Here is a 144,179-nt window from a genome sequence, read left to right on the forward strand (position 1 = left end):
AGGTGATGTTAGGTTTATTAGCTGCCAACAATATTATAGTTGACAGTATGTGCAGTTACTCCTATAATTTAGATGTTTGCATTTGTCTACATCTGTTTCAAATAAAGGCCTTGTTATTAGTCTCCTATATGTTATCTGGTACTACCTAAAGCACTAAATTGACGACCTAAACGTATGAGTGAAATTCAGTTGTGTTTTTTTTGTTTTTCCACCATGAATTACCTGGCAGAACCTACCCATGTGAACAGTAAAAGGTCGTCTTTGTGAGCTAATAAACACACATGCACACTGTTGCAAATCCTCACACAAACACACACACTTAATAACCATCCCCCGCCTCCCTTTGACTGGCCTTAAGAAGTGTTCTGTTGCTGGTTAATGAAGAGGAGGGAGGTGGCGAGGCAGGTGCTGCTGCAGGGGAACAGTGGGCCACTTGTGGTTCCTTTGAGAGACTCTCCACACTCGTCCATCTCTCTCTGCCCCCCTCCTGCACGTTCACTTTGTCTCATGCTGTTTCAGCCCCACCACCATCACAGAAAAGTGTGATTCCTTGCCTCCTTGCCTGTCATTTCTCCCACTCTTAATCATTTCTTTTCTCTTATCCTTCTCCTTTCCTTACACTGGATGAAGATAAAACAAACAACAAAAACAAAACAAAAATCCTAAATCCAACAAGAGTGTATTTCCTGGACAAATAGATATGTCAAATCCTAAGATGTGGAACCCTATGTTTGACTCAACCCATGTTTAAATTACATCTTTTATCTAACCAGCCAAATTTGTGTACCTACTGAAGCTTGTCTGGTTGCTGGGATAAAACACAGAAAGAAAGCAACTTTTAACATGTTTGTGAGTCATTGTTTTCGTCCTTGAAATACACAAAGATTCAGTACAGATCAAGTATTCAACAAAGCACATTGTCAAACAGGATTCTTTTAAGAAACTTTTTTTTCCCCCCTCTTTGAATTGAATTTTGCACCATCAATATGAACAACACCTGCACTGCAGATGAGTCTCCCACCACAATGACAATTCTCTCAAGGGTAATGGGCTCTGAAAGAGGCAATGAACTATTAAGAAGTGATCAAACTCCCATTTAGGACATCAGTACAACTCATTTTTCTGTGCTTCGTCTCACCACAGACGGCTAGCTCTGCAAAACCAAAACCTATAGAAACCTCAGATTCCAACTCCGTATGAAGTCTGGAAGTCTTCTCTACTCTGATAGTCTGACACATTAAAATCAATACTGCACCGATTTAGACTCTGCTTAAACTGCTTTCCAGATTTTAATGAACGCTAAAAAGGCCTGTGTGCCATTTATTTGGGAATCATCTTTTATTTAATTTACAGCCATCAATGACAGGTGCAGAAGCATGACAGTAACTTTGCAACCACTGTTATCGCCACCTGGTGGCCGTAAAAAATAATAAAAAAATTTTTTTAAATGCTGGTTTTAAGCACTTCCATGTTGACTTAAACCCATAAGCAGCATCCAGTTTTGCAGATTCTGCGACATCTTGATTAGCCAGTACTAACACACCCAAAGTGTGCCAGTAAAATATCTCCAACATCATTACTTCAGCAGCATCAGCCTGAATTAAGAGATGTTCTTCTGCAGACCTTAGTCGCAATGATTTGCTATTTGAGTTCCTGTTGCATTCCAGAAATTAAATTCAACTTTCTGACTGAAAACTTTCTGACTCAATTAAGGTCAGTGTTGATGACGCCACCATAATTATGAGACTGGGCAAAAATGGCGTGCTTGGCACAGTTCCAAGACAAAATCCACTGCTGAGCGAAAGGATTGAATAAAGGCTCATTTCAGTTTTGCCAGAAAACATCTTGATGATCCCCAAGACTTTTGGGAAAATACTCTGTGGACTGACAAGACAATCCAATTACATGTGGTGTAAAAGTAACGCAGCGTTTCAGAAAATCATACCAACAGTAAAATATGGTGGTTGTATTGTGTTGACCTGGGGCTGTTTTGCTGCCTCAGGAGCTGGAAGGCTGTGGTAAATGGAACCATGAATTCTGCTGCCTAGCAAAACATCCTGAAGGAGAATGTCCAGCCATCTATTCATGACCTCAAGCTGAAGCGCACTTGGGTTCGGAGTGGAAATCAAGAAAATCAAAAGAAAGACTTCGGAGTGGCCTAGTTAAAGTCCTGACCTGAATCCGATTGAGATGCTGTGGCATGACCAAAAACCCTCCAGTGTGGCTGAATTACAACAATTCTGCAAAGATGAGTGGGCCAAAATTCCTCCACAGTGCTGTAAAAAATTCATTCCTGGCTGTCACAAAGGCTTGATTGAAGTTGTTGCTGCTAAGGCTGGATGCTAAAAACTTGATGACAAGAAGATATGAAAAAAAAAAAAAAGAAGAATTTGAAGAATTGAAGAAAAAACCTGGGGGGGCAAAGACACAACCACAGAGAGAAGACATGCGAACTGAGAAAGAAAGAAAAAACAAATAAAACTAAAACCTCAAACACCGATGTGTCCATTAGTAAATAGATGTATGTCATAAGAGATTGTTTTTTCACTCTGTGGCTGGCCAAGAGAAGAGCTCTGAGAAAAACATAAAATAAACATCTTTGAGATGCCCCCCCCCCCGAAAAGCCTTGTTACCTTAATGATCATCCAAATTGTTAAGTAAGAAATGTAATGGGCTAATGGGTTTTTAGAACCTTTTTAGGAGTACATTTCTACATAATTTAAAAAAAAAACTACATCAGTATAATACTGTTAGATACTGCTAAAAAGCTCAAGATTAAAGAATACATTAATACATTAGAAACCATCATCCATTTGTCATTTACAGTTTAGATCCTCCAAAGCACCATTAACCAATGCAAAACCTGCCTCTGTTGTGTTTTCACATGGTTAAACTCAAGGTGAGGATCAGCTTAATATGAGGAGACATTACCGGTTTGACATAAGGGAAAAATAAGTGTTTCAACACTGCCCTGAACAACTGAAGGAGCTCACACACAGAGCAGCCATGAATCAAATGCCCTCTCATCTCAAGCGACCAGGCGCAATCTATTTCTCATTCTCTTCTTATTGTTGACACACTGTCATTGCTGGGTCTCGCTGCCTAGCAACAAAATCCGGGCAGGCGTTTTTCCAATCTTCTGTCAGGGAGAAGCTCCGCCCCTCACCGTTCCTGGAGGAATGATTGAAAGGTCACTTCACTCCTCGCCTCGTCTCAGAGCAAAGATTGTCTTTTCTGAAAACTATGAAGAGGGTGTGTGTGTGTGTGTGTGTGTGTGTGTGTGAGTGTGAGTGTGAGTGAGAGAGAGAGAGAGAGAGACCGGGGGAGGACACTTGAGTGTTGGTGCAAAACATTCGGTGATGAGTGGGCAGAGCAGCAGCTCCACAGACCTGGTGATCGAAGTTGAAGTTGTAAAGGGGGAGGTTTTGCTGCCAGATCAATAATCCGACACTTACCTCATCGCACGCTGAATGTTACCCTATCGGATTGCTCCATTGTTATTCTTCAATAGGTCAAAGGCCCTGTGGAGCGCTATCAAAGGAAAAGTGTTTCATTTTATTTATTTTTTTACAAACTGGGTCATTGTATTGTATTTTTGGTCGTCTTTTGTATCCATTAGGGCACATTTTACACACCCTATCCACGCTGAAATGCTGGAACAAGCTACTGAAGAGCGTTATAGAAAAGTATTGTTGGCAAATATAGGTTAGCTTTTGCTTTATGTTCAAATAATTTAGACTTGTGGATTTTCATTAGCCCAGAAATTGCATTTTATTAAACAGACATGGATAGCCAAAGCCAGCAAAGCCTTGTGTTGTGAGCATTTGTAGAGCTGCTTTGCAGAATTATGATTGTTCATTTCAGGGTCTCAAATACTGGACTTCTGACAGATCCTGATGGGATAGTTGAATGTTACTTGCATCTAAATGGACCAGCACATTTAAAGTGTCTGTTTTTTAAATCAACTACCAAAGTGTCTAGTGGTCTTCACAGACCACTACACATAAACCATAGACCGTCAAAGGTCAGCGATAGTCTGCCAATTCAAGTGACAATGGAGAAAAAACATCCAATGGTGACACGAAATGGGCAAGTTCCAGGTTGATGTGACTACTAATGTGATTAAGGGATATTGCAGGGAGACGTAAGACAAGATGGCAATTACATTAGAGGGTTACCTATGCAGCCGAAGCCTGGAATGTCTGCTAGGAACCAAAGCGATGTGGGTTGAGCTAATTGCTTCCTGTGTTTATGCTGCTTTAGTGCTGATTAGCTGTGGCGGCTCGCCCATCTGCATATGAAGCCAGAGGAAGTGTAGCAGTTGAGGGGCAGCATTGGCCTTTTGTTTTACCAAAACTCTTTTTCAAGATTTGTTTATTAATTTTTAATTGAGATGGGAGTTACCAGCAGTCTTGATTTCATAATCTGATGGTGCTCTACATAGCTGGCTTAAAGCCTTCTCTCCCTCTTCGTTTGTTTTTGCCCAGGCTTGGTTCTCTGTGATTTTTTCCCCCCCGTCTATTTAAGTCAGCATTTTTGCACGATTAAAAAAAACAATCTTTTAACTCCAACAACACTGTGGCCTATTAAATATTGTCTTTCTTTAAGCCATGGACTTGATCTCTCACTTAGGGTGGAAGCAGTTCCATGTCCGAATCGCAGACAAGCCCCAAAATGCATTTTGGTCCGCAAATCCATAGCTCAAAGCAACCCACGCCCATCAGATTCAGACCCGTCTCACCTCCTCCCCACCTCAACCTGGCCATATAGAGAAAGGGTTTAAGTCTCCCCCTGCTTGATCTTTATCAGTGTCTACAGTCCTGGGGGTCCTGTCCTACTTCCTATCATTGTTGGACACTGCTTTTCTATGTAACAGAGTCTAAATGCCAGATATTGTGTCTCATTTCACTAGCCAGGGCAGTACTGGACAATGAGAGGCAAGTCCCTCTTAATAAATTTTGCATTAGAAGGTTGGAGGGGTGTTAGTGCTGTAGATCATAATGTTGACAGCTTGGAGATGGGGGGGTTGTGCTTTGTGAATCGTTTTTACTGGCTTTTTGGGTCCTAAAAACTACTCAGATTTAAGAAAATATAGAAATTTGGGTTAAAATATGACACAACACGGAGCGTCCACGCTGAAAAACTGTGCATAGAGAATGTGTTTCAATATGATCCGAAGCATCCATGTGTGACAATTTGGGAGTGACAGACCATAGCAAAACCTGGTGCTTCATGGCATGAACACCAAAGGACACCTTGTACATGTCTTTGAAACAGAGTTTGACACCCTGAGAAATGAACAGGCTGGCACAGAAAGCAAAGGCAAATTGATCCCTGCACAGATTATCAGTGCGCTGAAAGGAAAATGAGTTTATCCTCGTTTTGTGACATTTCAAACATATGCTTGATGATTCCTATAAGTTACAAATAATGGACAAATTGTTAATTATGTTAGTTTTCAGATGTGCGCGACTTGAAAATTATATTTCTGTCTTTTATTTACAGCTACCCGCTCTGTGGTACTCAGCCATCAGGCACCCAAGTGTGTGTGGATTTCTGTTGTGTTGTGTTGTGTGTAAGTATTCATTGATTCTCAATTTAAAGCAATGGCTGAACAATTTGAAACAATGACTGTCAGTTGCTTGCAGTCAAGCGATTAGTGAGTCGTATAGAATTTGATCAACTCGTCATCAACAAACTGCAGTGTGAAGACAAGAAACCCTTTCCAGCCTGACAAATGTCAGCGTACAAAACACCCCACACAACAACACATTCTTCACGACTGGATAAATGCATTACTTAAGAATTCATAATTGTTAAAGAAGAAAATATTTGTCATATTCTACCCACATCAGCTGGACCATTAAAACCACTGACAGGTGAAATGGATACCACACTGATGGAAAACCTTGGGTTTTGGCAATTATCTGCATGACAAGCCCCATAATTGCCAGACAATGCACCCTGCCACACTACAAAAACTGCTCAGGAACGACAAAGAGCCCAAAGGCTTGAACCGGCCCCTAAACTCCCCAGCAACAACAACTGGAACAAACCAGATCCACAGACACTCCACGCTGCAACGCCGAGTGGATACATGTTCCTAATGCCAGAGGACACCCCAAGAGCTTCTGGTAGCACAAGTGGGATCTACACAGTAATAACTTTGTTTTGGGTGTTTTTTCAATTATTTTGTTACATATGATAATGTGGTACAAAATATGTTAAAACCCGTCTGATTAACTGACCGCACATTGCAATTGTTGTGAAAGGAACAGAATAATACATTTCAATTAAAAGTGTTCAACAGGAAGTTATGCGAAGACCCCAATTACATATTCTCAGAAGAAGAGTGAAATTACATTTTTATTACAAAAAGGAGAAAAAAAGAGTGAAAGCTATGAGGTGGAAATTAAAACAAATTGACATGCATATTTCATTCTGATGAATTTGACAGACCCCATTAACTGCACTGCAGTGGTTTTTCGGTGTGTTTTCTTTTTTTTTTTCTTTTTTTTTTTTTACTGAGGTGAATGTAGCTGAGGGTTGTGATGAAAAGAGAATGAAAATGGGAGCATGGAGGGAGACTGAGGTGGAGAGCTACGTTTATGGAGCTGAATGAATTTAGTCCCATCTCTATGTGAGGAGACGTGACGTGACTACATTGCAAAATAAATGGTCTCTCATTCACAGCAGATTGCTAATCTATGGGTCTCTCGTTGAACTGTAAGCATGGACTATAACTTCAAGAAGCTTTGATTCAGATGTTTTCGAGCAGCAAGACCATTACATCAGACCAATCAATGCTGACCAAAATCTTTTGAACTGTGTGTTTGCACGGTTGCCCGACACAGATCACTAAAGATCAAATGCGAAAGTAGAGCAGAGAGTTTAGTTCAGTTTAACTTTAAAATAAAAATGTGGTTTTGAGACTTGTTCATACTCTTCTATCTCAACCCTCTGAGGTCTACGTCACAGATGACAACACTAACCCTAGTAAGAAATGTGAATACTTTTCGATATGCATCAGTTAGACTGATTATTTTTTCCTTGTTCCCTGATTGCCAAGACTTGAGAAAACTATTTTAAAAATACAAAAGAAAATCACACACTGTGATTGCCAAGGATTAGAGCTGGGGTTATGCTAGAGCTGAGGTTCTCATCAATGTTAATTTGGACCTCTGAAAGATTTTATAAAGACTTAACAACAATGAGATTTGACCTGACCTTAAAAAATTCAATCAACAGTGCAGTGATTAATTCAGTATGGAATGTTCAAGTCTATGCAACACTGTTAAAGGGTAGTTAATGGAAAACTGTTTGCATCCCTTCAAACTTTAGGCCTCAAATTACTTCAGATTTAAGTACTCAGTACTTGTCTAACACCAAGACCTGTTTCTGTCAGGCAGACCTGACATAAGGGTCAGCAACAATGTAGCAACCAGAAACTGTACAATTGAAATAAAATTTAATGGTTATAATGGGAGAAATAACCATGGCAAAGACCATTTTCAGAGGAATATTTTTGTTTGTTTGTTAAGCAACTTAACAATGACCTTTGACTCAATTGAGAAATTAAGAAAATGATCTCAAGGAATGAACCGGTGTTGTATCCACACAAAACAGAGTTTAGCAAAGATTTAGTCTTTAGACACTTTGTTACTAGCAGTCCGTGAGAGGAACACACAATTTGTTCCAGTTTCTTTATTTGAATCCATGAAAAATGCCAAAGATAACACAGTTTGACAGGCATAAAATAGCATTTTTGCACCAACAAGGTCATTCCCAAAGAGTTACTGGCTGAAAACTCTCAGCATGGTGTGCAGTGTGTTCTGAAATGATTTGACAAAACTGAACAAGTAGAGAACAAAAGAAGTGTCATGCCTAAAAAAAACCCAGAAAACCATATAAATGATCATATCAGATAAACCATATAAAGTCATATCTTTAAGAAACAGGATCAAAATCCAGCAAAGACCTGGTACAGGACATGCAAGATGCACAGAACATTCAGGTGATCCATCAAGTTTTTATTGAAGCCTCATCAGATCTAGTCTCAGTGGAAGGCTGGCTTTTCTTAAGGAGGAGAAACAGGGAGAAAAGCCTGATGTATGCCAAACTACACAAGAGCTTAACTGAACTGGCAACAGGTCTTATAAAGTGATGAATCCAAATTTGACAGTTTTGGTGCAAGTTGTCTTCCAAATGTATAAAGATCAGGAAACAGGTACAACAGCGAGTTTCTATAACCATCTGTAAAACAAGGTAGAGGCTCTGTCATTGTTTGGGGCTCCATTTCAGCCAGTGGTGTTGGGGATCTTGTCAAAAGAAGAAGTGTACCATCAGAATATGATCTACCATGCAATACATGTTATCTGTAAAGCATCTGATTGGGAAAGCTTAATTTTTCCGCATGAAATAACTCTCCCAGTGCAGTAAAAGCATACTTCGATAGAATGGACATTGGAACTTGATCAGTCATGAACTTGAGACTGGTTAACGAAATTACAAGAAAACTCACCTAAGAGAGTTCAGGCTGAAAAACTTGTCTGAAATTATTCTAGCTCTGTTAACTTAGACTTAAAACTTGACATGGGCTTAACATTTTGAAACACAGCTATTAGAAACATTAACAAGTTGCATTTCTTCCTGCATTTTACTTCAGACTTGGTTCGGACTTGAGTTTAACAACTAAAGCAACGCTAAAGATTACTTGAATTTGTCTTCAGCTGTTAACTCACTTGTGCTTTAAAGCTGTAAAACTGCTTTTTCTCAGTTATCACTATTTATTTTCTCTAGGAAAATATAATTAAAAACCCATGCCCCTGGTTTAATACTCATACTGCCTCGCCACACAACAAGGTTGAATTTCAAAGGCTGAACATGCAATTGTAGATAAACTTCAAACACGATACAAAGCCAGCATCCATAGTGTTAAAAACTTCCATTCAAGCCACTTTCATCTGGTTTCTCCTTCCATCTAAAAAGCCACTCCTGTGGTCTGATCAATACCGTTTCAAATTTTTATCAGACAGAGAACAAAACAGACACGGCTATAGGCAACCTTCAAAGCTAAGTCCCCTGGATTCATAATGGAAGAAAACTAACAAGCCCATCTCTCATTAACATTCCCCCACAGTCACCTTCAACAATGCATTTGCCTTTCTGCGAGTGGCAGCACTCAGTGGGGAGATGGATTTCTCTGTTCTCGTGTTGGAATATTTTAATGTGTCATCAAAGTGGCAGCTCATTCCTGGCACAGCGAAACACTAAGCCCGAGCCAAACACTGGAACAAGAAGTCTGTCTGAGGGATAATATTAGCATACAGCCTCTGTGGTTTGATACGAGAACGAATTCAGACAAGACTTTATTGACGCTGAGGGAGCCTGAATGGCGCAGTGATTGTAGACCTTTGTGCCACTGGCATGAAACAAGAGATTGCAGTATAGGCTGTGGAGGCATGTAGTGTCTGCATGAGTATGTGTGTTTGAGGGTAGCTTCTTTTCTTTGACTCGAGCAAAGCACCGTGAAAGGTCTTTTACAATTTTCTTTAAATCTTCCTTGGCTTTTCAGGCCTGAAGAGCAACCAAATACAACCTCTCTCTCACATTTCAACCTGTTCATGGAAACTGAAAATCAGGTGCAGTCAAAGGTTCACAGTTTGACAGGAGCAAAAGCAAAAGCAGCAGTGTGAAGCGCTTCTTTAATGTAAAGTTAGCTGTTGGAACAGTATCATTTACATTGTACCAAAATTCTCAAAACAGATAGCCACAATATCCTGTCATGGTCTTGCTGCAGCATGACACCACAGACAGTAAAAAGATGGACCTAGGCCTCGCAATGTTGGCTTTATTAAAAAACAATCTTTGAACTTCTGGGTGGAGAATTTCACTCACCAAAACCGAAGCATAAAGGTTTTAGATGGCTTGTTCACCAGCTCATATTATTTCCCAGCTCGTTCCATTAAAATACTTCAAAGTTAGCAAGGGCACAAACGCTCACTGGTTAGCAGTCAGGTGAGGCCTGATGGACACTGATCAGTTACAGCTGGCTCTGCTATTAATGCCTAGTTGAAGCATGGTAATCCGGTGAAAGCTGTAATGTTCTAGGAGGAAATGGAGCTGATAATGTTAAGATTTTCTTTGGGAGTGACCAGGATGAACAAGATTAGAAATGAGAACATCAGAGGTCCAGCTCAAGTTGAAAAAGAATGAGTGGCAAGGTTGAGATGGTTCGGACACGTGCAGAGGAAGACCTCAGAGAAGATTCGTGGTTGTAGTGAAGGAGGACATGCAGACAGTTGGTCTGGATGGAGGCAGATGATCCACTGTTCTGACCCCTAAAGGAGGCACCTGACAGAAGACGAAAATGATTGAAGACATGTTGAATCAACTTGAGAGAAAATGGAATAAAAGGCAGCCAACCTCTAAAGAAGAGCTTTGAATGTCTTTCAAAACGTATGGAGAACTATTCCTTAAGACTACTTAAGGAAATTACAAGAAAACATACCTAAGACAGTTCAGGCTGTGTTGAATAATAAAGGTGGTTACACCAAATACTGATTTTCAAGTTTTTTTTAAATTGTGCAAACTCTGTTTAAGTATTATATTCTGTCTTTCTACATATGCTTGCACATTTTAAAAAATCACAGCACCTATTCCCCATCTCCCTACCAAAATACAAAGCAATGATGGGTAGTTTGAGACTATTGCACAGTACTGTAAATACAGAAAGCAATTAATGGATGAATGCAGAAAGATGGAAATAGCCTAAATATGTTGTTTTAGAAATGCAGAAATAAATTCAGTATCTGATTTAGTGCATTAACTAGGAGAGCCAACATGTAGATTGTAAATATCTAAAGATTTATGCGCCATAACATGTTCATATAAGAGCTGTCTGTAACCATATAACCACCATCAAACTGTAAAATAAATAACATAAGATTTATATATGGAGAAGACTGTGACCGCCTTTTCTAGCACGGGTAATAATGATGAAGTCAGTGAAGCGGTTTATTTAGTGCTGCAGAGGTGCTCAGTCTAAGGTTCACAGCATTCAGAATGAAACCATCTCTTGTGTGGTTAAGAGCGTCCACACGCAGCTCTTCACACTCTAGTTCCTCTGAACCACTGTTAGAAAGACAGCTCTTGTACTTTGCTGCACTTTGCCGTCCACAGCCTGTGTGAGTCATTTAATCTTCAGAGGGTCTGAGCACTTCAGCTGTGGTTCAAGAAACTGCAGCGAGAAGAGAGGCTCACAGCACTGGGATCAGTATTTTTAACCACCACAGAGCGGGGAAAACAAACTCCCCACATCTAACGCTGCTTGGTTGTTAAACTGAGGATTCAAATCCTGACATCCTCGTTCCTGCTAGTAATTAGGCGTGCGTGTCATTTTATGCTCTCGGTTACTTGGAAAGTGGGGTCACCTTTCACAGAGCCAGACCGTCAGTCACCACCACATGAACCCCTGCCTCCGGCTTTACACCTGTTGTCTGCTGGGAGACAGAAAAAGTGTGAGCAGTGTTAGCAGGCCCGGCCCTGCACCCTGATGGGGATATCTGATCCAGGGGTGGCCAACAGCTGCAAAGTGCTGTCAGCACTGTGACGCCAATCACCCCTTCAGATCTCACTTGCCCATGATGTGCTATGACTGTAGAGGAATTTGGCAGAAAACAAAATGTGTGAGGAAACTGTAAATTTGAAACTTCTGAGAATGCAGCGTGAGAAGATGAATTACTCAACCCTCTGTAAAAAACAAAACAAAACAAAAAATGGTCACCTTGCACATGGTTTACTCCCTTAAATACTAAATTACTCCTGAAAAAGCAGCTGCAGACTGGTGCACATAAGTCACCATGGGGTGGTGGTGGTGGTTGTGGGGGGTGTGCAGTGAATTTAATGGGGAAAAAAAATCAAGATATGAGCTACAGTTGCAGCTATTCACCCCCTGATGACACTGGTGATTTATTTCAGACCTGATGAGAAAAACAACTTTATTTCAAGTCTGCATCACAAGAAACCAAGAAGAAAAAAAAATGCTTGCTGTAGTAATGAGGAGAAATGTGGCGGGGTTAACGCCCACCTTGCATATTGTGCACTGGGCCAGTTGTCTCACTGTTGAATGATTTCAATTCCGCAACTGAGTAATCTGTGACTGAATAATGCTGGCAGCGCTCCAGCGCAGCTAAATTGAAAAACTTGGGAGTAATTTGGCCCATGATGAGAAAGAGATATCTACACTGCTGAGTTTCTACGCTGGATTTGTGTTGTTTTATTCATGCTCGAATGCTGATAAAGAGCCAACTGTAAATAAAGGAAGGGGCGCTGAGTCGACTGAAGCTGCTGCAGACAGTTTTCGTTTCTGCACCAGCGAGATGTATTCTTATTTCTTTGGTGAGATTTGAAGGTGATATTTCCCCTTCTTTGCCTTCTTGCTAAAGGTTAGATGAGAAGATTAAATGTGTAGCTGAGGTATCAGCTTAGCATGAAAACAGGAAACAGCTAGATATGCTCTGCACAAAGGTAACTAGAGACCATGCTGCAAAGTGACCCACCATAGATGATATAAAACAAGGACATAGCCACTGTGTTATCACCCACTGCTTTGTGAACTACTATTTTGAAGCTTTTCAATTCAGTTTTATTTATATACTGCCAGTTCACAGCAAGTCATTTAAGTGGTCTTTATAGAGTCTATGATATTAGAGAGAGAACCCCAACAGAAGCACTTGGTGACAGTGGGGAAGAAGAACTCCTCTTTAACAGGAAGAAACCTGCAGTTAACTGCCAGGATATAAGCTTTATTAAAAAAACTTAATCTTAAAAACAGAGATGGTGTTTCATATAATTTACCAAACAAAGCTGGAGCTCAGCTTGGATAATTACCACTCAGCAGGCCAGATGATTTATCCATCCATCTCTTTTCTACCATTGATCCGGGTTTGGGTAGAGGAGGCAGCAGTCCAGGCACCTCTTTCAACGCATCCGGGGGAGTTTTTAAAAGCTAGCTAAAAGATATGGATCTCTCTCGTGATTCCTTAGTCTGCCCCAGGACCTCCTCCTCGAAGGACATGCATGAATAACATCACCTAGGAGGAGTCAATGCCATGTACCTCAAGCTAGTTTTGGAAGCTGAAGAGTCAACCGCAAGGATCTTTGCCCCTTGACTGCCACCCAACCACAAGGCACCAAACTCTCAGAGCCCCTGGTTGGTGGACCTTTTAGAAGGCAGATCAGTTTAGCCTCTTTAACCAAGGCCTGGCCCCTGCCCTGATGCTGCTGTCCTGGGCAGGCTAAACTAGATCTTTGATTTAAGGTTGCAATCCACCAAGACAATTTCTGATGAGGCTTCAGTGAACAATAGATGGATCAACTGAAGGGCCTCATGCATCTGTCAGATCTGTGTCAGGTCTTTGCTGCCCTGCCCCCCCACCCGTTTCTTAAAGACATCAGTTTTAGATATTGTTCATCAGCAGAGCTTTTTTTTTTTTAACCCCTGACACTTCTTTTGTCCTCCAACTGTCTATTTTCCTCCAATCTTTTAAAGTCACACTGGACTGCTAAGTTATAATGAATTTTTGGCTAATAGTTCTTCAGGAATGGCCTTGTTGGTGCAGAAATGCTATTTTGTGCCTGTGTTGGCCTTTACACTGAAATGGGAACAAATCATGTGTTTTGTGACAGGCACTTTGTTACTGGCAGGCTAAGGATTACAATCTAAAACTGGTTCTTTTATGTAGACACTGGTTCATCCTTTCACTTATGACCATAAAAAGGCACCTGATTCATAGGTTTGCATTAAATAGCTTAGCAAAACAAACAAACAAAAACCCTCAAGTACAAAAACTGGACTGAAATGAGTGAAAAAGTAGCCAACGTCCACAGAAAAACTTTGAAAGACCTTCAGAATTTGTTTAAGCCAACTAATAACCACAAACAAAAATAAAGAAATTAAGGGCACTGCTCCATCTCACAACTAAAATGTAAAGAATCACACTTATGAGAGCTTTCAATCTTTCCTTACATGCAACAGAGTACTAAGTACTTTTGAAAGATCCAAGTCAGTTTTAGTAATTTGACTTAAATTTTAACCCAAAAACTTTATTTAAAACATGGGTAAAACATTGGCGTGGCTGCCTTATATAGCCAGAGCTTAAATATCAAACTACTAATAGCCTACATTTTTTATGACATTCATATATGTGTAATTTACACATACAGTTCGGTAAGACTTCCGATGTAAATACCAGTGAAACTGCTTGAGGAATTCAGTGTCACAATTTTTTTTTGACCTGATAGTGGGTGCCTAAGTATACCCCTTACATTTCTGACCATGTACAAGTAAACTCGCAGATAAACCCAAGTTAACCTCACTTGTATTATCTCTACAGTTTGGCAACCTTGAAAACACCCACACAGACACAAATATAAAAGAAGGGTCTGAACAAATCACATTTAATGCCCTGGGCTTTATTGTCTTATTTTAGTGAGAGTTTTGTCACATTTTTTTAGTCTTTTCAGCCTCCAGGTGGGACAAGTAAACCTCAAGGATATATCCTGCCATTGGACTGGGCATTCAGATTCTGACAAAGACGAGAAGCACTACTAAGTAATGCTGCCTTTGTGCCTAACTCTTCATAGAAGAGAGAACATAAAATTCCCCAAAGGAAGGCACCCAATACTTGTGGTTTTTGGCCTTGCAGCCGTCTGGAGATTCTTTTTTCAAAGAAAAACAAACAAACAAAGAAAAAAAGAAATAAACAAAAAAGAACTTGAAGAAAAAGAGGAAGAGAGGAGAGAACTGATGCTTTCTCACAACTCTCTGCCCCTTCATTAGCATTTTTTTGTTATTAAAAACTGGAATGATGAAACACGTACAGCGATTACTGTCCATTCACCTCCCTTATCACCTATGCATGAACAAGTCACAAACAAACAAAAGAATGAAGTCTTTAAAAATAACAAAGAGCTTACAATCAAGTTTACCACAAGAGAGGAAAAAAAAAACAAAAATACAAAAATAACTGATTTTCTTTTACATAAAAATGTTTGTGGGATAAAACAAATATAAAAACGGGGGACTCCGCTTGCATGAAAATGAAGGACAATCCCATAAAGAACAAATAAAATATAAAAGCAGCATTGATATTCATCAAAACCATCAAAGAAAGAAAGAAAATACAATAGTGCTTAAATCAGAAGCGGCAGAAGCTTCTGGGAAGAGACTTCATCCCTGTTTTGTTACTTGTAATTGGGATAATGTTAATGGAAGCCCCCTGAAGAGAGGAGTGCCTCTCCATGAGGGAACCACACCACCTCCTCTTCAACCACCTCCTCCGCCCACTTCTCCTGGCCTCCAGGTCTGTATGTATGTCACCACTGATTTTAACACGATCCACAGAGAGAAGCACGGGGAACCAAAATAAATCTGTGTGTGTATGTGTGTATATGTGTGTGTTTGTAGGGGGGGTGAGACCTGCTTTGTGTTCACAATATACAAAAATACCCAGGAGTCCGTAGCTACCTAACATTTACTACAGCACAGGAACCAACAAAGGTACAGTGTACAAATAAAAAAAACAAAACAAAACAAAAAAATAAACAAAACAAAAAAATTAAAAAAACAAAACAAAGAAACTGTAAACACAGCACAATAAATAGATAAAAACAGCAGGCTCCGCACCATGCACATGATGTAATAAAACTCTTCTCTATACAACTCGCACGTCTCTCACACTCGCCACAAGTTACTTGGCTCACTTTTTTTTTTCCTTTGACTCCCAAGTGCAAAACATCACAAATGGACAGTTCTGTATTCAAGTAGTATATATACACTGGGTGGTGGGGAGGATATTACAAATATGTAGTTACTGTACAGATACTAACTTTGCCATATTCATAATTTACAGGTGTCAATATTTTACTTTTAACAGTAACAAAAAAACCAAAAGGGAAGAAAAAAAAAAGGTTTAAAAAAGTATGAGAGAGATGAGAATTGCAAGCGAGCGGCCGCGGCCACACGTCCCGTCTGCGAGTCCGAGTCCTGCCGTCCCTTTTGCATTCCCGATGCTACGATGCACAGCACCTAAAGAGCGGACTCTTCGCTGCACCACTACTACGTCACCTCCATGGCCACTGTGTTGTCTGCTATATTGTTCAGTGCTGGCTTCTCTTCATCGTGATTTTCCCTGTGGAGACAAAAAAAACATTAATCCCTGCTGTTCTCCAAACTTTTCTCTCACAGACTTTATGTGTCGCTTGTGGCTTGCTGGCAGTTATTTTGGTCATATCTGCCAGGTCCAGCTGACTACTTAAACCAGGGATTGTGTCTCGTAATGCAAAAGCTTTAGCGCTTATCTCGAAACAAACATGATATAAAAGTTAATCTGAGAGTTCTGCAACACTGACAATCTTACAATAAAGTCTCTTGTGAGTTGTTTTGTACAGTCTGTGTAATATGTGATGACTGAATGAATACATATCAAAATATCTCTTCCTCTATGCATGTTTATGTTTCTTCAATTCAGGTAGGTTTATGTTGTGTTTTGGGCAGCTTTGGTTCTGCTGTAAACTAATTAAAGATCGTGACAGTGTGAAGTCAGTCAAAACAACAACAACAACAAAACTAACAGAAAGCAATGCTGCAAAGAGTAATGATGCTGAAAACCTTGAACTCTGAAAGGGTGTGTACAGGCAGGACCGAAGGAAGTGATGTGGCAACTATGCCAATAAACAACAGGGGGAAAAAAGATTTAAGAAATTGTAACTCTGACTCGGGTTTTGAGCTGAAGCAACGAATACTGCTGACTGATATTACAAAAGTAACCAACTGTCATCTATGTAGTGATCAGCAGCGAGTTTTACTCAGATTGAACCAATATGAAACCTCTGAGTGCCAAATCTGCCTAATATTTCAAGAAGTCTCTGTCCAGCTGTCTGTCTGATCATATTTAGATCAGCAATTCTCATATTTTGGCTAAAGATTCTCTGGGCTCTGTTACCAGTGTTTCCCCAGCACTGACTGGGGAAACACTGGTATTTTCTTGGGTATTGGGGATGACTGGACACATGCAAGCCTCATTAGTCAATATGCAGTTAAGGTAAGGAGCCTGTTAATGTCACTTCACGTCCTGAACAAAATTATATTCCCCTGAATGGAAAGTCAAAACCTCTTTCATGGGGGCTAAAAAGAACTGAGCATGAGCATGTTGAGATAAACCCTTACCCTAACCCAGGAGTTCTCAAGCTTTGAGGCACCAACAGATGGGGGATGACAAAAAATTGAATGGAGAAAAATTTCTTGGGGAATTAAACATGACATACTACTGCACTGAGGTTTTTTTTTTTTTGGGGGGGTAGATAAAACGCAGCTTGAATGAGGAAATAATTTGTTGGGGTGGGACGTAAAAATGTTTGGCTTCTGAAGCAGAGCATGGCAAAAAAGCTCGAGAGCCACTGCCCTGACCTAAACCTTCTTTTCTTCAAGTGTTAGCACTTAATCAGGGTTTTGAAATTTTGTGAAAAAAGATGCTGAACTTTGACTAAATTTAATCACAAAACTAAAAATGGTTCTCATAAAGATAGCTGGATGTGGTTGTATTTTAATTGATTTTTTTTTGGCCTCAGTTTTCCGTTTACACATGACAGCAACCCACACCCATACATGACTGCCACAATCTCACACAGTGATCATCTTCAACAAGTGTATCTTTCTTTATGGAGGCCTGCGTGTAATGTGGGACATTTGTCCAATGCTTCTTATAGGGCACTGCATAAGTACATCACATATAACGGAACTTAGCAATTTCATGCTTACTCAGCATTATCCCAGTTCACTTAAGCTTAACAATAAAGATTAGTAAAAAAAAATAACTTATATTTACCTGCCACACATTAGAAATGCTGAGCAAAGCCTCACCTGGAGCTCATGTCCATGGATGTTGCTCCAGATACTTTGGGCATCTGCAAGTTGGTGGTGGTGGACAGCTTTAAGGCAGAGGGTGGCACATTGCCAAGGGTCCGGGGGATGTGGCGTGCAGCCAGGCTGGCGGCCGACGGCACGCCCAGACAGATGTTGTTCCCGAGGAGGACCTGAGTGGTGGCAGGGGTGGCACTGGCAGCGCTGCACCCCAGGAGCCCCAGTGCCGCTGCTGCATGAGCGCCGGGGTTGGAGTTGAGGGAGGTGGGGACGGCATTTGCGGGCGAAGGGGTGGCTGAGTTGGAGGAAGGTTGGAGGAAAGTGGGGGCTGCGGTGGTGGTAGTGTGCGTCGTCTGGTTGGTCTGGTGATGGGCTGCTGTTGTGCTGGATAGGTGCAAACCTTTGAAAACACCTGGTGGATGAAGAAAAGGTCTCATGAATGCAAATGATAACAGCTAATGTGGTCAGGCAGGCACACAAACCTGGAGCTATAAAGTTCCCTGTGCAATGACAAAATACCATTTTAGATCAGAGGTGCACCTGCACAATCTAATGCAATCCTAACCAACAGTGCTGCAATAACTTCCATCTCTCTGAAGCTTATGTTAGGTTTGTTGACACCGTCAGAGGTGCTGATGCAACACTATGGTAATTGTGAGGCTGTTGGCAGCGTTATTTTTTGTTGTTGTTGTCGTTTGCCTTTTTTGGGCTTGTTTTTCCTCCGCAGCCTCTGAGGTGACATGAATGCGCAATCTAAACCAAGTATTTCCAAAAATTGAGCCCTAAACACATTATTTTAAATTGGTCTCTCCAACTATTATGTATCCTGGAAATTGTCCCTAAGATCTTTGGCTCATGCTCATTTTAACATACAGATAAATGCACATTGCGACTACATATTTCAGTCACTCACCTGCACCTGGGAGGATCCCATTGACTCCACTCGTGACTACTGGTACTGGGTCCTCTTTGGACTTACAAGCCAGCAGCTGATCCGTGGTGACGAGGGCTGAAGCAGCAAACTGGGCGCTGGCCTGGTCTAATGTCTTGGATATGAGCGCCTGGAAACCAGATACACGTAGAAGAAAAAAAAAAAAACGTGGGTCTGTGCCAAAAGCTTGACTCCTGTGTTAAAATGTATGAAACTGCTGAAACAACTGAGCTCAGCACTTTTGCTGCCAAAGCAGCTAGGGGCATTAATGCTGCTCGTGGGAATGAGGATGTGTCCCATTTCCTAAGGATGAGGGAAGTGACCTTCAGCTGTAAATCAGTGGGAGAAGTCTGGCTCATTTACTCTGACTACTTGGCCAGAAAAACACATTTTAAATGTGCCACTTGGTTGCAGAGAATGACACAAGTGTTGAGAATCATCCCAGCAATTCTGGCCAGAATATTACACTTCTGTGGTAATACCACCTCCTCCTTCTAATCCCGTTGCCTTCATAATACTGGATGGCTACCTGCGTCTACTACAATAAAAAGGTATAGAAAGGGTGTTAGTGTCTGTCTACACTGACCTGTGTGTTGGTAGTTGTAGGAACAATGTTGGCTTGTTGCTGCTGCTGTTCGCTCTGCTCCAGCTGCTGTTTCTGCATGAGGGCCAGCTGCTCCTGGTGCTGCTGGTACTGCTCAGCTGTGAACACTGTGTGTGAAATAAAAGGCAAGGGTGAAAAACAGGATGTGGCAATGTGCTTTTTTGCTTAAGCATTCCTTGGAATTAAGGGCTGACACCCCCATCAAAAAAGGAATTGAAAGGTTACATCACTGTACTCATTTTCCCCATCCCAGTTATCACATTCAATTACAGGTACAGTATACATCAAAGTGATACAAGAAATTCTGTTGAAGTGAAGCTGCAATTAATGTTTTGCACAGAAATCATGAATTTCAAATTTGGAAAAATTTTGAAACAAGATAATAGTCACTAGTAAGTTTGAGCCCATTTAAACAGGGTTCCACATAACCCATGGCCATGTGACAGCAAAGAATTTATTGAGCGAGCTGATTGGCCACCTGTGACTGTTTCTCCTCCAATCGCAGTTACAAATTTACTTGTGAAGCAAACTGGCTGAAGCAACACTTACTAATGAGGATTATTTCTTGTATTCAGTATTTTCATGTTAATGAAGTATTTGAAGTTACTGGGAGATAGCAGCTTTGCTTAGCAGTGTGCAAAACAGCAGGAAAGTGATGCTGGTGGTGCAGGCCTCAACATTATTAGCATATAAGGTTGAGCCCGATTGGCTTCTACACAGCAGTAAAGACTGCAGGACTGTTAAGGGTGTGGTTTGTGCTCAAGCTGTCAGCAAGCAGATTATGGTTGTTAAATCAATTCCCAGATAATAATTGATCCTGAAAATGCTTACTATTGGATTATTTACTCATTTGTGACAGTATTGATACCAACAGTGCTGTCTTTGCCTCCTCCAGCTTACACACAACTTCAGCTAACACTGCTGCCAACAGGCAGGCACACAGTCCCCCTTCACTAGCAACTGCAGTAGTTCACCTTTACAATGCTGAACAACACAAGAGGTCACTACTCCTCCTGTTTCAACTCCTTTTAAGTAATGAACAGTTATCCATAATGTTAACCCTGGCTGGTGCATACATTAAAAGGCAGCCACTTTTAGCAGCTACCCAACAGTAACACACCCAGCTTCTGGGAGTCACAAGCTAGTGTACTCCTGGTGCCTGTTAAAGGCTCAGGTAATTGGGAGAGCTGCGACAGCAAGCTCATCTGGCATAAAAATCAGTGACAAATTAAACATGTGGATCAATGTGCTCTGTCAACCTTTGTGCAAATAAGGGAGCCATATTAGCCGTTTTCTACCGTTATGATAGCAGCAAGGAGACAAGGCAAATTTTAAAAAAGCTAACTATAGGTGATAGGCAGCAAAAGCCATCAGTTCATTTGTAAAGTTAAATAGATGGTTAATTTAACAGGATACCACAGTTGTATTTAAAGACTGTGGTTTCTCTTAAAGTCCCTGATTAAAGCTCTGAAATGTCTAGCATCAGTCAGAAAAAGGGACCGCCAATAACGGCCCTTTATCAACATGCTTAAAGATGAAGAAAACTGATCTTTTCAGCTGCTTCCAACGACCAACACTTTGTTTTACATAGAAGGTGTCGAAGTAAGAACAAGCTGAAACGAAAACATTTCTAAGCAGATGTTGGGTTTAGCGTCATTTTTTAATCTGGTTGATTTCTTTGGCTGCTGATAGCCTGCAGGGATCTCAAAAGAGGGAAATAGTGTTTAGTTTACTACATTAAAAGCCTTTAGATACTTTATTAATAATGTTATATAAAGTAACTAAAACATGATTCCATATTGTTAGAATTCAAGCTACTCCCGCCTTTTTAGCAGACAAAAGGAAAAATGTAGGCGGCTCGTAAACCCGATCTGCTGGTCCGGCATGGTGGATGAATTTAAAATAAATTACAAATACATGCAGCATTTATTTATTTCAAAATCATTCAAGAATGATTGTTAATACAAGCAGTTACAGACACGACTTGGCTTTCTGTAGATGTATATAAATGTAGTTCCTTTGGGGGGCTTTTAGAGAGCAAGATCCAAAGGTTTGGTTGGTGTAGGCGTGTTGCCACAGGGTGCAAAGTACAGAAAAATGTATAACGAGCTAGAAAGACCAGTTTGAAGGCCTCTCAAACACAGTCACACAATGGTTTATGCTCCGGGGGCATGACTGTACATTTCAAACCTGTATATGCACAGTGATTTAAGGTTCATGCTAGCAGGGCTTATGGCCACTTCGTGAGCTTGCACATGTTGGAGAGCTCAACAGTGTACAACACTGCACTGTGACCGAGAAGGTGTCAAGCTAGGACAAGAATAACAATAGCAAACAGGGACATATTTCATGTTTTCATACATAGTTTGTATTATACTGCATTATAAACAGCAACATCTCTATCCAGGTTTAAACTATGGCTCAATGATTTGAAAAAATTAGCTCAAATGCTTAATAAGAGAAGACAAAACCCCCAAGAAAATGTAGTTTACAGTATTGATAAAATTTGACTACAAACCATAATTTCTGATTTTAGAGATCTAAAAACCAAAAGATGCAATAGAGAAATCTTCACTCCCAGCTAGAATCAATTTTTTCTGGCAACACTGCGGAGAACATGAAATTCCTAAATCTAAATATGCTGAGATCTGAGAGCTAAATAGCTTCTCAGATATCCATCAATTACAGGCAGTCCAATTAAATGACTGCCACCTCATGACGCCATGCTGTGGACATGCGTACAATCAACATCATTTCATTTCAAGCTTTTCAAAGGTGGCAGCAAAGGCTGGGCAAAAAAGACATTTTAATTAAAAATAAGATTTTGTTTTTGAATAATTAAAAAAAAGAAAAAAAAAATCCGAAATTTTGGTATAAATTTTCACTACTTGCTTTTTAGGAAATTTGTCATATAAAGTAGTGTGTCTTTGCTCCTCTCTGAAAACCCTAACTCAACTATTTAGTTAATTTTGGGTCAATAAAATGATTCATAGATCAGCTAGACTAACAGGTGCCCTCATGCCCTTGCTTGGTCAGGAACCAGCTCCTTACCAGATAACCTTGTGCGCCCCACCTCCCCAACATCTGTATATTATCCATTTATTTATTTCACTCCCTCTTAACCACTCATCCTACCTACTCAGGGTCACAAAGAAGCTGGAGCCTATCCCAGTCACAGGGTGAGGGAGGCTACACCCTGCAGGGGATACCAGACTTATTTTTAATTAAAATTATATTTGAAATATAAAGAAATTTGGTTCTTAAGAAAAAAAAAAAAAAAAAAAAAAAAAAAAAAAAAAAAAATCAATAATGCATTTCATCTCTTTTGCTGAAAACAGAAGGTACTTTCAGCAGCTTTCTTTATTTACTAAGGGGCAGCCACAGTAGATGGATCCACATGTTTAGTTTGGCACAGATTTTACACTGGATGCCCTTTCTGACGCAACACTCCCATTTATCCAGGCTTGTGACCGACAATATGAGCACACAAGCCGCTTGAATTTGTGTCTCCTCTTAAACTGAGGATTTTTTGCAATGTATGACGCTTAATGTATGAACAAATCTGCTTGGGCTAAATGCTTACATGTAGGGCTGGGCGATATGACCCAAAATTCATATCTCGATATTTATTAGCTGGATGGCGATATAAGATATATATCTCGATATTTTTTTTTAAAGCCATAAAGAACAAAAAGAGTTCTTAGTCAAAGCTGTGTCCCAGATGTCACACAGGCACTTTTATTAACATACAGCGTAGATGTACATGAAAAAATTACTCAAATTATGAGCATTTATTAAATAATAATGCTCCATAAATAAAATAAAACAATGTTGTTTTTGTGCATAACAAAGAGCTCACAATTGTGCAGTCAAAATGTAAACTAACAGACGCTGAGCATAATAACAAAGACAGACAGATTTCGCAGCTGCTCTATTCCCAAGTTCTACTGCGTGACTGACAGCCTGGAGTTTGAAATCCGCTTCGTAACCATGTCTCTTAACAGGTGCCATTTATGGTCCTTATATACACACAGTACGGTAAATATTACGTTGAAGCACAGTACATATCACTCCGCGAGGCTCCTCGGTAGCTGTAATGCTCTGACAATCCATCAAGCGGTGCAGCTCCATAGCTTGCCAAAGTCGTTCTAAAACATTTTTTGACGTATTGCTGAGCGCCGTGTACCACATAAAATCGGTTCGCGGTCATCAAGCACAACCATAATTCATACATAAGGCGCACTGTCAACTTTTGAGAAAATGAAAGGATTTTAGGCTGTGCAGCCCCTGTGGGCTGCATAGCGTTAGCGTGGTTAGCTCGTTAACACATTGACGGCGTCCAGCCCCACGCACGGGGCGATGCCCAGTAACTCGTTAACGGAGATTTGCCGTGTCCATCTTGTCGCTGCCTGCAGGTGAAGCGATGGGGGAGGAGGGGGAGTTGTGTTCAGTGAAGGAGAGAGGCGAGGCCGAGTAACGTTGCGTAGAGACAAAAGTGGACGAAAGAGAGGCAAACTTCCAGCTCCACAAGTATAATTATAACTAGAGCTGGGCGATATAAGATTTTTTCATATCACGATATGTTTTTTTCATTTCAGGCGATAACAATATATATCATGATATAAGCCAAATAACTATTTGAAATAATCAGCAGCTGGTTTTGATTTAAATATTTATTTCCCATAATAAGTTCAACAGGGTAGATGTACTTAAGGAACATGAGACTTTTTCAGATAAAAAAAAGGCAAATATTGCAAACTACACAAAGGGCAGCCGCTAAAGCGTTTAAGTTTCAAAATAGAACAAACAAAACAGACCACTAAATTGTCAATTCCACTTAGAAACAAAATATTAATTCTAAAAAAATAAATCTTAGTTTGTTTTACAGAAGAACAGACAAAACTGACTAACTTTTGTCAATATCAAATAAACTGAGAACTAAAAGGAAATTCTCAATCTCTCCTTGTTGTATAGCTTAGCTTTTCAAACAGTTTTAACAGTTACTTTAGTCTGACAAAAGCCGAATGACGAATTAGCGCTTTCAGTCAGAGATTGAGCATGCACCGCTTTATTGTATTTCCAGACTTGCTTTCAGCACAATTTACAGTGCGCGCTACTCTGTTTTTTGTCAGAATTGAAATAGCTGAAATACCTTCACACTACGAAACTTCTGTGGCCTTTCCGTTCGACAAGCTCTCCGGCATCGGAACCATCATCTGTTTTCTCTTCGATAACCTTCGGTCACGCTCTCGGTTGATTTTCTCTAGTCAGCACACTCATTTCCTCCATTACCCGGCGGCACGCGGCTGGCTGCTTCCCAAACAAATACACACGTGCGGCTTGGCACTTGTGCTGTACATAACAAGTCACGTGACGTGACGCTGCGGCTGTGATTGGTTCGGCTCTGCGCTACTTAATTTGGATTGGCTGTTCTTTTTGTTTTTTTTTTTAAGAGCGCAAGAGAGATGAGGCCTATCGCAATAGTTTAATTTTTCTATCGAGAAAAAGTTATTTCGCAATACATATCGTTATCGTTTTATCGCCCAGCTCTAATTATAACATAACATAGACTATATCGATATAAAGGATATTGTCACATCTTATATCTCGTATAAAAATATATCGATATTTTTAAAAAACTCGATATATCGCCCAGCCCTACTTACATGTCAGCTAACTCTGACACAGCTGCCAGACAACCACTTATTTCCTACACCAAAGTATTGGAGGACTGCACTGCTCCTCACAGCTTTCAGCTGACTAAACTTTACATGCTCCTTATCTAAAATGTCCCATCACAGAAAGAGGTGGAGTATCTGACCGAGTTGACCGTACTCTTTTACAGCATCCCTTACAGATGTAAGCACTGTCAGGAGCTGTGAGGGCTGAACAGCAAAACAGTGAACTGGTGATAGTGAATAAGTAACATGGCAGTCGCATTTCTTTCCTTTTTTGTAAAGGCAGACGAAATGTTGAGAAGACATGGAGGAAAAACTGGCTTCCATCTGTGCTTAATTTCTGTCATTACACAACAAAATCAATAAGTTTCCTCTTTAACTTGCCAGTACTGTCAAACAAATAAGTGTAAACCAAGTCAAGCCAGGCTTCTGATAAATTCACATCCTCTTTAAATTGTTACCCAGCCTCTGAAATCATCACCCTGTTTTCCTATCTCCAGCATTGATTCACTTCACAGGATATCACAAATCTGTTTATAAAAGCCATGTTCTAAGTAAATCCCCAAAGCCAGGGGAACATACCAGTTTATGTATGAAATGGAAAGGGGGAACGAAATTCGAAAGTTTGTGATTTTACTAGGCATGAGCAGAGCAATCTACCTTTAAGGTGCCTCATCACAAAATGTTGCACAGCTCACATGACAAAATAAATGCCAACTAACAGCATTATTGCTGCATTATGCGTGGATAAACTTAACTGCAGTGCTCCAAGTGCAACCCAGAAAAACAATTTTGCAGGATGTGTTTTTGTAAACACAAGATGAGCTGAAAACTGACAAAATCTAGAAACGATAAGACACAATCATGAAGTACAGCGCGGTGCTCTACAAGCCTCACTCCAAACAAGTCTCCGGATTCTTAGAAGATGGCTGAACACCCATAATTAAAGCAGCTGTAAAATTAACTTAAAACAAAACTGTATTTCTTCCTGCAAGTGTGTGTAATACAAAATGATGTGTTTATAGTTTTGACATGGAGCTAACAGTGGCTGCACACTCCTGATGCCATAATAAACTTCTTTTGAGCACAGAATGTGTTTATAGAACTGTTGGGACATAGTGTAAAACTTTAAAACACTTTAAAAAAAAAAGTTTGATCATTGGCAAACCCCCCCCAAAACAAAACAAACAAATAAACAAACAAACAAACAAAAAAAAAATCAAAAACAAAATTGTGTAATGCACACCAAAAAATAAAAATAAAAATAAAAATCTCTGGATGCAGCAGCCAAAGCAGGAAACTAATGCAGGTTCTGTAGTAAAAAAAATCAATTCCTGGACCTCTCTGAAAACCACTGTCAGTGAACACAGTGGATCACTAAATGCAACTGAAATGTTTACCATGCAAAGAAAAACAATGCATACAGGTACAGCAGTCTCCAATAGGCCCTAGTTCATTTTAAGCCAGACTAGGGTTTAAAAGGAAAACTCTGTCTGCATAAAAACTGGACACTGAATGGCCCATGAGATCTTTTATTATTCCACAGCCCAAAATTTCAGTAATGAAGTTGGACAACAGCATAGCACTGTATCTACACCAGTATTTGATAACACTCTGCTTTCAAAACTAGAAGAATTGGTTTTCTCATTTCAGCGCTCTCCAAGCAAGCACTGTTTAAAGATGAGGTGATGCTCAGTGGTACCAAGGCTCCAAAACCAACATTTTACTGTTTTTAAAAAAATTTGATGCCAGCAACACATTTCCGAAAACAGAATTTGCCTGTACATTTTATGTGCTGACCTATTTCCAATTAAAGATTGTTTAAATAACTTACAAATTTATATTTTACTCAGATGAACCAATTTCTTCGAACACACAATTCAGTGTTTTACCATCTTCCACTCAGAGCTATGACAATAAACAAAGTGAAAACAGGCTGCCCAGAGAGACCCACATTTGTGATTGAAGCCTTTCAGTATACTTTTTTTATAGACATGTAGACAACTAATGTTATTTAACTGCACGCGTGACCGAGTAATGTACACCAACCCTTAAAAAACAATAACCAGCATGGCAGAACAAACAAGTGACTTACCATTTACAGGAGTGGTGGCTGGCCCAATGCGATTCTGGGCGCTGGCTCCTCCAGACAGGGTTCGGTTTAGTCCCGACACAGTCCGACTAAAATCCCTAAATCCTCTGCGTGACAAATCTCCACCCAAAGGGTGATGAGATAGCGTCCGTGGTCTGAAGTGCCTCCAGCGGCAAGATTTAATGTTCAAAAGAATCTGGCTGAGGTCCTTCGGTTTTAATGACGACAGGGGTGATGAAGATGGGGGAAGGTGGGAGGAGCTGGTTGGGTCCGAGGTATTGGTTTCTGAGGTACTGGCGTTGGAGTTGTGGAGCGGAGAGCTTGGAAGTGGTGAGGCGAGTGGTTCGGGCTCTGGGTCAGAGTCCAGGCTCTGGCAGATGTTGTCTACATCTGTGTGCGCTCTGTCCAACAAGATCCTAAAACATCAACATGTTACGTGAGCTTTTTACTACCAGTCATTAAAGGTCTGTTTACATGAAAAACATGCTTTAGTCATTAACAGCACAACATCAAGGTCCTACGATAATGACTGCACTGAGTGAAGCATTTCCCTGTTTACCATTCAAATAACAAAAATGTTCAATGGAGAGGACCTCATATAGCGGGCTATTTCATGAGAAAAATAGAATACTTTTGTAATGACACAAGTCTAGCTTATTACTTCATAGGTTCAGCTGGGTAAAATTTAGCAAAAAAAGGAGACAACTTCTGTTAGAAGTCTACAGCCTTATCACTCAAAGTGTGCAAGGCCATGTTCTAGCCCTATTAAAAAATATACAGAGACAGTTTAAGATGTTATAATATTTAAAATTGTGCTTGAAATGTCAGAAAACAACACAAAACATAATGCACTGTAGCACAGTACTACAATTTATACATATGTCTTACAGGTTTTAGTTAACTTTAAGAGTTTCTTTTTTTACATAACACTTTATTTGAAGTTTAAGACCAACTTGCAGTTAAAAAACACATTAAAACTGAACATAATCAAATCAGTTCTTTGTGTTTTTAATGTATTTTAAAAAGTGAATGAAAACATTTGAGACCATTCCAACTTTAAAGGTGTTAAATTGTTTTAAAGAGTGTTTGTTAATAAATATCTTAAAAAGAACAAAAAAAACCCTTTATCAACCTACAGACATCCTGTTAAACAAAACAACAAAGGCAAACAAATGAACCGTCACTGACATTACGAACCCCACAGCCACACTATTCTTAACCCACTTCCATGTTTCCTAACACGATCAAGTATTACCATAGTACATTATACTGAAAAGATGTTTCAATTCAGAGCTAAAGGAATCCTTCAATCGCCCTTGGGGAAGTTGATAAGGTCACTGCAGACACAAACAGAACATTGCTTATCTCATGTGTGCCCGGGGACCAGATACTGTGTGACCCCCGTTTGGTCTCTTTCACACCTGGCACTGAGGAAGCTGCTACCCAGCTCAGTGTATTTAACTGTCTGTGTAAATACTGAGGAGATATCAGGAAAGGCTGCAGGACACATTTAAGTTTTGTTTTTTAAACTAAACACATGCTACAGTGGCAGGTAAATCCTAAAATGGGACTGTCATGTTCATTTCACCTGCCAGCTTGATATTTATAATAAAATGTGCCTGCCAAACGGTCGCTGGTAACCTGCCAAAGAGTTGGAATGGTAAACAACCTTGGCAGTGACAGCTAACACTTGGCTCAATTTTCTCTGCTCCATTTGATACTGGCAAAATTCCTAAACACATTTCATATTTAATAATATCTCCAGAATTTGGAGAAGTTGGTACATCATGAAAACCATGAATAGTAATACCTTCATGTCACCCTTATTGTTCTTTATGTCAGCAACAAGACATGAAGTGCTAAAAATAATTAAAGAAATAACACTGGTTTTTCTTTTTTGTTGGAGTGGGGTGGGGCGGGTTGATTTACCCAAATGATCAACGCATGCATGAACCTCAAAGGCTCTGTAACAAACAGCCAGACTGAACTCACCTGCCGCCTCTGCCCACACGGCGCCTTGACAAACCTATGCAGCGCCTTGGGATGTTCAGCGAGGTCAGACAGTAGCGGAAGCGTGGGTCACCGAGCCCACCATCCAACGGGCTTACCCAGGGCCAGCTGCCACTCTTGTCTGGACGACACTGAGGGAAGATAAAGGGGAGAGAAAAAAAAAAACCCAAACAAACAAAAAACAATTAGATCTGAGAACAAACAGAAGTTGAAAATAAAACAGGTGATTTCATTATTGCATTGTTCTGTCCAGTAGAGTGTGGAAGAGAGAGCAGCCAGACTGGCCAGCCTGCTGTTGGCACTATAAATAGAAGCACAGGAGTCACAGGAGGGCACTCACAGCGTAGTACTGACAGCCGGCCTTCCTCCTGAACGCATAGCAGCCATCTGGGTCATTCTCTTCTTCTGCCTCTGAGGAACCTGAATGGATCTACATGACACAAAAAAAGTAAAGGAAAAGCTAGGGACTTCAATTCACGCCCTCCTAAAGGGACAATAAATGTATTACTAGCCAAACATGGTTTTTACAGATGGAACACACAATATCAGCTAGGTCACACTGCTTTCAACTTCTGTTCCATGTTTGTTCATGTGTAATATTAGTCTCTGTAAAAATCCCACTGAAATCGCATCACAACAGGAGGGCTGGAACCAAATGTTACCTGTGAGAATGGTTCTTCATCTGAGCTGGGGAAATCATACTGGTTAAGGTCCTTGGGATTGAACACAGAGGGCCCTGAATGTTGAGGCGCTGACAGAGGCAGGATTTTGGGTTTCTTTTCATATTTCCTTTTGGTTCGAACTGCCTCTGTCTTCTCGGGCTGTGAAGAGAGAAAGGAAATGAAAACACGTTTATACTGCAGTCTGTGTACTCAAGAACACTTTTTCATACGCGACACAATACTGCTGGCAGTAATTGAGTGTTGGTGGTCTACGCACAGGCGCCTAGAGTGTGTGCAGAAACAACAGCAAGTAAAGAGAGGCATTGATATGCAGATGGCGGCACGTGCCAGATGCCGCTGCCTAGCCAGATGGCTGTCCTCCCCCTCCCTCCTAAATCTACCCCGTGCCACCTTTCACCCCACAACTTCCCCAGTGGGACAACCCCTCCCTGTCTGAACACGGTCCAACTTCTGCTAGGATTAGTAGGATTTCATTCAGTCCTTACACTCTGGGGACAAAGCAAACAGAGAGGCAGGGAGACTACAGTGAAGAACTGCTGTGCCTAATCAATGGAAGAAATAAGGGTTGGAGTGACGAGGGAGGAGGGGTAGAGTTAAACTGAAAATGAACGTGTGTAAATAAAAGCAAAAAGTCAGCCAGCTGGTAAAGGGGAAGAGGAGGAGGCAGAAGATAAAAGAAGGGGAAATGGGTGTCTCATTGCAGGGCAAGGGGAGAGCTGGTGGACACTGGAGCTAATGAAGTTCTGATGACACTGAGGTCACAACTGTGCCAAGTAATTAAGTACTATAATATGTAAACAAAGGGACGTTTGGATTTATTTCATTAAATTTAAAGGATAAACAGGATATTTATTGTGGTAAAACACTGTCCAACATTTGCCCCTGTTGTTGTTAAGAACAGTTATACTATAATAAATTTAAGTACAAATTTGCAGTTTCTTGTCCATAAGGGAAATTATTTTCAATGATTTAGACCTAGTTGTCATTTCGAACCATGCACCCTTTCAGAATGAAAATGCCAAGGTCTGGTATGACTCAGTGTGTCAATACGGAGTACAGCATTAAGCAGCTTGAGTGAATCGACTCAACTAAAGGACGAATTCAAAGTCAATACAATTTCCCATAGTTTGCTTGCCATTCTGTTTCAACACACACACACACACACACACACACACACACACACACACACACACACACACACACACACACACACACACACACACACACACACACACACACACACACACACACACACACACACACACACACACACACACACACACACACACACACACACACACACACACACACACACACACACAGAGCTGAAAGGAGGGAAATGTGGGTTTTTTTGTATGATTCCTGATGAACATGTCCTTACTTTCTTGTAGTCCTTCATGTCCAAGTGGTCCTGATGTCTGTACTGGTTACTGCTGGACAGAGGAATGATGGGGATGGTGTAAACAGGCTTCACCAGAGCCCGCTGTGCCAGTGCTTCTGCCATCACCTCACTGCCAAAGTCTGGCAACACATTTCTGGTGGACACAGAGAGAAAGGCAAAATATGAGGAGAATCAAAGCAAAGAAGTTAACGTTTTTAGTATTACAACTGCACTCCTGCCAACTTTAGCTTTATCAGCTCACACAGTAAGTATGATCAATTATTGGTAAAACAAAGCTCAATCGGATATTTGACAACAGCCCATCTATAGCTGATCCAGTTTACGACACAATAAATCAGCAGCAGTGTATGAGTTGCCGGAAGGAGATAATGCATCATAAAAGACACTGGAAGTGTACAAGCTACAAAGTAACAGTGCACTCAACTCCAGACCTGTGAAGATGGACAGAGTGCCTGGTTTTTACTGGCGATGACTTCTCTTTTTTTTTTGCTGCATATTTGTTATAGAGGACGTTAACAGCAAAGCAATGGCAGGTTGGATTAGAAAGTCTCACAGTGAGAAGCAGAGTTTGTTTACTTAAGACTGGTATGGGATCAGAAATGAATAGTTGGATCAGTGCATCCCTAATATTTACTACAGGCAACATGTCAGTTTAACAATAACAATAGACGGAATAATGCGAAATATTATACACTTAGGTTCAAGTTGTTTTTATTCGCTTCAGTCTTAAATTTTGTAGATGACATACTGTCATGAAGACACCTCGGCCTCTAACAGATGCATCTCCAATGTATTATGTTATGTAAAAAAAAAAATGTTTTCCCCCCACACATAGTTTTAGTTGACTATATTAAGCTTGGAAATTTGTGTAAACTACTTCAATTTATCACTAACATTACCATGAATAATGTATAACTGCTAACATCAGGCAACCACAGTTTAAACACAAAAGAGCCTAAACCTCGATGCACAGTAAGGGCTTGAGACACACAAATGACAGACTGCACCCACCAGACATTACACCTGAGCCCCTCTACAGCAGCATAGCATCATAAAGTGACCGGGAAAAACTACCTACTGGGAACAGAGTGGTCCAGTCTGAGAGTGAGCACTAGCTGTGATGCCCCGGCAGAAACCAGGTCGGGATAACAAGAGGAAATTGAAATGTCACTACAAATCAAAAGCACTTCAAGGAGAAGGGTCCAATTTAAGCTCACGCTGACAGCTACTTTCAGAGTAAATTCATTCCATTCGGATGTCATGTTTAGATGGATTGCAAAGGCTCCACTGGGGGGTGGAGGGGGGACAATCCAAAATGGAGTTTGGAAAACACAAAGTTTATATTTTATAATACAGAGATACAGTCCACTGTACTGCTTAAAAGACTGGGCAAAGCAAAGCCTTGACCAGGACCCAGACATCACTCAGCTAATGTGGTCCAAACACTACTGAATAAACAAGGTGAACTTTGCATGGAAAAGTGCATTTAACTGTGACCCCAATTAACAGGAGCAGTGAAGCCTGGCCTTACAGAAAATATGTGGCTGTCTTTTGTATGATCGGTCATGCAGACAAGCATTGTGCTGAATTTCAGACTTGGCAAGTAAACAACAGGGCAATCAAATATGGAGGTTCACCACATACACTGTCCAAAACACCACGCTGTTATCATCTCAGCTTCTTAAGATGTTATCAGAAAGCATTCCCAAAACAGGACAAGGGCACAGCCGTTAGCCATTACCCTGAATGACCCGCTTTTGAAAATCTCATCCAATCAGATAAGTGGGGCATGCGGTTTGCGAGTAAAAGTGAAAAGGTCTCCTTTATAGCAACTACTTGTCTGACAAGGTGCAGTTTAGTCAACTTTCTTACCTCTTTTCCACAATTTCCAGTGTGAGGTGCAACAGTTCCCTCTTGCTCTTCTCTCTTCTTTTGATCATCTCTAAGATGGTGACAGCTCGACTCAGGTCCCTGCGCAGCTTCAGCATCTTCTCATATGAGGCCTCATCATTCTTTCGATTCTGAAAATGGAGCAGTGATGATTCAGTGTCAGAAATCTAAATTCCAATATTTTGCTTGGGAATACTGGATCAATACAGAACCGTAGCTGCAATTGAAAAAAGGTGATTAATCACAATGTTATTGCAATAGTCAGCAAATCACAAAATCTAAAAAAATCTTTTTTAAACACCAAAATAATGTCATACTGTGAGTTAAATATTGTGATAAACTCATTCCATGAGGTGTCTGGCGGATGCCACCTCAAATTAGTTTCCATTTTAACTGAAAATCTTTAAAAAGGTTAAGGTATGGAAATATTCAACTGCTCATCTTTCATCTTAGGGGAACACTACTGTAGGGACAAAATATTTATCTGCCTCATCTGAACCACTTTAAAGCCAGTATGTTTAGACCATACCAAAACCCATGGAAACTACTTATATAATTACGTTGGTGTAGAGCTGGGCGATAAAACGATAACGATATGTATTGCGAAATAACTTTTTCTCGATAGAAAAATTAAACTATTGCGATAGGCCTCATCTCTCTTGCGCTCTTAAAAAAAAAAACAAAAAAAGAACAGCCAATCCAAATTAAGTAGCGCAGAGCCGAACCAATCACAGCCGCAGCGTCACGTCACGTGACTTGTTATGTACAGCACAAGTGCCAAGCCGCACGTGTGTATTTGTTTGGGAAGCAGCCAGCCGCCGTGCCGCCCGGGTAATGGAGGAAATGAGTGTGCTGACTAGAGAAAAATCAACCGAGAGCGTGACCGAAGGTTATCGAAGAGAAAACAGATGATGGTTCCGATGCCGGAGAGCTTGTCGAACGGAAAGGCCACAGAAGTTCCGTAGTGTGAAGGTATTTCAGCTATTTCAAGTCTGACAAAAAACAGAGTAGCGCGCACTGTAAATTGTGCTGAAAGCAAGTCTGGATATACAATAAAGCGGTGCATGCTCAATCTCTGACTGAAAGCGCTAATTCGTCATTCGGCTTTTGTCAGACTAAAGTAACTGTTAAAACTGTTTGAAAAGCTAAGCTATACAACAAGGAGAGATTGAGAATTTCCTTTTAGTTCTCAGTTTATTTGATATTGACAGAAGTTAGTCAATTTTGTCTGTTCTTCTGTAAAACATCTTACAAATGTTGTTATTTGGCTTATATCGTGATATATATCGTTACGGCCTGAAATGAAAAAAAAAACATATCGTGATATGAAAAAATCTTATATCGCCCAGCTCTACGTTGGTGAAAAGATAATACAAGCATTCTGAGTTTTTATCTTCAAAAGTTGGATTGGTGAAGCCCCAGTAGACTTCTACAACTCAAATATGTACATAAAATGTAGGTCAGCATAATGTATGTCCTTTTATTTGCCTTTATCTTACTCATTGTTTGGCTAGAAAGTCCTACCTTCCTAGTCTGCATCTTCTCTGTTCGTCGGCGAAAGGCCACATAAGGGTCGCTGGTGCTAGAGCCATCCCTCTTCTCCTGCTTGACGCTGGGGATGAGGCAGCCACCCTTGCTGGTTTTCCTCTTCCGGCTCCAGTAGTCAAAGACCTCCTTGATCAGTTCATCGTCCTCCTTCAGCAGCAGTTTGGCTTCCTGTAGACTGACAAGCTACAGAGCAACATAGGCCAGACCAAGTTAGTCTAGTGGCCTGAGCCACATCATTCTGGAAATAAGTGCTCAGCTATGTGTAATAATTAAGTCCAGCTGGTTTAAACAAGCAGTCACTATGAACAGATCAAGACACAACAAGACAAAGGCTTTAGATTTTAAGCAGTCACGCTGCCTTCAGGCACATCACATAAACTCATATTATGTCTTTTTCAAAGTCACGTGAACTGCTTATTAGTCAGAAATAGTAACTTTTAAAGAAACCACTGACAAAGGGATTGACAGGCCTCTCAAATGACTAAAATACAAGTTATGAAACATAATGGAGTAATGCAAGAAGTGACTCAGAGGGTACATTTTATTCAGTGTAAAGTGAATAAAAAGACTTGTTTGTGTCCATGCAAAGCAATACTTTGCCCACACAGGGTTACATATACCTGCTGTCCACTGCCTTTTTCCAGCCGGTCTATCATTTCTTCAAACTGCAGGGCAGTGATTTCCATTTTCTTCCTCAGCTTATTCACAAACGTCTCATCCTCTGAATCTAGGTCATAGTCTGGCTGCTCTGTATCCAAACTAAAAGCTGTGAGAAAAAAAGAAAAAGAAAAAAAGAGTTGGTTACTGGAGAGACAGATGCAGCCAAGACAATATTTCAAAGACATTGCAGGAATGAGGCTGCTGAACTAAACAAAACATCACTTTTCTGAACAATACCAGCAGAGGCTGCAGTGTGTATCAAATTGATGAATCAATATTAGATGACTATGACACATTTCAGTCAGCAAAGCCTAGGCTTACAATACAGAGACTTTATAATTCACCATCATTTTGTATTTAGCAACAGTGCCTTTCAAGCAATGTCAATAACACAACCCATAGGATATGAACTGCTGAAGCCTTTATCTTCAGCCAAGTGCAGCCGAACTTTGCTCAAAAAATAAACAGCATTTTATCATAACAAAGCGCTGTGCTTCAGTTTAGTTGTGTGCTTTCACCCATTCAATAAGGAACACTTTAGGACAAATATGAGATGTGAATTTAATCTACTATTTGAACATAAATATTGCCCCTGGCTTTGTATTTTTATTTTTTTTTTGGCCCTGCCAATCTGACATTGAGATTCTGCAGAAAATAAATTAAAAGTGGCTGTCACTACTGTGGCCCTTGGGTGAAAAAATAAGATGTTTACTGCACAGCCACTATCAGAGCCACTGTAATCAACACATTAACCTGTCAAAGCCAGTGGCATTTGGAAAAGCTTGCAGTGTTACCCTCACCGCCCCTACATTTAAAATGTTAAGATGACTGCCAAATTATGGTGAAAGTATCTGCAACAGCAGTCTCAAAGTTTGACATTTCGCTAATGCAAACAGTACATTTAATGGCTACAGTAAATGCCAAACAACAAGACTTGATCTTAAAGTTTTCTTAAGAAAAAAAGCAACAACTGTGTGTGTCAATATTATGTCCACATGAAAAAGCTCTAACTTTCAGAAAACCGTCCAGAAAACAAAACATACAATATAAATACACATCTCTTAGAAAAGTGCTTCTAATTACTCACAGGTTTCTCATCAAAACCACAAACACTAAAATCTCTCAATCAGCAGGATAAACACCCTGAAGCCATCCGGTGCAGCCAAACGGCAACATCACCACATGCTCACAGACCACTAACACAGCTAAGAAGATAATCCACTTGCACGCAGCCTGCTACTCACGCTGTATGTGAATAAGCTGCTTTGGCATTTTGAACTCCCCAGGGTAGAGGGACTCGTAGTGCGTGATGTTGCACTCCGCCTCGGGGACGGGGATAACCATGTTGTCCCGCTTCTCGCCATATACCTGCTGCGCCGAGATGGCCCGCTGGAGATGGTGCTCCTGAAAGAGAGAAAGAAGCTGCTGTTTAGAAAAAAAAATGTAAAGACTTCTGCAGTGATCAGTCTCTTGATTTGTTAAGAGACATTAGTACGCAAGGAATTATTAAAAAAAAGACGGAAAAAAAAAAGACTCCGGATTGTGAACTTGTAATCCAGATGTTTTAAGAAAGCAAACTAAAAAAAAAATCTTTTAATTACTTCAATACTCATTTTACACATCACACTCTCCCACCCCCCCTCCACTTCATTTCATTCTGTTGTGCATCTGCATGCATGTACAACAGTGTGTAATGGAAACAATGAGCATGAGTGATTTAGTTCAGACCAAAAGTTGTTTCATTATGAGGTGCATGATATCGTTTCGCTGTGCTTGCACAGGACTAATAACCATAGGCAGTCCAGATGCTAAAGAAAGCCAAGTGCTTAAAGTATTGTACTTAACAGGATAATAAATGTGATCTGTGGCCTCAGACCTCTCACATTAAAGAAATTACAGCCTAAACCTCTCACTGGAAGAGCTCCAGAGGAAGGTCTGCGAGGACAGAGCTGTGAAATGTTTCATATACATAACATCGAGTATCCGTATGTAAAACCAAAGGATGCACGTCAGGACTGGCTGACATTAGCCTTTTTCTGCAAATGTCTTAGGCTGGCCAATGTTTATGGTCTGGCTGGCTTTCATCAGTATATTGGCAAATAAGATGGCAGCGGCTGATGTTTATCTATTGTGTTGGCTCAATTTTGCGCTGCCTAAATGTTGTTTTCATTCTGGGAATTTCTTTAGTTCCCTGGCACAGAAGAAATAATACAAAAAACATTGGCATTGCTTATTGCTCCGACTGATTGGTTTTAAACATCTGTCACACTGTGAAATAAAGAATTGTGAAATTCTGAGCCAATGCAGATGTTTGAAATATTTTGGCTGATAGTAAACTGAGGTACTGTTTACATCTTGTTGTGCCAGAAAAACAAATCTATACTCAGTATTACACCCAAAATTAACCAGGATTTAGTTTTTGTCTTCCTTGAAATCAACACCAGGATAGTAATAATGTTTTTCTTAGTTGGGTTTCATTTAGTGAAGCATAAACGCCATCGCTGGTTATCAAACAGCAACAGATACAAGCACAATCACAGACTTCTGTTAAATAAGGAACCCCAGACTCAGCTTTGTAAATCCAGCTTTTCGTATGCCTGTTTAAGAGGCAGGAAACCCCCTGGAAACCAGTTTAAAGTCTACAATCCCTTCATCACACTAACCTTTGAATGAAATAAACACAGAAAAACAGAAATTTACGCTTAACATATAAACATCAGCTACTGCAATCTTATTTGTCAGTGCAAAGCATGATGGCAGTTGTTCAAATACAAAATGTTTCAAAACAGGAAAGGCCTGCTACATGAATGGTCATCTCTCCCTCCCTTGTGAAACCCTCACTGGCTTCGTATGGTGCTGCCAACATTTCCTCTTCCTCTAGGGTGTATTCATCATCAAAGTCAGGGACAAACATGTCAGCCGCCGGGTCAAAATAAATAAATAAATTTAAAAAAAAAAAAAACCCACTCTCGTCTGAACATCCTGCACCTCCTGGGTGTGAATCCTCTTCAGTTCCCTTCGCTCATTATCTTTCAGTGTTTGTGTGGCATTTCTTAGCTGTCATTTTTAAACCTAATCTCAATTCATTTGTCTAGGCTTGTCTGGCAGGCAAAGCATAATATTTATCATAGTTTGTTATGTCTATATAATGTATGCCAACACAGTAATGATGTCTCAGAGAAATGAATCATCAGCAGGAGAACAGCGTAGGAGTATCAGCAAGCGCACTGCCATGTCAATGAGTTTGGAAAGGTGAGCTTCACAGTCAGCCGACTTGGACTTTGTAGCATGTGCTTTGTGGCAAACACCTCATTTTGAGCACCCCTCAGGTAACCCCACTATCACTCACAACAATGACTCAATATTATTTACTGCACCTCTCAGGTGGAACAAATGGAGAGAGGAAAAAAAAAAGTTTACAGAAATTCTGTTGCCTATGTTGAGCCAGTGGATCGTATTAAAATACCTGCAAAGTTTCTTCAGCTGCAAATCTGGTACTCCAACTTGGCAGCAGAAGCATAAATGTGGGCAAATGACTCAGACGGTTTGACTCTTGAACTCAGCAAGTACAAAATGTTTTCATATTACACAACTGATAGTTACCTGAAATATATGTTGTTTAGAAGAATCCCACAAAAACATGAATCTTTTTTTTCCCCCTGTATAAAACAGTGTCTTAATTTTCCAAACAGCATACTGCTCTTCGGTGTTCAGAAGCAGTGTTATTACTAAATGACAGGTGTTTAAGCAAAGCTCTCGCTTATGCCCTGGCATTAAGATCTGCATCAAAGACACTGCAACTTACTAGCACTGCACGCTCACTCTGTAGCACACAATATCTGTAGGCCTTTTATTTGTGGTCGATGCAACAGACGGCCAATCAAGTCAAACCAACTCGAGGTCCGTCTTGCTCTAACAAGTATTTTAACAGAGCTCCTACTCATTTTACACTTCACACAGGTTTTCTCAACTACAGTTTATTGGCTAGATTCTGAAATATGGGTCAATGTTAAGAGATACCAACTGTGCCTGGCAAATATGACCACAAACAAGCGTTCCCTGACAACGACTGAGTTTTATACACTTCCACACTTGCATGGGTGTCTGAACTGCCTTAAATATAATTCAAAGCCATGAGGAGCTCTGCATGGAGTAACAGGGGAACCATATCAGAGCTGTGAACTGGCATCAAAGGACACAGCATGTGCCCAGAGCTGAACCATCTGCCCCTTGTAAAGCCATCAAGCGCCGTCTACGCAAAGAAAACATCTTATTGTGTCAACTGTGAAAGCGTTCACCATTGAGGATTTTAGACATCATCCACAACGTCCTAAATCCCAGCATTTCCTGCTTGCCGCAGGCTCTAAAAGAGCACAAGAGAGAAATACACAACTTTTTACCAAGCACTAACTTAATCACAATCTAAAGCTTGAATAGCACTCTCAACCAAGATTGAATTTGGCACAGTTACACAAATTGAAGGGTCAGGGCAAAAACAAAGCGCCAGATTTGGCTGCGAGTGTGTGCAGACTGGGCAGGCACACTTATTAAAAATTTCACACAGCCATGTTCACTGCCCACAAACACACAACTTCCTGCAAATTAGCCAACAGCTCTGTGTCATTGTACATTTAAAAAGTCCTTCCTGGGTTAAACCAAAACTGCAGAAGCTGTGGTTCTCTGAGATCAGCGACTTAAAACGTTAAAAGTTACACAATAAGCTTTGCACGCACATTTTAGATCAAACTTCTCATATCTAAATTAAAAGCATAGTTTAAGTCTCTGAAACACCAGCCTGTATTGATAATTACAAGCAAAAATTGAAGCACAATGAGGCAAGAAATCAAACCACTCCAAACTAGTATTCAACTGAAATACATTTCTTACAAAATGTACTTAACTGTTGTCTGCACTGTTACTCAGCAACTGTTACAGCTTAGAGAGTACTGCTTAGCAAAGCGTTGTCTACTGACATGACATGAGCTTATGTAAACTACATGATCCAATGTTTAACTGGCACAGTGAAGGATGCGTTTGCCCATAAAACCGCCACAAAGAAACTGCCCTCTCTGAACCCTACCGTCTGACATGCAGATGAACCCAGGAGCTTTGTGAGATAAGGAACCTGCATAAAGCGTGCACGTAAGGTGCCAATTAAACCTGAGCCTGGCCCAGACCTGCCTTTGCGAGCTTCTATAAAGGATATTGCTTCGGCAGGTTGCAGCAGGCAGCCCTGAGCCTTCTCTGACCTAAAGATATCCTGATCTTTCACAGCTGTGATCCTCACAAGCATGGTTCACAGCCTGGGATTTCCTCTGCAGAGGAGTTGGGCGAGTGTGGGATAAAAGGATTTTGTGAATGGCACATGAGAACAAGTGAACCAGGTTATTACGGGACCTACAGCAAAAGCCTGTGTTAGCCAAACTTTCAAGTTGACGTGCCATTATGCTGTTTGAACTTTTGACAGTTTATGGATGCTGAAAATTACTTGTCCTTATGGTCTTGCTTCCAAAAAAAGGTAAAAATAAGAAACTGGGACTTTTACGTCCTGCTTTGTACAATCAAGTTACAATGATGAAATGAGCATATTACAAAAAGCTAAATGTTCAAATGATGAGTTTAGGATATTTACAAGTATCATACAAGGCCTGACGCTCAGGCTTCACACTTATCTGAACACAATTTCTTTTCTGGCTCTGCATGATGTCAGTGAAAGCAGATCTCTCTCATATGGTCATATCAGGGAAACAGCTTAGGCTGAGCACAGCAGCCACTCCCAACTTCAGGTCAAGCCTTTTGTTTGTAAGATGCAGCCAATAAGAAAAAAGCTGGTTTAAATTTAGAGGAGCTTGCACAGTTTGCATCACACAAAGGACGAACTAAGGGGCTGCAAAGAATTAGCTTGAGCAGTGGATCATGCAAAGCTACTCTAATACCTAATTAGTAGGCTTACTGTTCTTTTTATAAGAATATGATGATTCATGATCATGTATTAACACACTGTATGCTTCATAATGTATGCATTTGACTTATTATTTTGGTACAGACAACGTTTTTTCTAGTGCAAAGTGGGCACAAATAGTGAAAACAACTGGCTACAAAGTAGCTTCTAACAGCTTTTCACCCGAGAAAACACGATCTAATATTGAACCTCAGATTCTCTTGTTCTTCCCACACAAAATGTTCTGGGACTCAGTGGCAGTTCTGCTTTCTGTCACGGTCACAGATGCAGATCGAGGAGAGACAAATGAAAATCTATTTTTCACAGCACCACGCGTTCCCTCCATTAAATGTTCCCAAGAAAAATAGATGACTCCAATAAAAGTTGCCATGGCAACAAAAGTGTGGCCTCCAGCAGGTGTTTTCAGCTCAACGTGCCCAGAGGAAGGCGAGGAAGTGAGGGTGGTGCATTTCAGTAAATCCAAGCACACACATTGTGTAAAATCCACAAGTACTGCTAGTTTTCCACAGATGAGAAAAAGTGATTTATGTTGAACAACACTCAAAATTCAGTGGAGAAACAATGCTGCTCAATATCAACCCTCACAAAACACGGCATCACGCAGGTGCATAAGTACTATACGATTAGTATGGGGGAGGGAGACGTGCTTTCAATTTAAAGCTAAAGTGGTCACGAATGCCAGCCCCCTCAAAAGTATTAACATTTCACATTTAACAAAGGTTAACTTAACACATGCCCATACCTAATACTTGTCAAATGACCCTATAGTCGAGCTGTAATATGGTAGTTTTATGGACGTAGTGTGCACCAGACATAATTTTTGTCCATTTGGTTTTTCTGAAGGAGATCCACACGGAGCATTTTGGTGGCTGTGTTTTGTTTGGCTTTACATGTTTCTCCTGTTTGCACAGTAGCATCCAATTTCACTGTGCCAGACATTTTAGTAACACTACCAGAAATTAGTGAAAATTTTAGAAATCACTCAAAGACCATTAGTCGATTAAACAAACTGTTCAATACTTTGTGTGTTAATAAATACACACAAAGAGAAATCATGACTGCAAACAGTGTGAAGGATAGATGTAGCTTCCAGGACTGAAAAGTGGATACCTCACAGCCAGCAGGGGGCGACTTCTCTAGGTGAATAAGGCGGTCTACTGTTACAGATGGAAAAAACTAGCCTCAACTCCCTTCCCCTCCATCAGTAAACCATTTCCTGCTGACTTAGCGTCATACTAAATAAAAGATTGAGGCAATTCTGTAAATTATAATTAAAGACAGGAGGATTTACTGGCTGATGTATTGTGAATAATAAATTGTGGCATCACAGGGACAAAGTCCATCTCTAAAGCATTTTAATTTTGTAGTCAAAAACGTGGCTTACAGATTTACCTTTTAACTTCCCCAGACGTTATGGAACAATTCAGTGTGAGTGTAAAGGTAACGGCCACTGGAACACAAACTATTTACACTATGCAGGACATGGTGCAAGCAAAGATGTCCTGTTGCATTACAAAAACAGATTGTTTCAGAAGTTAATTGCTCACCAGAGGTTTGAAGGTTTAACTGCTGATGAAGTTAATCCCTTGATTATATTATAACAACAATAACAAAAACTTCCACCTGCTTTAGATTCTGGTTACACTCGCAAGCTAAAATTCTGAATTAAAGAGACAAAGTCATGCATATGCATTGTGACGCAACAAACACTCAAACTGTGCCTGCTGGTAAGTTAGAACAACATAATTCTCAGCCAACATTTGGGTATTTAGTCAGTGCAACAACACCCCACTGTTGCTGGACAGGATGTGGGTCAGGGAGCTAAGCCACGCACAGGCTTGTAGTAAAACTGTCCTCTTTATCTCTTCTATCACACTGTTATGTAATTTCTGCTGTGTATGTGCACAGTAAGTTGAGGAAGGTATGAAAGCAGGATTTCAACTTGCTTTACATCCCATCTGTGGATCATGTTTGTGTCTGCTGAGGCATCTCAGGGGGTGTACAAAAGTGAATGAGAAAAATTCAGTGGAGCCGACCAGATGAGCAGGTAATGCATGAGCAACTTAAACTTTGTCTACAATCAGAAAAACAGCTTTCATTTCAGGTATAAACTCTAAATGAAAGGCTTTGTGATCAAAACATAGCCTAATCCGTCTTCATTCAAATGCAAAAATGTGTATTTGGATATAATTTGAATATGTGTTATCTCAAAACACGTGAGTAAAAGCAGAACAATATACTACAGTGTTAAAAAACAAAAATCAGACTAACACCACAGTACAGGCATATCTCGGTGGGCCAAACTCATGCAATTATGAAGGAAATTCAAGTAATAAATAAGTAGTTGCAATAAGGCACTTTCATAAGAGTAATTTATGCTAAGCCCAATTTTCAGGAACATAACTGAACTTTTCTATCGTCACCGTATTCTTGCCATCGACGCTTCTAACCAATAAGATACTTGGAATATGGCTCCAGAAATGAAGACTACATCCTCGTGCTGCACTACATGAATGAAACTTCCCCAGGAATAGCACAGTCATGGCTACACCATGCATGTCGTAACACATTTTACAGCCATTGCACCACGTATATGTGAAGAGGTGTGCAGTTATTAATCAGAAAGCAGAGCTCTGGGATTTATTTTTTTAAACTCCGCATTCTCCGCGAAACAGGCAGCACACATGGCAGGGCTGTGGCTGTCAACACGAGGCGCCTAGCTGTCAACCGGGGCTGAAGGCTCAGTGTCTCCCCCTGGCATTTGCTAACGAAAAGTACACCACGTCCAAGGCCTATCCCGCTCGCCTTTACCAACGAGAAAGTCAACAAAATGGTGGCACAGATAGAGGTCACGTGACTTCTTTGTGCATTCAGGTACTGCTTAAAAGGAAATAAACGGACACAACACGGCTTGCCAATAAAATATCACAGTATTGCAACCTTATACAACCACTCGTGGTGAAACGGCTTAGTAAAATTCAGTTTTCATCGAGCTCCATCGTGCGCACGAAAGAGAAAATATGGCGGCCATTTTGCACAAGCTTGCGCAGGCAACATAGCGGCGCCTCGCGCTATGAAAATGCCGCCAAAGATCCACCGCCAGTCGGGCGGCAATAAAATAACATACCGATTCCTCCTCTTTTTCCATCCCAGTTGGCATCTGCGGTACTGCCCGGTTGATTGAGGCATATTCGTGCAGGTCCGGCAAATCCTCGCAGCGGAAGACGGGCAGGGGCTTACTAGCATCCAGTGCCCGTGCCCGAAACGACAATTTACTCATTTTTATAATAAAAGATGCAGCATAAATCTATTCGATCTGCTAGGAATAACAGCAGGTCTGCCTCGAGTTCTCATGGATGAATCTGTGACGGTCTCTGAGAGTCAGCCGGTCGATTGAGGGCGGGCTTGGGTCTGTAGCAGCGCGAACAGAGCCGGGCAGGCCCGGGTCTCGATCGCTCTCTGTCGGTCTCTTTCTCTCGTAGACACCGCTGTTCCTCCCCGGTTCAATACGCCATTGCCAACATGGCGGACATTACAAACTCATGCAGCTCACCGCTCGCTCCAAGCGGCCCAACCCCCTCGATCACACAAACAGCCATTCCCACGCAGTTTCGCACGCGTGCGCGCTCGCGAGACCCTTGGGGTACGAGAAAAGGGAGGAAGGAGGGGCTGAATCGACAGCGGGGGCAAAAACGCTGGATGCTGATGATGGGATGTGAACTTACTAGGCTCGGGATGTTCTCATCCTGTTATACGACAGGCTGATGCTGACGTATAAAAATACATATATTTTACATCTTTTTTAAAAAAAATATATATAGATATTTAAAAAAAAATGTAAAAAGGACGTAACGCATTCATTATGCCGCCACATATAGACAGATCGTATTAACGACTGACACACCACCGTAACTCTGAGGTTTCACGGGTGTTTTCTAGCACAGCAAGGACGCAATTCTTCAAACTTGTATCGTGTGTTTAAATTATTATGAACAACCAGAACATGCTGTATCAATTAGTGAATTGTTTTGCAAATATCGCCACCCTGTGGTGCAAACACTACAGTTTTAATTATAACTGGACTGTCTTGTGTTCATGCGAATGCACAAAACGTATTAACATGGTCAGAGCCAGGAAGTAGTCCGATGTGTCGTCATCACAGTCGCAACGTTACGCCCAAATACTACAGAATATATATAAAATGATCTAGAAGGTGAACAACAGGAACAAAACTGGTTTAGGTTGAGCAATAAACAAATATGTATTCTGGCCTTATTTGTGTTATTTTATGTAGTGTTCTCTTTAAACAAACAAAAATGAAGAGCAGTGCACCCTGGGCACACTGGTCATAATGGGATAAATATGGTCAGTACCAGGTTAGTTCAGTTACTACTAAGGGGCCCAAAGAAAATATCCCACACAACATCATCCTGATCCATTAATAAAAAGCAGTATGGATCCACACTTTTATGTAGTTTACAACAACTTGTGACCCTTCCAAATGTCACATCAGAAAATGAAGACTCAAACCTGGCAACATTTTTCCAAACTTCTACTTTCCTATTATGGTGAGTACTTGCAAACTGCAGGCTCGGTTTTTTGTTCTTAGCTGACAAGAGTTACAGTCAGTGTAGTCTTCTGAGCTGTGGATCATCTGCTTTAAGGTTCACCGTGTTGTTCATTCACAGATGCTCTGTGTAACCACTGGGTATTTGAGTTACTTTTACCTTGCCCATTAGCTTAAAGCAGTATGGCCATTCTCCTCAGACCTCTGGCATCAACAAGGTATTGTCACAAAACGCACTGCTGCTCCCTGGATATTTTCTCTTTTGTGAACATTTTCTGAAACCCTAGAGATGGTTGTGTGTGGAAAAATCCCAGTACATCAGCAGTTTCTGAAATACTCAGACCAGGCCATCTGGCATCAACAATCCCAGGTTCAAAGCTACTTAAACCATCTTTCTTTCCCCATTCTGATGCTTAGTTTGAACTTCAGTAGGTTGCATTGGCCATGTTTACATGCCTACATGCATTGAGTTACTACTAATGAAAAGGTCTACCTAACAAAGTGATTACATCCCAATATAGAAAAACATCTGAATCCAGGAAGCGCCCTTATTTAAGTCATTTTTCAAGTGCATTACTTTACTAAGTGACCCTTACTGTGTATTTCATATTTGACAATGTGCATCATCTTTTTGGTGCCTGGCCAGGAAGAATAAGAAGTACCCTAGAGTGCTGCAATAACTCTTTCTAATGAGTACATACATGCCGTTTTAACCACAACAATGTTTCATGCCTTTTTTTGGCAACAGAAACAAAAATACACTGGTGCATATAATGCTTTAATTTGTTAAGTGTCAATTTGCTGTGATTAACTGTAGTTTCATCTCAGCAAAGCTTCATCTTCTCATTGTCGGTTGCCAGTACAGGAAATGCTGCAGAAAAGTAAACCTACCACCCTGACTGGTCCTTCTGAGATGTAGTTTACATCTGACCAAATGTTAGATGACACATTTCTCACTTTCATTGGTGCATCATTGTCAGCGAGCTGAAAGAATTCAGGGAAGCCACCAACTTCCAAATTTGTTCATTTCAGCAAATGTTTATCACAGCACATTTGCTGGTCCGTTTCATTTAATGGAACAGTAATTAAATGCAATAGCTTCTTCATTCTTGACCTTTAAGCCATTAGCTGCATGAATTCTTGTTTTCCATTTTTATATTTGATCTAGAAAGTAGGCAGCCTGAATAAGGATATTTCTGGCTTTATGAACACAGCACTTGTTACTTTTAATATTACTGCTCCAAGCTGATTTCTCGGCATGCAAACATGTACTATTATACACGAAGACTCAATACAGAAACTGAATATGAACTCTTACTTAGACAAGCTCCAAACTATACTGTGTTTTCTTTTCTATCCTGTGCGTGATGCATTCACCGCTCTGCATAAAGCAAACCAGCCTGATCCTTTGCTGCCTTACTGACCCATCAGTAAACTAAGCTAATAGATAAAATCTGCTCAGGATGCTGGAAAGCAGAGCTTTGCCACTCCGATATTGACAGAAGCATCTGAGAGGCTGGTGTTTGGAGCGATTTCGATTTCTTCACTTTATAAAGCTAAAGATAAGGCTGTTAACCAACTCTGTAAAACCTCTACACCACAGAGTCCCTACATATACTATAATGAATAGGCACAATATTGAGGAATACAAAATGGGAAGCTTACAGTTTTCATTAAAAACTACAGGATTAATACAGATATTAGGAGGAGGCACAGTGGATGGGGTTGAATGCACAGACCAGCTAGAGCCTTTCTGTGTGAAGTTTGCATGTTTTCCCTGTACATGCCTGGTTTCTCTCTACAGATACATTGGCTTGTTCCATTTCCTTGATTTCCTTGATCATTCCTGCACTGCAGCTTGTTTGTTCTTATTTTTATGCCTCACCCTCCTCCCCACTTTTCCCAGTTCTCACACCCCTCATTAGTACACAAGGATCTGTCTGACCTAGGGCCACTGCCAGTCCTCACCAAGGCCTTCAATCCATAAATCTCAGACCTGCTACTAGCGAAATCGATGTTAGATTAAGCGGTGATTCTAAATTCATCATAAATGTGAATCTATGTCTCTTTGTGTTAGCCCTGGCCAGAGTTGTACCCCACCTCTTGCCCACTGACAACTGGAATAGGCCCCAGCCCTACTACGACCCTGAATTGGGTAAGTGGAAGAAAACCATGGAAACCAACTACCCTCCCCTTACAGTCTTCGTCAAAATCACTGAAAATAAGAAGAAACGCAAATAACCTGAAGAAATGGGTGAAAATTTTTGTGGCGATGAAAACAAGATCCAGGCGAAGATTTCGGTCACAATAATCATCATCCATTTGGGAGACATAGGCTCACATCTGTAGACCATAATGGAGGCCTGTGAAACAAAATGAGTCAAAAAAAGAAGTGCTTATAAACATCATTATTACTGGAAGTTATTACTGGAAACAAATATCATTTCTAAGCCCAGAAGACATCTCAGCATCTGCTGTGAGATTATTTTCTCTATAGGACACTTTAACTCTGTGTGCATGTTTACATTGGAGAAAACCTCGACAATTTCTACATCTGCTACCTACGTATACACTAACGCTGCCAAGTAAACGTTTGTACGGATGAATTTTCCCATATCCATTGGCTTTGGACTGTTTTGAAGCACACGGAGCAAGTTTTGCTCCTGCAATAGAGTACACAGTAGAGTAAGCCATATATGGTGGAACAGAGGGGTAAACAGAGCAGGACACGACAGCAAAAAAACTGTAAGGTATCGTTTTAGCAAATGACAAGCAATTGGGCACCGCTTCGACCCCGGAAAAATGAGTTTTCGAGGGCTTTTTAATTCGTTCAGTTCTCAAGACCACACAGCTGCTTGCACAAAGAACAGCGATATAGATGCTAGCTTAACGCTAGCTTAGCCCAGTTACCCTGACCCTGCGCCATTTACCAGCCAGCTAACAGTTTGCGGACAGCCCACCAACAGTTTCATTTGAGCTCGCAAGTGACTTTAAAGCCACAACTTTCGCTTCCCACGGATACAACACGGGGAAAACTAGCTTGAGCTTGACTCGCAACTTACCCGATGCCAGCAAACCCACAGGGGAGGAGGAGGATGGTGATGGTGGCAGTTGTTCTTCTGGCTGTCATGCTAGCCTAATGCTAACGCTTGTTAGCTCTCTTCTAGGACGCCTCAGAGGAAAAAAACAGAAGGATATTCAGTTTCTTTTTATATGTCTGCAAGTGCCGTTAATGCAAAAAGAGAGGTCACTGGAAGCCAAAGCAAGGGTAAAGGAGGAGATGTCCTGTCGCTGACGAAAAACTTGGTTAGTTAGCTTAGGTTACTTCGACCAAAAAAAAAAAAAAAAAAACCCGATCCAAAGTGACCACCAAACCACTTTACAGGCGGATTGTGATTGGACGGTGAAAGCCACCAATCACCTGTGGAGAACTCGGGGAGGATGAGCTCACTAGTAACCCCGCCCACCCACGAATAACAACAACAGAAGTAACAATAATAATAATAATAGGAAAAATGTTGTCATGCATTAATGCGAATTTATTACGGTAGTGTGCAAATAATAGGATTCAAATAGGCTTTTAAACACAGACGGAGTCAAAGGGCAAAACTTATTAGAGCCACTTACTGAACAGCAAATAATCAGATACATTTTTTTCATAACATAGCTGCAGTATTTGTTACATAACTGTCTCCTGGGCTGGTCACCTCCCTCCACCGCCCTCTGCCCCTCCACTAGTTTTGTCGCAGGGCAGGGCTGCTCCTGCTTCCTTCTTCCTTCCTTTTCTGATGCTCTGATATCTGCACTGCACATTTTTCATGATCAGACACAGTCCAAAGAGAATGCTGCATAGTATAGTGGAAGCATATGGAGTCATTTTCTGTGATGCTTCAGCACCACCACCGCTGCTGCTGCTGCCGCCGCCACTTCCCACCTCCCACTACCCCCACTAGCTGTTAAAGCTGCATGCACGCCTGCCCAGTGACTCTGGGAGTGGAGGGGAGGCATCACTTTGATGAATATTGCTTTGCTCAACTCTCCCAGCAAGGTCATCAGCAGCCATCTGTAGGCAGTGGAAAAACCCCTAATATCCATTTAGATCTGAACATCCCATTGTTTCTCTGCGTTTACACGATTCAGCCCAGTGCACTGGTTAAGTGGTTGGCACATACACTAGCTGCACATTTAAAGTTGTGCAGCATATCTGTCTCTATATCTGTTTAACAAATGCACAGGTCTGCTGGAATACAAAAAAAAAAAAATAATCCCAAGAGTCAGGATTTTGCACTGGTGTCAAAAATGTCATCTTCTATAGCTACAGTGACTCGAAGCACCTTCCATCTTTTCCTGCATGGTGACACTTTCTTTTCCTCTCATCTAGAGGGCAGTGGAGACCTGCGCAAAGACGCGTGCTTCCGCTGGAATTGCAATGCAGAATGCAGGGTGCTCACCTCACAATCTCTCGCCTCCTGAGCCCCGAGTTACACAGCTGAGCCAGCCATCAGCATAAATGGGAACCCCCCCACCCCAACACATATGCATGCCCCAACAAAATATTCAGCTATATGTAATTAGCCTTTGTGGAATTTCAAAATGTGAGGGCATAACTTTGCATATATCCCACGGACAGCAAGCTTGTATATAAGAAGCAGCTTATGATGGAGGGGAGATGCTCTTTGAATATGTGTGCATGCCGTGCATGCAGCAAAGGATTGAAGACAGGCAGTCCAAGGTTGCGTGTTTGAGATCAAAGGCGAGTAAGTTAGACATCAGCATCAACATCCACCTCGCCCCCAGCCCCCCCACCCCAACCCACCAACCCACACAGACAAGTTGGTCCCATCTGTTGACAACAGTTCAGGGGGAAGGATGTTGTTTCATTGTGCTTCACGACGGGGATCCTGATTGAAAAGTTGATCTCCTTCCACGGCTGCTATCAGTTCTCTTTATATTTCCAGCTGACAACTGTCGTGATGGCACTTTTGTAGATGGGGTTGTCCTGCAACACAACAAAACAAGTGTCACGACATGACTGTTCTTCGATATTTCCTTTACTTTCCTATTGATTGACTGGAGGTGTAGGTGAATGAATGTTTTACTTTTAATGTAGTCATACATTTCTGTTTGGCTATTGCTGAATTTCCTATTGCCTCGGTACTGAATTTACCCCACTTTATTGTGTTAACTATTGATGGGTCTCTGTACTGGTGTCCCCTAGACAAACTCCTGCATTTATTGTACAGTCTGTGACAGACTGAAGGATTTGTTTGGGCAGGGGCTCACCCTGTTCCAGCGTCTCTGCTCCAGCTCTCTCTGAAAGCTGGCAAACTCCCTGCGGTCATGGATGCTGGTGAGTAGTTTCCATAGCAGCAACAAAGCCACACCCAGCACCACAACAGAGCCTGAAAGCACTGTGGTAATCAGGATCACATTCGGCCCCGGTGGGCACTCTTGAAAGACAAGAAGAAGCCACAGCGCTTTAACAGCCATAGACTGCGTGGTTGTGAATTTCAGATAAAATTAATGTGCTTGTACAATCTCACTGTGGCATCATTAACCAACTTACAAAGGGCAGACTGCAGAATACAAAGTCCTAAAGAATTCTACAGACGTGATTTGCATTTATGCCACCATCAGCCAATAAGGCACATTAAAGAGGTTTAATCTATATCTCTGTTGGTGCCCTGCCTTTCCCTTATTACGATAATAAAATGTGTTTTTACATAAAACAATTCCCTGGAGCTGCTACAACTGACAGAATTTATTCATCTAATGTTGATATACTGGTGTAGTCATAAAAAAATAGAGCATTTGGCTCTGCTTACCTCGTTTGCAAGCTACATAGAAAGACTTATCTCTTCCTACGGTCCCCACCAAAAAATGCACTATGCAACCTTCTGAGTCCACTTCCATTCACTTGCGAAGGCCTGGAGAGAAAGCCACTGTTGCTAAGACACCAGTCTGACCTACCAAGGTGAGGTTCAGGTGGGCACACTTCATCTCGCACTCATTTGGACTCAAGCCCACTGAGAAGGCCCTGCATGACACACATTCTCTGTGAAAAGAACCATAATCAAAAGTGAAAATGTGTTTAGTTATAAAGGCAATTAAAGCACCCCCAACATGCTCTCAATGTAGGGGGTAACTCTTCGGAGAACTCTGTTAGTTATGCAGTTCAAGCAATCATTTATTTAGTCACTTTTAATATAAGCAATCCATTACAGTTAAGTTAGTGTTACCCATTCCTTTTATTGCCACAGAACCAAGCATAACAGATTAATAATGCATTTCTTTCTGTTTGTTCGCTGCTTTTTTGTATGTAGTTGTTTATTAGTATATTAGTCAGTGTGCATGTGGGTCTTAGCCAGTGAGGTGAAGGAATTTGCAACATTTTACATTTGTGGGTGAAAGGGAAAAGAACAACAAGGGAAAAGGAAACTGTGCCTGGGTGATAATAAGTGTCTGTCAGCTGTGAGGAGCTCTACTTCAAATTTGATTAAGGATGCCTGCAAACTAACTAAGCACAGCAGCTCCACAGCACTGGTGGCACATTGAGGAGGAGAATGATGGCGGTGGTGGAGCTCAGGAACAGAAGAGGTAGCTTTTAGTTTGGCCAGAGCAGTCACTCAGAGGAAAATTAACAAGCTTCTTGCTGGCTTTCTGGCGTAGTAGTAGGCTGCATTCAAACCGACATGCACTTCATTTCTTGTATTGCAAAGGCAGCAACCTTGGAAAGTAGCAAGTGACTAACGTTACTCGACATATTCATGATTATAAAAATGTCAGCTTTTGAAAAAGAGTGTGGCAGAATATTTCATTTTCATGTTTTCTTAATTGTGCCCTAAACTTTAAAGGTCGTAGTAGTGGTGCAAGTTACAGATGCTGGGACAAGAAGGGCAAAGCTCACAGGTCGGGCCCTGGAAGCGCTTGTCATGGCAAATGCAGGTGCCGCAGTGGCAGTCGCCTCTGCCTCCACAAATCTGTCCATCCTGAGACAGACGCGACTCCAAGCTGAGAGGGCACTCGCAAGCTCGGCCCCTGAATGCTGGGAAACACAAACACTCCCCCCACACACACCTGCCGCGCCCTGGGACAGTAGATGAAACAATTTTAAAAGAGACACACTGGCCTCCTGTTATTTTTTTGCAGATGTGTTCCTGCTACTATACCTCCACACTGTAGTCCTCGGTACTGATCACAGCTGAAATCACTGCACTCACACAGCTCCCCATAGTACACATGGCTGGGCTTTTTGCTGCTCTTTTGACAAACACACCTCCCGCAAACGCACTCCCTGTGCCCACTGCACACTTCAGATGCATTATCATGGCGACAAAGGTGTGAGTCAACTGCTGTGCCCGACTCCTCTTGCTCGCATTCACAAAATGTCCCGGCTCTCCCTGCTTTACACCTGCAACACAGGAACACACATCAGCTTGTTCCCCCCTTAATAACCTGGAATTAAACTTGTTAGCCAAATTGATGCCGTCAAGCCACTTCACCTACCTGCATGCGCCACTCTCCAAAGTGCCGTTGCCATGGCTACAAGAAGGACTGTGTGGGACCCTGTCCTTTTGACATGAACACTCACATATGGGGCTCAGCAGGACCTCAACCTCTTCACTATAGCCTTGGGGCTTAATAATAAAGCGGTATGGTCTTTGTGAAGCAGCCACACACTGAGGTGCTGTGATGCTTACATTAAAGCTCACCTAGAGGGGGGTGAGAATTCCTTGAGCACCAATATAATCCTCCACTAATGAGGTAATCATAATCAGCATTACCATCGCTTCAACCGAGGATGGCTGCATGCTAACAGAATCACTCACACAATTTACCACACACAGAGCTGCGGCTACATGCAGCTACGCACCTCGTCACCTACAGAGATGTTGGAGCATCTCCTCCCCTGTTCTCCATGCCTCGGCCTGTGGTCCTTACAGTGGGAGTATAGGAGATGTGCTAGCCCAGTGGAAACCTGCTGTGCTCCATAACATCCTCAGAGGTCAGTGCCTATAGCCAGTAAAGCAGTTAACCTCTCAAAGATGAGGTGGTGTCAGCAAGCTATACACATGAGGCTAATGACCTCTGTAGGAAGGGAGTTTGTGGCTCACTTACACTATATGCTTCAACAATTATCTGCAGGATGTTGTGGGAGTTGTTGGACAGCATTCTGACCTCACATTTTGGGAAGATGCTTCTTCCCAACAGCATCTTTAATGTCAAATTAATGCTTATGCATTTATTCAAAGTCTTCCAGCTGGACTTGCAAAATCGAACCAAATGTTTCAGAGAGATTATAAGAGTTGATAAGTGAAGATGGTGGCGTACAACCTTTGCCCTTCCACGAGCTAAACTAACATACGAGCCTGTCGTGTTGTTGCACTGATGCATGCCAGAGTAGAGGTTCATGATAGTTATAACAGTGTGGCCAGAAGCAAACTCATTACAAACAAAGAAGCAGACAAGTATGCATTTTTCATGACTTACTGTATTCATAATGGGAATGATCATGGCATTTGTTCAAGTGCTCTGACAGAAAGATCCAGAGAATACAATTATGTCAAATCTCTATACTGAACTACAGCTAATTCAAATGTGTATCACATAAACTGTGTGTGGAGGGATGGTTTTAGTCATTCATTAATTTACGGAAAAAGTAAAGTTCTTTGACTGGTTTTGAATGAACCAGCTATGCAATTAAATTAAAGTTGTGGAACCTTTCATTTAGACAGGAGGCGTGCCTGGAGCTATAACAAGGATGGCTGCCAAGCAGATGACTTACTTAAGGACTGTGGAATGTATTGTCACAGGGGCTTGAATAATTATGGTGAAAATAACCCCCTCTGATGGATCAAGGTAAAGATTAACTTTAATTCTGGATTCACCAACATATAGCATAAAGATTCAGAACAACAGTGAACTGGCAATGTAGAACAACTCATTCCTGTGTGTTATAGATGTCAACTGTGTTCTTAAAGTTAGGGTATTTTCCGTGAGCGGACAGAATCTGCAGGCAAATCATCAGTAAAGTTTTTTGTAGCTTTTTGTCACTACTTTTAAGTGGAAATAGGTGGCATTGGTCCTTGATTAGGCACCAGCACTCCATGTGCAGAAAATAGAGAACTGATAGCGAAACCCTTGCAATGAGTCTCATCTATCTTCATTATAATGCACTTGAGTAGTTTAGTTTACTTCAGCAACTGAGAGTTGCAGTTAATATTTACTGGAGCACCAAATGCACAGTGGAAAACAGTTCTACAATAATGCACATTGTTTTTTTGGTTTTTTAGGTCTTTAATGTAAAAGGTAACCAGTGAAGATGCAATGTGGGGAAGGTTTTTGGCAAAGGTGCAATGAAAGTGGTTAAAAAATGATAGATTTTCCAGAAACTGCTATATAATTTTACTCAGTTGGCATCCAAGAGAACAGGGAAGTGGCAAAACCAGCAGAATTTCTAGCTTAAAACGTAAACATTTTTACAGCAAATAGTAGAAATAAATAGTATAATAGTACAATAGTTGGTTTTCCTGTTTAATACAGCTATACAAATCAAACTGAACTGAGTAAGATTTAAAGTTATGCATGGTAAAAGAGTATGTTAGCTAACGTCTAGGCATTCAAAACATTCAAGACAGTTATCAGTCTTTCCAGGAGTGAGCATCCTAGCAAATTCCCCCCATGGTCAGACATTTCAATGCTCAGAGAAACTGCTAAAAAACTCAAGAGCTACATTTTAGACTCTACAGGCCTAAAAAAACCCAGAGAAAGCCTCTTCTCTTTAGAAAACAACATGGCAGTTTGGCTTAAGTTGCCATGTTGCTTCTGAACAAAACACAAAACTTCTGGAAAAATGTCTTTTGGATAGATGAAAAGAAGTGGAAATATCTGGCCATAATGCACACTGTCATGTTTGGAGATAATCAAACACAAAACATCAGCACAAACACCTTATATCAACTATCAGAACGGTGGTGGAGGGATGATAATTTGAGCTTGTTTTACAGCCACAGGACCTGGGCACCTGGCAATCATTAAGTCAACCATTAACTCCTCAGTATACCAAAGTATCCTAGAGTCAATTGTGAGGCCATCTGTCTGACAGCTAAAGCTGGACTGAAACTGGGGTCAAGGCAGCAGGTCATGGGTCATTGGGGTCATTGCAGCAGAACAATGACCCCAAGCACAGCAGCAAATTTACAACAGAATGATTGAAAAAGAAAATAATCAAGGTGTTTTAATGGCCCGGTTAAAGTCCAGACCTCAACCACATTGTAATGCTGAAGTCAGACCTTAAGAGAGCTGTGCATAAAGAAATGCCAACAAACCTCGATGAAAAAGCTATGAAGAACAGTGGGCTAATATTCCTCCAAAACAATGTGAAAGACTGATAAAGTCGTACAGAAATTCCGGTTATTGTTGCTAAAGGTATTGTTGCTAAAAGCTATAAAACCTACTGAATCATTTAGTTTTTCATGTGACTGCAGAAAATCCTTTGAAAACTGTCATGGAGTGTTATCCAAGCTAGCTAGCATTAGCCAATCAATGCAAATATGATCATTTCTGGTTCCAATAAAACAACATGGAGACAGAACAAAATGCCAGACTCGAGGCTTCCGAAATGTAGTCCATAAATCATTGGGTGATGTCATGGTGGATACTTATATGAGCTACAGTCTACAGTCAGCTTTAGGTAACAACTCAAACAGCAAAGCATCAAAATATACACAAGCAAATAAATATAAATGATAAATTATTGCAGATAGGCCCTGCTATACCTTATACAAGGGTACGACTTTTTCAGTGACAGCAAAGATGATCTGGACGTTCCTCTGTCTCAGTGTTTCAGCAATCTGAGCCACCGAAGGATGGTCCTGTCAGAGTGGAGTCAGGGCAGATGCAAATTGCAATGCATAACAGTCAGGCCAGAATATATATGTGTAATAAGTAGTTAAGCATGCTCTGCCTCTTCCTTCTATTGCTGTCCTCCCTCTTCCCTCCCATCTAACAACTCTTTCTATTGCTCATTTCATTCACTCACCCTAACAGACTTTCCATTCCCTCCAAATAGATAAATAAGTACCATTCAAAGAGGAGCAACGCCCGCATCTTGCACATCCATTTTCAGCCTTGGGTGGCCATGCATCCAGACAGAAATAGATTAATAATGCATCCATATTCACTCCACCTGTCAAGTGTTTGGACTGGAATGAGGTCAAGACACTAACAGTCTCATGAACCTAATGAGACACCTATATGGATGTTTAACACACACGTATAAAGAATTACACTCACAAGCACACACCCAGGCGTGCACGCTCTTTGAGCACCTGCACAGCACACACCCACCCAGCCTTCTATACACAACCCGAGTGAGATTAAGAGATGAAAGCTTTGGTTTGAATTACTCCACAAACACTCCAGCTGTTTCCCATCAGGGTGTGCCTGTCAGCATCTTCTTTACCCAGGGAACTGTGCTGTTGATTCTGACCTTTAAATCACTGTCTTTGACTTTCTCTGCAGCTGCCTGGACCTCTATTTCACTGCTTGGATTGCAGACGGGAATCAATTTAGCACGCGTTGCAATATCTGGTCCATAGGATAAACACTGTATGCTCCTTGGGACCACAGTCACCCAAGCATGCATGAAAGTAAGTGAAAACACATATACCTCTGTGATGGCTCATTCTGGCAAGGTAAAGCTTCGGTTTTTACCTGTGAGTATAACCGTGGGATTTCACAAGGCAGAATTAATCCGTCTTCTCAACAAGTGAGATGAGTTTGAAAAGAAACTGACAGACAACCCCAGCAGACAACGAGCTGCATTATTACCCTATTAAACTGTGTTGCAGAGCAATAAAAGGATAGAAATTTGATATTTACACTCCTTTTAGTTCTTGCAAGGTCTTTATTAATTCATGAAAAATATTTGTCTTTTGTTGCTGGTGTATATTTTGGGTTTATAAAAGCCTTTTTAGATCTCCTTTTTGGATCTAAAAGTAATTTGGATTGAGTTTTAAAAACCAAAATGCTATGTTTGCTAGAAGTAGCAGTATCTATCTATCTATCTATCTATCTATCTATCTATCTATCTATCTATCTATCTATCTATCTATCTATCTATCTATCTATCTATCTATCTATCTATCTATCTATCTAATCTCAAAAGTATCCACTCGTATGCCTCAGTAACATTCAGTCCAATTCAATTTTATCTATAAAGCGCCAAATCACAACAGCAGTCACCTCGAGGTGCTAAACATCCCATTCTTAATCCACAGGGTTTAATATGGATTACCCATCGGAGTTATAACAGCTTCGGCTCTTCTGGTAAGGCTTTCCACAAGGTTTACGAGTGTGTTTATGGGAATGTTTAACCATCTTCCCAGACCTGGTTTGCAGTCTCTGGTCTAATTCATCTAAAAGGTGTTTTATAAGGCTGAGGTCAGGACTCTATGCAGGCCAGTCAGGTTCTTCACATTCGCTCACTTATCTATGTCTTTATGGACCTAGCTTTGTGCACTGGTACGCGATCATGTGGGAGCATGAAGGCGCCATCACCAAACTGTTCCCACAAGGTTGGGAGCATGAAACAGTCCTAAATGTCTTGTTATGTTGACACATTAAAAGTTCCTTTCTTTAGATCTAAGGGACTGAGCCCAACTCCTGAAAAACTACCACACATATAACTGCCCTTCCACCAGAGGCCATCGAAGGTATTGGAACACCTGAATTCAGTAATTTGGATTGGTATACCTGTCTATAGAGTCCAGTGACAGAGGAGAACACACTTTTTTGTTTACTGTAGCACTGCACATCTTTAAGCAACAGATCACATCATGAGAGTGCTTGTGTTTTTCATGGACTGAAAGATATTATCCATGGTCTGCTGTAGCACACTGAAGTAACATGGACATGTTGTTGATTTATCCATCCATTTTTTTAAACAGGGGGCTAGAGCCCATCCCAACTGATAATGGGTGAGTCTGTAACAGGACTAATACAGAGAGACAGACAGTCACTCAGCCCTATGGCCAATTTAGAATCACCAATTAATCTGACATGCATGTCTCTGGACTGTGAGAGGAAGCTGGAATACCTGGAGAGACCCAATGCATGCACAGGGAGAACATGCGTGTCCCATGCAGCTGACAGGTTTGAACTAGGAATCCTTGAGTTAACCACTGCGCAGTTGCTGAAAATACACTTTCTTCTCTTGATATCCTAAAACCATTAAGTAAAACATTAATTCTGCAATGATTTTCAATATTTGGCCCATTTCAGTGTAAGTCCAACTATAATAGACCTATAATGAAAACACCATTTAAGCTTGAACTTTTTTTCTTTAGTGAAAATAAAAAAAATAAAGTGACACTTCCCATTATTTGGAAGCACAATGCAGGATAATTTTCCAGCAATGTGAAAAACAGCATCCGTGGAGAACACTAGAAGACGGGTCACGTTTCTCCAGCCAATCTGCTGCAGCAAGTGAAGAACATTTAGTCAATAAATTACCGATTGGCCGCAAAGTGAACACAGCGACCACGACCTAAGTGTTTCTGACAGACTTCTAGAAAAGAATTACCTTCCTGCTTTTCTATGTAATCAAATAACTGTGGATGAGTAATACTTTGTGCCTTCAAGTTTAGGGCTTAGATCAAAAACCTGTGAAATTCAATTATAGAAATCAAATTTTCATGTTTAAGAGCTCGTGAGTCTAAGATACACCCAAAAGTGAGCGATGCAGTTTCCCAAAGGAAGCTTAGTATTCTGTAATAGCCCTTTCATCTATTGTCTGCAGTCTTTCCACTTCCTCCACATAACGCCCACTCAAACAAAAGCAACAATATCTGTATTGCAGTCGAGCTCCCTGCTGGGCTTTCTCACATTACCTCACACATGGTGGCCTGCATCAGGGCATCCAACCCACCCTCTGGTGAATCCAGGTTACTGGAGATCCGCTGCCCCCCTACCAGCTCTGTGAAGAGGCTTCCTTTGGTGGTGAGACTTAGGATGTTGTGGTAGGTGAAGGGAGGGGTGCAGGGCCAGGGCTAAGTCCTTTTACAGGGATTTCTGAGCATGTCCTTTGCAGGGCTGATGTATAGCATCACCGTCTTTCCCACAAATGCACAAAAATCTTTTGGAAGTGGAAGTGGAAAGGAACAAAGAAAAATAAGAAGTACTGTGTGCCAAGATGTGAATGGAAAAAAGGATAGGGTACCAGTTGTCCTTGAGCAAAGCACCTAATTCCCAATCACTCCAGCAGTGCTGCTCAGTGGTCAGTAGTAAGATTATGATTATATTGGGCAGCTCCCAGGTGTATAACTTTGTAAATGGGGCACAAGGGTATTCCAAAAAATAAATATGCAGATATAAAAAGTTATAAGAAAATTGCATTAACCTAAATTTCATATGATAAGGAAACTGAGGCAGACAGACCCAATCTGAAGTCACTGGTGACATTCTTCATTTCTTTCATGTCAGCCCCCAACTTTTTAACATTCATCAGGTCATTCTCGATGGAAAAAGACAGATCCATCAGGTAGTACAGGTCTATGGGGTAGTCCTCCACATGTTTGAACTTCACCTCAAAGCTCTGGGGTTCTCCTATAGATGGGAAATGTGGAAATTCTACTGCAAAAACACACCACAGCTATAAAAGTAGCTCTGTACTATTTGGAAGTGTGCACACATCACACACTGTTTCAGGCTGATTCTGATATTTGTGGAGGGTTTCTACTTTTACATTTGATATTTTTATGCAGTTGATACAAAAAGACTTTGTGGTTCATGGTTTCTTTTGTGTGTGGGTGTCACTGGGTGTTTTTGGTCTTCTAACCTGAGTCATTACTCAGCCAAGGTTTTGCACAATACCCTGTAAACCTGATTTGGTCATTGCTTCTAAAGGTGTTTTTTTTGACTGACTTATGACTGCTTTAGTTTCATAAGATGAACAGGAAAACTTGAAGGAAAGCTGTCATTAGGTGAAATCAGTCACAAGGAGAGAGCTGCACCAAAAATCTCCAGACTACTTCGGTCACTAGCAGATTGCCACAGTCATCCGTTACGTCTACATGGAAGACCTTGACTTGTCTTCAAACACTTGTTAATTGCTAGCTGAGTGATATTAAAAACTTGAGAAGGAGTAACACAGACTAGAAATGGAGAGAGTTCACTTAAAATACAACTTATGTGTCAGTGCTGAAGCCAACACATTTCACCAGGTGCAACTTTAAAGGCAATGCATTTTACGTCTCACTGTTCAGAGTTTCAGTCCTGCTTATACAAAGTATTTTTAGACAAGTAAGCAAACTAGCAATCTGCTAGTGACTCAAGCAATTGCAAGGAGTTTTTTGGGTAATACACATTTTTCCCTAGCAAATATCAGTCCACTCTGATCCACCATCCATTATCTTCCGCTTATCCTCCCTGCTACCAGGCTGGAGCCTACCCCAGCTACCATAGGGCAGGAGGGTGAGAGGCAGGGCTAACACATAAAGACACTCACATTAACACCTATAGGCAATTTAGAATTACCAGTTAATCTAATCAAATGTCTTTGGACTGTGGGAGGAAGCTGGAGTACCCAGAGAGAACAACAGTGCTAATCACCGCACCACTGTGCTGCCACCCCCAGCAACCAGTGGTTGCAAAATGGCTGCAGACTGGTCTTTAGGGCTGTGTGACTGGGGCCTTATTCACTTGACTTTGCATTGTCATCATGATACAATACATGTAGTGTCCTTTGCTTCCTGTGATGTTATCACGATAAAGGCTAAGAGCTTAAAAAATTGTATTTCACAAACTAATGACATTGTCTACATCCTTCTTTTATGCGCAGTTTGCTAAAGCTAATAAGTGACATTACTAATGTCATTAAAAAAATGCATTAATTATACTGGTAATTTATACCCACCTGGTCTGAGGTGCAGCAGGACAGTCTGAGGCTGGAGCTGGGTCACTTCTCTGTGCCGGCGTTTATGTCTTTGTTCTTTAGGATGAAAGGTGATCTTCCGGTTTTTCAGAAGGACAGTGGGACCTCTAGGGTCCTCCAGGTGATCAAAAGGACAGCCCCTCTTTAGCAGGGCTCCGGCTGTGTCGCAGCGCTCCCATATGTGCTGACCCACTTCTAGAAAATTCTTTACACAGGTTTAAGTTAAGTTCAACGCCTTACATCAACACTGACTGTAAAAAGGGCAAAGTCAGGGCTGCAGTTAATGGAAGCAGTACAGAAAGGATGTGAATGTGTGTGTGTGTCTGTGTGTTTCTTTTAACTCAAAAAACAAAGCCCTTCATCTTTCAACAACATCATTAAAATGGAACACATATGATGTTCCATATTCAAAACTTGCTTGGAGGGTTTTTCTGTTGTTATAAAATACATGCTTACATCACTGTTTAATACAACACAACATGCACATGACAACATATGATGTACTAAATATACAGTACTGTGCAAAAGTTTTGAACCACCCTCGAATAGTTTATATTTTTGCTTCCAAGGAGCCAGACGTTCATGCAGCTTTTTTTTAAAGGCATCTTGAGCTATAATTTTTCAGACTTTCTGAAGGTCTTGCAAAGTTTTCCTTTGGACAGTGGGTCCTTTTTCACTCATTTTCAGTTCAGTCCTTGTATCTGACTATTTTTAGAGGGATCTTTTTTAGTTGTTAAACCACTGAACACTGAGAGAAAGAGAGATAGGAAGAGATAACACAATTTAATAGACGTAAAATAGTACTTTTGAACCAACAAGCTGATTCTATTAGCTGAAAAGATGCAATATTTTGGCATCGTGTGCAGTCTGCCCATAAAAAATTAAGGAAACTGGAGAACTGGACAAATAGAGAACAGAAGAAGTGGCAGGCCTAAAAAAGCCATAGCTTCCTCAGCTATCACTATAGCTATAGCAAATGAAGATTATATGAAAGTTATGTTCTTCAGAAATAGGAAAAAGTGCAGCAAATACCTGACACAGCACCTGTGAGAGGTGCTTGAGTTTAATCTTGATCAGAAATGTTCTCAGTTGAAGGGTGGCTGTCGTGAAGCCGTTTTTTAAAATATTCACCTTCAAGTCCCTTAGATTGTACAGACTCTGTTTTTGCCTTCTATATTTTACACCTATTTCCCAAGCAACATATGAAGATATAAGGTGCGGCTTGAGACTTTTACACAGTACTGTAATTTAAGTAATTAAATATGTAATTACTTAATTTTATTAGGATTAATCAGTAATAGCATTCAATCTTAATACAAAATACAAACTAGGACTTAACCTGTCCACTGCTAACTTTCCAAGGTCTCCACTCAAATAAATTGGAGATTTCTATATCCACTAAGCATCTCTCTGTTAAGGGAAAAGATCTGGAGTACTGTCTTGATGCATTCTCAATCATCCAGGAAAGTAAATCTCCAAAAGTTGAATCTGTTCATCTGGACGTAGCGTTTTGTGGGAGAAACGTTTCGTCACTCATCCAAGTGACTTCTTCAGTCTCAGCTGACTGCAGGTTTTCCCCAAACCTTATAAACTGAAAAACTTTTTGTGGACCAAAAATATGCTCGGTGTTCAGTTAACAGTGAACCCGTCAAAAAAGAAGTCACAGAGTATTTCCGAGGCCATTCACCTCCTCAGTACACCAGGCACAATGTGGCCCTGCTGCCAGGCACTCTCCACAGCTCCTGACCCCTTGACTTTCACATTCGTGATGTGAATGGTCTGCAAGAGAACAGAAACCAGCAAGAGGCTCCGATATTCCATCATGTGAATGCACCGTACACAGAAGAAAAGCAAACTTTGCTTTTTATGCTCTGTACTGGATACATTTTGGAAGTCAAGTAAAGATCAGATCAGATTTTTCCTCTCTCTGTTTCTCATAGCACAAAACCACAAATTGTCAATGCACATTTTTCCTTGTCAGTCACCTAGCAACACTTTTCTGACAACTTAAAAACCATTCTATAGTTTGTACTTGACCTCCCATGTTAAAAATACAGGCTTTGTGAATTACATTTCAAGCCAATATATGATCAGAATCACACTGCTGGCTGTTTGTTGTCAGTTTAGTCACACTAAAAATCTGTATGCATCAATACCTCCTAAATCGTAGTCCATAAACAGATAATTTTTTTTAAACTACAGAGCTATCTTAACTGTTTAAGCTAACTGAATCTCTATAAACTGATATCTGCTTATGAATATGCAGATAACTGTAGTATAGCAAACAGATGTTTTGCAGCACTTTCTGTTGATCAGTCACACTTGAGAACATTTTGTTGTGTGGATACAGGATGTCTTGCCACTGACATATTCCCACCATGTAATAATAATTCAAAAGCCGAAAAACTAACACTGAAACCAATAAAAACTAAACTAAAAAGAAATCATTTTCAAACAATAAAAGCTAAACTGAAACAAGAAAATCCACTCTGGAAACTAACTGAAACGGAACTGAAATAAACCCCCCAAAACAAACAAAAAAACCGCCAGAAAAACAAAAAACCAGAATGTAATTTAAAAAACAAAAAAAAAATCATAATTCAAACTCCCCTGCAACCCTGAATTTGATATGCATAATGAAATGGGTGGATAGATGAAAACAATGGCTGGTGGACAGAACAGGAAGTTTTGAGGCACACATATGTTTTTTTAACTGGATACCCTGCTTATATGTTCAAGTATAGATGGTAAATAAAAGATGGACGCAAGCTTTAGGGTCAGAAAAGTGCCATAAACCTGCATTTTTGGCAATGGCCAGCAGGGGGCGATACATTTGGTTGCAGAAAGGAAAAGGAAAATGACCTCTGAGTATTTTCCTGTTGAGTGTATGGTCTTAATTATGAAAGAGAAAAAAAAAGAGATAAAGGAAGGTATGCTTTAGGGTTACTTTCTTATTTAGAGCCACAACTATTTGGAAACAGTTGGACTTTACATGGTGGGCATACTGGTGGCTAGTAGAGTTTATGAGCCAAACAAAAAATACTGTTGCCCCAAAGGCTAAATGGGCTAACTAGCCACTGGGTTCCCTCATTCGTTGTGAGCTAATCCAGCGGTCCCCAACCACCGGTCCGTGAGTCTTTTGGTACCGGGCTGCGAGTTGAGGCTCAGGTGTGAAATTTGTGGTTTTTATCAGTTTTATCATTATTTTGTTATTGTTTTTATCATTAACTCGGTTTCTCTGGGTCTTTTCCCACGTGTTATGAATAAATCTTCTTTTTTTGGTAGCGGTACTGGTTTTATTTTGTTGTATTTATCCGCGACACCTTAAAGGACGGTCCCCGAAAATACTGTCGGATATAAACCGGTCTGTGGTGCAAAAAAGGTTGAACCACTGAGCTAATGAACCTGGCTGTTTGCTGCAGCTTCATATTTAGCATTCAGACACACGAGAGGGAAGTCTATCCTCTCTCAACTGTCTGAGAATGAGTAGTGATTACACAGACGAAAGATATCCTGGATATCTTTCTGTGAAGGCAACTAACATAAGTGTATTTCCTAAAATTTGATTCAAACCCATTTGCTTTTATCAATGTGACACACTGCAAAAAAAAAAATAAAAAAAAATTGCCCCACAGAAGTGAACGCACGTCCACCTGCTGTCCCATCACGTCTGGAACTGTGCTGCATATAAAAGAGAGAGCAGCTCAGCCTGCAGCAGATGACAAGAGCAAGTTTTGACTGGCAAACAACTGGTGGGATCCGGGCTACAATCTAAATGAGAATTTCTGAGCGGCAAGAATAATGAGACAGTTTACTTTCATTGCATCCTCAATGAGAAAAGTATTGACCCACCTTGTGTTCCTGTGGCTTTGCATCTGCAGTACAATAACAGGACAACAGCAAATAGGATGCTCATCTGGAAGAAAAAAGTAATTTACTGGCTAAAATGTTGACCATTCTTTCCTCTCAAATCATTAAGGCAGAGTGGAGTTGTAATTGCTGTTTAAGGAAAATAATCTCTGCACTGAGCAGCTTACAAAAGACTATGAATTTGACCTGTGGGTGTTTGGTTTATACAATAGAAATAAAAGGCACTTACCTTGACTGATTTTACCGTGTGTAGACAAACGTGAAGGAGAGTAGGGGTGCCTTCCCTCTGGGGGAGGGACCAGATGGTTTCTTTATACACATCCTGTGCAAAACATGAGCTGTGGGACTTTGCCACCTCTCCCTCCCTCCGTTATCCTCTTTCCTGTAGCAGCCACAAGTGGATCAACTGGCTTATGTTTCAGGGTCCTGAGCAGCAAATGATCTCTTCAAGTAAGGCCAAAGATAAAGAGAATAATTCCCCAGCTTTCTGCTGAGAAAAGCTGAAGAAAAGAAAAAGACACTTACTTGTCATACTTGTCCTCATATAGCACTGGGCTGGTGTTAGAGAGCACACGCTATCTCTTACAATCTTTGCAGTGCTCTGCTTTCTCGATTGTTTGGCCTTGCTGACCACAGCATGCGACTAAAGCCCCAAAAGATATTGACCCAGCAGCACACAAGCTAAATGAGTTTTGACGACACAGTTCTTGCTCAAAATACAGAAGCTCAGGACTTTCCTCCACTTGCAAGAGCAGATATTTTAAACCTCAAATCCAATGCTTTGAATTTGCAAGGTGGAGAAGTCAAAAAATAATCTATGTGAATGATAACGGTAGCTTTATTTGCATGCAACTGGTGGGAATAATGAATAATAGTATGGTTTTATCTCGCGCAGCAATAGCTGACTGATCACATAGCATCACAAGCTAAAATAATAGGGGGATTTTCTGCAGAGCTCTATTAAAGACAGCAGTAAATATGTATAGAAATTTCCTCGAGATCAAGCGGCTCTCACTGCCCACTCTAAACCTACTATAACAGCAAAAACAATGGAATTAGTCAGTGTGCAAAAATGAGCTGGCAAATACAAAGACGGGACAGTTAGTTTGCTTTCCCGTCTTAAAGATAAAGGATTAAACAAAAAGACCACTTTCCACTATTGCTGACTTCGTTTTGGTTTAATTCAATTCAAATTTCTTTATCAGCCCGTGAATGGAATTTTATTTGCAGAGTTTAAAACAGAAATCCATAACAAATCAGCTCATTCTCAAGCGTGCAGTCAAACTTTGCAAACAGTTCAGGAAAAAAAAAGGCAAAGAAAATGAAGTTTTCTCATAATATATGAAGCGATATGGTTCTAAGAGCAAAAAGTTACTGACTCATTTTAAAGCAAAATATAGAAAAGGCATCAAAGGACAGAGAAAGAAGACCACGCAGTGTTGGCTCAGGTCTTTTAAGGAGATTTTCTTTGCCCACCACCATCCTACTTGTATGCTGTTCTCTGTGTTTTTTTTTCTTTACTTCCAAATATCAACCGGCAGCTCTTCTGTTCTGCCCAAAGGGACATTGATCTCGGGTCACTGAGTATGGGCAGCCTTTGAGAGGCGAGTGTTAAGTGTCTGTGCTCCCTGCTGAAGAAATAATACACAAACCTCTTCCAAATTACATCATAGTGTACATTTTTACGGCTTGATAAAGCATCTTTTTGGCTGTATCCGTGAGAATGGAGCTGGGTGTATTTCCAAGTTGAACTCGTATTTTAGTGGCAACCTTAAGGTCCATTTATTAGCACTTTCTAAAGATTCCAGCTGCATCCCACGGCCATCTCTAAAATTTCATTATCAAGAGCAAAAATGATGTGACCTTGAAGTTAATTTTGCCCGACTGGTGTTTGGCCAAGATAGCTCAAGCTGATACTAAACAGTTTGTAGTATTTGTCAGCCGAAGGCCACGAGAAGGGATTGAGAGCATAGCATGGAACATCTTGTTAGTTAGCATTTTGTTAAAGATATTTACAAAAGTTAACAGTGTTATGACATTTTTGACCGTGTGAATAATATGAACAAGTTGAGTAAGCGCATTATTCTGTTACAAGAGACCACTGCCATTGGGGTGTGCCAGGGAGTCCAATGCTTGCCATTGTTTAGGCAGGGTGTACGTGTCAAATCAAAGGATTTCACACTGAAATGATCAATGTGTTTTGCTTCACTAGTCAGTGGTTTCAGTGTTGTGGCTAATTTGTATATGTGCATCAGTGGTTTCGAAAATAATCTAGATTTTTTTTTTTTACAACCATGGACTTGAATATTAAACTTTAATATAAAAACCATCTCATCTCTCTTGTGCTGTCTTTTTATTGCGCTCTCTCACACTTACAACGCTTACAATTGTCAGAAACAATTTGAATCTATAGAGAGTCCAAGCATTAGTTTTAAAAGATTTAACAACAAAAGGAAAATCCACCAGTTATAATGTCTGATAAATAAGACTGGACTTCACTGGCAATTATATTTGGCATCACACTTGCATTTTAATACAGCCTTTCCACGCCTTTCCCCTCCTGTAACATATTTGAATTTCAATTTAAAACTTCTCACTGGAAAATAACACATATTCTTAAGAAGGCTCTTGCTGTTGTTTACAGCTCACACAAAGTATGCAGGAGAAGATGCAGCTCTTTATCCCAGGGCTTCGTTTTAACGTGATAGAGGCCTGCCACTGTATATATATGGGTTGTGCTTTCAGTGTTTCCACAGGACTGTGGGTGCTCCTATGTAGGAGGAATGAAAACAAAGGGAAAGACAAGAGCGCTGTCATACTTCCTTCTTTTTCCTCAAAATATGCTGTGTGGTGATGGGGGAGTTTAAATAATTAAAAAAAATAGATCAAAGAGGAAACAGCAATATTTTATCATCCTGGCTATGATTATCTCCCATTGCTCAAATGATAAATTTTTAGGTTTTTAGAATGAACCTCTTCATAGGCAGGTGATGTCGTGACTCATAATGATCTAAATGAGACCTTGAATCCATTAGTCTGAGCTGTGTGAATAACCAGTGGCTGGAGATTTTGTGGAGGTGGACAGCTCTGTCTTTGTATTGGACAGAACCTCAGAATTAAAGGATATTCACCCACAAGAAACTAATGGAAGATGGAAATGAGCCTTTAGGGGAACCTGGGTTATTACTCTGGTAGAAAAACCTGACTTCAATCCAGCAAACTTTCTTGTCACAACACCTGTCCCAGGCACTTAGGCTCCCTGTGGTTCGTGAGCAGAGCTGGGGCAGCTGGTTCCATCCTATCATTAGCCTTCTCGTGAATCTAATGCTTTAGTTGGATGATGCTGATGCTCCTTGTGCCCTCTGGCTCGAGGTTGTATGGCTCTCTGAGGCTGAATCAGTCCAGCTGCTCTTCCCTGCTGCTGCTGCTTCGGCTTTGTCTCTGGTGGCATTAGCCTTCCCAGGCTGCTGGCATCAGTGGAGCTTGTGGTGGTGCTGCTGGGGCACCGGGAGGAGCTGCGTGATGCCCGCTGCCTGAGATTCTGTGAAATAGATCTATGGAGGTTCGTCATGGAGGAGCTGGATGCCATGGTGACCACCCAGGGGTGGCGGACGGCTTGTTCGGCAGTGAGGCGGGTGGCCGGGTCCAACACTAGCAGGCGCAGAATGAAGTCCTTAGCCAAGTTGGACACTGAAGGCCAAGGCTGTGGATAGAACAAGCAGACTATTAACGCACTCACCCAAGAAGATGACAATTCAGCCTACACAACCCCTCCCTCACACACACAGACACCCACAGCGCTCTAATAGCTGGGTATCTAGAAGAGGCGCCTGCACAGATTCCGAGCTGCTTCAAAGCGGGATGCAAGATTTCATTCTAACAAAGCATAAAACTATGATCCCTGAGCTCTGCAGGCCTAACAAGCAGAACTAAACTCAAAAGAAAGCTAAATGTCACTGGGCAAAAGGAAGCAGCAGTCTTGGCTGAATGAATACAAAGACTGGGAGGTAGGACAGCTCTGCTGCATGTGTGGGATTTTTTTGGGTGCACGTTTAATCTTAGCCTGCATTAGCTTCACAATAAAGGCAGCAAAGATGAGCTACAGTGGAATCCATTGCAAATCATCCGCCTTGTCATGACCCAAGCTGACATTAAAGAGTGCTTTGAAATCGGCAAAGCCATCTTTGCAGGGTGAGAGAAGACATCAGAATCATTATCATAATTCAAATTCATTAAATTATTCATCACAGCCTTGGTTCTTAGTCAGGGAGTCAACTTTCTAGAGGCCTGCCTCGGGAAAGTGATGACCTTTGTGCTTCCATCAAATTTTAAATAAAAATATTATTGATACAGATTTTCAACTAGATTGATCTGGAATCAAAGCAAAAAGAAAAACAGGCAACTGGTTAATGTTGAATGGTCATAATCATTATGACTATTTTACAAAAATCCTTGATTACAACTAAACTAAGAAAACATACATATAAATATATTCAAAACAATAAAAACTTGACATAATAAAGCAATAATCTAAGTAAAAATGACAAAAGCAAACACAACGGAAGGTCGCTGTGCTTGATGTGACCAAGAAGTTTCACATTTAAAAGAAATTAACTTCTATAATTGTACAGATTTCAGATGGTTCCACTTGTCTGACTTTTAGCAAATTAAATCCATTTTTTTTCTAATGTTGGCATTAAGAGACAGTTTCATCTTAGAACCTGGTTCAGTGCCATACTGATTTAAAGTTTCACATATATGTGAAGCCAGAGATTTGCCAAAACTCACTTATATGTTTTATTTAAAGCACAGTTTGTCATCCAGCCAAGCACATTTTTTTAATTTTTTAATGAGAGGATATTTTCAGTATGAGAGTTTTCAGTATGTGTCCTGCTGAAAGTAGTGATGTTTACTTCTAAAGGCAGCATTTAGATCTGATTTTAAATTAATTTAGGATTGAACTGTAGGAGTACAGTACCATTTGGGCCACAAAAGGAACTATCATCTATGAAAGAGTATCATTTAAAGATAGAGATGAATTGTAGTCCTTCTAAATTTTGGCACTTTTAAAAAAATGGCAACTAAAAGAGGTCCTAAAACAGAACCCTGTGGCACACCTTCGTTAACACTTATGTAACTAGAGTAATTACCAAACAAACTGCATGATTTTTCCATCAAATTTGGTTATTTCAGTTATTACTGAGTAGTAATGAGTACAATGAAAAGATCACTTTCTTAATCTCAGTTCTCTATTTCCATATTCAGCACAGTGAGCTCAAATATTTCTCTGGCATGTTTGTCTGAGGACAGAAAAAGCTAAACGCAGTGAAATCAGAGTGTAAAACTCTCTGCTTCTTTGCTCAACCTTGCTCAGACTAAATCTCACTCTTTAGGGAGGTCTCGCTCTCCATTTTAATCCTGAAATACATTTCTCTCTCCTTTTTTTTGTCTCTGGCAGAGTAATGACAATTAATCAAGCATGAAATTGACAATCGCGAGACTGTTGCCGGTGAGAGGAATTCAAAGAAGTGGGGGACTTTCTTATTCTCACAGTGTAGTGACTGGGGGTGGGGTGGGGAGTGTGAGTGAGAGTGTAAGCACAGCACAGGGTGCTGAGCTGCCAGCAGAACGAGTCTTAAAAAAAAAGAAAAGCTTCTCAGTCAAACTTTCTTCTCACACTGTTGTTATTTCACACCTGAGAGGCAGGCAGAGTGACACCGTTTGATTGAGCTCCCACGACTAACAAGTCTGACTTTCCCCTTTATCTGGCGCTGGTGGTGATTTGGCGAGGCCTCTTATTACCTTGCCACGAAATACACACTTGATAGCAGCTGTGGCTAGCAGATGCCTTTTGTCCTTGATCTGAAATAACGGGAATACATACGTTTAGTGCCTGATGGCTATGTATGAGAAAAAAGCTGGAATTATGCAGTAAAAGTCTTTGATGCTGCTGTTGAGAGGTATCAAAAGTTTCCCTTCCTCTTGTACACCTAAAGAAGAAGAGACATAACTGAGTTGTCTCCTTGGAACCGAGCCTCCTTCAGGAAGTTTATCTCTCCCCCTTATTTTGAACATTTTTCACGTCAAAATACACAAAGGCTTTATTGCGTTTAGAGGAAGGGGGCGAGAGCTAGTGTTATACATCACTGCTGAGCTGAGAGCTAGCCAACGAGGGGAGAGAAAGAGAGGAGGGAGATGAGTGGAGTGCAGATACGGTATAAGCAGTGGAAAAACCTACAGGGCTTGGCTTATTGAGCAACATCTTGTTAGAGTGAATGAGAAGCTCCAGTGACTGTGTTTGCGCCACGCTACATCTTTACCTGACAAAGCTGTAATTGCAACAAATGAAGAAAACGCTAGAAGCTTGGATTGCGCTAATGTGATCAGGAGGATAACGCACTTTTGAGTAATGAGTGTTACCGGCTCGGCTCAGGCCGGCAACAAACAAAGGACAAGGTTCAATTTCCTGATCAGTTTATCTAATTGAACATGAAGTGGGGTGTTGACGTGTCAGGTGTCAGTGGTGCATGGTAAATGTTTGCAGGGTGCTGGACAGGGAGAAGCAGAGTGATGCCCAGAGAGTGGACTAAAGGAGCAGGCTTTGTCACTCTCACCTCTCAGGTGCAACCATCCAGGCTCCTGCTGGGAGTAAAAAGGGAGAAGCAGCAAGAGCAGATCACATGAACGACTCCACGAGTGTCTGTCTCACAATTTACTGCAATCTGGCAGCCTTCCCTGAGCAAGAAAGCCAAGGTAAATATGCTTCATCATAATAAGTCCAAATAGAGAAGGTGGCCTGTTGCTAATTCAGGTGAAAGTCCCAGCTAACCCACAGTAATCAAAATATCAATACTCGGATGCAGGAGAGAGTGGGCTGTCATGTACAATAGACTGTGGCCAAGTGGAGGCTGGGGCTGTTCACACGGTGCTCACTAGGGGGCAGACTGGCCTAACCATTACCCCACTTGGCCTCCTGCTTGGAGATGTAGACATTTGGGCTGGGTCAGGAAAGTGTGTCTTCCATAACACAGCAGCAGCAGAATGCAGAGGAGGTTACCAGGCTACCTGGACAGAACTAATGCGAGGACTGCTGCTTTACATGCAAAAGACTGCCACACATTCACGCTCGCAGGCACACAAACAAAATACAGTCACACAGATGAGATGTCCCCGATTATGTGCAAAGGAAATTATTTGTCTTATACAGAGAGAAGGGACTAAGTGATAAGGCGTTCAAAGCCCTTGAGGCTACATCCGTTCCTTCTTCTGTCCTGCTTGTCCTCTGCCCCCTCCTCCTTTCCTCACTCACATCCTCCCTCACTCCCCTGCCATCAATCCCCGGCTCCCCCTTTTCCTCACGCTCACTACCGAGCAAACGCATCAGTGTGAGTTTGCACTACAGGTCCTCAGGCGAGGAGCTGCTGCACCTGTGAGTGGAGCGTGCATGGCACGTATGAATGTAACGTTTGTGTGTCTGCTGCAAGTGCAATAAAAGAAGGGGTGGGGGTTGCCAGTGAGACAAAGGGACCCAATTCGTGGGAAGGTGCCAGCGGCCTTCTGCATTTCCGATTCAGTCTCACCTTCGCCTCTCTCCTCAAACCTCCCCCATCCCACTCACATTTTCACGCAAAATTACACACATACATGTGCCCAAAGTCCCCGTTCAGCCTGAATAAAAACAAAAGGTTGCTGATACATTTGGAAAAATGTTTGTAATTGCAGCCCCTGTGTATTAATTTACATAGTGAGGAAGAGGAGAAAAACAGTTATGTCCATCTGTACCTGAAGTTAATCCTTTTTGCTACACTGCATCATTAAATACATATTTATACATGGTCTCCGATGGCTGCAGTCTGCTGTTAATGCATAAAAAACCCCATGTGTTAACCTACACAATATAGTTGAAATGCATGTGGTTATACAGAAATATGCTAACTTACTTAACATGGCTTTGGGCTGGGTAGAGTGAAACTTTTAGACTTTAAAGTAATAACTCATTCCTGTAACACTGTAAGTGCAAACAATACCCTCACTTATATTGAGTTATCTGCATTGAGTTTTTGCTTTAGAGTACAGCCTTGCATACTTGTTTGATTTAATAATTTGATCTGGTTTCATCTTCTGCATTGTTAACATTTAACTTTAAATCCTTAAGTTACCAGGGCAGGATTTTTGTTTCAGTTATTTTGCAGTCTGACTTTGAGTCTTGTGGTGATTGAGATTCTTGTTTTGATTAGTGCTCCTGGTCAGTGGTGTTGTTAGGGTTTGTGGACCTGTTATTGCGGAGAACAGAATTGGGATTTTTTTTTACTTCTTTTTTGCTTTTTAAATGATAAAATTTGCTAAAACCTAAGTTGGCCAAAATGCATTTAATTCAAACTGAAATTCTTTCAGTTCATGTGAATTATCCTCGTTAGTACTAAACACTCAAAATATTATTATTCACCCTTATTAAGCAGATAGGCATATTTTATGAGGCAGCAAGTATACATAATTTTGATGCATTTATTTATTTATTTCTTGTAAAGCCCAATAAACAAATTTGCGTTGATGTAACACTTCATAATGCAAAAGGGACTGATACGCTGGATAGGTAACAAAAATCTAATAAATGTACCAGGCTTGCTCTAATACAGCACTGCAGTTTTTCAGTAAATAAATAGCAGCGGGTATTTGGGTTTTAAACCATATCTTGATTTACCAGATGGTTTCCACTGTTTAATATTATCACTTGTTGTGTCAAATTGTACTAATTTACTGCATCTCTGCCATCTTGTTGAAGCAGAATGTGCACTGCCAGCAAATGTCTTCAAAAGCTGTCTTGGCATGCTGACTGCATCTGTGATCATACCAACTTTATTTTTAGTCCTTTTTTTCCTACTGACCACAGAAATCGAATTAATTATGTCTTCATTCCTTTCAACTGCTTTACTTTCAGTGTCTCGCTATGGCATTTGCTTTGCTCACACTGTTGCACCATACTGGGACACTTGATTGGAACGAGCCATTGTTCACGTTATTGGCAACACCTGCGCTCCAGTCTCTGTGGATGTGAAAATGCACAGATTGGATTGACATCCAATTACATTCACTTGTAACATCTCAAGTCAAGAAGATATCACTCCAGGCAAACCACCCCTGTTATTCAATAGTAGTACGCCGTAAGACATTGAGGATCCAGTCAGTCAGTGTTCCCCTTCTTGCTGCGAAAAGCACTGTGTACATTTTTTGGGAAGGGGGCAAAGTCCAATAGTTACTTTGTTTAATTGGTGGACATATCATTCCAACTGATGCGCTTCAAGTCAAGTTTAGTATGTGAAAGGAATTCCTGAGGCACCCAAAGAGAGGAACCCTTCTTAATGACACGAGGAGCCCTTGTGATGACAGACGTCCACGTTTTGTGGGTACTTGTCAACCTTCACTACATTATTATCACAGCGTGCGCACTTAACTGTGTTGTCACTCTGCTGGAGAGGGTGGATACTCGCACATGACAGAGAATAAGTGTCTTGTCAACATGGAAATGTGATTGATGGCTGATCTATCAAGCCCTGGACTGCTACTCAGCCATGTATGATGTCTTTATAATACCACTATATGAATTTACAGATTGATGCCTTGACTGCATCTCACTGAGATGTGAGAGACTGAGCGTACGGTTCTATAAATGTTGCTTTTAGCTTTAATGTCAAGAATTTTTCCTCACTAGCGTGGCCTACATATGAGCTATGTCGAAAACCACCGTGAAAAACATAAAATAGGCTCTTGCATAAAGTCTAGAAGGATTTTGCATTATTGTTCAGCTGGTGGTCAGTGCAGCGGTAAACACAGGGATAATAGTCCAGGGCCTATGTAAGGGAGCCTCTTGTATGCCAGACTAAAATGTCAGACTGCATCCCTAAGAATCAACCCAGGCTTAAAGCCCAGTGAATAATCCAGCGTTGTGTGTAATCAGCGTGAAAGAACAAGCCCGAACTCACTACTGAGCTTGACTGAATAGGCTGTTAAAAATACCCACTTCAGTTATATGACATAGGGAAGTGGGGAGAAAATCATGCAAGACCCCATTTCCCACCATTTCGAAGCATTCTCAAAGAACCAAACCAAGCGAGAAACTCAAAGACATCACAACAAACTTTCACATTTTCGTTCATGTGCTTTGCAATATTGCAGAGGAAGAGATGAAAACAAGGAGAGGTTCACCTTGTTACCACACTAGCACTGCAATGTGCTGAGCTGACTTTTTTTTCCTACTTATGTCAGGCAAGGATGGAAGGATGGTACTATTTCTGGTAGTTCTGATAGCGTAGTGATTAAGGTATGAATTATTATTGTGTGGTGAGTAGATGTAATGACCATATGTGAAGAAACGTTTTGCATAATTTCAGAGCATGCATATCATAAATAATGCCAGATTGTACTATAGGGAGAAGACCAGATGTCAAAATGAAAATCAGGGACTTAGTTAAAACTACATTTTTTTATGATTATGCTGGAAGCAGATTCACTTCATTGGATGAAGCCACAGCTGGCCAAAGAGTTGAAAATGAACAAATACCCATTTCTAATAGATGCTCAAGGTTACCTTGACAGTTTTCTTCAGCTTACTCCTGTTTTCAAGATTAAGATTTAATGCGTTATGCCAACACAAACTGGGTTTTGGCCTAACAAAAGTACTGTTGGTAATTAAAAAGAGAGCGCAATGGCAAGATTGCTTGTAAGAGGTGAAACTTGGAGATTTTTGCAATTGAGCCTCCTGCATATGCATTCCTGGCAGTTTCTTTCTCAAGGCATAAATTATAGAAAGAGGAATATTTAAATCAAGCATGAAAACTCATGCAGGTGCAGGATTTTCACAGCCTGCACGATCAGATTTGAAGTGAAATAGCTGAAGAACTGAGAGAACAAAGGGATGACGACATGGACTTCGAACCCTATCTTGAAAATAATCATGCCTTAGATAGAGATCAAACACAGTTTTCCCTAATAAAGTTTTATTACAGTCAAATTAAACTGTTAAATTTTCAGGACCATGGACAGCGCTCAGCGCTTTCACCATAATCTCATGAGTTGTCCTCTAACACGACCTGCACAAATTCAGCTACATGCACTTTGTGTATCTGTGCTCTATATGTCATGGATTGTCACACACACACACACACACACACACACACACACACACACACACACACACACACACACACACACACACACACACACACACACACACACAAGATTCCCCATGAAAGGTGCAAATAATAATAATAATAAAAAAAAGGTGTTGACAGTACAGAAATAAACTTTTGTTAATCAGGCATTTCCTGTTAGTTTTTTCCCTTGAAGTGATCTAAGTTGTTTTAATAGAAGAGCGCTACAGAACCAATGTCAAAAAATATTTGCATGGTTTGCAGTCCCACATTAGAGCCTGTCAATTACTGAAGAATGTTTTCATTATAATGATTCTTTGCCACATTAGGCCTAGATTTAACATATACATGTATGACCTAGATTTATATGCTTTTCTGGTTGCAATTAACAAGCTGTGCCTGTCCTGTTAAGCAATTACCTGCAGCTGAATCTCATCACTCAGTTTGTGATCATGCTCCAAATTGAATGGCTCTTGGGAGATTGGGCATGTTATATTGAAATAAACCGACTGTGCCTGTGTTTAGAAACCAGTGCAACATGTAAATCACAAATAAAAGTTACCACAGCACTATTTGGGAAGTATAAAAGAAGTATAAAACCTGATCATAATTTTGCATTCCTTAAACTAAGCAATCACTATGCTAGCAACAAGCTACAGCATGTTAACAGTCACTTTAAAGGGTTAGTTTTTCAGTTCAGCCTACAAATTACATCTGTGGACTATTTTTCCTGCTCATAGTTTCTCTAACAACATTGCCATTTTGTGTATTTTTCATTTCATGATTAGCAGAAAAACATCAAGAAGCAGGCACATTTACCCCCAAAAACTTAATAGAAAGACACAAATTCTTCTTGAATCTGCTGTGGGTGGCACTTAAATCCACTCTGTTTTCATATTTCCTTTATTCTGGTCAAAGAGTTTTAGCAGTAGCAGAATGTGCTTAGGGTGAAAAATTTTCTCATTTAGTTTATTAAATCCTCCAGAACCTCTATTTGCTATCCAAAATTACTTACTAAACATAACTGAACTTTAATCTGCAACAAAAAGTTCAGTAAACTTACGTTTCCACGGAAGCTATATTTTCCTCTCACAATGGATCTGTAGAGCCGTGTGCGGCTGTCATCCTCAAACGGCACGGTTCCACTCAGCAAAATGTAGGCAATTACCCCCAAAGCCCACATGTCCACTGCACAGGAATAGGGTCTCCTCAGCAACACTTCAGGAGCCATGTACTCAGGTGTTCCACAAGTGGTCCTCAAAGACCATGACTCTCCAGTTTCCTCATTGCTGCGTTCAGAAACCTCACACCCTGTGAGTGTGCTGGCAAAAGCAGACAATCCAAAGTCGGTCACCAACAATCTGGAGTCTGCTCCGGGGTGGTAGTACAGAAGATTCTCAGGCTTCAAGTCTCTGTGGGTGATTCCCAGGTTGTGCAGGTATACCAACGCAGCCAGTATCATCTGGATGGCCTGGGTAGCATCTCGCTCAGTGAAGTGGCCCCTGCTGACAACACGGTCCAAAAGTTCCCCTCCTGTTGCCAGTTCCAATACCATGTAAACACGCTGTGGAAACTGGAACACCTCAACCAGCTGAATGACATTAGCATGGCTCACCCGCTGCAGCACTGCCAGTTCAGAATCACACACCTCACGACCCTCTGGGGCCTCTACCTCCATCATTTTTATGGCAAAGGGCTGGTGAGTTGCCCTGTGCTCCACACGCACAACACGACTGAAGCTTCCACGACCAATCAGGGCTTTGATGTCATACCTGACAGGGCAGAAGGGGAATGGTGACTCATTACAGCATAACTATCTCATGATACACTGCTGCAAAGCACTAAATGTCTCTCCCTGCAGCTGCAGTCCTGATGTATGGGAATATACCTTTTGCACTATGCTATACAGCATGCAAAGTCGATCAAACCAATACATATGATCCTGATTTAGATCGCCAATAAACAAGGCAATACTTTATGCAAACTTTGAATTATGGGATGATGAGCAATACACATGCTTCCCCTTAAAAAGACATCAGTTTTGTTCCTTTAATTGTTTCTAGGCCTTTATCTGACAAGTACAGGAAGGCGGTGTTCCGGCATTAAAATCCCCAGGGATCTCAAATGACTGTCTACCATTATTGCAGGATGTTGGGTTGGAAAGAATGAGAAAGAGGAATGTTAAAAGGCTCCTATGAGCACTGCAAATGTAGGCTTTTCCACTTACGTTTGGCTGTAAATTGCTATTGCCAAATAGTGTACTGGCCTCAAGATTAGTGGATAAAAGCCATTCTATCAGTTGCCACTTTCCTGGATTTTGAGAGGCCTAAATTTCAACCATCCACCATGTTATAATTGAATCTTGATTTTTTTTTTTTCCAGTACAAGATTGTCAGATTTAAATATCATGAATGTACAAAATACAATTTCCAGCAAGCATAGCAGGTAAAATACTGGCTGCTTTAAAAACTCTGAAGAAATAATTATTCAAACTGTGAACACTTACCGTGCTGTGACGCGTGGCTCAAACTTGTCCTTATACCTGGGAACCTTGTTCCATTCTTGTCTTTGTTTGATTTGCTGTTTGCTGCTTGATCCTAGGTGAGGATTATCAACACTGGCAGAAAACCATGGACTTTTTTGCTTCTTCTTTTGTTTTTTTGGCTCATCATCATCCTCATGTCCTTTACTGAAAGCTACTAGTGACTGCACCACACTTACATAGCTTTTCTTAGATGCCTCAGGCAGCACCTTACTGTTCCCACAACCCATTTCTAAGACCAACATTTACCATGGAGGGAGCCGAGATTCCCCTTCATCTGCTGTGAACTGAAAGTGGCCTGAAAATAACCAACCCCTCCAAACTACCTGGTTGAGGTGTGTACACAGCAAAAGTAAAGCCCCACTTTCCCACTAAGTTTGAATTTGTCAGGTGTGTGAAGTGATTCTTTCAGTCACTTGTGGTAGAAATGTCACGTAAACAGCAGTTGTTTTGAAGCTATTGTCACTCCTTGTAGATTGTTGCTATACTGCCACAGTAGCAGGAAAAGGAGTCAGGACTCCTGTCACTAGGCAACATAACACTGTAACTGAGAAAAAACAAAAAACTGGAAACAAAGAGAACGAATTCTTCTCCAAATTAAAGATATAACTAAATAAATACTCTTTCTACATGCAGGTATGTGAGTGCAGGGAGTTAAATATTGCTGATGAGGCATTTCTTTTGATTTTAAATAAATTTAGCATGGGAGTCTAAGGAGACCCAGCCTCAGGTGGCAGTTGTGACTGCATTTTTTTGGGTGGGCAGGGGTGTCGCTTGAGGTTTCTCTTTGCTTGTTGGTCACAGTAGTTGTGACTAACAAGTCATAAATCATACCTTGATTTACAACATGTTTTATTCTGTGGGATCATTTAAAAGCTGACATCTAAGGAACTGGAAGTCCTTTTATAGCAAGGGAGTCGCCCCCTGCTGGATTAACTTTGGGGTTATTTCCATTTAAAAGAATATCTCTCTCTCTCTCTCTCCATACATACGTATATACATACATATATATATATATATATATATATATATATATATATATATATATATATATATATATATATATATATATATATATATATATATATATATATATATGTATATGTGCTCCAGCCTTTAGATTGTAGATGTATGATTCCTGCCTGGATTACAAACTGGACGGTGAATTTTGCTCTACTTCTATGTGCCCCACATTTGTATATTGTATATTTCAGAGGCCTACTATAGTTAACTGCAGTAACTGAAGTTTTCAGATTAAAGTGGTTCTTTTTATTTTAGACTACACTTTCACACAGTGAAAAAAGTGGTGGATTTTAAAGCACCAGAGGCCAGCATAACAATCATATTTGTGAGTACCAGAGTGCCAAAAATACTGGACTCCCAAAATGCAGCTCAATAGCACCCTGATGACATCATCAGGTTTATTCTTTCCAGCTCTGAAAAGCTCACTTCAGAGCTACAGGAAACATTATCCAAAATCCTGGGCCCCATTGAACTTCATGCGTAAAAATCAACGGTGGCATGGTGGTGCATTGGTTAGCACAGCAAGAATTTCATGGGCTCAGATCTTCCTGGGGGCTTTCTGTGAGCAGTTGGCATGTTCTTCCTGTGTCTGTATATTTATTTATTTTTTGTCTCTGGGTGCACTGATTTCCTTTCACAGCCCAAAGATATACTTTAAGGTTAACCAGTGAGTCTAAAATGTCTATAGGTATAGATTTGAGTAGGTGACATGTTGTATGAATGTGGTCTGTGGTGTAAAAGCACTGTGAGCGGTAAGTAAGAGCTGAAAACTGCTACATAAATACCAGTCTATTTTTAAAAAAAATGGGGGTTTACAATACAGAGATGCAATACAGGATTCCAGGATTCCTGCTACATTTCTAACCCCTACTTTTGTGTCTTTTCGTGTCAGAAACCAATGCAAAATGTATGTTCACTGTATTGTTTGATTGTTAAGCACAGTCTGTCTTCCAGTGTCCCTGTCAAGCCTGTGAGAAGCGCTAAGCTACTTTTTTCTATTTTCTGCATTATGCTGTGCTGCTGTCATCATATGTTCATAATCTTCAGAGAATGGAACGGGAAGGCGGGGAAAAACAAAAAAACATACAGCCTCCTCCATGCCCGCCTTTGCCCAGGACATTGTTTCGAGGAGCTAAACCTTGAAGAAACTGAAGAAGACAGGAGGAGATGCACATATTTATTCATGCAAGGCTGCTGAGCAGAGGCAAGAGATCACAAACGGGGGGAGAAGCTCCCTTTTACCACAAGCACGCTGTACATCAAGTTTAAATTATTCTTTTTCACTTGAGCGGCACAGAAATAATGTGCTTATGAGGCCTGTATAATGAGTTCATGTTTATGAATAAATTGTGCATGAAGTTTGCATGCTCATGAACATTTGAAGCTCGCAGAACAAAGTAAAACATATTTATAGAAAGATATCCATAACTTCTAGACACTTCTTTTATGATACTTGAAAAGGTTATTTTGGGTTTTGTGACATTTCTATGGCAACATTATTTTAATCAGTTGTTTGTGGTATTGTCAGATATATATTTTTCATAACTTTTCTGTAGGTAGTGCTTTGCAACTGGAATATATATATATTTTTTACAATTGTCTTTTTAAGTCCATTAAGTGGATCTGTGTTACTCTGGGTAGACGGAGCAAACTTAAACACCACCTTTTGGTACATTTTTTCCCCTGGACACTGGATGATGGATGTGGTTGAATAGTCAATTTTGCTCTGAAATTCTCCCAACTGAGAGTATTGAGCAAGAATGATCTGAGAAGCTGTCATAACAACAACTGTCCAAGTTCTCAAAGTCTAAGGAAAGGTGCTTCAGTGCTTCCCTTATTACCTCCTTTAGTGAAAGATTTGCTTGTTCCTCCTTTATGAAAGGAAAGACTATTATTCATCTGTTCTTGGAATCGACTGACACAACCCATACATGGCGCACATCATGTAAATGTTAATTAGAAGTGCATTTTCCATTTCATATCAGAGTTGCTGATCCGAGTGCTAAAAACACAGCTGAACTGTGAACAATTCGCTGCTGTAATACAATCTTCTTGTCATGGTGTTGCTCCTTTAAATCAAGATTACGAGTTACATTAACTATGTCAAAGTGTGGTTAAGGTTTGCATTAAAAAAAGGTGAAATCAATTTTTACTCTGTCTTAGCTTCAGTCTCAGAAATTCTCTCCAGCAGAAAAAACAATATTTTTTTTTCTCTTCATTTTATAGGTGGTATATTGCCTTTTCTTTAAAAGATGTATTTTTTCTCAGGGCTTCTCCTTAATATGACTTAGATGAAAAAAACCCAACACTTTGAGGGGACGTAAGATGCACATTTTGTTGTCCATTTTTGTTGTCGAAGTTGTTTGAATGATGCACAGTTTGTACTATGTACGCCAAGAAAATATCAGCCACATCATTACACCACCAGAAATATCCTGAACAAGTGACACAAGGCAGGATGGATCCAAGTGTTCGTGTTGTCGACGTGACGTTATGACCCTGCCATCTGAAATGTTTTCCAATCTTCTATTGTCCAATTTTAATAACGCTGTATGAGTTGTTTCCTGTGTTTCCTGTTCATTTCTGACAGGAATTCCACCAAGTGTGGTCTTCTGCTGCTGCAGCCCATCGCATGTTGTGCGTTTAGACAATCTTTTCTGCATACATTGGCTGTAATAAGCGGTGTAATGATACCATTCAGATGCTCAGTTTGAACCAGGTCTACATGCCTAAATGTTGACTGATTAATCAGATATTTTCATTAAGAGGTTTACCTAACAAACTGGCTAATCAGTGTATATAACTGGTTGTTTTAATTTTTTTCCACTCTATACCAATACTAAAAAGTTATCTGTATATATTTTACAGTGATGCTGATGAAGACCCCCAAGCTGAAATGCGATGGTCAAGTTTTTTCTGTAGCTTTAATTTCATCATATCCTCCTTTTCTGTGCGTTTGGAAGTAAGTAGAGTTGTGCCACAGCCTCTGTACTCTGTTTCTACAGCTTTGTAAAGAATTTTACCCTCTTGCCAGTTTCTCTGGCTTTCATTTCTTTTATTTTCTTGTATTTATTAAAAATGTGCATCACTGTTGCTTTGTGAGAAAAAAAAATCATTTCCTGTGGGCCACCAAGCTTATTCCCATAAAAAGGTCTACAGCATGGCACGTATGTACATATATATATTTATAAAATCAAATCAAAGAAAAACAGTAAATGGAAATGCTTTCAGGATATGAGCAGAGGTTTAGCCCCTATTGCGTAATATTTGTTTTGCATTATGAGGGATGGAAATGTTTATTTATATGAAAATGTCAAAGACGCTATTATGCATCAATATGTCTTTTCAGAGGTGTAAATTGTGTTGTCACTGGACAGAATATAAGGCTGCATCATCAGATGTTTGTCTGCTGCTATTTTTTTTTCCAGAGGAGCCAAAGGGGATTCTGGGCCTATCAGTCTGTCACACACTGTCTATCCCTTCTCAAAGGACTGTACACACACATATACCCCACGCCTCCTCCATATACAGACACACAGAGCCAGCAGAGGATAGACATCACATCAGCACTGAGGTGGTAAATCGCCCTTCAGAAGCCTTCCTCAAGGGAGTCAGCAGTTCAGCGTTTCTCGAACCACTATCTGATTACTAAAAGGCTGTCCTTGGTTATAAATGAACCCGCAACATGTGTGTGGTATTGGTAATACTGGAGCCTTGGGAATAAAAAAAACATTATGGGTTGAAGTGAATCGGTTTAAGTCAGAGGAGCGGTCAGAGCACAGCTGCCACTTGCCAGTCAGTTCATTACTGTTGTTATTGTAGTCGGAGGATGCGATACCTGCGTGTGAGAGGAGTGGACTGATGCTAGAACAAACTAAAAGCTGTGTACTCAAGAGGTTTAAGCATAGGTGAACGAAACGCTGCAAAAGAGCAGGTGTTCCTAGGCTGAGAGTGGGAAAAAAATGGGTTTGAAAAAAACAACAACTAGAAAATAGTTCAATGAATACTTGAACTTTGAAAATGTATGCTAAGGTGGGCGAGACAGCATGGAACCTATTCTGGTGTGCACTTGAGATGACAACTAGCAAGGATGATTGGAAACAGCATGTTTAAAAAAAGCTGGACCTCCCAGAGGTTGCATAATTCTTTCTTTCCTTACATTGCCTCGACTATTATTCAGTATGAAAACTACACTCAAATGCATGTAGTCTGGGCATGTTTTCCATGGTTTGGTTAGGCCCCTCGGCTCTAATTAGGAGAAATTTTAATGCTTCAGCATTCAGTGATATTATAGAGAAGAGTGTGCTTCCAGCAGTAGTTTGTGCTCGACCCTTTCCTTTTTCACCTTGGCAACCCCCCCCCCCCCGCCACCCTACCCCATCCCACCCGACAAATTGGCACAAAGCCAGGTCTATAAAGAAATACTTCTCCCAGTTTGATTTAGAAGATCCTAACTGGCCTACACAGAGCCCTGACCTAAAACACCATCCAACAGCTTTGGGATAAATTGGAACTCAGACTGCGAGTCAGACCTTATCACCATCAGTAGCCAGCTTCAGTAATGCCTTTGTGCTGAATAGGAGCCAGTCTTTAAAGCCAGGTTTCAGTATTTTGTAGGCCACTGGAGTGGCATATTAATCACTATGATTCACAATTTTCTAAGAATATATTTCACTTTTTAGGTTTTATTTTTTTAAAGTTTTAAATTAAATGTACTTTCACGAGTTTTATGTTCTGCTTTACACACCTGTGCCTGCTCATTTTTGGTTCTGTCACCTGTTTTGGTTCAGTTCCTATATATGATGCATGTTTTTGATGTTGTGCTTTGCACTGCTTCAGATCACGCACACAGATTGGGAGCTTTTGAGGCGTGTGTTTTGTCTTTTATTTTGAAAACTGACTGGATTCTTTATACCATTCCCATCTGACTTCCTGCCCTCTGTACGCTTGATGTAGCTTTTGGGGAAAAGAAAAGACCCAGTGCTATTTTAAGTGACACAGAGGGTAGAGCTGCTTCTGGGACCCTGTTCCAGGTTTAGTACACACACACACACACACACACACACACACACACACACACACACACACACACACACACACACACACACACATATCCTTCAACATGGTGTTCAGCGATTGATTTCTGGATCACAGGCAGGAGGACAGAAGACAGAGGAGACAGAGAGATCCAAATTAGGAAATAAAAAAGGCCACTGGGTTTCAAGGTGCTGTTTTGTTGTGGTTAGAAAGTGTAGTTGAGTAGCACAGGTTTATTATTTTTTTCTTTAAAATGAGACATTTGTTCTTTTAAACTCAATCTTTTGTTGTGTTCTTTTCATTAAGTGGCACCTTTCTCCATTAGTTCTTCATTTGTTGCTCATAAATTATAAAATGTACCCATTAAAACCTGAACTCAGTCATGTCCACCTGATTCATTAATGTCTCTAATGCACACGCATGCCGATCACCCACCTTCATGTGCCAATCACAACAGTTCCCTGAACCTCGCAGCTTGACGTTTCATGTAAAAAATCAAATGTCTAGCACAGCAGAGGGGAAAGAGTTCGACTCTAGAAGTGGATCATCATCTGTCATTTGGAAATACTATCATGGATTTAGGACAAATGATGTTAGCCAAGAAGAAATTATATAGAGAATTATATAGCGAGTAATGTAGAGTTGTGTGTGAGCCACAGAGCAACACAACTAACCACAAACAGCAGCATAACTAATGCATGAAGGCCAAGAAAAACAATGCAATGGTTGCTAATGCGAATCATCAGCTCAACATCAGCTCAGACGTTCATGAGAGTGAGTCAGCTCACACGCATTCTCTGAAATCATCAACCTAATCAAGTTTGACCAAAGATACGTGTCCAGGAAACACAAAGGCTTCAGGAAAATGGTCAACTTACTGGACAAAGGATATTTTATCCCCACTTGCAATTGCTTTTCTAAAATAGCAGTGTACACAAAACATCACAAGGGAAATATAGAGGGATCTCACAGGTGCTGAGTACTTTGCTACAAGTGTTATTGACGTCCATCATGTAGATTCAATAAATGGAGTGAAAGGCCCCGTCTAATTTTTTTTGATTAGTTGAATTAACATATTTTTTTCCGATTTCTAGGAATGTAGCACAATATAAAGGCGAGAGCAGTGCCCTCTTGATTTAATTTAACCCATTTAATAAAGCTTTAGTACAATTTTTGAAATTACTTTTGATATTTTTCTTTAAAGAGATCCACTGAATTCAGGTGAACAAAAAGGACGTTTTATTTTGATGCAGCTGAAGATGTAAAAGGAGTGTTCTGTTTACATAAAGAGGTCATGGCAACGTTTCTCACATAATCATTTCTCGTCCTATTGTGCACGTGTATCGTGCAGCCCTAACTTGAAGAACTTTATCAGCTTGTTACGTCATTGTTGAGGAAGTTTAAGCCATTCTTCTCTATAACATAGCTTCAATTAATTGAAGTTGGAAGCATGCATTTAATCACAGCTCTCTTCAATCAGGTTGAGGTTTGGACTTTGACTGGGTCACTTTCTTTTTAATCCATTCTGTTGTAGATTTGCTGCTGAGCTTGTGATTATTGTCTTGTTGCTTGACTTTGCAACCGTCAGACAGATGCCCTCACATTTGACTCTAAAATATACTCCTTGTTAAAATAAAGGAAGATTTGGATAGACGGCCCCTACTACCTCTGTCTATAGCTGGTCAGATAAGCCTAGTTAAGATAAATGTTTTGCCAAAATTGTCCTTCCTGTTTCTGTGTGTCCCATTTTTATCTCTAAATCCTTTTTCAGGAAACTTGATGGGATCGTCTTAGGGTTTGTTTGGAATAAAACACCCTAAGGATCAGTAAAATATTTCTACAGAGGCCTAGGAGGTTGGAGGAATGGCGCTACCAAATTTCCTTTTATTACTGGGCATCTACCCTCCATATACTGCAGTACTGGCTGCATGAGAACGATGCACCTGACATCCCAGAGTGGCTGAGAATAGCAAGTTCTTCCTGTGTACCATCATCCCTGACTGCTCTCATCTAGACCTCTAGAGGTCCAGACATTACAGAATACTGCACAAATGTATCAGGGAAGATGATCCTAAAATCTGGAATTAATTACGTGCCACTGTGGCCTGCAGATTTTAATTTGCAAGCTCCCATCCGCAGGAATCATATTTTTAGGGCTTTGCTAGGGGAAGGAGGCTTTGTCTACTTTGTGCATAAAATCATTTAATAAGGATTTCATGATCTGTATACTGAGGATGTTTTCCCTTCTGCTGAACAACTTGTAGCTGAATATGGGATCCCCAAAACCCACTTTTTCAGATACCTTCAAGTTTGCAATTTTATTCAAGGAGTGACCCACCATTTTCCCTCTCAACCTTTAACTCCACCTATTGACACCTTTTTGCTTCAGCTTCTGAATAAAAAAGGTGCAATTTTATCAAGCTAAAAAGGAAACCCCTCTTCAGAGTGCCCCATTGTCAGCTATTAGGTCACTTTGGGAGCAGGACTTGGAGGAGTGTATCCTCCTAGAGTCCTGCTCCCAAAGTCCTGGGTGATTTCCGGATCCAAGTCCACTCATTACATGGTCTGGTCCAGTTTAGGAGCTGTACCATGCAGACTAATCAAAACCCAAGCTTTCCAAAAAATCTACACTGTTGACTCTGTCTGTGATAGATGTAAACAAGCTCCTGGCTCACTGATGCACATGCTCCGGTTCTGTCCCTTTGGTCAGAAATTTTCAGTAAACTGTCAGAGGTACTTCAGGTACACCTAGATCCAACTCCCTCAGTTGCTCTCTTTGGTGTGACACCTGGCGAGATTGTTTTGCCAAAACGTGGCCCTTTTAACTCTCGTCTGATTTTGCTCCAGTGGAAGTCATCCTCCTCTTCCTCACATGAGGCCTGGATCAGAGATGCGCTTCATTTTAATAAGTTGGAAAAGATCAAATATACTCTACGCGGGTCAACTGCAAAATTTTTGAACACATGGAAACTCTTTTTCAACCATTTAGAAATATTACCTTACCCTGTAGCTATATCTGGGTGAAACTGGCTGCCCCTATTCTATTCTATTCTATTCTATTCTGTCTTACTCTGTTCTGTTTCATTCACTTTCATTTTTGTTCATTATTTTCCTCTCTTACTCATAAGGTTACCTATTTTTAGTCTGTTTAGCTACCAAAGATATCCTTGAGTTACTGTGCACAACTGTGAATACCCCATTCTGTCTTACAGTGCTATTATTCTCTGTTCATGAAAGAGCTTAGGTTTGTTGTAGATACATAGCCACAATACCACTTTGACCTACACTTTTAGGTATAGCATGTGACTGTACTGTAATTTTAACAGTTTAGAAAATAAAAAAACAAAAAGATGTCGATGATCATTTAATCAAAGACATTTGACTAGCTGCTGCTTACCCTCACCCTTACTTTTTCTCACACTGCTTCAGCATTATAGCTTACGTTTTTTCTAAATAAACAATGAGACAATGCAATATGTCATCTGTTATTATATTAAAATAATGTATTTAAATAATTTTAAGACCTGCTAAGGACCAGATGTATTGTAAACCCTTAAAAGTTAAAGGGCATGTACTTTCTTTTTTGTTCAGACTTTAATTTGGTAGTGCACACAAATTGCACGCTACTAATTTTTAGAGAGCATGCCTAAGTGTGAGATGAAACCAGAATCTCAATCTTTTTTCCATTATTTTCTTTGAGAGAGCGCTCTATTCTTCTTCAATACTCGTCTCAAAATTGAGTCATAAGTGCAAATTATTTCCTCAAGCTACAATATTTCCAACATACAGGGCACATTCTCTTTGCCTCAGTTTGCTATTTCTAGCATAAATCCCCGAGTTCATTTGTCTCTTGGTATTGGCTTTGGATTCATGGGCAAACAAGCACTGGTTACAACAGGTTGGTAAATAAGCCTGTTACGTTATAAGAAAATATATCTGTCTGCAGACGATGAGCATGGTTTCCTTAAACCGTGGTATCATTTCCACAATCAGACATAATGCTAAATCTGGTTTTGGTCATATTCCATGTTCCTTAAATCCTGTGCACACCAGATAACTGCTACCAGAGAGACCATGTGTTGGCTGATAAAATAACATTCTGCTGCCGTTCATCAGTCTCCGAGATTTGCTCTCCCATCCATGATGGGCCAAGCCCCCACATGACCTTTTTCTTCTGCACTGATCCTACATGCACCATTATCCAGCTGATTAATTAAAGTTGTCCACAGTTCATCAGTGGAACACTGGGCTGTAATTGTTGCAAATAAGCAGGGAGCTGGACACAAAAAGTATGTTTACTTATTACAAGCTGCTGAGAGCAGGAGAAATCAGTGTTTGAGGAGAAAGCTTGCTTTTCATGTCGGAGCATTTAAAAGCAGCCTAGTTTAATACAACACTGTGGAATGAGCCCTGACTGCACACGGCTATGCAGCAATAAAGTAGAGCTGCTGAGCACAATGGTAGTGAAACAAAACTAATTACAGTGACAAGTGAGGCAGGCGCCAGGTCTGTCAACAGAGGGGGAGGATGCTACATCTCCCAAAGGCAAGACCCTTTGGGACGGCTGACGGATACTCTAATTTTCTTTTCTGTGAAGAGCTCGGAGGTGGCCGAGGCGTACCAGACAAATTGTCTGTGACGTCTTGATTGAACAAATCACGAACGTCCGGCGAGTTGGCAAAATTGGATTCAGCTGACAGATACAGTCACCTGCCCGGGCAGCGCTCCGATGTCAGGCCATGAACTCATAAGTAATTAATGAACGGCCCTGCTAATTACTCTTTAGCAGACTGAGGGACAAAGCAAACAACTAAGGGTTTGGCAGTCACTGACTTTGAAGATGAAGAGCCACTGTGCCTTCTTTGTAAAAGAATACAATGAGTCATATCCTGAGAAGTCTGAAGAATTGCCTAGGTCTCCCTTATTTACAGATATAAATAACTGAAGTAATTATTTGTGGAACTGTGTCATCTTAATCTCTTCTGCAAAGAAGCATGCATTTAAATGCAGTATTTTACTCTAAAAGTAAAGTACTGTGCAAAACTCTTGAACCACCATCCTTCATTTTTAAAAATGTTTTCCTTCCATTGAGCCAGATTTACAGTGGCCTTTGGCAATAGTTCTCCAGGCTTTCTGGAGGTATTTCAAAGTTTTTCTTTGGGCATTGGCTCAATCTATTTCTTGTATGTGATAATTTTCAGAGGAATGATTTTTTATTTGTTAATCCACTTAACATTGACCCATGAATCATTCAAGCATTAAAACATAACTCACTGGAAGAAGCACTCTGGTGTTTGCACAGCTTAGCAAAAAGCCTATTTTAAATTATACCTTTTGGGATTTTATTACTGGCAGCTTGTTGCAAACAATAACTTGTTCCCATTTCTATAGCTGAATCTATGAAAAATGCCAAAGATAGCACAGTTTGATAAGAATAAAATAGTATTTTTCCATCAACAAGTTGATTCCCAAAGAATTCCCAACTTTTTAACTCAGTATGGTGTGCATGCAAAAGAAGAAGTGGCAGGCCTTAAAAGTATCTACAGCAGATGAACAGAATCATTAGAAGTCATGTCCCTAAGAAATAGAGAAAAAAATCTGGGAAAGAATTGACACCAGACATGAAAGATGTATCTGGACCTTTAGTTGATCTAAACAAGACAGGGCTGAGTGTCAAGAAGCCATTCTTAAGGAAGAGAAACCAGGAGAAAAGACTGAGTTATCATATGCAAATCATAAAAGCAATGAACTGAAAATTAGGCAACAGGTATTATGAAGTGATCAATCCAAATTTGAAATCTGAGACATACAGAAGAAGCTCAAAAGTGATTATCTGCAATCTGTAAAACAAGGTGGAGCCTCTGTCATGGTTTGGGTTTACATTTCAGTCGGTGGTGTTGGGGATCTTGACAAAATTGCTGGAATTATGAATGTAAAAAGGTGCTGTCAGATTTTGAACCACTACACAATACTGGCCAATGTGGTAATAGCACACCTGGATCCCCCCAACAAAAAACAAACAAACCAAAAAACAAAGGAATGATATCAGACATGGATTGGCCTCAAGATCACAGAATCAATGTTGGATCATCTTGACAGAGAACAGAACAAACATCCAAAGATGAGCTTTACATATGGCTTGTGTACAGTGAAGACACGAGCCATATGCAAAGCTTTATTCTTAAAGAAATGCAAAGAAGAAGAATTCAGGCTGTGCTGAAGAATAAAGATGGACATATCAAAAAAGACTTAAGCTGGTTAAAGTGATATAAACCTGCTTTTTGCTTATATTTTTTCCATGTATGTTTGCTCATATTCAAAATCCCGTTTTCTTAGCAAGATATAAAAAATAAGGAGTTGCTCAAGACACTATTGTGTAACCTAGACACTGAGGAAAGTTTACTTCCGAAGGTTCTTCAGTTCGAGCTAGAGCTCTGTCTTCATGACACAGAAGTCACTATTTTTAACCATCAGATCTGACCTTTAAAAACACCTGGCAGCAAGGACGTAAAGATAGTTAAAACACACACACACACACACACACACACACACACACACACACACAGAGCAAAGCAATGACAACCAAAACCAAATGAATCACAGGATTATATATAGACACACAGACACACACACACACACACACACACACACACACACACACACACACACACACACATATTAGTCAATGAAATGATTAAAAAGCAACTAGTAAATGTTTAATTAAAAACTTGACATTTAAACCAACAAGTTTCATGTCAACTGCACAAAATAAAACTGACACAATCTTAGAGTGCTGGCGTAAAAGTGAGTCATTTTAAGACCTCTGCTTACAAATAGTTATGCTGCTGGGGATAGACTCATCCCCCCTTTTGAAATATTGACTGATAAATTTAAGGAAGCAACATTTTTCTCACACAGATATATTGCGTTTTTTATGGGAGAAGTCTTCAATTATTTAGTCACCCAGTGGCAGAAACTTCAGAGTTTGAAGTGATGGAAATCTAATATCTGTATCACATCCATCAAGCCTTGAGGGAAGTTATTCAAATGGAGGATTTGCTTCCAAGAGATGAGCACACACACTCCTCTCACCACGAACACCAAAATTTAATTTGAAAATGGGCAGCAGGATTATTCCCATTATCCTGCTCTCAGACACTCATTTTTAAATGACAGACAGAAATATGTAAGTGGCTGTAATTATATTGTGAGCACAGGATGGTTTTCCTTTAATTTTTCATTGTACCGGTGGTTTTTAGATGTTATTACTGGACGTTGCACAGAAGTTTAATCAGCTGGGCATTGAGTTTCAGATTAACACCTCAGAGTTACAAAAATAGAAATTTAAATAAAAGATTGATGGTATGACTCATTTTATCGACAATAAGATATTTTAAATTGGTGTCAAGGGTGTGGATGTGACAGATTTATATGTGTATGAATAAGTGCAGTATAAAAAATCTGCTGCAAGTTTTTTTTTCTTTCTGGCAGTGAAAGTAATTACACCAAAACTGACAACACCTCCTAAGTTTTCACCGTGCTTCTAATTTCTCGATATGAAATCAGAGCCACAGCCGTGGTAACTGCTGTTTTTAGTGTAGGTAAGCTAATCATATGCACAAACATACAGTACATGTGGACGCTGCACTTGTTAGGTTCAGTTCTTTCTATTTTATTTTTTATTTTTTTAATACTTTGAGGTTAAAATGAAATGCCAAATCTAACAGAGAAGAATTCTTTTGTAAATTTTTGCATGAATAAATACGTTGATATCTTGAGTATGTACACTCACTGGCACAGATCAGCAAGTTTCTGGAAACAGTCCTCAGAGTTTTTGCTTCATGTTGACGTGACAACATTACACAGTTGCTGCAGACACATCCATGATGCTAATTCCTTGTTTTACTGCAGCCCAAAGATGCTTTTTTGGATTGAGATCTGATGATGGTGGAAGGCATGTGAGTACATTGTCGTGTCTAAGAAACCACTTTGAGATGTTCTGACCTTCGTGACATGGTGCATTATGCTGCTAGATGCAGCCATCAGAAGATGGGTACACTGTGATCATAAAGAGACAGTCACGGTGGGAAACAATACTCAAGTAGACTGTGGCATTTAAATGATGCTCAGCCTGTAATAAGAGCCACTTAGTACCAGTTGGAATACCCTGAAACCATGAGCTGACTTTGGATAAGTAGAAGAAAATGGATGGGTGGATGGACAGATAAAGATGCAGGGAACACAGCAGCTACCTTGCACATTTGACTGAAATGTAGCTAAAAAACTACATGAACTACATGGTTGTTCAGACAGACCTGTGTACCAACCAGATGATAAAGGTAGAGGACAGGTGTCATAGACAGGAACACTGAGCAGAAGAGACTTTGATCTAAATGGCTATTCAGCTGTCTGCAGCTCTTATTTTATGTCAGAAATATTTGACAGAACTGAGCAGGCAGCTGTTTTTATTTTTCCCATTTTCTGCTCATCTTTGCAAAGTTGGCGCTTCTGTAAATTGAATCCCAGAAACTGTATCTGTTGACTTAAATAATTTACGAATCAACAGGTTTCAATATAGCCAATTCAAACACATGATTGCAAAAAGTATCTGAAGAATTTAAATACTGATTTTAAAAATTACATTAAAGAAATTACTTTTACTATTATAATAAGATGCAGTGTTTTTATAAAAGAAAACACACACTTTGAATCACAAATAAACATTTAGCATTTGTACCGCAGAAATCCACATGAAAATTCAATGAGCTGCGATGAATGCTAATTGTGTATCCAGGCGCCACACATACATGAATTCAAAGAATTGGCTTCCTCTGACCAATGAGGTATCTATATGAGCTATTACTGGTTGATATAAGATGTGTAGATGTCATATTAGACACATATGCAGACTCATAGGCATGCAGGGATCAAATGAAAATAAGCTTTTACTGGAAGCGAGGCAGTAGTGCTGTTGACAGCAATAACAAAGTCCATGAACAAACATAGGATGCACTAGGGCAGTGGTTCCCAAACTTTTTTTGCCAGGCCCCCCTTTTTTACAAGAAAAATGTTCGCGCCCACCCACCACCTAACACATCCTCCAAACACACACACCCATATTTTGTTTACAAACTCCATTGCGGTTTATTTCACACCTCAAACATTTAGTAAACAATTAAGCAAATACAAGTAAACAGCAATAAATTACAGGTAGTAATAAAATATACTACTAACTCTTTTATGCTACGTCCACACCTACACGGGTATTTTTGAAAACTCAGCTGTTTCTATGCGTTTGGGCTTTTCGTCAACACGTAAACGGCGTTGCGATTCACCGAAAACGGAGATTATTTAAAACTCCTTTTTTGCGTTTACGTGTGGACGAGGAATACAGAGTTCGTCACTCAACGTCAAAGGTATGTGCCTCTTTTCACGTCACGCTGTGCGCCACGTTATTGTTTACACGAGATGAATTGCAGAATGGCAGATAGTCAGATTAACAGTAACAGTATTTTGTCTCTATCTTCAGGTTTTACACGCTTACATATACACAGGCAGTTACTGTCCCTCCATTTAGAAAGGCAGAGGCGTCACAGTGTAATTATTTTACATGTAGTTGTTTTTTTTCCTGTGTAATAATATTCAACATTGCTGTCAATATATTTTTCAAAAAATGTCTTTCTGTGCAAAATGGGTTAAAACACACAAACAGCTGTGGGATACTGTTTGTCCGTGATTTGAACAGGGAGAACAAATTACGGCAGGATCAGCCTGATATTATTTGTATCCCGCTGTAACTTTACTGCATAAAGAGCTAACATGTCCAAAATGTCAGGAGCAGTGATGGGAATAATGGCGTTACAAGTAATGGCGTTACTAACGGCGTTACTTTTTTCAGTAATCTAACTAATTAGGGGAGAGCGGGGTAAGTTGTCACACTTTTCACACTGACTAACTTTTACTGAGCACCATACATCACAACGTAATAAATGTTTCACCAAATGAAAGAAGGAAGTCTCGGGCACATACATGATGTATTCATTACATTTTCATATCTTATCTCATTACGGAGTTGTAGACTGTTGAATGGAGAATGTGCACTTGTGACAATTTGCCCCATCGGCAGGTAAGTTGTCACACTAGATTATCTTAAAATAAGAACACAAATACTTAATTGTGATTATTGATTTTAATTGTTAAATTAAAACCAAAACTGGAAATTTGAACAATTATGCCAAGAGAATTTGGAAAAAAACAATTATTTCAATCCCATACACATTTTAATCAAAACATTAAGTAGAAAGAAAACTTTAGTTTGAACTTTAAACTCAAATGTTCTCTGGCTTGCACATAAATCCATCATAACTGAATGGAATGCTGCAAATAACTTGCTTTACTTAACATGTTTATCCTCTGAACAAAACAGATGCCCTATTTCTGATTAATCAGACTCAACTTCAGAGTCACAATTCTGGCACACATAAATTGCCTGGCCTGAGGTGCAAGCATCATGGGCCCATTTGTTGCATTTTACGCATTTTACCCAGGTCTCTTTTGGACGACTGTTTGAAAATGGCTCCACACAGACAAGGCAGAAGCACTCTTCATCATCTGATGATGACTCTTGAATTATTTTTCTTCTTTTAGCTGCGCTGTTCTTCATAGGTCCAGATGTTTTCCCCCCTCGCGTCCCTCTCTTTTGAAACAGCTTTTTGCTAGATTCAGCCTTATTCTTTTCTTTTTCTAGTTGCTGCTTCACCGGCGTGTCGGTTAGAATTGCTGATTTGCGTCGTTTTCTTCCTTTGCTGGATGGTTTTCGGCGGCCAGCTTTTGGATATGGCCGGATGTCCTCTGGAGTTGGTAGTCCACTGTCAGTAATTGCAGTGCTGGGTAAGGGTGAGCTCGTGATAGAGATGGTGCTGGAGCTTGGCAGTTCAGAGTTGGTGCTGGGGCCTAGCAGTGCAGAGTTGGTGCTGGGGCCTGGCAGTGCAGAGGTACTGCTGGGGCCTGGCAGGTCAGAGTTGGTGCTGGGGCCTGGCAGGGCAGGGTCCGGAATAGGGCGATCTGTGACGTAGGATGGTGCAAACTCGGCTTCCAGAAATACATTTCTGTTGTAAGGTTGAATCCCAGCCACCCTAAAACCAGCCTGAATGTTCAATGGGGTTGCAGCCAGAGGATATGCAATTGCCACAATCCCAGGAATGTCATAAATAGACATTGTCTTCCCAGGGTTGTTCCTCATCCAGGCATCACACGTGCTGTTGATGTGCCTCTTTAGTGGTCCGTAGACAGACCTGTCTAATGGTTGGAGCCGATGTGAGCAGTGGGGTGGGAATGACAGCATGATTATGCCATTTTCTTTGGCATAATTGAGTCCATCAATGGACAGATGAGACTCGTGGTTGTCCAAAAGGAGTAAACAGGGCTTCTCCTTTGAACACTTTGTATGTTCATTGAAATGTTGCAGGAAGTCAACAAAGTGTGTGTCTTTCATCCATCCAGAGGAATTTGCCCCTCCTTTGCTGCCGAGTGGCCCGTTGATCAGGAAATGGTCACGGAAGTGGACACGCGGGAAAATAAAGTATGGAGGTAAACTATTCCCTATGGCTGAGACAGCACAGGCCAGTGTGACAAGGGTTCCCCTTTCAGCAGAGGTCAATGACCCTACTTATTTGAATCCACGTCTGGCCAACACTTTGTCTGGTTTATGTACAGTGGTGACCCCAGTTTCATCAACATTCCAAATGTCTCCTGGTCCAAACTCATATTCGCATAACACTTTCTCTAAGTTGTCAAAGAAAGCATTGACATTCTCTCTGTTGAAGCTACTTGCCCTGGCAAGGCTAGTTGCTTCTGGCTTTCTCAGTGACAATGTTGTATGCCGCTTTAAAAAGCCTGTAAACCACTCTTTGCTGGCATTTTCTTTTTCTGCCCACAAAGGCACAAACTTCAGTTCGTGTGGCACAGCAAACTGGTAGGCAAGCTTTCTGACCTCACTTGGTGACAGACCAAAATAAATGTCAGCTGACCTAGTAATATACTCAACAAGCTGCTTTTCCAAATCAGGGAAAAAATCTTCCTTGGCGTTGTATAACCAACCATTGTTGTTGGCATGGCTGTCTGACTTTCAATTTCTTCTCTGGTAATCTTTTGACAATACCGAGTTAGAGTACGGTAATTTATGTCAAAATCCTTTGCTGTACTTCTGATTGCTTTGTTCTGCATCTTTACCTGCCTGACTGCCTTTAACATAATGTCAGGTGGTGTTCTGCCAAGCTCTGTCTTTCGTTGATAATTTCGAACCATCTTACTTTCTTCCTTCCTTCCTTAATTCCTGCCTCTCCTTCCTTTCTTCAAAAACCTTATTACAAATACAAATGAATTAGCCTACAATATCACAATTTTTTGGAGCATTTATTTGTACTGGGGCAAGTTGTCACATGTGACGACTTGCCCCAAAGTTAATGAGACAACTTGCCCCAAACTGACATTTATGCTAATTTTGGCTAAATGTCAGGGTTAGCTCAACATAACACATCAGCTGAAGTATCAAAAGACACGTTAATGTCTCCTCTATTTTGTGTAAAATAATAATTTGTAACATCTATACCTAACAAAGTTGTACTGAAGAAAATTTAAAGTGATTTATTTTTCCTTTTAGGTCAAAAAAATAAAAAAGATGTGCTCACCTCAGATTAGAGCAGTCTTGACCACATGTGAACAGGAGGTTGACTATAGAAGAAGTCACACAAAGTGGCTATTTCATTTTTGAGATAGAGCCTCTAGTGTTGGAGTTATGAACAGTGTGACAACTTACCCGTGTGACAACTTACCCCGCTCTCCCCTACTATTCCTATCGTTACAAAGCCGTTACAGTTACTAACAAGGAAACGCGGTCCGTTACTATTTTTCAACAAACAGACGGTTGAAGCTGTGTTCAGCTTACCGCATTTTATATCAGCTGCAGGAAGTAGCTGTAAGTAATCTGGACGCTACAGTTTTAAGCAGCTGCGCGCTCCCGCGCGGACGGTAATCACGATCACTGTCTAGCACAACACCTGGAGCTCAGGGGGCAAAACAATCGAGTGCTGCATTTTGACTGAGGAAGAATAAAGTAGTCGTGGTAAGTCAATCACGTGACCACTTAAAGACAAAGCAACAAGGTGCCAGTTTTTTGTTGATAGGCCACGTAAAACCAGAGTCGTGATAAACAAGATATACGCGGTGTTTTTTCCTCAATAGTTTCGCCACGTTAGCGCTAGCAAGCACTCTCTGCTTATGAGCAAAAAAACAAAACAAAACAGGGGAAGTTTTAGGAGTGACGGCGAGAGAGAGAGAGAGCAGAAAAAGAGAGAGCAAGTTTTGAGATGTGAGATTTGTGACGTTTAGCGTGTTTGGAGTGTGTAGTTAATGTGTTGTCTTGTGTAGTTAGTGTGTAGTGTTGTGGATAGTTTTGTGTTGTGTGTCAGAACAATGAGGCGACTGCTGTCTCCAGGTAGAAACAGCAGTGATACACCTGCTGCTGTCAGACCTGCAGGTATCAGGCTGTGATGTTCTTCTTTGTAGTGGACACAAAATATTTTTTTGGAGTGGCACAAATAATTTGTGTGGCATCTTATTGAAGAACAGCTGATTGTTCTGTAAATAGTTTGAAATGGTTATTTAAAAAAATCAAGGTAAATGGATGCAAATAAATTTGTTGTTTGCAAAACTTGTGCATAGGATTTTAAAATTGACAATTAATATTTGCATTTGAAGTTATGAAATATGATCCATTAAACATGTTTGTGGTTGTTACAGTAAAAATATAACTTTTTCTACTCTGATTTTATGGTTTTTGTCTGATTTTAGATCAATTCTGGTTATACAGTATGACAAAATGAGAACATAACTGTAAATTCAGGCACGCGAGGTTGTGCTAAAAAGAATGATACCAAACAAGGCAAAGCAAATAGTTTTTAAAGGTAAAATGTGGAGAGAAAATCAAGAGTAGTAAAAAAAATGGCCAATTATACCCTGGACGCCAGGGGGTTAAACGTTCTTTTTTTTTTTAAGTAACGCAATAGTTACTTTTCCAAGTAATTAATTACTTTTAGAATATTGTAACTCAGTTACTAACTCAGTTACTTTTTTGAAGTAGTAACTAGTAACTATAATTGAATTACTTTTTCAAAGTAACTTGCCAACACTGGTCAGGAGTAGTTAGTTATTACAAGAAGTGTTTGTGAACTAAAAATCAAGAATGTGGGATACTGTTTGTCCGTGATTTGGAGAGCCCAGCGCTGCTCCCGACGCAGGGAAACTAATTTTGCAGGGGAGACCTACCTTGGCACTTGTGCAGGTGAAGCCAAAGGGAAGATATGCTTCACCATATTTTCTAGTCTTTGGCTTGGAAGGAAGTTGGTTTGGAAACATATTTGGCGATGCTTCATCTCCTGCTTTGCGTTTGTGTGGGAGCCCCGTCAAAAACCTCTCCATTATGCTAGCAGTGTCCAAGCTTTCTTTCTTTTTTTCTTTTCTTACCGCGCCCCCCCTGCAATGGCTCTGCGCCCCCCCCTAGGGGGCGGGCCCCACACTCTGGGAACCTTTGCAACAACTTGGGAAACAGAAACAGTACGAAGTGACAAGGAACTGAGACAAACAGGGGATAAATACACAGGAAGTGATGAGGGCAAAGTGGAACTTTATGGGGCCGAACTAAATCTGAGTAATGAGACACGACACAAAATAAATCATTTTTATGCACCCAAAAGGTTGATCCTGTTCATCTGGACGTAGCGTTTTCAATGGGAGAAACGTTTCGTCACTCATCCAAGTGACTTCTTCAGTCTCAGCTGACTGCAGGTTTTCCCAGTCTTATAAACAACAATGGGCTGTGAGGTCAGTTCCTTGATCATTGATATGCAAATTGTCATGACCATTGATCAACAAACACTGATCATTGAGCATGCATCAAGACTTTTTTATGCACATTTTTAAGTGTTAGATGTCAATTCTCCCATTCATTTGACTTCAGTTTTCTCCAAGTGCAAAGATTCTCTTATGTCTCTCAATGCAAAGTTCTCAAACACACGTTAAACTAGAAAAGGAATAATTTTATTTCTTTGTATTTTACTTTCTAGGACTTACTTCACTTCAGAAACACATACAGTAGCTTTCCTTCTGTGCACGTTTTCCTTTAGTGTCAGATTGATCAAGGATGCATCCCAACTGTGTTGATAATCCCTATAAAGAGCAGATAGAGCAGTGTTTTCTTGTTGCCATGCCAACTGCCCAACTGGGGAGCTACTCAGTGATTGCACTTGTTTTCTCTTATTTTATTCATTTTTATCACAGAGAGAAAACTTCTCAGTCTGTGCACATTCATTTTAAGGCTTGTAAAAGAGATTTTGCTCCCCCACAGGATGCTCTTTTAACAAATCATATTTGGCACAACAATCCTACTGGTTGCACATTTTAGTCACCAGCTTTATTTTTGTAAATTGCAGAACAGAAGGATGGATGTAGGGATGTCTGCTGTTGAACTACATAAAAATCAATTGAAATTACAGGTTACATGAGAGGTTATTACTCAAACTTTCCCTATTATATTCATCTGTGGCGATTCACAGCAGAGAGGATCCAAACATAGGAGAACAGAGACAGGCAAAAGTAAAAAATCCCAAACTTTAATAACACCCGAGGTTACACGCAGGTTGTCATCTATTGAAGAAACCAAAGCAAGGATGAGGAAAAAAGGCAAAAGCCAGAGACCAAAGACCAAAACACACACTAAATAACGTACAAGGTGAAGACTTGGACAAAAGTCTCAGGACAGAAGACACAGGCAAAAGTCTAAGAACAGACTAGAGGTCGCAAAGAAGAACCCTAACAAGAAAACATAAGGAAAACAAACTTGAGAATGGCTGATGCCTGACTGCAGTGGACCTTTGGTTCAAAGATAGCCTGGCAACTCAACAGTGAGCAGCTAGGGTGCCAGGTGTACTGACTAGCTCAAATAACACAGGCGATAACCAAAATTGGTGGAAAGAAGAACAAAGGTAGGTGAAACAGAGTAGAACGGTGACATTAACTGAGATTTCAAACATGAACAAAAGAGATGGAACAGCAATCAAAGCAAACATTGAAAACCATGATGACATTAGCTGTGCAGAGAATATTGTTTCCCTCAACTTCGACCTACCAGATGTACCAGAACTCAATGCATGTGCTTTCAACTGCAATGGATGGGCACAACAACTAGTTTTAGTTGTGTTTACTGTCATTTTCACATTCAGTGGTTCCCACAATGACATGATACCAAAGCTAGAATGAAAAAGTTTTCTTGTGACATGAGTGTTGTATTACTCTACAAACAGACAAACACATATTGTAGTGCAATTTTGCACAGATAGTTAAAGCCCCAACAAAATGACAACGACTGACTTTTTTCTCAGTGTTTTCATAACTGCAGTGTTTAGTAGTTTAAATACAACTCTGGCTTTTCCTGTGCAGATTTGAGCACAGTGATCACATCTGTGTACAGGCCAAAATTACCGGACCAAGACCCTTTGGAGGAGGTGTTCTCGGTCCGGTTCCAAAAGAACTCCAGAGGTTTGTTTATGGTGTGAACATGATCTGACCTCAAACAGACTCAACTACCAAGTGTATGTTGCAAGTCTGAGCGAAAACTTACCTAATCCTGTACATTTTGGAAACTGCACTTGAGCCTCAGAACTTCTGAACTAAAGAGTTACCTGAAAGATTACTCACCTGATCTGAATCCCTATTGTGATATTATCTGCAAATATTATTTGCTGGTGTTATCTGAAGAGCTGTTGATTAAAACCACGAAAGACTCACAGTCAAATTTCCCTATTTTTAAATCAGATTTCTCAACAACTATTTGATGGCTCAACATGTTATTTAGATCATCTTGGTATTGTCATTCATAGTGTCTAGAGTTGGAGTGTCAGTGACGTTTCCCCCAAGTTTTGTTTTAGAGCCATGATCTTTTCTGTTTCAGGTCTCATCAACATTTGCATGGACTGATATGACATTATTTATAGACATTCATTGTCCCTGTAAGGAAGGATTTTTATTAACTTTGGTGGCATTTTAATTTTCCCATCCCACTGCCATCATGTAAAAATGCCAAATCCTGCAAATACCTGTGAAACTAATGACAATATCATTATCAAAAAACACCGCTCCTAAGCCACTTAATGACCACAGGCCTGTGACATTTGCCTTGTTATAATGGAGTAATTTGAGATGATAGTTAAAGAGATGCTTCCACACACAGTGCAGGCAAATCTGAACCCATTCCAGATTGGTTTTAGGTCATGCAGGGGTGCTGATGATGCACTGGGCACTCTATGGTCCTGGCAAACTTAGAGGGTGCAAAGACTTTTGCACATTTAAAAAAAAGGTGTCTTTTTCTTTTAGAATTTTGTAATTGGCCCGAGGCTTTAGCAGGAGAGTTTGCAAGTATTCATTACGTTCATAAAAGCTGGCTCGATATGTTGGCTTACACTGTGTGAATATAAGGGTGTTTTATCTGATGTTCTTCTCTGCTGCTTTGGAACACCACAGAGCTGCTTATTTATTTGTGCCATACACCAACCAGCGCTAAAGCCAATACGTGAGGCGGCATATTTTTAAGTTTGCAGACAGGGCACTAAATGTGACTTTACTGAGTAGTGATGACCTGATCTTGGCTCTGTTGTTGGGACTGGTACAAGTCGTCCTTATTCAACACTACAGAGATGATCATGGATTTTAGGATGGATTCTACAACCATCTCGCCTGCGGTGTTAAAGGTTTGTGCAGTAGTCTAAACACCTTGGCACTATAATTGATAATCAGCTGACCTTTGAGTTTGAGGTGGATGTTCTCTGTAGAACTTCTATTGTGAGCTATGTGGTTTTTCTTTCAACAGCCCTTTTTATTGAATCTGTTATTACATTTTTTTTTCCTCAGCTGGTATGAGTCACTGAACCTAAAAAAAAGAAAAAGAGACTTCAAGGTATATTCAAAACAAACAGCGAAACAGGTTAGAACTTTGAACAAGGCCTAGCCACCCCTTATCTAAGGAGCTCAAGTTGCTTCTGTGTGGCTACAAGGCAACACGCAGGATAAATAGACATAAAAGCTCACTATGTTTCCTATGCTGCTTTTTTTCTAAGTGTGTTTGTTTTCATTTGATTTATTTATTATTGTTTGATGGTTGTGTGATTTCTGCTGATTGTATAACAAATTGCCCCTTGGAGGATAATAAAGACACCCTTGATCAGCCTCGTCTGCACATGAAGATTACTGAAGGAGTTCTGAACCTTGTTAAAAAATGATTATTCATATAAGGGTTGAAAACAATGGATGTTCATACGCAAACTGTATCCAGTGAAAGTGTGGTCTAGATCAGTCATTCTCAAAGTGGTACGTGGGCTTTCTCTGGTTGTACGCGGGAAATCTGTAATTTTTTTTAAGATTAAATAATATACAATTCCTAGCAAGGACAGCGTGCTCTCCATGAGCTTGAGAGCGGTACCATCACCCAGGCCTGAGAGAGAGATGAGTTTCTTGGCCACTCTGCATTGGAGCAGCGCCTTGAGAGCGGTGTATTTCCCTTGGGTTGGGGGATCCCGGAGGAGGGTCATCACACGGCGGGTGGACATCGGATCCAGCGAGGCCACCACATGATTGTATTTTGTATCGTCGGCCGAAACGCCACGAAGAGCAAACTGAGTTTCGACGTGCACGAACCATGAAGGAGGGTCGAGAAGCCAAAAATCCGGCAGCTTAACTGCCACAGCAAAAATTCAAACGTACAGCTCTGCTATCACTTCCGACATAAATGAAGACAGAAAACTAAACAGCAGTGATGATTGTAGTGTTACTGAAGTTGGGCTAGCTTGTATATAATGATGTGCTACGTGGTGGCTAGCTACACGTAAGCATAATATAAACCCTCAATGAGGGTTCCCGATGGTTAGGAACAAATGTAACTGCATGGAAGGATGCTGTTAACGCACCAAACTTCAGTCAGGAGAACAACTGCAATATAAGGCTAGTCATTAATATACTGCTGCATGGGCTGGGCTGTAGTTACATCGTAAGGTTTTAAAAACTGAGCTTTAAAATGAATAGTGATGATAAAAACCGAGAGAGGCAAACAGTGATCTCTGACTTTTTAAGGGGCTTGTTCAGATTAAGTAGAACAAGATTAAAACATGTTAAAAACACAACAGCCTTAATAAAGGCAGAGTAGTTTGGACCCGGAAGCAGGATTCATCAGGTCATCACTTAAAGATTGGATATCCCACCTGCTGTGAATGTTTTAATGCAGTACAGTTGTTATTATTATCACTTGTCACATCCTGTTTATGACAGCTAAAATAAATAGTATTCATATAAGAAATAAAATTGTCTTGTGTAAACTGTATGTGGTGTTAAATAGGCCTATTGGTCATAAGGGAGGTACTTCAAGAGCCTCATATTTTATGAGGTGGTACTCATTGTGAAAAGTTTGAGGACCACTGGTCTAGATGAACTTGTAAACTTCTGACTCTTTGTGTCTTTCCTTAGTTTTCTGTTGCAGCTGTCAGTATATTGCACCATTCTATAATGAGTAAAACTAAAGACCCTGGTATTAAAAAAAACAAACAAACTTGAGTTTTGCTTTAAGGCTTCCAGCTGTTGAGGTGTCATAATCAACTCTGAAGGCAAAATATCTTTTCAGCTGCTTCACAGCATTTAGGCTTAAGAGTACAGTATATTATACATAAATTCAATAACATTTTCAATGTTATACACCAGAACGAAGTAAGAGAAAACCACTGGGATTCAAACTAAGCAGCTGCAGCTGTTACTTTGAAAATTAATTAATCACTTGGTAGAAAGTTGGCCTGTATCTAAACTTGGACATCTTTGTGTTGCAGCTCATCAGCTTTAAATTTAAATCAAACATTGTTAAGCAGAGAGACAGAGAGAGAGAGAAAAAAAACCCCCAGCTGACTCATTTTCAAACAACTTTGCTGTGTTTTGTGTACTCCTGATGTTACACTATCTAGCTTGAGGCCACAGAAGTCCTAATCCTGCAATAATGACGCCTTGTGCACTCTTGACAATACCTTGCTGTCCTTTTCGCCTCTCAGCATTCCTGTCAAACACCCATAAGCACAGTAATTAACGCCCTCTCAGGTGCTATAACATGGCATACCAATAGCCGTTATCTCTTCGCCGTCTTATCGTCTCCTAGCAGCTCTACCGTGGAATATATGCCTCCTGGGTAAAAAAAATGGACTCAGTCAGGCGACTTATTATCAAGCCAAATCATTGCAGCCCACTCAATGAGCACAAGGTGTCAATAAGGAATGGATAGAGTGACATTGCATGTGAGCTGCTTGGTTTCATAAGTTATGTGCATGAGACTAATGAGAGGGAAGGTAATGCGAGTGTATGTACAGTTTCACATAATGTTAGAATCCATCACCTTCAGCAAAGCAGACGCTAATGGGGAAAGCCACTCTGCTTTCCCCAGAGACCCTTACAATAGCCAAGGAGGGATTCAGTAATCAGGGCACGCCCGTTTCTTCCTATGTTAGACAGTGTTAGAGTGAACTGAAGGCTGCATAAGGATATTATAGCATACAGCATTGCTGCGGTTGCAGTATTGGTTATACTACTTGAAGGAACAGCCCCACTGAAAATACAGTACTTCTTCCCTCTCAGTGAGCACAGATTGGATGATTTGGAGGTGAAGAAGTTAATGTAAAAGGTAATGATTCTGTTTATATGTGGTTACTCAGTTTTTTGGACTATTTTGACATGTTACTCCCACACCACAACCCCACAACATACCAAATAAAAGGATTAATATGTGATTGAAGAGCAGACATTCAGCTTTTTTCAATTTTAGGCGAAAAGACATTTGCATTAATCCAGCCAAGCTATGGGGCTGTTTCCATCAGTGATGCATTGGGCCACTGAAAGAACAGCTCTGTGCCATCTCCTATTTCTTTATATTTTGTTGGGAAAATTACAAATAGGCGTAGTGATTTATTGAAACATGTAAAAGTACTTGGAGATAAAATATATAAGGCAAAAACAGAGCTTGTATAATTCTAATGAGCTGGAAGTCAAGGAAATGACAAGAAAACGGCTAAGAGTGTTAAGTGTAGGCTGTGTGCAGACAGGAAGAGGACCCAAAGTGCAGACTACGGAGACAGACGTGAACTCAAAACAGCTTTAATGCTGAACCCAAAAGTGTAACAAAACTAAGAATACAAAATACACTTACGTAGACAAAACACACAGCAAGTTAAGGGTAGATCGCGACAAGGACTGATGAAAACACAGGGCTTAAATACATAGAGGGAGCAATCAGGGAATGGACAACAGGAGGGAAACACAGCTGGGGCAAATCAGAACTAACGAGACAAGGAAAGCAAAACCAGATACACAAATATGAAACACGGACTTTCAAAGTAAAACAGGAAACATAACACAGAGACGCGAACTTAACAAGGGGATACAGCTGACAGGGGAGACAGAGCAACTAGAGAAGACAGAGACATAAACCATAAGACAGAACTCAAAGAAACCAAAGACTAGAAATTATAAATAATATAATAAACCCAAAAACCCTGGGTCAACGACCCAGGCATCCTAACAGTACCCCCCCCTAAAGGGCTGGCTCCCAGACAGCCCAAACCGCAACAAAAAACAACCCAACCAGGGTGGGCGGTGGGGGAAACAGGATGGAGGGCTTGAAACAAACCAAACAAGGAGCAAGAAAAAAAGCGCAAACACCGGAGCCCGGAAAGCAACACAACAAAATACAGGTTCACGACAGGCACAGGCGACCAGGAAAAACAGTTCAAACAAAAAGTTCAGGGGCCGTCCATGCGGCAACGACGCCCAGTCATTGGCCTGGAAAGTGGCTGGACAGGACGTGCAGGGCGAGCAGGCCGGACAGGGCGTGCAGGGCGAGCAGGCCGGACAGGGCGTGCAGGGCGAGCAGGCCGGACAGGGCGTGCAGGGCGAGCAGGCCGGACAGGGCGTGCAGGGCGAGCAGGCCGGACAGGGCGTGCAGGGCGAGCAGGCCGGACAGGGCGTGCAGGGCGAGCAGGCCGGACAGGGCAGGCCGGAAGGGCGAGGACGTGCAAACGGAGGCGTGGAAGGAGACCGGCACTGTCGAGGCGCAGGCGCAGAAGCCGGAGATGGTGGCGCTGCAGGCGACGCCGATGAAGCGGGAGCTGGACCAGGCGACGCTGAAGCCTCGGAGGCCGCAGCCGGCGACGCTGAAGCCTCGGAGGCCGCAGCCGGCTGCAGCCGGCGACGCTGAAGCCTCGGAGGCCGCAGCCGGCTGCAGCCGGCGACGCTGAAGCCTCGTAGGCCGCAGCCGGCGACGCTGAAGCCTCGGAGGCCGCAGCCGGCGACGCTGAAGCCTCGGAGGCCGCAGCCGGCGACGCTGAAGCCTCGGAGGCCAGACGGGGCGAAGGCGAAGACTCGGAGGCCAGACAGGCGGCGAAGGCGGCTCGGAGGCCAGACGGGCGGGCGAAGACTCGGAGGCCAGGCGGGCGGCGGCTAAGACTCGGAGGCCAGGCGGGCGAAGGTGGCGCTGCAGGCGACGGCGTGGGAGCCGGAGATGGTGGCACTGCAGGCGACACTGAAGCTGATGATGAGGCTGCTGCAGGCGGCGTGGATGAAGCTGCGCGAGGCGGGATGCTGGCGGCGATGTGGGCGCTGCAGGCGGCGATGTAGGTGGTGGAGCGAAGGCTGGGACGGGCCCCTCGGACCCTCCAGCGGGAACAGAAGGCTGGACGGGCCCTCGGACCCTCCAGCGGAGGCAGAAGGCTGGACGGGCCGCTCGGACCCTCCAGCGGAGGCAGGTTGCTGTGGCTGGACGGGCCCCTCGGACCCTCCAGCGGGAACAGACGGCTGTGGCTGGACGGGCCCCTCGGACCCTCCAGCGGAGACAGGTTGCTGTGGCTGGACGGGCCCCTCGGACCCTCCAGCGGAGACAGGTTGCTGTGGCTGGACGGGCCCCTCGGACCCTCCAGCGGAGACAGGTTGCTGTGGCTGGACGGGCCCCTCGGACCCTCCAGCGGAGACAAACAAAGGCTGGTTCGGTTCTCCAGAACCCCCAGCGGGAACAGAAGGCTGGACGGGCCCCTCGGACCCTCCAGCGGGGACGGAAGGCTGGTGCGGTTCTCCAGAACCCCCAGCGGGAACAGAAGGCTGGACAGGCCCCTCGGACCCTCCAGCGGAAACAGGTAGCTGGACAGGTGACGGAGGAGAGCAGTGGCGGTGGCGAGGGCGCCGTTTCCTTCGGGATGAGGAAACCGGAACTGGTGGAGAAACAGACACCACCTCCTCATCCTCTGACCACATAGCTGCCAGGAAAGAGGCTGGTGAACGGACAGGCGAACAAGGTCCCAGCTGGCGTGTGGAAGGAGAGGAAGTCCGTGGCAGCGTAGAGGCAGGTGGGGAGTGTGTGTCTGGCCGAGGCAGCGATGGGGGAGATTTAGAGAGTGAGAGAGCAAGCTCACTAGCCCTGACTTGCTCTCTCCAGGCAGTAATGGTGCTATCCAACTTAGTGTCCTTAGCAAACTGAGAAAGCTGAGGGTTATGCCGAATGATGGCATCTACTGCACTTAGCCCGACTGCCATAGTCCGTAAATCCTGTGACTCGGCAATGCGGTCGAGCAGACTCACCATCCGCTCCATCTCAGCGTAGTACTCCGAGGAAAAAGAGTCTGCGGGGTCCATGTTCTGGTCGCGATCTTCTGTTAAGTGTAGGCTGTGTGCAGACAGGAAGAGGACCCAAAGTGCAGACTACGGAGACAGACGTGAACTCAAAACAGCTTTAATGCTGAACCCAAAAGTGTAACAAAACTAAGAATACAAAATACACTTACGTAGACAAAACACACAGCAAGTTAAGGGTAGATCACGACAAGGACTGATGAAAACACAGGGCTTAAATACATAGAGGGAGCAATCAGGGAATGGACAACAGGAGGGAAACACAGCTGGGGCAAATCAGAACTAACGAGACAAGGAAAGCAAAACCAGATACACAAATATGAAACACGGACTTTCAAAGTAAAACAGGAAACATAACACAGAGACGCTTGAACTTAACAAGGGATACAGCTGACAGGGGAGACAGAGCAACTAGAGAAGACAGAGACATAAACCATAAGACAGAACTCAAAGAAACCAAAGACTAGAAATTATAAATAATATAATAAACCCAAAAACCCTGGGTCAACGACCCAGGCATCCTAACAAAGAGAGGCCATGCTGTGTTGAAGAATAACAGTGGTCATGCCAAATCTTAAGTATGCTTCAGGTATAATTTTCCAGGCTTCTTGAAGGACATTCAAAGGATGTTGGCTGCCGTTTTCTCATTTTTGTCAAGATGATCCCACACTATTTCAGTAACTTTGAGGTCTGGGCTCTGGGGAGGCTAATCCATGACTGATGGTGTTCCACTGTGTGTTTTTCGATCCAGGTATGCTTTTACCGCATTGGCAGTATGATTGAGATCGTTGTTGTGTTGAAAAATGAAGCCGTTGCCAACTTTACACTTTTCAGATGTAATTGCATGATGGATCAAAATCTGACGGTACTTTTCTGTGTTCATAATTCCATCAGGCAAGATCCTCAAACCGTCTGGCTGAAATGCAGCCCCAAACCACAGCAGAGCATCCACCATGTTTCACAGATGGCTGTAGACTCACTGTTATACCTCTCTCCTGACCTCCTCTATACATATTGATGGCAGTTTGAACCAAAATTTACAAAATTTGTTCTTCCCATTTCATCAGACCTGTTGCCACCGATTTTTAATCCCATTGTTGTGTAATTTGGAATCACTTTTCTTCCTGTTTACTTTCCTTAAGAATGGCTGTCCCACCCTTCCATTCAGACCATTTCTGATGAAACTTAAACAACCAGTAGGTGGATCAGCTGAAGCTCCAGATGCATCTCTTAGGTCCTGTTTCAAGTCTTTGATGGATTTTTTTCCCCCTATTTCTTAAGGGCACGACTTTCAGAAACTGCTCATCTTCTGTAGATAGTTGTTGGCGCAAAAATACAATTTTATGTCTGTCAAACTGTTAGCTGTGACATTTTTCTAGAGAAATGGTAACAAATTATGTTTTTGTTGCAGGGAAGCTACATCTTAAAACTGGTTCTTTGCTAACTTAACTGTTTTATGTAAACACACCACATGTTCATAATGTCATCTCTTGGGTTAGGAGCCTTTTTATGCTAGAATGATTCATAGGTCAGTGTTAAGTGGCTTAACAAACCAAAAACCTTCCTCTGGAAATGGTCAGGTACAAGAACTGAAAGAAAGCAACCGATATCCAAAGAAAAGCTTTGAAATATATTCTGAAACCCTATGTTGTGTATTGATTGATAGTAACTGTGTGGGGTTGGTGGATAAACATTTCGTCCGTTACTAAAGTGAGGAAAGCTAACCACTACACATATAAGTGCATGCAGTTCCCTATTAATTTGTATTGATAATATAAATATAATATAATAATATAGTGCTAAGATAATAGTAAATAAAATACTCTTCTTTGTTGATGGAATTAATTAATTAAAATCCTTCATTAATAAACACATTACCAAGATGTCCTCAAGCAGGACACCAGAGACTGCCCAGCTTCCTTATAATGCTACAGTAATCCTTCACAAACACAAAGCTGTCACATCACTCAGTGCGTGTGATATGCAACATAGTTTCAGTTGTCAGAAATAACAATAATTTAATCAGGTTTATCCATAATTGTGGCTGATTGATTGATAATTGTTTTGACTGACATTTGGCAAGACTCTAATTGGGAGCTTCTGGAGCTTCTCAGAGGGATTAGCATTTGTCTTTGCCCCCCCCATCCCGTCAGATCATTATGATGTACTGCAGGTTGATTGATGGACAGATGAATAGAGTATGCCAATTTGACTCGAGTGTGTTAAGACAGAATCACCCATGTGCACTCATCGCCCACACACATATGCTTGTGGGTGATGAGTGCACATGGGTGGAAAACCCCCCCAAAACAGTCACTCTTGATACATAATTATGAACAATAATTAAACAGTCATTTTTTTCATTTTGCAGCTTTTCACTTTTACTATTAGACACAAAATGTGTTGCACTGTATATGAAATCTATTACTAATTTTCCCTGTTACAAAGCTTCTGTGTAAAATGCTTTCTAATGTACACTGAATTATATTTTTCCAAGTTGCTGCATCATTAACCCAAGAAATCTGTTCGCTATTGATTATATTTAGACTTTTATTTATTGAAGCCCTTAATTGTGTATAACTTTATTTTCTTTGTTAAACTGAGCTCTTTTCCCATTTGTAATTTTTCCTGATTGAGCCTTTCCCCCCCATTTTTTGCCTTATTGACCTAGTCTAGTTTATTTAAGCTATTTGCAATGCATGTCTTTATGCATACATGGATTCAGGTAAGGAAATGCCAGACAGTTGATTGTGTTATTCTGGACAGTGTTTTCAGTGAAACATTTCATTTATCTGCATGACACATAACGGTGTGAATGTTATGGTCTTTAATGATCTTTGGACTGTTCTTTGTCCAGGGAGGAATGATTGTTTTTAAATCATGTATGCTGTACAAGACTTTTGAGCACAAGTTGGGCTTTTTTGGGGATTTTCTGTAGTCCAGACAGGGTCACACACAAGAGATATACATACACACCTATTAATATTTGGTTAAATGTTCCTTTGCAAGTTTCACCTTGACCAAATGCTTTTGGTCAAGGTGAAACTCTACATGAATATGATGTTTTTTGGTCAAGGTGAATAATTCTGACATGATATTTGACCTCTTGTTTTGGCAGAATTGGTTCCTTAAATTAGTTCATTTAAATTGGTTGGTTTGTTGGCACAGACCTGGCCTTTAGGCATACTACATGAATTTTCAATAAGGTTGTTTTTTGTTTTTTTTTCCCAGTTTTTTTTTTAACTTCTGGAGTTCAGGAATATTTTAAACTCTATATGAATATGCTGTTTTGATTTTTATTGACTTCAGTTGTGCACATAAATATAGGTTGTTTTTGTTTAAGTTTGGCCATAAGATTGATGCATTTGGGTCCTTCTTTCCCAAACATAATATATGAGCATGATCCAGAAAGACTGTTGTTCTCTCTGGGCCCAAACTCATTTAACAGGACTGAGGCAAAGTAAAAAAAAAAAAATGTTCTCGACGAATGGAAATTTAAAATTCTTTTTTTGGAAAACATGAACATTTCATCTTCCAGACTAAAGACCAGAAAGTACATAAGGGTTCAATGCTCAGATCAAAAGCTAGCATCTTTGATATTATGGGGGTAAATTAGGGCCTGACAGCTGGAACTGACAGCTTACACCTGGAAACACCATCAATGGTGAAAGTTACGTATCAGTTTTAGAGCAACATTTGTTCTTATTCAGGAGTTTTATTCAGTCCTGTTGGTCCTTACATATTTCAATGCTAAACCACATGCTATGTCTATCATGAAAGACTAACTTCATACTTCATAACTGAAGAGTCCAGACCCTGAACTGGCCTGCCTTCAGTCTGGATTTTTCAACAATTAAAAATATTTGACACAAGAAGACCCAGGACTGATGAGCAGCTAGAATTCCATATCAGACTATTTGACACGTGTTGCTTCTGTAAATGTTCCAGTTTTTTATTAAAATTAAACGTGTTATCAGTTCAAATATTAGATGTTTCCTGTGTTATACTGTAAGTTAATAAAATATAGGTTCATAAGATTTGCAAATGATTTTTACAAAATTTTATTGACATTTTACTCCTAGCTTTTTTTATTTGGATGTGTATTAACATCTTTCTCGAGTAAACCTTTGACACACAGAGTAATTTTTATTTGTTGAAGCCTGTACATACTGCTTTGTTTTGAACCCTCTATTGACAGCACACACACACACACACACACACACACACACACACACATATATAAGAATACACATACACAGTTAAAAAAGTACCTCCTGTTGCTCAGCTGTAGCCTTGGCCACAACCTTTCCAAAGCCACTGCACAATTCATTTGATCCATGGTTCCATGAGTCAAAGGCTGAATGCTAACCTTTCACAATGCCAGCACAATAGAGAGACTCATGACATAGACGGGGGATCATCTGTTACTGCTCCTGGTTAAAGACACAAAACAACAGCAAGCAGGGGTTTACCGTATCTCACTCTGACAAATGGTACCATTTTTAAGTATGAAAACATCCCTGTGCTATAACTGGAACTGATATTTTTACTGCATATAAGCAATCTCAGAGTTTTTCTTAATGCAGTAAAAATATTTCACCCCATTAAAACCATTTTCATTAGAAATGGTGAAACATGACAAACAAACTTGAAAATGTATAAACTCATCTAGACCAAAGGTTTAAATCTAAACATTTACTTTTCTGTAAAAAAGGTTTCAAGTGATGACAAAATAAGCTGAAAGTCCCCAATGCATTTTTTTCTGGTGCTTCAACCTAAAGGTCTTAATTCCTCTACAAGTCTGTGATGTTTTTGGTGGAAAAAGCTATCAATCAACACTGAAACATTTTGAATCATCAAAAATCAAGCTTTTAAAGAAAAATGCTGGACGGTTCAGTTGAACAATCAGCCTCCTTATGTCTGCTAAGGTTGGTCTTGTACTATAATCACTGACCCTATTGTATGTACTGACATATAAATAGCAAAATCAACACATAGCATGTAAGAAACATGTTGGTAAGAAATGTTCCCAACTTGCCCAGAGGGCCTCACTCATATTTATTTGCAATATACTTTCCAACTCTGAGGAAGGCCACATAAGTTTTTTGTCACGGCTGTGGTGGCAAGCCATGTGGAGTTCGTGAGAGAGAGGACCCAAAATGCAGGCACGGCTGAGATGTGAGTGAGCTTTATTCAGGAGGCAATGTACAAACAGAAACTAAGGATAACCTGTACGAGCACGAGAGGACACACACTATAAATACACAGAGGGAAACGAGGAAACTACACACAGGAGGGAGACACGGCTGAACCTAATTAACGTGACGAAATAGGGAGGGTGCAAAACTGAACACACTGACATCAGACACAGACCTTCAATGTAAAACAGGAAATACACAGACTGGACTCAGAGACACGGTACAGACAGAGAACAGAGGGAACACACGGGCAGACACAATACAGAGGAAGCAAAGAACCAAAACCCTAAGAACTAAAACGTCTAAACCCAAATACATAGACAGAATACACTAGAACACAAGATCATAATAATAAACACAAAACGCTGGGTCAAATGACCCAGGACCATGACATTTGTCTTGTATATTACAAACAGGGCTGGAGCTTTTTCCTCTCCATGTACCTTGGAATTGGGTCAAGGTGTGCCAGAAATTCATACTCTGCAACAAAGTTTCCAAAACTACAGCTTTTTAAGAAGCTTCACAAATATACAAAACATTAGTGACACTTAAAATGTGTCAATGGCATGTGGCAGTATTTTTTTTTTCCTTTTCCCAGATTTCCTGACTTTCTCATTTAAATTCCAGTTTTAGCTTCAAGTTGACAAGATTAGAGTGTTACTGTTGATAAAACACCAACAGTTCAGTCCCAAATTAATCTCTGCCTGAGATGAAACCAAATTAATTTTGTGGGCCTGACAATGCAGAGTAACAAAACACTGGAAGATGGAGTGCTGAAAATAATTTTGAGATGAATTGATATTCTAAGCTGTGAAGGTCATAAACCCTTTGGATTAAATGCAGACCACATTGTGTTTGCTGATTGATTTTTGGTTGTGGCTATTTTTCTTCAGTGAGCACTGACATATTGTGCATTAACAACACACACCTAACTAAAAGAAACGGTACACTGAACAATGCTGAGGAGTGAAAAGCACTTTCAGATGCAGCTGTAGAGCAATGTTGAAAATAATGATGATGCTATATTTTAAGAATATGTATCTTAAAGTTGGTCTGAAATTTATCTTAGGGTATATTTCTGTGGTAACCTTGTAACTAAGTTCATGTGTTGGTTCCTTAATATATATTCAGATCTATTCCCTTCCACCTTTTCATTAAGCCTCCAAGCACCGCTGTTTGCTTTGTGTCAGCCACTTGCCTCATTGTTGATTCTGCAATTCCCTGCAAATGTGAGATGTGCAGCTTTTTATTTCAACTTTTTAAACTTTATGAGGGGCATCTGTGAAGAAATTACATGTACGGTTGGATGATAGTGCAGCTGCTGTGATGGGCTGATAGCCACACTCATCAGTCAAAAGATCAGCCCTAACCTCAACATAATCCAGCATCATTCACCAGTTAGAACCTGTGAGAGTATCAAAGATACTGCAGAACAGTTTCCCAATTTATATTCTGATATTAAGGTCTGATCAGATCACCTGTTTCTGTAGAGAAAACATAAGACTTGAATATTTTATTAAAATCATATACAAATGAAAATATTACAATTTTATAAAGAAATTTTATTATACGCTTTGCTGTTGTTATATGTTTAAGTTCTAAACTTCCTTAGCTGATTGTCTTCATTATTTTAAATAGTTTTAAAATGTTACTGTTCCCTTTACAAACTTGAGCAATCTGGTTTTTAAGGGTTACAGTCAATAGGTGTCTTAATCTACAGACGTGGAAGTATTTTGACTAATTTTCAGTTGTGCACCAGGAGCTTCAGCTTGTCTTTCTGTTTAGAGGCAGTTTGTGATGTTCTGTGGAGGGAGTAGTACGAACCTTTGCATGAAGTCTTTCTGGGTAATTTCCTGTACTTACAATACTCTGACAGGTTTCCAGAAGTCCATTTTAGACTATCAAAGTCTAAAATGCTATAATGCCTCTTTAATCATTTGAACTGTCTTTTCTGTGCTCCGATAATTAAAAAAAAGAAATCCTTTGTAAACATCAATTAGTCTTTTTACCTTGATAAACCTGCATCACACAACACAGTGTGTCACTGGAACAGAGAATTGATGGATTCTGACAATAGACCTCTTTTGCTGATATTTAATTAAAATTATAAATTATTTGTGATTTTTATCTGTGCAGTTACTACTGTGGAATATTAGATAAAAACAAATGCGTTTTCTTTCAAAATCAATAAAATCTCTAAGTAACTAAGCAGAGTACAATATGGTACTTGATTGCATTCACCTTACAGTTGTAGGTTTATCTGCAGAAGTGGTTAAATGAGCTCCACTGATAAATGGCTCTGCTATTGACTCATCTTTAGTATTATAGTACTGCGCATAACTTTGTTTGGTCTCACATAAGCAGACCTTACTCTTTCTATATTAGCTGTATTAATCAGTTAATAAGTTTAATATTCATGAAGTCACGCCGAGTAAGCCGTGTTAATAACCTCCATGAACCTCTTTATTGGTTTCTACGTGAGCTCTGGTAACCAGGATGGAGTTAAGAATCTCTTATTTATCATTTAACATTACAGTTTTGAGCCAGTAAGAACACTGAATGCTGATAAAAAGGCTTGCGTGTTTGCTCCGTCTTTGCAAATCAGTCATGCATTTTCCAATTACAGCTCTACAGTCACCAGACCATTCGGAACCACCAGAGCAGAGACAAACAAGAAGATTAAGAAAAAATGATATGACACACAATCACATCTCTAACCAGACCATGACAGAAATAACCAACACAGCCGGACTCTTCACAGGAAAGGCAAAAATGGAAATCTTTTAACTGTGAGGGCGAAGTGAGAAATAGGCAAAAAGATATGTGGTGACGACAGAAGTTGTTGTGATTGATTACATGTGATGTAGAGCAATTAAAAGAAATTAACAATTTGCATTTTAATAACATTATTATCATCAGTTAAATGAATTCATTAGTCTTGATTAGTTTGGTATCAGTATGACAAGTGCAGCTCAATAGAGCGTGATGACACTAATAGAAGGCTGAGGAACGCAACAGAGCTGAGACAGATAGGAGGCTTGTGGTGAAGGGGGGTCAGATATGTATGGGGAGGGGGGGATTTTGTAAGATAAACAGCTTCTAAAAACTGTGTATGAAGATTGCTGCACACACACACACACACATGCAAATCACATCAGTGTTTGGCTCAGACTTGCATGTTTTTTACCTTAGATGTTGAGTATATAAATTTCAAATAGTGCCACAAGGCTCCACAGACTTTTGCATGGATTTAAGTGTTCCATTGTTTGGACTAAAATTACCCTAACTCTATAAAAGATGGGATCTGACTGGGATTTCAATATGGGAGTGAACAACTGGAATGAAAAACAAAACGGATAAAAATCAAGTTTATGACTGATATAATTTAATGCATTTTACATTAACTCTAAGAAGGTTTGATCTGTGCCGAAAAGCCGCTCTCTGAATTTGGTGGAGTGCAAAATGACGCACTTGATATTAAGTCATATACATGGATTAGTCTTTTAAGTAAAAACATTTAAAGGGAACATGCTAAAATATTAAAATATACAATACATACACATTAATTTTGGATATAGAGAAAGCCAGCTTGCCGTGATGTTCTACTCAAACCACGTTATCTAGCTAAACCTTGCAAGCCGACAGCATTTGGTCCGTAGGCTTTGTATGTGAAACCCTGGCTGCTTTTGAAACTGTCATTGGTCCATTGCAGTTAACAGGAGGGGAACTCAGGACTGTTTACCCAGGTAAGACTACTCATACTCCTCTAGTTATACTGTCACTAATAGTTTGACCTCAGAAATAGTACACTGAAAAAGAATGAGCATAACTTCTGAAACATTCAGCTACATCTGGAGTTCTTTCCAAATGGAGGGAGGATCTGAAATATCATTAGATGTGATAAAAGAGGTGATAAGATCTACCCCAAGTATCAAGTGTATCAATCTGAACAAGGGTTCGAGATTGCCTTTAGAAACACAGAGTGGCCCTTTAAAAAATACTAATGCTATTTCTTTTAATTAATTTAAAACATTTGGCCTAAGAAAATGTCATTCCCTTTTAATATCAACCATTTATTTGGTCTTATTCAGCTTTGCTGGGTTTTTTGCACCAAGTCTTGATTAAGTGTTGTAGTTAAGTTAAAACTGTTATCCTGAGCTAAAAGACACCCCCACATAAATAAATGAAAAAAGTTTCATAGATGTGTGATTTCTCTTGAATATTATGTAAATTAATTTCACTTATCTTGTGCTACTGTGAGCACAGAAAGACAATGACCTTCTCCAGAAATCCACAAGCCTTAATGTGTTTCATGTATATTGGAAAAATATCTTTCTGTGGACAGTATCATCATGCACACGGAAGTATGCAAATACTTTTATTGGATTTTAAGCTTTAAGTCTTTTAAGTCCCACCTCAGCTTAGCTGCAGCTAGCTGTTCCTTTGGTTGATGAATCAAAATGCATTACCTTTGATTTGCAGTATTGCAATGAAACCAACCAGTTAGTAGCTGAACCTTTGTAAACCCATGACCATAACTGAACTGAGCATTGTTCCCAGCAGATGAAATGATTAAAACACATCATATCAAACACATAATTTAAGATTCCCAAAACATTTGGTTGAATCCTTGAATAAAGTCCATATTAAGAGTTAATGTAATGCTCTCAATGGGAAGGAAGAACCAATTTCTCCTTAATCGGTTGATCAGCATCAACATGTCTCATCTGCTCCTTGCAATTAGTACAATTACTTACCAGAGCTCTCCTGTGACTTCTGCAGGCATGTACGTTATCTGCACGATTCTATAGTAGGTCCTGATGGGAGAAGATTATTGCTTCCACAAGCCAGCTCTTACTTTTGTTCCTCTCTTCTTTGTATATCCTCTCTGTGCTCAAACAAAAAATTTAAAGCAGGGATTTTTAAATGCATCATGACTACAGCAGCCCAACTGAGGATTTCTTTTTTCTGTCTTTAAAACAAAAATCCTACTGAAAGTGTTGCGTGGGGGTTTCCCTAGTGCTAAAGCTTAGGTAATTAATTTAGCCAAAAGCAATGCAACGCAATGTTAATTCTCTTTACTGATCATCATCAATTAATTAACGGTTACATTTTGAGATAAGACAACTGCAGACATTTATGGAGCAATAACACAGAGGCCATTCAGCCAAAATCTGGAAAAGCTGAAAATACTTCAGGGAACTACATAATCTGCCTGAGCTACAGAACCATGTGTACTACCTACGTGTGTGTGTGTGTGTTTGTGAAGTGAAGAAAAGTGGGAGTGGCTCTGATGGCTGATCTGACAGAGCCTCTTGTGCCTGATAAAACTATACAAAACACAATATAAGATGTTATTATAGAGCTCTCTGTCTTTGGGTTAAATAATATTCATTTGTTCTTTTTTCAAAAAAAAATTAAGCACAAAAACAAGTCTGCCAAGATATCCCAGTACTGTAGAGCACAGAATGTTTGACTGGAAGATCCTAACACAACAAACAAAGAAACAAGTAAAAATGTAAAAATAACACATGATGGTAGTATCAAAATGGACTCAGAAAACAGACTCAATAGATCACTGGCAGGTTTACAGTTTTTATTGAAAAGAAACGGCGAGGTAACTGAAAGGGGGCAAGTGGCTCAGCAAAGAGGTCTCTCAGAAGGAAAACGACTGGGAGCTCTGCCAGAGAGAAGAGGATAGAATGGCCAAAATGAGTATGAAATAATCTTGCAATGCTTGAGACTAGAGTCTGAGACCTTACTCATACTTTGAAATTCTGAGGAGTTATTTGCTGGCAGGCAGAGAAGGCAACAACAGAGAGCGAGCAGACAGGTGAGTTACAGGTAAGTATTTTCCTTTGCAGAGTAGAACAGAGGTTGGCTGGTAGTGTCAGTAAAACTCCTCAGGAGGAGTGAGACAGACGGGCTTCACATGGAGAAACAGCGTTACCAGGAACAAGCAGGTTTCAAAGAGGACCTGATTAAATTTATGCTGACAATAACTGTCTGGCAGAGAAAAGCAGCATCAGGCTGCTCTTAAATAACACCACCCTGATGACTTAACTGATGGACAGAAGGAAAAACTCCACCCACAACGCCACCTGATAGTGTGAGAGAGAGAAAGACAAAAGATGAAAAACCTACCGGGACCACAACAGTTGGCAGGAAAGAAAAAAAATCTGAAATTGACAAACAGGATGAATCAGAGGGCGAATAAATGACAGCACGGTGAAAACAGGTACATACTACTGTTATTGTGTGAAACACATTGCAAAGTAACATTAATGTAATCGATTAACATTTGTAACACTTTACTGAATTCATTAATCAGATTTCAGTTACAGTATTGTTGTTAATCGCATCGCATAGATTCTTGAATTATCTGCATATGGGCAAAAATGGTTGAGTGGTCCAAAAATTTTGAGGAGTGGAGGTAAAGATATTAGAAAAAGTGCTAACTGCCCAGTATATGCAGAGTATAAACAGAGTATAAACAATTGTCTGCCGCTGAAAACATAGTATCGACTCTTCTTCTGCACAGACAGCATGCTAACACAAAGCTAGTAAAGTACCCAGAGTAAAGTTAAAGCTGACTAGGTAGCACAATCAATGATGAGCAGTGAAGTATAAGTAAGCACTGCAGCCTCCATTTTTACCCGCACTTGTTTCTACAGGGGAAAAACTTTGATGTGATCTTTGGACATGAGGCTCTAACCTTCAGAATTAACCAGAGACCAAACTGAACGAGGCACGATCCGCACAGGAAGTAGGAAGAAAAAGTCAGAGGAAATCCTCAGAAAAGAGGACGTGACGTTGTCTGTTCTTCCATTCAACCAAACATTCAAACAGTTCTTACCAAAGAAATTTGTGACTTTCTGCTATAATAACTGACTAGATCATTTTGGATACTTATAATTAGTTTGTCCTAGCAATTACAAATATTCATCTTCTTTTGGCTGCTACACAATCATCTGCCTCCATCTGGACCTTTATCAGTCAGGTATGGAATTATTCTCATCTGCATAAAGATTTGGCAAAAAGTTGGTGTTGGATGTCCTTCCTGATGCTGCAACCCTGCCCATTCATTCAGGCTTGGGACTAGCCAAATGAGTACAATGGCTTGTGCTCCCTCTCACTCCACCCCCATGTTCCTTGCAATAGGAAATACCAGATGCAAAAGTTTCTTTGAAATGTTCAGATTTCAATATTAGATTATGAGCTGAAACATCAGAGCAACATCAGCCAGTCCTGCAATGAACAACTGTTTCAAAATAAAGTGTTAAGCTGGCTGAATGTGTGGTTATTGAGTTGTTTTTGGACCGTAGCCTGGTTGTGTGTATCTTGGCAAATCTGCTTGAGGGGAAGCCCTTTGTGAAAGTGATTTGTACTTCCTGTTATCACCATACAGACAATTACCTGGATTTACTGAAAGTCGGGATAAATGATAATGAACCCGTGTTATATCATATTATACATGTTGCATCATAAAATTGTTTCATCTCTTTGTATCTGAATAACTGTGATTTGTTTCTGGTTTGCAGATCTTTCCAACCCTTGACAGGAAGCATTAAACGGTCAGACATTGTTAACAGTGTGCTGGAATGAATACATCACTGACAACTGGCTGCATCATGTCCTTTAACAATGTGTTCTCTTTCAGAATGTCTGGGTATGGATTTATGTGTCTAGCTTTCTGACATTTCCTTTTGCTTTACGTTGGCTCATCTGATACTGAGCACAGTTGAGAAGTCACTTGCTGAATTAAACCACGTTAAATAGGTTAACAGGTGCTGATAAAGGCACAGAAACATTTTTATATTCTTTGTACTGTAACAGAAACTCAGCGGGGTGCGCTGTATGTCTCCGTGTCCTTTACGACCTGTGAATGGGTGTATGTGTGGGTGCTTTCTGTCTGATATCTGCTGTTGACCATGTGGGTGGATGGATACGTGATGTGTATCAGCAGTGACTGTTTGTGCAGAGAGGTCTTCCTCTAAAAAGCTTGCTGCCACAGGAAGAAGCACAAGTCTGGGAATACCTTTCCTCCAAGATCAATAAACAGCTTAACCAAGTATTTCACAGTGTGCTCCTGGGGGAGTGTGAGCCACTGCACGCAGTGCCCGACCAGGTCCTCTTTTAAATCCTTCAGCTTCCTCTTAAGTAGGAGAATTGATATACAGCTACGAGATCTCCATTCATTTGTGAGGTCATTTATATCATTATTGCTTTTCTTGTGCGTGGGAAGGGCGAGGCAGTCCCCTTCCAAGCAAATGGACTTCACAGAGTTGAGGAAATTGAATGGATATATTCAGTGAAATGTGTGCGACAGGAGGAAATATCAGGCCAAGAAAAGCTAAAATTTCCTCTGGGGCTTCATTGTGTTTGGATTTGTTGCACCAAGCAGAAAGTTTTATGACATACAATGAATACACAATATCCTACCTGCACTGAAGTCAGCAATAACGGTATTGTGCGTGCGTGTGTGTGCGGCTTCATACGACATCTACTGCTGCTAATCCTGCAGGAGAGGAGGCTGAAGCACAGAGTTCAGCAGGAAAAAAAAAGCCCAATCTTTTCACAAGGTTTGTTTTATACTAGCAGGTTATAATTTAAACGGGCGAATTAGACCCAGGAGCTGACAGGTGCTCCTAATGCACTGCTAATGGTGAAGCGGAGTGCCAGTTTGCAATTTTCTCCCACTGACTGATGACTGGATTCCACTCCCCATCTGAGTGTCCTCAGGTATCTCTTTGTGGAGATATTCATAAACAAATATGTGGAGGAGTAAGAAGACTGAGCTTCTGTCAAGACGCATGTTGGGATTCTCCATGTTTAAATGCACCTACTAAATGAGATCTGGTCCACTTTCTTACCTCTTCCAATAACCTGGTTATTACAAACGGATCCCCAAACCCCTGCACTCTGCAAATTAAAGACCCTTTCTTTCACTGGAGTCTATGATATTCAAACGGTTGTCAAATATGTCTCCTAGGATTGCCGGAGATGTGAAGGATTTTTTAACGGTCGAGGTGTTTAGTGAAAGCCAAAAAATAGATTACAGCATCTGTAATTGATGATTATGCTCTAATAGACTTTAAATACCTTGTGGATTGAACTGTTTTTAATAATGCTCAGCGTGAAGCAACTTTCAGGGGGATTCCCAGAAAGATTCAATAAGTATACAATAATCATGATAAATGACACGTTGAAGTTGTTTGACTTCATTTGCCCCTCCTCAGGAGGAGGCACACATAACACCGGGTATAAGGAGTGAGTGTAGGCAATGACAAAGGACCTGGGAAAAAAAAAGTTGATGAACAAAGTACTTCAGGTGTCCTGAAAGTACCAAGTGATTCTTTATTCCTAATCCATAAATGACCAGCTTGGCCTATTAGGAGATGATTTAAAGTGGAGACCTCTCGACCCTGAAGACAGTTCATAATCACTGCAAAATCATTAAAGGGTGTGTGAAGCATGGCAGATAGATAACAAGCTCTGATTCCTCTCCTATTACAGCTGGCCTGAGTCCCAAAAGTGGTCCCACTACACAGGCTGCTTCACAGGCATTTGGAGGCCGAGGGTGACTTTGAAAGAGTGCTCAACAAAGCCTTTGCCTTTACATGCAGGGGAGCGTGCCTTCGGTTGTGCACCAAAAGCGCAATTTATAATCTGTCTGACAACTTCCCCCCAGCCGGCGCAAAAACGCATCACTCATAGCGGCTGCGCTTTGCATATTGCGAGTCAAAAGCGTTTAATGGTGAGATGTAACTTCCCTCTCTTTCCATTGATCATGTGGCAGGCTGCGACTCCCATGAGCTGTGTGCATTAAGGCCAGTGACAAGCGGAAAACATTACAAATGAGCTTTAGCAAATTTGCAAGGCAGTGTCACCTCTTTGATGTATAGATAAGTGGTTGCTGACTTTTTCCCTCCTTCCTTTAGTCTGCTTCACTCTCTCCGGTTAGCCCCCCCTCCCTTTCCATCCATCTCCACCTCTCTTCTTCTTCTCCTCTTCTGCTTTTGGATTAAACAAAACTGATGCCTGTGAAAAGTCCCTGTGATGAACGCATCGTCGTTCTGATGAGGCTGAGGGTGAGCATGTCATAAATCATGCCCTCGAGAGCGAGGCAGCGGGGGGAAATTGTACTATGATAAACACTGAGAGGTGGAATGAGCAATAGTTTTGTCACAATACGGAGGCGCCCACATCCCCCTTCCCTGTGAAATGTGGCTTTGTGATTGAGCCTGGGCAGGGGATGAGCCGAGAGCTGTAATTCAGGCAGCTACAGCCGAGGAAGGTTTTTGAAGCCACATGCATCCGTGACACAAAAGCGAATGATAAATTGTTATCCAAGCTGCGAATCTTATTCTTTTTTCACTGCTCTGCGAGACTTGGTAGACAAGTAATTGAGAGAGAACATGCAAACAAAGCTAATGATTTTCCTCCCACTTTACATTTCTTTCCCTGAGGCTCTTGTCTGCGAAGCTGAGCTCATACATCTTTCACTAAGTACAGCTCGGTGTCTCCTGACCCCCCTCGCACATTTTGAGGCAGGGAGAGTTAAAATGTCTACTTTTCCCTGACAAAAATAGAAGTCAGTGTCTCCTCCACTGATGATTTCATACTGTCCGGACCCTTTTTTGGTGAGGATGAGTTTGGTGGTGTGGATGCCTGGGGGGTGTTTTTCTTCAGATAAAAGGGCATTTACAGTTAGTGAAAGGACCAAAAATTCCTACAAAAATAACTGTAGTCTGTAAACTATGGGGTGCTAAGGTTCATGTATATCAAGTGTGTTCTTTCAGAAACAGGACTGAGCTACCACTACTTAAAGATGGGGATTGGCTCATTCACTGGATGTAGTTGGTGGCCACAGCCTCTGGGTCTGAAAAGTAAAGCCAAAGTGAAGAATCAAGGTGGTCGGATTGATTCAAATATCAATACTATCGGTATTGATAACCCTGGTATTGGTAATAGATCAATATTAGTGGATCAATGCTTTGTTTCTGTCCTCTCAGTTCAGTATCTAGCCCACAGATTTGTGCTAACCAATTTTCTTTTGGACATGAACTTGCACTATGAAAAATGTCTGAATCTTTTTGTACTGACTGTCACGTCTATTTAATTATCAGCTTATAGCACAATTAAACAGAGGTTAAGTCCTTTAGAGACGGGCACATTTACATTCCATGTCTCCAAAAAATCTAATTTCAATATACACGAAAAGCTGAAAGGTGTGTTTTGTTGTTTTAACTAAATATTGTGGAAAGTAAAAATCACAGTGATTTAGTGGTTGTTAAAACGTATTCAGAATTTGCAAATTGATGATAATTCATCTCATAAGTCTTGGTACACTGCTTTCACTAGATAAGCTGCCTTTAAATGTTAAAAGTCTCAGTATCGGTATTGATATCAGAATACTGGCCCTGTATTAACACTGCAGTATCAGCACCAATAAAAAAGTGGGCAAAACCTGCATTATTTGTGATGGCCAGCAGCAAGGGCAACGTTTGTCTGGTTGTATCTGCTTGTAAAGTCTGATGTCAGTCATCTCAATTCCCCAGAGTAATCAAATACTGAGAGTTAAAAATGGTCATATTCTTTTGTTTGCAATAAAATCATCAGTTGGGATTGTATCTGGGTTTTTTATATTCCACTTTAATAAAACCATACCACTGCTTGAACGTTCACATTGTGCTACAGTCATGCTAACGTATAAATCTTTGCATCAAAATAAAACTGGTCCTCTTCATTCATTTCACTTAATTTATTGCTGCTCTTAGAAGAAGGTTTTTACAATAATAAACTGTACCAACTACAAGGCTAAATCAATTGCTTCACCTTTACCCTGTGCTATATTCTTATTAATTAGGCAAGTACATTACATAGAAGCCAAATATATATTCTTTCACTCCATTCATTCTGCTTTCGTTTTGTTCATTAAGTTCACCATTTTCCTGTAACCTCCATTACTCACACCAACGCACATCTTTACCCAAATGGAACGAGATTACATCGGTGAATTCAGCCTTATCTTTGTGACCTGGATGGATATGCTGACATGCTGTATAAGCACCTTTTCATGGCCTTCTGTGTTGATGTTGTTTTTCTTAGCCTTCGTGTGTTAATTATACTGCAGTTTGTGGTGTGTTTGCTTTGCAGCGCAGACACAACTCTGCAACACAGTCTAACCAGTCTTGGTTACCAAGACGATCTTGTCACCTTCTGCTGTCCCAGACATTTGAATTTTGTTGTATATTTGTCCATTAAAGGATGCCAATGTCCACATTTTGGACAGAGAAGACAGATGGTTCGAAAGACGAGTGAATGAAGCCATCTATGTCCACTGTGAACAACCATCTTTGAATGGAGGCGGTGGCACCAACTGTCTGCCATCTTTAATGCAGTTTTGAGATCCCTTCCCAGACGCCTTAACGCCCACTCACATCCTGAGCCTTCTGAGCTCAGGAAATCACTTGACAAGGTGGGGCTAGGCTTCACAATGGGTTCACCCGAAACCTTGGCTGATTGTGACCCACACCCGCTTTCACACCTTGGCTCGAGTGATTAGATAGAGGGTCAATAGGGGGTCCATGACGCTCTTGGGGACACTCCCATAGGGCTTAAAATCTAGCTTAAAATCACCAATTGCTCTTAGAACTGAAGAAGCTTCTCGGATGAGAGGTGAAACATCTTCAATAAACTTAAAGATGTCCAGACACTTTTCTTTCCAAGCTCCTTAGATGACCTGGATGACTGAGAACCTTCACAGACAAATGTCCTTTAAAGGAGTGTTACTCATCCAGACCAGTCCAGGAAATTTCACATTGCACCATGTGGGGAACAGCTGTAGACAAAATATATGTCATCCTGTGATGCAGTTATTTTTCTAGTGTGAAAAAAACCTGCACTGTATGCCAAATGTAGCAAAGATCTCACAGCTGTTGGGTATCTTGATGCAATTATTCACATCAAGTGCCCAGATGAGTAAAGAATGTACATTTAGCTAAGAGATGAACTCTTAATGAGCTGAGTTTTGTACAGTTCTTAGATTTAAATTTTTTTAAGCACATGGTCAAGCTAGTGATTTAAAGAGTCCTTAATTTTCTGAAACTTTGTTTGCATTATATTGGGGGACAACACACTTTGCTTAATCACGTTTATTTAATTGTGGGAATTGTGATCTTGATTTGATTGAGATCAAATTTGAATAATTGTGCAGCTGAACTTTTGAGACATCCGTGAAAAAGAGGACTTAAAATGTTTAGCTAACTTGGAAGTTATCAGGAAATTAGCAAGCTAGTTCCCATCTAAAGATATACCATGTTCTCACTGAAGTAGTTTTCTGAAAACACAAATTATTGGACATAACTAAGAAAATTAAATATCAAAGACATTAGGAAGGTCAGTAAACTTTGGCAAGCTGAGATATGATGATGTGTTAGCTGGATAGCACAGAGCTATGGTTAAACCCACAGAGAAGATTAAATGGTTCTCTCTCAAAGTTCATGTTGAGAGTCCCAGATCGGCAAAGACAAACACTGTCCTATTGCAGGAAGAAAATGCAGATAAATCGACAAAACTTTAACCAAGAGAATATGTCTGAGCCCATCCACAACAAGAGATTAGTCATTAAAATGTTTCTGCATGGTTGCATGGTTTGAATTGCTCGTTATGAAAAGGTTCTGATCCTAAGCTAAATATCCATCCTGAAATCTAAGTGCGCCTGAGGGTGATTCTTTTCTGAAGCATTCAAATATTAGTTGTCCATGACACCCCGAGCACATAGTGTATGCTCGCTACACATAAATAGTGTTAATATAAAGCCTGACAGGTTTGAGAAAGGTCGAATATTATTTTTGGGAGTGTTTGTTTCTATTGAGTTAAAAAGAAAAAAAAACATAAACCACTACAACACAAAAGATGACATCCTCAATCAGTGCAGTAGACACTTGGGCTCATGAATAGACTTAGTACAGCTTCACTTAACAGGCGGATAGACATCTGTGAGAAAATTACCCATCTTCTCACAGAATTTATGACCTCAGTCAACATTTTCCTGATGAGTTTATAGCCTCGATCACAAGTTTCAGACTAGATGATAAAGCACGGTATCCTTTAGGCCAGAACTAAATTGTAATTGACAGATTTTGACAGTATGAAGGCGGTCTGTCTCCAGTTTCTCATTTAGAGCCATCACTCGCTCTTCACATCCAGTTCCAAAAAGCTGAAGTGGTGATGACTTCACTAACAAATGGGTGATGTCACTTTGACTACATCCATATTTTACACAGTCTGAGTTGGACTTTTCATTTGACATTACCAGCTCATTAATTTCATGCATAATGCAGCAGTTGTGAGGACTTGGCCCATGTCAAAGGTCACACTTGTTTTTTTGCATTGTTTTCTGTTCTTTTTTAATTTAATACATCCCTCTCTTCTGCTTGCTGCCCTTGTGTGTTTTCCACCAGTGTGTTTACTGCTCTGGTTTAACAAGTGTCACCTGTGTTCAGCTGCCCTTCCCATTATGTACTTAGTCTTCCTTTCTTTCTCTGTCTTATTATATTTGTTCTTGCAAGTTGCAAACACATGTAAACACAGAAAAATTCCACGACGATGCAGAGTTAGCCCATAATTAACCTAAGGAGTAACCCCTGTAGTAGTTCCAGTATTTAGAATGACTCACACATCTCCTGTTGTGTGCTGTATGTCAAAAAGGACAGTTCAAGTCATTGCCTACCCTGATTTTCCTGTGGTTTCTGCCATTCTAACAGATCTACAGAACAATCTAACATACTCTCTTAAAAGCTGGTAACTTCAAGTAAACACGGACACAGACAACAAACAAGAAAGCAGGACCAAATTTTGAAAATAGGCCAAAAAGATAATTTTTCAAAACTCCTCATCTCCAACAAAACATGTTTAATTCTTCTTGATAGTCAGCAGTCTGCAACTACTGTTTATGCAGTGATTTTACTATTTCATGTTTTAGAATCAGCCTCAAATCAGTTGCAACTGGGGCACTGAAGTCACATCCATGTATTAACCCGACTCTCAGCCGTTATTCCACAGAATCTCATTTAAATCATTGCTCATTATTAACACCCCAGTGAGTATAACCCAGAATGAACTGATTCTCCGTGACACTAAAATATTTCTATGACGTAGTAGGGTTTGTATTCTTTGAATATCATTTTGTTATATTATAGTGGCAGTGTGGGTGAGCAGAGGTTGTTTCATAAGCAGAAAGCCAGAGGCTTTCCTTGAAAACTGCTACAACACGCATAAACAACGTTTGCCATGTTTGATAGTAAGACAGTTTTACGTTCTGTATTACACAACATAATACACAATGTAAAACTGTATATTTGCATTAAATCTGCGCTCCTAGGCAGCTGCACTTGCAAGCTGTCTTGCAGAACAACATATTCTATATCATTCAATAAGCAGTCTGCTCATCTTTACCCACAGATGTCATAATTCATATCATTGCTTTCTGTCACCAACTCGGGAGATTCCCAAACATGTCTTTCTTACTGCTGCCATCATTGACTGAAGAATCCAGCCACTGGTTCTTCTGGTTGTCTCAGGATAACCAAAAGGATCTCAGTTTCATCACTTTGTCTGTCTTTGGACACTTTCTTAACTGTGGCAAGATAAACAGAAAGGCATATGAAAACCTGCAGAACCAGGTTAATCAAAACTGCAGTTGCCATGATGAAACGTACGCACACATACACACAGAGAGATTCAAAAGCATGAAACAATACCAGCCTTGCAACTGTGGCTGGTAATTAAGCTTCCATTAGGCACAGCTATAAGCCATCAATACATACAGACCCACTTTCTGTGGACACGTCTTTTTGTCGGCAGGCTTCAATCATCCACCTGCAGAAATTAGAAGTGTGAGAGTTTTAGCAGACACAACATTAACTGTGTGGGACATTATTAAAAGGCAAAAACAGCTCTTGAAGTGTGACTGAGTGAGGCTTTTGTGCTTTTGTTCAGGCTGAATCTCAAAAGCTTTTTGAGGAATTGCCATTAAAACTTGAACAGCACTTTACTTTGGTCATCCCCTGGCTTTTTATCTGCTGCCACCACCAGCTGGTCAAATCTTTGCTTGTCCAGCCCCTCTGAGGTTGAGGATTTGTGGCTGACTGAACAAGTATGGGACAGACTTTGCTGAACTGTAGTAGGTGTACAAATAAGAATTTATTTTTTCCTTAACATGTGGGGATTTTGATGGGGTGACTATGTAACCAGAGCGTTACACAGTAGCTCATCTGGCTCGGGATAAATGACAGCTCCCAGGTTATTGTAATGTATGAAGTACAAAAACAAAGTGATACGTTTTGGTTGGCCGCGCTGCATAAGCCAACAAAAACTCCACTAAGAAGTCAGGAGGCTCAGACGCATTCATATCCAGGACAAATAAATCTTGTTCACCTCCCAGTGAAAGTGTTTGTGTGGTGGTCCATCGACTCTGTCTGTTTTGGAGTCTTTCTGGCTGTTTTTTTTGGTTACTCTTTAGCTGCATTTTTCTTATTTTCCTCCAGCATTACTTTTGAATATCACTGTGGACTTACTCATTTCCTGATTTATTTGTATTAGTATTGTTATTCTGTTCATGCTGTGTTCATTCATGTTTTAGTATTTAGTGTAGGTTCTTGTGTATCTTCTTGTTAAGCCCTCAGCTCTTTTCAGTGTTCCCCTGCTGAGAATCGTCCTGTTTTATTTTGTTTTTTCCTCTCTCGTGTTTTGCTCTTAGTTTTACTTCTGGCCTAGTTGCCGCTTTAATTAGTTTCAACCGTGTCTCGTTACCCTCCTGTGTCCCCTTCCATTGATTGCCTCAGTGTGAGTATTGAAGCCCTGCCTTCCCTATAATATTTGTCAGGGTGTTTGTGTTGCCTGTCCTTGTGTGCTCCTGATTATGTTTATGGATTTTGTCTTTTGCTTTGGTGTTTTGGACTTTTCTGCACTACCTAATTAAAGGTCTGTTTTTCAGTCCTGTGTTTGGGTCCAGCTCCCAGCTTCAGACTATGATAGTCTGAGTTCAGGAGTAGTAGTACAAGAAGCTTGTGCCTGAGATGCAATAGCAATTCTTGTGAAAATGGAAAGGAGCATATAAATGATAACTATAACCAATATTGCTAGAAATGTAACCTTGACCTTGACCAGAATATGGAAAGTGACCTATTAGGTGTACATTTCATTATATTGTGACAACGAATTGCTTGCAATAGCATGAGCTCATCAGCTGTATGAGCTAAAAACAAGCTGATTTTCATGGTATTGTGTCTGCTAAACATTTGCATTTTGCATTGCAATTAGAAGCATATTTGCATTAAAATTTTATCTCAATAGCTTAGAAAAAGATTATTCAGAGAGCTGAAACCCAGCTGACAAAATGTTAACACATGGCTGAGGTGTTCACACAGGCTAATAGGCTTTTGAAGGCTGTGCTAAAATTAAAATACATTTATTTGTGATTCTGGACAGTGTAAGAGTCAGACAGTGACTTTGAACAGAACTGGTTGGTTGAAATATTACATGGTAGTAAAATAAACTGAATAAATCATCTCTATATGTGTGTCATAACACTTTTGTTCTGCAAGAAAATGTTTGCATAATCAATTATAATACCTGATATTTGGGCTTGATAATTGAATCATAATCTTGAGGGATAAGAATTGTGATTCCTAAATCAGGCTCCTTTTTCTCCTCACTGAAACTACCCAGCATAGCTAACCCGATGCTTAAAACAGATCTTAGTAGCTGCTTTATTCTGGTCTCTCCCACACTTCGGGAGTTTCTGTTAAGCAGCATAAAAGGACCAAGACTTCATTTAGTTAGCAAAGATGGCTTAATTTATTGTGTTGCAAACAATCAGAGACAAATTGTTGCAGGTTAGTTATGTCTCGCTCGATCAAAATGGATTTGCTTTTCTACTGAGATGGTTTAAGGAAAGTTAATTGCACTGAAGTAAAAATGTAATGGGTCCAAACATGAGGCAGCTGTATTCCTTATTTTCCCTTATAATAATTTCCAAAATGATGCGGTTGTTTCCTTTAATTCAAGTGTTTTGTTGCAGCAGATGTGCTTCATTCACCTCCACACGCCAGCTTATTATGTGCCGACTAACTCGCTCTTACACGAGCTCATAAATGTCTGCTTGTGCAATTGTTCCCGCATCAATACGCAGACTGAAACAAAGCATTGGAGCAGTCAGTCAGTCAGCATGTGAACATCGTGCAGGAGCTAGCTCGCTTGTCTCTTCGTCAATAATTGAACACATTCAGGGTGTGATGTGGTGTTTGGGTGCATTCTCTTGGTGCCATAAAGGTACTCAAGTGTGAGCAAAACACAGCCTTACTGTAAATATTAACCATATTTAACAACATGGAAAGCAATTACACAGAGGCTGAATTACACCATAATGACCAGTGAGACAAATGAGGACGTCACAAGGATACGTCTAATAAAGACTTAACGACCTGTTTTAACGGGAACAAGCATATTTTGTCAACAAGAACGTCTTTGCGTGTTTGCTCCGGGTACCCGATGATGGACAGTCTCTCCCAGAAACAGCGTGTCTCCTGAGCATAGCACTTATGCCAGTTTTTTTACTTACCTCTGGAGCAATCACAGAACTAGACATGCTGGATTTGACCTGACAAAGGAGTCTTATTACCCTTCCATAATTGGAAAGCCAAGCGAGGAGGGGGCGCCATATCATGATTCCATTTACAATATTTACAACTCAATAAACATTTCGTTTCATCCTCTGTCCTTCATGCCTGTGAATTTCAGATAACACAGAGGTTAAAGAGAACACTAAATATAAATTGGCTCAAAGAGCATATGGAAGTGAGGACTGAAGGATGCCTTTGAGATTGCCACTGCTTTACCTTCACATTACTGCCAAATGATATTGGGTGTGAGGCTTGAATTAGCACTGAAATCAGGCGTGGGATACAATCAGGCTTTTGAGGGTCTAGGAGCTCCAGCAGACATGTTGGAATATCCGTGGACCGCTGACTGACTCAAAAATGACTTGAACACAGGCCGTGGGCTTAATGCATGTTATTCTACAAGGAGTGGTGCCACCCGCTCCTGTCTGATAGAGCTGAAGCATGTCGTACTGCGGCGCTGTTAGAATTTAATAGTGGGAAAATTGTTAGGTTGTGTCTGTGCAACACAAAACTGGCTGAACATACAAAAAGTCATGTCAAAATGCAGTTACCGGTGAGGTAAAAGCCAGCCCCTGTACTTAATTCTCATCCTCCCACCACTGGCAGCTGAAGTGGAGTTTGAAATCATTATTACAGTTTTTCTTTTTTTTGCCTTTGCATCATTGCAAATGTTATAGAGGAAGAAGAAGAGGAAAACATAGCTATTTATTAACATGTCAGTGTTATTGGATTATTAAGTATTATTATTTAAATACACATGAGAACAACCATCTCTAGCGCTGTAAGAGAAAAAGAGAAAATTTCCAGTGAGGAGCAGTTCTCTGGGAGAAAATACTGCTGAGGACAGACAAGAAGAATGGCCAGCCTGCTTCAAGCTGGCCATCAAATAACCATCAAATAACCGCTTGTTACATCAGCTAGGAGCTAAACGCAGGAAACTGAGGCTACAATTCACATGTGTTCACCAAAATTGAACAATAGAAGATTGTTAAAATGTTGCCTGGTCTGATGAGTCTCAATTTAATGCTAAATTTCAGATTGTTGGGTCAGAATTTGGTATGAAAGCCTTCTATCACCAGCACATGGTGGTATAATGGTACAGGGGACTACCCGAATATTATTGCTGATCACACTCATCCCTTTATGACCTGCATATTATCCAGGATAACACACCATGTCACAAAGCTTGAACAGGACAATAAGTGCACTGTACTCAAACGGTCTCCACAGTCACCAGATATCGAATCAAAAGAGCACCTTTAGGGTTGTTACATTGATAGATGTGGTGAATTCAACATCATGCATGTGCAGCAGTACAAATCAAAATCTGAGAATGTTTCCAGCACATTGTTGAATCTGTGCCTGAAGGCAAAAAGGCAGTCAAATCCAGTACTAGAGAGGTGTACCTAATGAAGTAAGTCTAATGCCAGCTTTCCCACCTGTGCATTTAACTTTTTTTGGCATTTTCATGTGAAAATGAAAATACAAGGTGAGTTGTTTTTCCACACTTCTGTTGCCCAAATTATTGCTTAATTCTCCAGGCTGTACTACATAAATGCAGTGCAATTACTGAGTATTAGGAAGTCAGGAGATCATATTTGATCCATAACTTGACGTTTTCTTGTAGACAGCATGTCTGTCTACCGATATAACATCAATATACTCCTGGCGAACATTCCTGTCTGCTTTCAGAGTCTGAATTTAGTGTACATGAATTCTGAAGAACACTAAGCATAACACGCTGACTGAAGAGCTAAAATAATTATTAAAAAAATAACCATCTGCTGCCCAAGCCCTATCAGATAAGACTGCACACACATGGACACACATACACTCTTCCTTGGCTGTAATCCTGCGTCTACAGTGAACTCCCAGGGAGAGCTTGGAAAGTTCCTAACAGACGTGCTGCTTGGATCTACGGTGTATTAGCCTTGATGAGGATGCAGTGGTGTTTAGCAACGAGGGGCTTCTGCTGTGGAGTTTGTACACTACATTAGCATCTGCTGGGCCATACGATAGGAGATAAACCTGAAACAGGCGCGATGCATCTTCATTAAAGTCACCACCTCGCAAAAACACTGCCAAACACTCTCTGTGGCCAGATGCCACCTTTAAGCTTGGTTTGTTTGTTGTTGTTGTTGTTGTTTTTAGAAACGGGTTAGACATGGACAAGCGAGAGAGCCTCAATTTGGGAGAGCGCTTTGTGCCGCTTCCAGGTAAATTTAGACATCAGTCTTAGTTAAACAATTACATGCTAAGATGGTAATTTACATAGTTTAATGGCAGCAGGGTACAACTATGGAACAGGCTTCTTTTCCTGCAGCTGTAATGCGTTAGTCACCCATTCAGACAATTTCTTCCCAGTATTACTCTGTCAAACTAAGTTTGTATACTCTGGTGGAAATAATGTGTTTCTCTTTCAGAGAAAGATGCGACTATGGACCATGTCTTATGTGACAGCTGGTTTAAATGAAGCTTTTCCATTACAGAAGCTCAATACACTATGACAAGTTATAAGAGCAGTGATATGCTCCGTTCCCATCAGCTTGTCATTATTTGGCCAGTATGCAATTTCCATTAGCTCTTTTGTTGTAGTTGTATTAGCAGATCATCACTGGTTTACATTTCTAGCAGTCTTAGTAATGATGCTGGATGAATTATGTTTGAATTATGTGACTTTAGTGGACCCACAACGTGATTATTGATTATCAATTCACAAGCAGGTAAGCACCTAAATTTAGTTCATGAATATTCCGATAATGTTCAGGATGTGTAAAACACTGAGAAGTTAAACTGGTGACAATAGCTATGAATAAGTTAAGCTGTTTTGATGTGCTTGTTACAGAGATGGTGCATTTGCGCTGTAGCTAAATACAAACTTTTGTATTGTACATAACTATTTCCACCACATGCTGCTTTCTTATACCACAGGCAAATATTTACTAATACTTTTAACTTTTATGTATATTTTTGTAAAATGTTCATTATAGACAAGAAAAATATATGTTGAGATTATTTCCACCATTCAAAACTGTTAAAGTTTGTCACAGACTGACCAGTTATGGTTGGTAAATATCAATCACATATTATTGTACCTGTCACACAGTAAAATTTCAATCTATATTTCGCTTTGATGATGGCATGCATTCACTATGGCATCATTTTGATAAGCTCATGCAATGTCATAATTATTTCCATCCAGTTTTTACTATGGGAGTGTCAGACCACTAAAGTCCTCTCCAGTACACCCCAAAGATTCTCAGTGTATTAATGTGTGGACTCTGTGGCGGCCAATCCATGTGGGAGCATCATGTTGTGACTTCTGAGCCTCTCTCTGTCATAATGTCAGCAAATATGGACTGAAGTGCAGGACTCAGACCAGAAACAGTTCAGCAGTTTATTTACTAAGAACTTCAGAGTCACAGATTGAGCACTTCTGAACAGGTGAGTAAACAGATAGGCTGAATCTTTGCTGCAGAAGTGTATGTGTGGGTAGATTTGGCAGAGGTAAAGATAACTGTGATTGGTTGAGGTTGTTTTAAGTCCTGGTTTGATTGCTTACTTGTTTACTTTGTTATAGCAGGGTGCAGGGAGGCAAGCATGCAGGCCAGAGGTGCTAAGGGGAGGTGGAGGTGAGCAGTGGAGAGTGGAAAGGCAGGTGAGCAATTGGTAAGTGTTTCTCTTTTGAGTAGAAGTAGACTGGCTCCAGGATAAAGTTGAGTTGGATTTGCAGGAGTCAACTTGAATTTCCCCACAGGGAAGCATTTACAGCCATCAAAACACCAAATGATTACTATGAGACACACAAGAAAGTGGAGTTAGAAAATTCCGAAGGCAAGAACAGAGGGGGAAACATTGGTAGCCTAATTACTACCACTGAGGAGGCAACAATCTGGCAGATTGTGGAGGCTCAATCTGGTCTTTAAATACTGGTTTGATGAGTCGATGATAAGAGCCTGTGAAAACTGGAGGGCCCGCCTGCAGATGAGCAAATCTAAAGCGCCAGCCCACTGCTCCACCTGAGAGGAGAAAGAAAGAGAAAAAAGAAGGAAAACAGGACCATGACACTGTCACAACTGAGTCCAATGAATGCTGCTATTGCCATCTTGGAATAACTAACGGGGAAAAAAACTGGTCGTTGTGAATTTTTAGGCAGGGAGCTCACCTTATTGTTTGTACACATTGCTCAACCTTAATTTCCAATCCAATGGAAAACTCTTACCTTCAATATATAATCTGCGGTTTTGTGTTCTGAGTAACTTTTCTCTTTTTTCATGTATTCATCTACTTTTTACTAGTGCCTTATTTTTTCAAAATACTCATTATTGGACTTTCAATACATTCAAATTCAAAGACTCATTATACTACACTACACTACTTCCCCAGCTATTGAAATAAAGCAATTAATTGAAATGGGGTGGATTATCTCACAGTTGCATTTGTAATTAGTATGCAGTCATGGAAAGGAAAAGTTCTATATATTAGAATAATGATTTGCAGTTTCAGTGCCTAGTTTGCGATTTCCATTTGATGCTGCTCTACTCTAAGTCTTTTTCTTGTACTGAACTTTTGTTTCTAAGCAAATATACAAGTTCTCTCATATCAGAGCGCCAATCTCAGGACTTGTAATTTGAATGTTGGTATAATGTCACCTATCAATATTTGTCATCTAAGAATCTGGACAGTAAGTGACATTTATAAGGAGAAGGAAAAACCAAAGCCGAAGTTCAAGGACCACAAAATCCAAAAAACTATTCAGACTTCCCCTTTTCACAGGTTTCATGATGATAAGACTGCTGTAACTTTTCATTCACCTGAGATTCTGTAACCAGCCATCAATTCGCCCACCTGCTGAGTATGCCAGTATGATAATTTTTGGGAACAAGAGTAGGTGTGTGGGGATAAAACACAGTACATCTGATGAAAGGAAAGCCTGGTGGACTGCATTAGACAGATTAAAGAAGCTGAGATCACCTGGTGAGTCTTGTCACAATTTGAACTGATCAAGGAAAATTCTACTAGTCCAGATGATTTACTTCAGAGGGAGAGACATCTTCCTGAGAAACACTGATCTCCCTCCGGTCACCCTGCGTCTTGCAACTGACATTTCATCTGTGCTTTGGAATGATTGTACTTTGGCATTCATTTCATTCAAACAGAAAAGGTCATTGTTGTGTGTTCCTAAACTCAGTGCTGAAACACAAAAACAAAAACACAAAGCAGGTTACTTTCACAAAAGAAGACAGTCATAGATCACAGCTCATCTTTTTACAAGAGGAGTTCAAAAAGCGATAATCCATATAGTTGATTATCCATGCTGCTGATGTGCAATCCTTTCTTACTTCTATGCTGATTTGGGCCACACACACACACTGGAAAATGTACTGCGAAGTCTTAACAAACACTTACATGGTTCAGATCATCAAATAACTTTTAACATAAGGGGAAAAACCCCGCCTCTCACCCTAAGACAGCTGGTATAGGCTCCAGCCCCCCTTGCGACCCTGAAAAAGGATAAGCGGAAGCGAATGGATGGATGGATGGATGGATGGATCAGAAAAACATGAAATTTAGTTTGTAAATGAGGAGTTTATTTACAGAAAGCCTATGTGAAAAAGTATTAGCCGCCCTCCATTGTTAAATCATGGATCAGATGTGATTAACCATATTTTTTGGAAAGCTCAGTTCATTTTCACTGGCCACATTCAGGCCTGATTACTGCCAGACCCGTTTAATCAAACATAAAACATTTAAAAATAACCTGTACAATAAAGTGAAGTAGGTTAAGATCTGAAGAACCAACACATCATGCCACGATCTAAAGAAACTCAAAAACAGCTGAGAAACGAAGTCATTGACATCTATCGGTCTGGAAAGCCATTTCTAAGACTTTGAAAGTCCACCGCACCACTATCATCCACAAATGGAGAAAACCTGGAATTGATAAACCTTCTCAAGAGTGGCCAACCAAATCTACCAAAGCTACCTAATCTATTACTTAACAAAAGGTCATATAAGATCCCAGTACCATATCTAAAGAACTGCAGGCCTCACTTGCCTCAGTTAAGGCCAGAGTTCATAATTCAAGATTAACAAAGAGATAATGCATAAATGGCATCCACCACACGAGTTTCAAGGCAAAAAATATTGCTGACCAAAAAGAACACAAAGGCTTGTCTCACATTTGTCAAAAAAAAAAAAAAAATGCTGATCCACAAGACTTTTGGAAAAATATTCTGTGGACTGATCAGGCATCAGGCATAAAACTAACACAGCATTTCATAAAAAGAACATCAGAGCAAGTGGTAGTGTGATGGTCTGGGGCTGGTTTGCTGCTTCAGTCATTCTGCTTCTGGATGACTTGCCCCAATTTGTGGAACCGGGAATTTTGCTCTCTACCGGAAAATCCTGAAGGAGAAGGTTGAGCCATCAGCTGGTGCCTAGAACATCAAGCGTACTTAGGTAATGCAGCAGGACAATGATCAGAAACCAGCAAATCCATCTCTGAATGGCGATTTTGGAGTGGCCTTATTGAAGTCTGGAGTTAAATTCAATTGAGGTGCATTTGCATGACCTTAAACTGTTTCATGTCAGTTCATGTCCCTGAATCAAAACAATTCTGCAAAGAAAAGTGGACTAAAATTCTTCCGCAGTGATGTGAAAGACCACGTGATCACCGTTTTTGCTACCAAATGTGGCACAGACAGTTAATATGTCCAGCATATAATTACATTTTTACACAGATTTAGGTAGATTTGGATAATTTATTCCCTGAATAAATGAAATCATAATTTAAAAACTGTTTACTCATCATTTCAAAACTCAATTTATTCAAGTTGTCAATAAAATTAAAATTTGCTTGACCTGAAATATGTAAATGTTCCAACTATGCAAAAAAATTAAGAAATCAGGAAAAAAGCTAATTTTTGTTTTTTACACTATAACAGCCAACCCAGCCTGGAAATAATACATTTAATAACAAACTCTCCATCCATTGTCTAATTATCTGAGTCTGGATTTTTTAGTTTCTTGCAACATGAGAGAAAATGACATGAAAGGACTGCATTATATTGGAAATGTATACAGAAGCTTTGCTGTCAACAAATGCATCATCACTTGGAGTATTCACAAAAATAAATAAATGCATAAATAAATACATTTTTCTTCATTAGCAGAGGCTGTTGTTTACATGACTAATGCTTTACAAATGTTTACGTAGGTTTTCTAAAATGACAGTTGCTTGTGCTCATTTATGTTCATTCTTGTGCTGGGAGCAAAACTACGCTGAAGTAGAAGCTAATACAGACCCTAAAATCAAAAGCTCTACGAATCTGTCCTCAGGCCTTGCAGATACCTCCTCAAATAATTCACACCATTTTCGGCAGAATTATGAGAAAAGTTCCTCCAGGTCCAAAAATGCGGCTATTATTTACACACATCTCAGCACAGGGAAGGAGAGCTTGGCATCATGTCCACTTCACACGCACTTCAACATATCAATAAAGCATATGGGAAATTATTTTACAAATCAATAACCACACACATAATGCTCCAGTGTGAGAGATTGAGCTGATGTATGCCCACAGTGAACAAGGTCACATACCCCCTCAGACTTGCTCAAACACACTTCAAATCCATCAAATTAAATTCGATAAAAAGCCTTTGCAATTTAGCAGTATTCTCAAATGAGGTTCTGAGAGACCAGAAAAGGGGCAAGTACAGTTCAAGTTCAAAGCCAAAGGCTCATCTTTCATGCCGTGGCACTGAGGGACACGTTTGTTCGCTGCTGCAACAATGATCTGTCAGTGTTAATGAGTGATGAGTGGAGATTTATTTTTGCTGCAGTGCTGCGTTAAACAAATCACTTCATAATCCAGTCCTATAATATCCCCTATTATAACAAGGATACTTATATCAGTATGAATGAGTGGGAGAGACGCACTTGTAACCAAATTATTATTTGGGTGCTCGAGGGTGGATGATTTCTAGGAATTTACAGAATACATTTTTAAAGAAAAAATGACAAGAAAATGTTACCATCTCATCCTAGAGGTCATAGGGTGAGAAGGATGGTACACCCTGCATCTGTGCTGTAGGTAGGTCGTAACAATGAATCCACATGAGTTACGCCATAACCAAAACCAAGTACATGATTGAATGACTGTAATTGGTCCATTCACTACTGTAATGTTCTCCTATGCATTTCCAGCAAATCTCTGGTCTCATAGGGCTCCCAGGATGCCTGCCATCGAGCCCTGTTGCGCTGGTGTCTGCAACATATGCACAGCAACTTGAAAATGTGGAGGAATGTTAAGTTCAACAATGACTCCCAATTCTACCTACCACAACTGGATCATAGGGTCAAAGTGTAGAGAAGACACCGAGCATGCTGTGCTGATTGCTGCACCAATAGGTTAAGAGCTTTTGGTGAAAACAGTGTGATTGTGAGGGGCGGCATCTATCAAGATACAATTCTGCAGCCAGTGGCAGTATGTTCACAGTCTGGGACTGAACTCTATCCTCTAACCCTAACAAATGCTTGTTGAAGAATGGGATGCCATCCCACAGCAGTGTGTGACCAAGCTGATGAGGAGGAGGTGCCAGGCTTCTATGGATGTGTATGGTTCTTCCACATTCAACCACATCCGAGGCGCCCTTGTTTATTAATTGAGTAAGTGGTTAAGATGCCAATATGTTTTGTATTCATTCAATAATCTAATCCAAGCAACGATACTATGATAGTATGATCAACAACAGAATAAGCTTTTTTCATTGGCAGTGAAGATTTTTTTCATGGGGACAACCCACATTCCCAACTCTGCTGCTCAACCCAGAAATGCATTTTCCTTATAAATATGGGATCATATGGGATCACAAGGGGAAATAAACAGGCTTTCCTATTTTATTACCAAGAAGCATTCTGAGGCGCCCTTGTTTATTAATTAAGTGGTTAAGGTGCCAAAGAAATATTCAACCAAACATAAATGTCACAGTCTGGCTGAAGCAGACTGTGTGGAGTGAGGAGGTGGACCCAAGTGCAGACACTCGAAACTAAACTTGATTTTAACGAAGGGTGAGCCATTTATTGGAGGCTGATAAAACAGTACAAGAACAAAGACGAAGGTGAAACCAAACAATAACCGTAACTGGGAGAACTAAGTCTAAACATAAAACCCTGCAACGTGAACATAGAAATAGAAATCTGACATGAGAAACCCGAACATGAAGACTTGGCATGAATTTATAAACCTGGAAACATGGCATGACATGGTAGCAAAGCAAGACGAATGGATGAGGAATTGAGTGAAAACACGGAGACTAAATACTCACAGGAGGTGATCAGGGGAAGTGGAAACGCCATTGGGGAAGTGAAACTAAACACACTGAACACGGAACACCAGACCTCTTCAAAATAAAACAGGAAACCTAACGGGACGGAGACATGACAACACAAGCTTGATAGCATAGCACACGCAGCCATAAAACACATAACAGACTAAGACACGCGGACTTAACATGGCGAAATGACGAGGAACAGGTACACTATAAATACAGAGAGAGGAAAATAGGAACTGGAGATGAGACAGACATGACAGAAACACATGAAGGGCGAGAGAGACTTAAACACAGGGGGGTGATGACACAAAGGGGATCTAAAAATCATTGAACTAACACGGCAACCTGGGCGAAATAGAATGAGCTGAACTTAAACATAAACCATAAGCCATAAAAATATAAGACAACTCAAAACGCTGGGTCACACGACCCAGGATCGTGACAATAAATGTCCTTACTTTTTGTGGTAATTGTATATAAAATTAGCAGAACATTGGTTCTACTTACCGCCTTAATTGCTGTGAAAGCAGTAAGGATATGCTTAGCTTTTCGCACACTGCTTCTCCATATCCACCCAACACCTTCTCTGTCTACCAGTGCTCTGTGTGCCTTGCCTTGCCTTATTCTTTGTAATGTTTCTAAAAATATAAATAAATAAAAGAATGGCTAGAGTCTGAAAAGAAAAATCCCCCCAAAAAGAACTGCTGAAAGACTACTGCAGGAATAAACATGTTCAAATCAAACAATCCCTGACATTTAGAGCAGATGCAGGCAGCCTCGTACTCCTTGCACCATAGAACATGGGCTGCAGTGACATCTCTGTCTTTGATGACAGTCATTTCCACTGCAACTATTGTTATTCCGAAGTCAGTGATAGGGTGCTGGTTAAATGGGAAAAAAGCTTGAATTCAGTCACATTTTTCACAGTTCTTTTTGCTATTTGTGCAGGGTGAAGAGGAGAGAACAGATAAACAAGCAGTGTTGTTTTGCTATTCTTGGAAACCGACTGTATCCACCTGTATCATGTTTTCATTCAAAACCAATTTCTAGAAAATGCCAAACAAGAAGCCAGACAATGAAAATGTTCTGTCTGCATAATTATGAAGATAGCTCTGTAAAGGTTAACAAGACCTGATTCAACAGCCATCAAGGCGTAAAACAGACTCTGCATTTATTAGGAGAATACTTACTTTATCTCACCAGAAATACATTTATACGACTTGCGAGAGTTCATAACAGTAAGCAAAAGTGACCTTAAAGCATCTCCTGGGGCAAATTAAGCTTGATATTTTTTTCCCAGATAAAGTTGTAAATGTGGTAAGTAACTCCAGGTGTTAAAATTCAGACGATGTTTCAACGCAATTTGCTCAAATAGTTTTGCCATTCAGACACAGCTCAAGTGGCAATCATAGGCATGTTTTCTCTTTGTCAACATGTTTGGTGAAAAGCGGGGATGCTGTCGAATTTCTGTGAATCCACACAATTCCCACTGATCATTTGTCAATCAGACATTGTGCATTTGTGTTCTGTCTTTTTAGTTGGATTTCTTTTGAAACTGCATTCAATCCAGCCCCCTTCACCAGAAAGCAGCCAGGCTGCTGCTCTTGTTTGTTTATTGTGGTTCCAGATTTGATGCATTTTCCAGTGAAAGTTGCTCATCTGGCGAAGGACACTGAAGACAGTTTGATTATTATAACTATAA

At 40.5% G+C, this 144,179-nt stretch overlaps 2 protein-coding genes and 1 pseudogene across 5 annotated transcripts; all 3 read right to left on the bottom strand.

The window, feature by feature from the left end:
- Window positions 1-14,454: 14,454 nt before the first annotated feature.
- Window positions 14,455-49,333, bottom strand: LOC116324426 (enhancer of polycomb homolog 1-like). 4 transcript variants are annotated; one of them, XM_031745014.2, is made up of 15 exons: window positions 49,013-49,333; window positions 48,193-48,313; window positions 36,666-36,825; window positions 35,382-35,527; window positions 34,738-34,944; window positions 33,196-33,344; window positions 31,303-31,456; window positions 29,901-30,059; window positions 29,579-29,668; window positions 29,221-29,369; window positions 27,232-27,644; window positions 19,441-19,565; window positions 18,837-18,984; window positions 17,924-18,335; window positions 14,455-16,193 (listed from the first exon to the last, which is right to left on the bottom strand). In XM_031745014.2, exons 3-15 carry the CDS (start codon window positions 36,763-36,765, stop codon window positions 16,121-16,123), a joined length of 2,325 nt encoding a protein of 774 aa, XP_031600874.1. In that variant the 5' UTR covers window positions 36,766-36,825; window positions 48,193-48,313; window positions 49,013-49,333; the 3' UTR covers window positions 14,455-16,120. The 4 variants fall into 4 exon arrangements, with proteins under 4 accessions (XP_031600874.1, XP_031600875.1, XP_031600873.1 ...); XM_031745015.2 differs by lacking the exon at window positions 48,193-48,313; XM_031745013.2 differs by lacking the exons at window positions 48,193-48,313; window positions 49,013-49,333 and adding an exon at window positions 44,511-45,008 and having other exon boundaries at window positions 17,889-18,335.
- Window positions 49,334-51,328: 1,995 nt separating this feature from the next.
- LOC116324460 lies at window positions 51,329-66,286 on the bottom strand (annotated as a pseudogene).
- A 2,772-nt stretch (window positions 66,287-69,058) lies between these two features.
- Window positions 69,059-79,673, bottom strand: LOC116324461 (serine/threonine-protein kinase H1-like). Its single transcript, XM_031745052.2, has 3 exons — window positions 79,408-79,673; window positions 77,965-78,673; window positions 69,059-69,457 (listed from the first exon to the last, which is right to left on the bottom strand). The coding sequence occupies exons 1-3, from the start codon at window positions 79,671-79,673 to the stop codon at window positions 69,059-69,061; spliced, it is 1,374 nt and encodes a 457-aa protein (XP_031600912.2).
- Between the last annotated feature and the right edge of the window lie 64,506 nt (window positions 79,674-144,179).

Source organism: Oreochromis aureus, linkage group 9 (assembly GCF_013358895.1).
Source record: "Oreochromis aureus strain Israel breed Guangdong linkage group 9, ZZ_aureus, whole genome shotgun sequence".
Taxonomy (NCBI): Eukaryota; Metazoa; Chordata; class Actinopteri; order Cichliformes; family Cichlidae; genus Oreochromis; species Oreochromis aureus.

Excerpts from the sequence above, each read along its gene's own strand:
- LOC116324426 (XM_031745012.2), bottom strand. The coding sequence starts at position 44,663 with ATGAGTAAATTGTCGTTTCGGGCACGGGCACTGGATGCTAGTAAGCCC. Across the intron at positions 36,826-44,510 it reads TGGAAAAAGAGGAGGAATCG|GAGCACCATCTCCAGCGGGC; the intron begins GTATGTTATTTT and ends TCTCTCTTTCAG. Across the intron at positions 30,060-31,302 it reads ACATGAAGGACTACAAGAAA|CCCGAGAAGACAGAGGCAGT; the intron begins GTAAGGACATGT and ends CTCTCTTCACAG.
- LOC116324461 (XM_031745052.2), bottom strand. The coding sequence starts at position 79,673 with ATGGGTTGTGGGAACAGTAAGGTGCTGCCTGAGGCATCTAAGAAAAGC. Across the intron at positions 78,674-79,407 it reads GAGCCACGCGTCACAGCACG|GTATGACATCAAAGCCCTGA; the intron begins GTAAGTGTTCAC and ends CTGCCCTGTCAG. Across the intron at positions 69,458-77,964 it reads AATATAGCTTCCGTGGAAAC|CCTTGGCCTTCAGTGTCCAA; the intron begins GTAAGTTTACTG and ends TTCTATCCACAG.